Consider the following 144,179-nt stretch of genomic DNA (forward strand, 5'->3'; position numbering starts at 1 on the left):
CCATTTGTTGAGGAGGGGATCCACATCTGACCACTCTGTGCCAGAGGAAAGGCAGGCAGTCTGACAGGCTTCCTAGCAGCGAGAGGGCTGCTGAAGCGATGGGGTTTGCATGGAGCTTGATGCACAGGAGAAGGGAGAGCTGGACAAGGTTGTCTGGGTGTGCTCTGCCCAGCTGGTTGAGAACTTTGAGGAGTTTCAGGTGCTCCATCCCCCCTGGCTGGCTACTCAGCTCCGAGGCCCCATCTGTGATCCGAGGCCCCTACTGTGCCTTCCTCCTACACTGCCAGCACTGGTTTGCAAACGAGCAGTCACTGCTGGAGTCACACCAGCCAGAGGGAGGCCCCACCTACAACAGCTAGAGATGCAGAGCACACAGGCTTACACCTGTGTGCTTGGTTCACTTTCTCTGGCACTAGACACAGGCACCACAAATGGGAATCAGGAAACAGCTCTTTCCTCCCCCCAGGCACCAGCTCTGCCCCACTACGACCCACAACCTCACTCTAGGGGCTGAGCAGCTCCAGAGACTGGAGTTTCTGGGCACTAGTGGGCACCACACAGAAATATGAAATGCCAAAAGAACATAGTTCAGAACAAAATCTCACAAATCACAGAAAAAGGGCCAAATGAAACTGAACTCACCAATCTACGTGAAAGAGAGTTCAAAATAAAAATTGTAAACATACTTGTGGAGGTACAGAAAAATATTCAAGAACTCAGGAAAAAATTTAAGTTAGAGATTAGGTCATTAGGAAATTCCATATCTGAAATGAAACATACAATGGAGGGATTTAAAAGTAGATTCGATGTAGTAGAAGAGATGGTAAATGGAATAGAAATTCGAGAAGAGGAATATAAAGAAGCTGAGGCACAGAGAGAAAAAAGAATCTCCAAGAAAGAGAGAATATTGAGAGAACAGTGTGACCAATCCAAACAGAACAATACTCACATTATAGGGGTACCAGAAAAAGAAGAGAGAGAAAAAGGGGTAGAAGGTGTTATTGAGGAGGTAATTGCTGAAAACTTCCTGAATCTGGGGAAGAAGATAGTCTCTCAAGCCATGGAGGTGCACAGATCTCCCAACACAAGGGACCCAAGGAAGACAACATCAAGACATATAATAATTAAAATGGCAAAGATCAAGCATAAAGACAGACTTTTTTTTTTTGAGAGGGCATCTCTCATATTTATTGATCAAATGGTTGTTAACAACAATAAAATTCTGTATAGGGGACTCAATGCACAATCATTAATCCACCCCAAGCCTAATTCTCATCAGTCTCCAATCTTCTGAAGCATAACGAACAAGTTCTTACATGGTGAACAAATTCTTACATAGTGAATAAGTTCTTACATGGTGAACAGTACAAGGGTAGTCATCACAGAAACTTTTGGTTTTGATCACGCATTATGAACTATAAACAATCAGGTCAAATATGAATATTCGTTTGATTTTTATACTTGATTCATATGTGAATCCCACATTTCTCCCTTATTATTATTATTATTAATTTTTTTAATAAAATGCTAAAGTGGTAGGTAGATGCAAGATAAAGATAGAAAACATAGTTTAGTGCTGTAAGAAAGCAAATGTAGATGATCAGGTGTGTGCCTATAGACTAAGTATTAATCCAAGCTAGACAAGGGCAACAAAACATCCACAGATGCAGAAGATTTCTCTCAAAACAGGGGGGGGTGAGGTTCTAAGCCTCACCTCTGTTGATCCCCAATTTCTCACCTGATGGCCCCCCCTGTGACTGTGCCTGAAAGACAGACTTTTAAAAGGAGCAAGAGAGAGAAAAAAGATCACATACAAAGGAAAACCCATCAGGCTATCATCAGATTTCTCAACACAAACCTTACAGGCCAGAAGGGAGTGGCATGATATATTTAATGCAATGAAGTAGAAGGGCCTTGAACCAAGAATACTTTATCCCACAAGGTTATCATTTAAATTTGAAGGAGGACTAAACAATTTTCAGATAAGCAAAAGCTGAGAGAATTTACCTCCCACAAACCACCTCTACAGTGCATTTTGGAGGGACTGCTATAGATGGAAGTATTCCTAAGGTTAAATAGATGTCACCCAAGGGATAGACAAAGAGTACAGAATATGATTCATAACATACAAAGAATGGAGAAGGAAGAAAAAGGAGGGGAAAAAAAACACCAGGTTGGGTTTGTAATAGCATACAAAGTAAGTTAAATTACACTAATAGATAGTAAGGGAATTACCCTTGAATCTTTGGTAACCATGAATCTAAAGCCTGCAATGGCAATAGGTACATACCCATTGAAAATCACCCTAAATGTAAATGGTCTGAATGCACCAATCAAAAGACATACACTACTGAATGGATAAAAAAACAAGACCCATCTATATGCTGCCTATAAGGACTCACTTCAAACCCAAAGACATACACAGACTGAAAGTAAAGGAATGGAAAAAGATATTTCATGCAACTAATAGTGAGAAAGAAGCAGGAGTTGCAGTACTTGTATCAGACAAAATAGACTTCAAAGCAAAGAAAGTAACAAGAGACAAAGAAGGATATTACATAATGATAAAGGGGTCAGTCCAACAAGAGGCTATAACCATTACAAATACCTATGCACCCAACACAGGATCACCTACATATGTGAAACAAATACTAACAGAATTAAAGGGGGAAATAGAATGCAATGCATTTATTTTAGGAGACTTCAACACACCACTCACTCTGAAGGACAGATCAACCAGACAGAAAATAAGTAAAGAGACAGAGGCACTGAACAACATATTAGAACAGATGGACCTAACGGACATCTATAGAACACTCCATCCAAAAGCAACAGGATACACATTATTCTCAAGTGTACATGGAACATTTTCAAGAATAGATCATATACTAGGCCACAAAAAGAACCCCAGTAAAATAAATAAGATTGAAATTTTACCAAGCAGCTTCTCAGATCATAAAAGTATGAAACTAGAAATAAATTACACAAAGAAAATGAAAAAGCTCACAAACACATGGAGGCTTAACAACATGATCCAAAATAATCTATGGATCAATGACCAAATAAAAACAGAGATCAAGCAATATATGGAGATAAATGACAACAATAATTCAAAACCACAAAAATCTGTGGGATGCAGTGAAGGCCATGCCAAGAGGGAAATATATTGCAATATAGGCCTACCTCAGAAAAGAAGAACAATCCCAAATGAATAGTCTAAACTTACAATTAATGAAACTAGAAAAGGAAGAACAAATGAAGCCCAATGTCAGTAGAGGTAGGGACATAATAAAGTTTAAAGCATAAATAAATAAAATTGAGGAAAATAAAACAATAGAAAGAATCAATGAAGCAGGAGCTGGTTCTCTGAGAAAATAAACAAAATAGATAAACTCCTAGCCAGACTTACCAAGAAAAAAAACAGAGTCTACACACATAAACAGAATCAGAAATGAGGACTGAAAAATTACTATGGACACCACAGAAATACAAAGAATTTTTAGAGAATACTATGAAAAATTACATGCTAACAAACTGGATAAACTAGAAGAAATGGACAACTTTCTAGAACAATACAACCTTCCATGGCTGACCCAGGAAGAAACAGAAAATCTGAGTAGACCAATTACCAGCAAAGAAATCGAATTGGTAATCAAAAAACTACCTAAGAACAAAAGACCTGGACCAGATGGTTTCACTGCTGAATTTTATCAAACATTTAGTGAAGACCTAATACCCATTCTACTTAAAGTTTTCCAAAAAGTAGAAGAGGAACGAATATTCCCAAAATCATTCTATGAAGCCAATATCACTCTAAAACCAAAACCAGGCAAAGACACCACAAAGAAAAGGAAATTATAGACCAATATCCCTGATGAACATAGATGCAAAAATACTCAACAAAATACTAGCAAACTGAATTTAAAAATACATCAAAAAGATCATCCATCATAATCAAGTGGGATTAATCCCAGGGATGCAAGGATGGTGAAATATTCAAAAATCCATCAACATCGTCCATTACATCAACAAAAAGGACAAAAACCACATGATCATCTCCATAGATGCTGAAAATCCATTCAACAAAATTCAACATCCATTCATTATAAAAACTCTGAACAAAATGCATATAGAGGGCAACTATACAAACATAATAAAGGCCATATATGGCAAACCCACAGTCAACATTATACTTAACTGTGAGAAGCTAAAAGCTTTTACTTTAAGGTCAGGAACAAGACAAGGATGCCCAATCTCCCCACTATTTTTCAACATAGTTCTGGATGTCCTAGCCATGGCAATCAGACAACACAAAGAAATAAAAGGCATCCAGATTGGCAAGGAAAAAGTCAAACTGTCCCTGTTTGCAGATGACATATTGTATGCAAAAGACCCTAAAGAATCCACTCCAAAACTACTAGATCTAATACCTGAATTCAGCAAAGTTTCAGTGTACAAAATTAATACACAGAAATCTGTTACATTCCTATACACTAATGATGAACTAGCAGAAAGAGAAATCAGGAAAACAATTCCATTCACAATTGCATCAAAAAGAATAAAATACTTAGGAATAAACCTTACCAAGGAAGTGAAAGACATGTACTCTGAAAACTACAAGACACTCTTAAGAGAAATTAAAGAGGACACTAATAAATAGAAATTCATCCCATGCTCTTGGCTAGGAAGAACTAATATTGTCAAAATGGCCATCCTGCCTAAAGCAATCTATAGATTGAATGCAATCCCTATCAAAATACTGACAGCATTCTTCAATGAACTAGAGCAAATATTTTTAAAATTCACATGGAAGGACAAAAGACCCCAAAGAGCCAAGGCAATCCTGAGAAGTAAGAATAAAGCAGGGGGAATTACACTCCCTGACTTCAAGCTCTACTACAAAGCCACAGTAATCAAGACAATTTGGTACTGGCACAAGAACAGACCCACAGAGCAATTGAACAGTACAGAGAGCCCTGATATAAATGCAAGCATATATGGTCAATTAATATATGATAAAGGAGCCCTGGATATACAATGAGGAAATGACAGCCTCTTCAACAACTGGTGTTGGCAAGGCTGGACAGCTACATGTAAGAGAATGAAACTGGATTATTGTCTAACCCAAACACAAAAGTAAACTCAAAGTGGATCAAAGACCTGAATGTAAGTCATGAAACCATAAATCTATTAGAGAAAAATAGAGGCAAAAATCTCTTGGACATAAACATGAGCAACTTCTTCATGAACATATCTCCCTGGGCAAGGGAAACAAAAGCAAAAATGAACAAGTGGGACTACATCAAATTAAAAAGCTTCTGTTTAGCAAAGGACACCATCAGTAGAACAAAAAGACATCCTACAGTATGGGAGAATATATTCATAAATGACATATCCAATAAGGGGTTAACATCCAAATTATATAAAGAGCTCACGCACCTCAACAAACCAAAAGCAAATAAGTCAATTAAAAAGTGGGCAGGATATATGAACAGACACTTCTCCAAAGAAGAAATTCAGATGACCAACAGGCACATGAAAAGATGTTCCACATCGCTAATCATCAGAGAAATGCAAATTAAAACCACAATGAGATATTACCTCACACCAGCTAGGATGGCCAACATCCAAAAGACAAACAACAACAAATGTTGTCATGGATGTGGAGTAAAGGGAACCTTCCTACACTGCTGATGGTAATGTAAACTAGTTCAACCATTGTGGAAAACAGTATGGAGGTTCCTCAAAAAACTCAAAATAGAAATACCATTTGACCCAGGAATTCCACTCCTAGAAATTTACCCTAAGAATCCAGGAGCCCAGTTTGAAAAAGACATATGCACCCCTATGTTTATTGCAGCACTATTTACAATAGTCAAGAAATGGAAACAACCTAGGTGTCCATCAGTAGATGATTGGATAAAGAAGATGTGGTACATATACACAATGGAATATTATTCAGCCATAAGAAGAGAACAAATCCTACCATTTGCAACAACATGGATGGATCTAGAGGGTATTATGCTCAGTGAAATAAGCCAGGCAGAGAAAGACAAGTATCAAATAATTTCACTCATCTGTGGAGTATAAGAACAAAGCAGAAACTGAAGGAACAAAACAGCAGCACACTCATAGAACCCAAGAATGGACTAACAGTTACCAAAGAGAAAGCGACTGGGAAGGATGGGTGGGAAGGGACAGATAAGGGGGAAAAAGGGGCATTGCAATTAGCACACATAATGTAGTGGAGGGGGACATGGGAAAGGCAGTATATACAGAGAAGACAAGTGATTCTGTAGCATCTTACTACACTGATGGACAGTGACTGTAACGGGGTATGTGGGGGGGGCTTGATAATGGGGGAGTCTAGTAACTGTAATGTTTAAGTAATTGTACATTACTGATATGAAAATTTTAAAAAATAAATAAAAATAAAATACATGAAAAAAATTAAAATAAATAAATAAAATTAATTAAAGAATTGTGATTTTGTGTTCTGACCTATCTGGTGGCTCACAGAAGGATCAGCTCAGGAGCTTGCCTACTCCCTCCCTACTCCCACATACTTTGGAGCTTTCTCCAGGATGAAGAGTAGTGGGAATATAAAACTGTGGAGCTCCTTTATAAAACACTTCAGCAGTTACTGAAATATTTAAAGACAGAGTTAATACATATCCAAACAATTCCACTATAGGTATATATCTTAAAGAAATGAAAACAGATTAGTTTAAGAAAAACTTGCACATAATGTTTCTAGAAGCACTATTCACAATAGCTAAAAGGTAAAATAACCCAAATTCATCACCTGATGAATGGATACAAAATGTGGCATATCCACATAACAAAATATTATTGGGCCATAAAGAGGAATGAAGTGCTATATATATGCTGTAACATGGCATGTTAAGCTTGAAAACACACTACTAAGAAGCTAAACACAAAATGTCATATATTGTATTATTATATTTATATTAAATACCCAGAGTAGGCAAATTCATGAAGACAGAATGCACATTAGTGGTTTGCAGCAGATGGGAACAGAGGAGAATGGGAAGTGAATGATCAACTGGTACAGGTTTCCCTTTGGGGAAATGAAAATGTTCTGGAACTAGATAATGGTGATAGTTACACAATGTTGTGAATATACTAAATGCCAATAAATTGTATACTTTAAATGGTTGAAATGGTAAGCTTTATGTTTTATGAAATTTACCACAATTTTCTTATTACAACTGAATCCACAATTTATTAATTCTAATAAATTACAAATTCAGTAATATTGCAGGATACAAAATCAATACACAAAAAATCTGTTGTGCTTCTGTACACTAATGATGAACTATCAGAAAGAGAAATTAAGAAAACAATCCCATTTATAGTTGCATCAAAATGAACAAAATACCTAGGTATAACTTCAACCAAGGAGATAAAAGATCTATATACTGAAAACTACAAGACATTAAGGAGAGAAACTGAAGACACAAATAGATAGAAAGATATTCTCTGCTCATGGATTGGAAGAATTAATATGGTTAAAATGTCCATACTACCCAAGGCAATGTACAGATTCAATGCAATTTCTATCAAAATTCCAATTTCCACACAAATAGTAAAATGTGTATGCAACCACACACACAAAAAAACCAAACAGCTAAAGCAATCGAGAAAAAATAACAAGGCTGAAATCATCATGAGCCTTGATTTTAAACTTTATTGCAAAGTTATAATTAAAATAGCTTGGTATTATCACACAAAAACATACATAGATAAAGGGAACAGAATAAAGAGCCCAGAAATAAAATGATGAATGTATGGTCAATTAATTTATGACAAAGGAGCTGAAAATATACAATTGGGAAGCAACAGTCTCTTCAATAAATGGTGCTGTAAAAACTGGTCAGCCTCATGGAAATTAATGAAATTGGTCCACTATCTTGCACCATACAAAAAATTAACTAAAAATAGATTAAAGACTTCAATTGAAGGCCTAAAAATATAAAACTCCTAGAAGAAAACACAGGGTGAAGTGGATTAAAGATGGTGGAATAGGAAGGCAAGATGGAAATTTCCTCCCAAACCACATAAAAGGGGAAAATTCAGCAAATGCAACTAGACCTGAAAATGACCTGAAGATTGCAAAACAGACCACCTGCACCTGAAGAGGAAGAGAGGACCACACAGAAAATGATGAGGTGGCAAAGCCAAAACTGAGAAGGACCCAAGTGGGTTTCTCCCACTTCATTTCTCCCTTTGACTAATTTTGGTTTCAAATATTTATTTGCCCCAGGCTGAGAACATATTTTCCCCCTGGAGTTACATGTCCCCAGCCCTTTCTTGGCCCAACAGATGGGGAACTCTTGGGAGCCCTAGATGCTCCATCTCCCCCACCGACAATGCAGACCTGAGGTTCTTTACTGCACACAATGCTGAGAGCCAACCCACTTGGCTCAATGTCAGCATCAGACTTTGTTGCCTGGCAGGAAGAGGGAGACTCTCCCAGCTTCTCTGGCTCTGTTTCAGACCAACCAGTGAGGTACCTACAGGAGTAAGCTCCAAGAGCTCCTTTTGCACTGCATGTGTCCAAAACCAGAGCTGCAGGTCCAGCTGGGGCATAGCCACACATCAGTCTGCCCACCCCATTAGCCCCACAGCACCACCATTGTTGCAGGCAAGACAGACGGCAGCCCCAACCACAAAGAGCTCATCAGGGATTCCTGAGCTGATCGGGAAGGCAATAGCACAAGTGAACTGCCCACCCAGACTCACAGCACTGCAGTGAGACAGAAAGGCACCCCTCCCAGACATGCCAACAGCAGGGACCTCTGCAAAATTGAAGCAGCCATTACAGAGTAAAGTGTCTTGAGCTTCTGGGCACCATAGCATGCTTTCTTCATAAACCTATTATTACTCTATAGGTCACTAAGCATAGCAGAGACATTCAATACAAATGAAGATAACACAGAAACCCTCACAAAATGAGTACGTGAGGAATGTGATCCAAACAAAACTACAAGACACAACCCCAGAAAGAGAGCTAAATGAAACAGAGATCACCAATCTTCTTGATAAGGATGTCAAAATAAAAGTCATAAACATGCTCACAGTTTACAGAAAAGTATTCAAGATCTCAGGCAGGACTAAAAGAAAGAGGTAGAAAACCTGAAAAAGTGCCACTCAAAGCTGAAGAATATAGCATATGAAATGAAACATACAAGGGATGGATTTAAAAATAGATTAGATCGTGTACAGGAGATGGTAAATGAAATGGAAATTAGAGAACAGGAAAACAAAGAAGCTGAGGAATAGAGAGAAAAAAAAGGATCTCTTGGAATGATAACAGAGCTATGTGACCAATCCAAGTGAAATAATATTTGCATAATAGGGGTACCAGAAGATGAGAAAGACAAAGGGATAGAAAGTCTTTTTAAGGAAATAATTGTTGAAAAGTTCCCTAATCTGGGGAAGGAAACAGACACTCAGGTCATGGAAGCACAGATATGCCTTAACAAAAAGGACTCCAGGAAGATACCACCAGACATAATAATTAAAATGGCAGGCAGAAAAGATAATATGGTGGCATGAGAAGTGAAGCAGAAACCTCCTCCCAAAACCAAATATAATATGAAAATACAGCAAAAAACAACTAACCCTGAAAGAGCAACTGGGAAGAAGACTGTGAAAGACTGCCAACATCTGGAGAAAAGAGAAGACCTTATGGAAAAGGGCAAAGAAGCAAAGCCACGATCCAGCCAGATCCCGGACCTCCCCCCACCCCAGATCACTGAGGGGAGGAAGAGAAATGGAGCAGGGAGAGATTAAGAGCCCATGACTACAGAACACCCACCCCTGGAGATCTGCTCCAGGACATAAAAATCATAAACATGCTCACAGCACTACAGAAAAATATTCAAGATCACAGGGGGTACTTCAAGAAAGAGACAGAAACTTTGAATAAAACAGTATCTAAAATGAAACATACAATGTAGGGATTTAAAAGCAGATTATATGATGTAGAGGAGACAGTAAATGAAATAGAAATTAGAGAACAGGAATACAAAGAAGCTGAGGCACAGAAAGAAAAGAGGATCACTAGAAATGAAAGAATATTAAGAGAACTGTGTAACCAATCCAAACAGAATAATGTTCTCATTATAGGGGTACCAGAAGAAGAAGAGAGAGAAAAGGGGATAGAAAGTGTCTTTGAGGAAATAATTGCTGAAAACTTCCCCAATCTGGGGAAGAAAATCATCTCTCAGGCCATGGAGGTACACAGATGTCCCAACACAAGGGACCCAAGGAAGACAACACCAAGGCATATAATAATTAAAATGGCAAAGGTCAAGGGTAAGGACAGACTTTTAAAAGCAGTTAGAGAGATAAAAAAGATCACCTACAAAGGAAAATCCATCAGACTGTCATTAGACTTCTCAGCAGAAACTGTACGGGCCAGAAGGGAGTGGCATGAATATTTAATGCAATGAGACAGAAGGGCCTCAAACCAAGAATACTCTATGTGGCAAGATTATTATTTAAATTTGAAGAAGGGATTAAACAATTTCCAGATAAGCAAAAGTTGAGGGAATTACCTTCCACAAACCATCTCTACAGTGTATTTTGGAGCGACTGCTCTAGATGGAAGTGCCCCTAAAGCTAAATAGCCATCACCAGAGAAAACAAAACCACAGTAAAGGAAATAGACCAATTAATACTAAGTAAATGCAAAATTAAATCAATTACCCACAAAGTCAGTCAAGGGATATACAAAGAGAACTGAACGTGACCCCTAATATATAGAGTGGAGGAGGAAGAAGAAGACAAAGACGAAAAAAAACCCTTTAGATTATGTTGGAAATAGCATACTAAGCAAGTTAGATTACACTGTTAGATAGTAGAGAAGCTGCCCTTGATCATTTGGTAACCATGACTCTGAAGCCTACAATGACAATAAATACATATCTATTGATAATCACCCTAAATGTAAATGGACTGGCTGCACCAATTAAAAGAAATACAGTTACAGAATGGATAAAAAAACAAGACCCATCTATATGCTGCCTACAAGAGGCTCACTTCAAACACAATGAAATACACAGACTAAAAGTGAAGGCATGGAAAAAGATTTCATGCAAACAATAGGGAGAAAAAAGCAGGAGTAGCAGTACTTGTTATCAAACAAAATAGACTTCAAAGCAAAGAAAGTAACAAGAGACAAAGAAGGACATTACATAATGATAAAGGGGTCAGTCCAACAAGAGGATATAACCATTATAAAAATCTATGCACCCAACACAGGAGCACCTACATGTGTGAAACAAATATAACAGAATGAAAGGAGTAAATAGAATGCAATGCATTCATTTTAGGAGACTTCTACACACCACTCACTCTGAAGGACAGAACAACCAGACAGAAATTAAGTAAGGAGACAGAGGCACTGAACAACATATTAGAACAGATGGACCTAACGGACATCTACAGAACACTCCATCCAAATGCAGCAGGATACACATTCTTCTCAAGTGCACATGTAACATTTTCCAGAATAGATAACATACTAGGCCACAAAAAGAGCCTCAGTAAATTCAGAAAGATGGGAATTGTACCAACCAGCTTCTCAGACCACAAAGTATGAAACTAGAAATAAATTATGCAAAGAAAACAAAACATCCCACAAACACATGGAGGCTTAACAACACAGTCCTAAATAATCAATGGAACAATGACCAAATAAAATCAGAGAACAAGCAATATATACACAAATGAAAACAACAACTCAACATGTCAAAATCTGTGGGATGCAGTGAAGGCCAAGCTAAGAGGAAAGTATATTGCAATACAGGCTTACCCCAAGAAAGAACAATCCAAAATGAACAGTCTAAACTCACAATTAATGAAACTAGGAAAAGAAGAACAAAGGAGGCCCAAAGTCAGTAGAAGGAGGAACATAATAAAGATCAGAGCAGAAATAAATAAAATTGAGAAGAATAAAACACTAGAAAGTATCAATGAAACCAGGAGCTGGTTTTTGAGAAAATAAACAAAATAGTAAACCCCTAGCCAGAACTTATCAAGAAAAAAAGAGAATCTACACACATAAACAGAATCAGATATAAGAAAGGAAAAATCACTATGGACACCACAGAAATACAAAGAACTATGAGAGAATAGTATGAAAAATTATATGGTAGCAAACTGGGTAACCTAGAAGAAATGGACAACTTTCTAGAAAAATACAACCTTCCAAGACTGACCCAGGAAGAAACAGAAAATATGAACAGACCAATCACCAGCAACAAAATTGAACTAGTATTCAAAAAACTACCTAAGAACAAAACACCTGGACCAGATGGCTTCATCACTCAATTTTATCAAACATTTAGAGAAAACCTAATACCCATCCTCCTTAAAGTTTTCCAAAAAGTAGAAGAGAAGGTAATACTTCCAAACTCATTCTATGAGGCCAGCATCACTCTAATACCAAAACCAGGCAAAGACACCACAGAAAAGAAAACTACAGACCAATATCCCTGATGAACATAGATGTAAAAATACTCAACAAAATATTAGCAAACCAAATTGAAAAACATATCAAAGAGATCATCCATCATGATCTGGTGGGATTTATTCCAGGGATGCAAGGATGGTATAATATTAAAAAATCCATCAACATCATATACCACAGCAACAAAAAAGACAAAAGTCATATGATCATCTCAATAGATGCTGAAAAAGCATTTGACAAAATTCAAAATCCATTCATGATAAAAACTAAGCAAAATGGGTATAGAGGGCAAGTACCTCAACACAATCAAGGCCATATATGACAAACCCACAGCCTACATCATATTACAGTAAAAAACTAAAAGCTTTTCCTCTAATATCAGTAACAAGACAAGGATGCCCAATCTCCCCACTTTTATTCAACATAGTTCTGGAGGTCCTAGCCATAGCAATCAGACAACACAAAGAAATAAAAGAAATACAGATTGGTAGGGAAGAAGTTAAACTGCCACTGTTTGCAGATGACATGATACTGTGCATAAAAAAACCTGAAGAATCCACCCCAAAACTACTAGAACTAATAACTGAATTTAGCAAAGTTGCAGTATACAATATTAACACACAGACATTTGTTACATTCCTATATACTAATGATGAACTAGCAGAAAGAGAAATCAGGAAAACAATTCCATTCACAATTGCATCAAAGAGAATAAAATACCTAGGAATAAACCTAACGAAGGAGGTGAAAGACCAATAACCTCATGTGAAAACTACAAGATACTCATGTGAGAATTAAAGAAGATACCAATAAATGGAAATACATCCCATGCTCTGGATAGGAAGAATTAATATTGTCAAAATAGCCATCCTTCCTAAAGCAATCTACAGATTCAGTGCAATCCCTATCAAAATACTGACAGCATTCTTCAACAAACTACAATAAATAGTTCTAAAATTCTTATGGAACTACAGAAGACCCCAATAGCCAAAGCAATCCTGAGAAGCAATAATAAAGCCAGGGTAGTTATGCTCCCCTGCTTCAAGCTCTACTACAAAGCCACAGTAATCAAAACAATTTGGTACTGGCACAAGAACAGATACACAGAGCAATTGAACAGAACAGAGAACCCTAATATAAACCCAAGCATATAGAGTCAATTAATATATGATAAAGGAGCCATGGATGGACAATGGGGAAATGACAGCCTCTTCAACAAATAGTGTTGGCAAAACTGAACCACTACATGTGTGAGAATGAAACTGGATTATTATCTAACTCCATATACAAAAGTAAACTCAAAATGGATCAAAGACCTGAATGTAAGTCATGAAACAATAAAACTCATAGAAGGAAACATGGACAAAAATCTCTTGAATACAAACATGAACAACTTTTTCCTGAGCACATATCCTCAGGCAAGGAAAACAAAATAAAAAATTAACAAGTAGTACCACATCAAACTAAAAAGCTTCTGTACAGCAAAGGACACCATCAGCAGAACAAAAAGGCATCCTACTTTGCGATAATAAATTCGTAAATGACTCATCTGATAATGGGTCAATATCTAAAATATGGAAAGAACTCAACACTCAAAACACAACCCAATTAAAAACTGGGCGCAGGACCTGAACAGACACTTCTCCAAAGAAGAAATACAGATGGCCAACAGGCACATGAAAAGATGCTTCACATCACTAATCATCAGGGAAATGCAAATTAAAACCACAGTGAGATATCACCTCACACCAGTTAGAATGGTCAACATACAAAAGACAAGAAATAAATGCTGGCAAGGATGCAGAGAAATAGAAACTGTTCGACACTGTTAGTGGGAATGTAAATTGTTGCAACCATTGTGGAAAGCAATATGGAGGTTCCTCAAAAAACTCAAAATAGAAATACCACTTGACCCAGGAATTCCACTCCTAGGAATTCACCTTAAGAAAACAAGATTCCTGATTCTAAAAGACATATGCACCTCTATATTTATCACTGTACTCTTTGAAACAGTCAAGATATGGAAGCAACCTAACTGTCGATGAACAGATGAGTGAATAAAGAATATGTGGTACATATACACAATAGAATATTACTCAACGATAAAAATAAAAGAATTCCTCCCATTTCCAACAGTATGGATGGATGTTGAGGGTATTATGCTCAGTAAAATAGGCAGGTGCAGAAAGACAAATACCAAATGATTTCACATTTTTGTGGAATATAAGAAAAGCAAAACAGAAGGAACAAAATAGGAGTAGACTCATAGACACTGAGAAGGGACTAGTGGTTACCAAGGAGGACAGGTTAGGAAGAGTTGGGGGGCGAGGGAAGGGGATTAGGGGGCACAATAATTCACAATCACTATTTAGGTTTGTCATGGGAATGGCAATACAGCACAGATAATACAGCTAATTCTGTAACATTTTATTACATTGATGGACAGTGACCACACTGGAGGGGGTGAGGACTTAATAATATGAGTAAATGTTGAACCACTGTTTTGTGTATTTGAAACCAACATAAGATTGTATATCAAAGATACTTTAATTAAAAAATAAATAAATAGATGCAGAAATTAATGAAATGGAAACCAAATAAACAACAGAAGAAAAATCAATGAAAACAAAGCTGGTTCTTTGGAAAATAACTGATATAAAAAGAAAGAAAAGTATATTAATGTTATCAGGAATGAAAGAGTAGAAATCCTAAGATTTACCTCAAATATTAAAGAGATATTATAAACAACTGGCCAAAGAATGTGGCACTAGATCAAATGGATAAATTCTTTGAAAACACATATTACCAAAATCAACATATGATAACAGAAAATATTAATAGCTCTATATTGACTCAAGAAATTGAATTTATTGTTTAAAACATCTTCCCACAAAGAAAAACTCAAGCCCAGATGGCTTTATTGGTGAATTCTCCAAAGGATTTATGCATGAAATAATGCCATTTTTATGTAAATCATTTCAATAAGTAAAAAGGAACACTTCCCAACTGGTTACATGAAACCAGCATTACACTGGTACTAAAAGCAGATAAAAAAAAATTACAAAAAAAGAATACTACATCCACTAGGAATAGAATCCCTCATGAATATAAACATAAAAATTCTCTAATATATATTAGCCAACTGATTATATATGGAGTAGCCCTGTGTCAGATAATGGGTAATATTCTCCTATGGAATAATGAAGAGTAGGAAAAGAGCTGTTCCCAAAGGTCAGAGTATATTTCTCCACTTATTTTTAGACCTTTTCAAATTTCTCTTTGCAGTTTTCAATCTATAGGTTTTCCATTCATTTGGGTTAATTTATCTCTACATTTTTCATGTTCTTCTACATACTAGCAGCAAACAACTGAAAATTTAAAAAATTAAAACTACCACTTACCATATCAAAAAAAATGGCAAATGGAACTTCACTCCTCCATAAACACAATGAAAAACACTTGCAAAAAAGTGTCAGAATCAATTTTTTCAGAACTCTGGAAAATTAACCAAAAGTTTGCAGCTATCTAGGGAGCATTTAGTCAAGAGAAACTGGTGGATTTTTGTGAAGACATTGAGTTTTGTGCCATTTTAACTTACTCTACTCCCATCTTCTACTTTCTAGTTCTTCAGCACTTTCAAAGAACACAATCCACATATCTATATTATCTTTCAGAGGCTCATTCCCCAAGAGGAATCATTATTTGATATCTCATTGTTCCCTGCAAGATTCTCCTCAAAATGTTTGTCATTATCAATAAGCAAGAGGGAAGTGACTCATCACAGACAAGGGATTCTCAATAAGATAAACAGTAAGTTTCCTATCAGAAACCACAGAGGCCAGTAGCCAATAGATGATAATTCCAAAGTGCTGAAAATATTAAACTATCAACCAAAAATTCTACATCCAGCAAAACTAACCCTCAAAAATGAAGGAGAAATTAAGACATTCTCAGTCAGCAGGAAACTAAGACAGTTCTTCTCTAGTAGATCTGTCCTGTAAGAAATACTAAAGGAAGTTTTTCATTCTGAAATGAAAGGACACCAGAAAGTAAGAAGTAAGAGCATCAATAAATGTAACTACGTAGGTAAATATAAAAGATAGTATAAATGTATCTTTTTGTTCATAACTTTTTCTATCTAATTTAAATCACAACTGCATAAAACAATAGTTATAAATCTAAGTTGGTGGGCATTTCAAATTATAAAAATATAATTTGTGTCAATAACAGCATAAAAGCGTGGGGGAAGTGGACCTATTTAGGAGCAAAGTTTTTGTGTACTACTGAAATTAAGTTGTAATAATTGAAACTAGATTGTTATAAAGTAAGATGTTAATGACACCACTAGGCACCCACTAAAAAAAAAAAAAACTTGAAACTGTATAAAAAGAAATGACAAAACAATTAAAGTAGTATACCAGAAAACATCTATTTAACACAAAGAGAGCCAGTAATAGAGGATTGGAGGAACAAGCAAAAAAGGGCGTAAATTAGAGCAAAATGAAATATGTAATTTGTACTTTACTGACAATTACATTAAATGTAAACAGACTGAACTCTCCAATTAAAAGGCAGAAGTTGGCAAAATGAACAAAGAAACATGATCCAATAATATGCTATATACAATAGACACACTTCAGATTAAAAAACACAAATAGGTTGTAAGTAAGAGAAATGGAAAAAAAAAATACCATGCAAAAGATAATGAAAAGAGCTGGAGTAGCTATGCTAATATGAAACAAAATAAAACTTTAAACAAAAATTGTTACTAGAGACAAAGAATGATCTTTCATATGATAAAAACATCAATCAACCAAGAAGATATAACAATTATAATCATATATTATGCATCTAGCAGCAGAGATCCAAAATACTTGAATAAAAAACTGACAGAATTAAATAAACAATCCAACAATAGTTGGAAATATCAATACTATCATTTTCAATAATGTACAGAAGAGCTAGACAGACCAGTAAGGAAACAGAAGCCTTGAACAACATGACAAACCATCTAGACCTAGCAAGCATCTATACAATGCTCCTCTGCCAACAGAAAAATACACATTTGTCTCAAGTGCACATGGAATATTCTCTAAAATAGACCATATGTTAGGCCATAAAACAAGTCTCTTTAAGGAATTGAAATCCTACAAAGTCTATTCTCTGATGATGATGGAATGAAACTAGAAATCAACAGCAGAAGGAAATTGGGGAATTAAACAACACACTCCAAAATAACCAGAGGGTCAAATAAGAATTCAGAAAGGAAATTAGAAAATACTCTGAGATGAATGAAAACAAAAACACAACATATGAAAACATGGAATTCAGTGAAAGCATGACTGAGAGGGAAATTTATAGCTATAAATGTCTACATTAAAAAAGATCCCAAATCAATGACCTAACTTTCCACCCTAAGAAACTAAAACAAGAAGGGCAACTAAATCCCAAGTAAACAGAAGAAGGAAATAATAAGATTATATTGGATATAAATAAAATAGAGAATAGAAAAACAATAGAGAAAATCAATGAAACCAAAAGGTAGTTCTTTGAAAATTAAAACAAAATTGAAAAACCTTTAGCTGAACAGGCCAAAAATCTTTATTAAAACCAAGAATGAATATGGTGATATTACTACCAAACTTACAGAAATAAAAAGGATCACAAGGTAATACTATGAACAATTGTATGTAAAAAAAATCTAAATAACTTAGATGAAACAGACAAATTTCTAGAAACAAGTGAACTACTAAAACTGACTAAGAAACAGAAAATATGAATAGCTCTATAAGAAAAATTTTTGGTTAGGAGTCAAAAAGCTTTCCACAAAGAAAATCTCAGGACAAAATGGCTTCACTGGTGAATTCTGCAAAATGTTTAAAAAAGAATGAAGACCAATCTTTCAAAACTATGCCAAAGAAGAGAAGGGCATTGCCAATTCATTCTATGAGGTTAACATTTTATCTCAGGAATGCAAGTATGTTTCAACATATGAAAACAATAAATGTAATATACCATATTAATAGAATACAGCAAAAAATATAAATTCACCTTAATATATGCAGAAAAAGCAGTTAATAAAATTCAACACTCTTTTATTATGAAAACAAGGAGAAAATGGGAATTTCCTTAACCTGATAAAGGGCATCTATGTAAGGATGAAAAACTGAAAGCTTTCCCCTTAATATCAGGAATAAGATAAGAGATAAGAATGTCCACTCTCACCACTTCTATCAATATTGGACTGGAGGTTCTAGCAGGACAATTAGGCAAGGAAATGAAAAAAAACACATCCATATTGGAAAGAAAGCAGTAAAGTTATCTTTATTTAGAGATGACATAATCTCATATATAAAAATTATAAGGAATACACACATACACACATAAACCATGCTCACCAAAAACTGAACAACTATTAGAGCTAATAAATGAGTTCAGCAAGGTTGCAGGATACCAGATCAATATACAAAATTTATTTGTATTTCTACACACTAGCAATGAACAATCCAAAACTGAAATTAAGAGAACAATTACATTTACAAATAATCAAAAGAAAAGAAAACTTCATGGACATACAATAGGGAAATGATGGCCTCTTCAACAACTGGTGTTGGCAAAACTGGACAGCTGCATGCAAGAGAATGAAACTGGATTATTGCTTAACCCCATACACAAAAGTAAACTAAAAAATGATCAAAGACCTGAATGTAAGTCATGAAACCATAAAACTCTTAGAAGAAAACATAGGCAAAGTTCTACTGAATATAAACATGAGCAACTTTTTCATGAACATATCTACCCAGGCAAGGGAAAGAAAATAAAAAATAAACAAGTGGGACTATATCAAACTAAAAACCTTCTGTACAGCAAAGGACACCATCAGTAGAAAAAAAGGCATCCTACAGTATGGGAGAATATATTCATAAATGACATATCCAATAAGGGGTTGACATCCAAAATACATAAACAGCTCACATGCCTTAACAACCAAAAAGCAAATAACATAATGAGATATCACCTCACACCAGTTAGGATGGCCAACATCCAAAAGACAAGCAACAACAAATGCTGGCAAGGATGTGGAGAAAGGGGAACCTTCCTACACTGCTGGTGGGAATGTGAATTAGTTCAACCATTGTGGCAAGCAGTATGGAGGTTCCTCAAAAAACTTAAAATAGAAATACCGTTTGACCCAGGAATTCCACTCCTAGAAATACCCTAAGATAACAGGATCACAGATTCAAAAAGACATATGCACCCCTATGTTTATTGCAGCACTATTTACAATAGCCAAGAAATGGAAACAACTTTAGTGTCCATCAGCAGATGAATGGATATAGAAAATGTGGTACATATACACAATGGAATATTACTCAGCCATAAAAAGAAAACAAATCATACCATTTGCAACAACATGGATGGAGCTAGAGGGTATTATGCTCAGTGAAATAAGCCAGGCAGACAAAGATAAGTACCAAATGATTTCACTCATCTATGGAGTATAACAACAAAGCAAAAACTGAAGGAACAAAACAGCAGCAGACTCACAGAACCCAAGAATGAACTAACAGTTACCAAAGGGAAAGGGACTTGGGAGGGTAGGTGGGAAGGGAGGGATAAGAGGATTAAGGGGCATTATGATTAACACACATAATGTAGTAGGGGCACGCAGAAGGAAGTATAGCACAGAGAAGACAAGTAGTGACTCTATAGCATCTTACTATGCTGATGGACAGTGACTGTAATGGGGTATGTGGCAGGGACTTGATAATAGGGGGAATGTAGTAACCACAATGTTGCTCATGTGATTGTATATCAATGATGCCTTAATAAAAAAGAAAAAAGAAAAAAAAAGAAAAGAATACTTAGGAATAAATTAAATCAAATCAGTTGAAGATTTGTACATTGAAAATTACAAAAAATGTTGAATGAAGTTAAAAACCTAAATAAATGTAAAAACATCCCATGTTTATGGATTGGAATATGTAACATTGTTAAAATGGCAATACTCCATGTTTATCTACAGATTCTACACAATCCCAACCAAAATGCCAAAGGCCCTTTTAATGGAAATGGAAAAGCTAATCCTAAAATCCATGTGGAGTTGCAAGGGACCCAAAATAGTCTGTACTACAAAACTACAGTAATTAAGATAGTGTACTATTGGCTTAAGAACAGACATATAAATCAATAGAATAGAACTGTGATTCTAGATATAAACCTAGATATAAACCCATATACATCTGTGGTCAGTTGAATTTGGCAAGGATACCAAAACAATTCAATGGGGGAAAAATAGTTTTTTCATTAAATGTTGCTGGGAAAACTGGATATCCTTATTGCAGAGGAATTCAGCTGGACCCTACTTCATATTATGTATAAAAGTGAACTCAAAATGGATCAAAGACCTAAATGTAATAACTAAAATAGTACAAAGTTCTTCATAGTAAACTTAGCAGTAAATCTACATGACCTTAGACTAGACAGTGCTTTTTTTTTATTAAGGTATCATTGATATACAATCTTATGCTCAGGTTTCACATGAGCAATATTGTGGTTACTACATTTCCCCCAATTATCAAGTCCTCACCACATACTCCATTACAGTCACTGTCCATCAGTATAGTAAGATGCTATAGAGTCACTACCTGTCTTCTCTGTGCTATAGTGCTAGACAGTGGTTTTTAGATATTATACCAGAAGAAAGCAATCAAGGGAAAAAGATATACCAGAATTCACCAAAATTTGAAATTTGAGGGCTTCAAACAACACTATCAAGAAAGTGAAAAGATAATCCATAGAATCGAAGAAAATATGTGCAAATCTTATATCTAATAAGGGTCTAATATCCAGAATATATAAAGAATTCTTACAATCAAATAATAAAAAGGAAAGATCCCATTTTTAAAATGGGCAAATAATTTAAATAGACATTTCTACAAAGAAGATAAACAAATGACTAATAAACACATGAAAAATTCTCATCATCATAAGTCAATGAGGAAATACAAATCAAAACTACAATGGGCAACCAATTCACATTCAATAGGATGGATACAATGAAAGGAAAAAAACAGAAAATAACAAGTGTTAGTGTGGATGTGGAGAAATCAGAACCATAATACATTGTTAGTGGGAATGTAAGATAGTGCAGCCATGGCAGAAATCAGTTTGACTGGTCCTCAAAAAGTTAAAAACAGAGTTACCATATGATCCAGCAATTCCTATCCTAGGTATATACCTAGAAGAATTGAAAGCATATTAATAGAAAAATTTTACAGGACAAATTATGGGTCAAAATCAAGGTGTTAGCAGGGTCACATTCCCTCTGGAGGTTCTAGGAGATAATTTATCCCTTACCTATTCCAGCTTCCAGAGGCTGCTGGGATTTCTTGGTTTGTGGCCACATCACTCCAATCTCTGCTTCTCAACCTTACACTGCTTTCTCTTCTGCTGCATGTAATTTCCCTCCGCCACTTTGATGAGGACTGATAGGACCTACATAATCTCCTCACAAGATCCTTAACTTAATCATATCTGCTAAGGCCCTTTTTTCGAATAAGTTTAACATTAACAGGTTACAGGAATTAGGGCATGAATGTCATTTAGGGGGCTGTTTTTCTAGCCTCCTCAATTCATTTTATGAGGCCAACGGCCAACATAACTTTGACTTCAATACCTGAAAATGATATTATGAGAAACCCAAATTACAGGCCATTGTCAGAGGTGAACATAGGTACAAACTCCAAAGAAAATATTAGCAAACCAAATCTAGCAATACATAAAAAGTAAATAAATAAATATATCATGATCCACTGAGGAATGCAAAATTGGCTTAACATTAAGAAATCAATGTAATTCTCTACATAAACACTAACAGAAAGAAAAGGAAAAAAATAGGGAGAAACACACCTTTTTACGTCTTCAACTAGAAAGACCTGTGGTAGATGTCACCCTCACCTACATTTTTTTTCCCTGAGGAAATTTAACGAAAGGAGGTATAATGACTTCACCACCTCCACTAAAACGTCTTTCAAAGAGCAGACCATCAGGTTTGTGGATGCTTCAAGGTATCCCCTCTACCAGTCACCTAAAATTATCAAGAGCGCCATAACATTCCTGGAAGCCCAGAACTGATTTGAAGATTGAAAAATCCCATCTTCAGGTAGGGGACAAGATCAGGGCAGGTTATGTCTAAGTAATGTCTAGCACTGAATTTTATCAAGAAGAGGAGCATATGAAAACTTTCTCACTCATCTCTGATATTTGGTGACTTAAAATTTCCAGCTCATTGAAATCAAATAAAGTCAATATATAATGTAGTCCAGATATGGAGGTCAGGCACAGTTTTAGGTGTCCCTAAAATATTATAGTGCAGTAGATCTCAACCCAAAGCACACCCCAACCACCTGTTTGACAAACCACACAAGCCTTAACCACACTCTTGGAGATTCATAGGTATAGGGAGGCACTATTGTTATAGAAGGATGTCACATTTTTCAGGTGTTTTGTTTGTGTACTGTATTGGGGAAAAAAAAGATTAGACCCATTGGAATAAAGGTGTAACACAAACAAAAATATAAATACATAGAACAAAATCATAAATGCATACCTTTCCCTTTCCCCAGATATTTCTGGACCTTATCACACAAACCAGAATAATATTCATGTATTCATTTTCTATCACTGTGTAATAAATTACCACAAAGGTATTGAGTTAAAACAATACTTATTTTTTTCTTACTAGGTCAGAAGACCAGGCCCACTGTAGCTGAGTTCTCTGCTCAGGCTTCAGCCAGCATTGCAATCCTTTCTGAGGCAAAGGGGCCTCTTCTAAGCTCATTGACATTGGTAGAATCCAGTTCTTGCAGCTATAGAACTGAGACCCCATTTTCTTAGTGGCTGTCAGATCCTAGAGGCAACTTTCAGGTCCTAGGCACAAGGCCTTTTAAAACATGGCAGCTTACTTCTTTAAAGCAAGCAGGAGAATCTCACCCCAGTTTGGTCCCATGGTATCTTCCTTACATAAAGTAATGAACCTACAGGAGTGACTGTCTTCTCACCTTTGCCATATCACATAATCTAATCAAGGACTGATGATCCCATTATATTCACAGGTCCAGCCCATGCCCAAGGGGATAGAATCATACAGGGAGTGTATGCCACTGGCTGGGAATCTTGGGGGCCATCTTAGAATCTGTCCTACCACATTGTGTATTGCAGGAAGGAACAGACTATGAAGGAATGGGAACTCTTGAACGGGCAGACAATAACTGGAAGAAGGAAATAAAACAGACTGAGAAGTGGTGGCAAAGAAAAAGAACTGAGCAAACAGCACTGGGGTTTTTTCTGGCAATGGATTTTGTGTGATGCAGACAGTATAAAAGATACAATAAGGAAAAAGGACCTTAAGGAAATTCTTCTATTAAGAACTCAGTCTCTCTTTAAATATTTTCTTCAGGGACTGCCATAAAATGCAGTCATTTCTGTCAACTAATTTTATGTATAGCTGTTTTTGTTTCTTGCTTTTATGTTTTGCTTTACTGTTATTCATTTAAGTGTACATCTGTGCTCAGAATGAAACTCAACATGAAACAACATTATTTTGACTACATAGGAAAGATCAGGCTTAGGATGCAAACAGACCTTAAATCAAATCTCTGTTCCTTCACTTACTAGCTAAGTTGTTTTTTTAAAACTACCACCAATTATTAAGCCCTATGTGCCTATTCTAAATGACATTGCTTAATTTAGCTCGTGACCAAGATATTGCCTCTAGTAGACTGGTTTATCTCCCATATTCTGGCTAAGTGACAGCCATGATCACCAGTTTATGCAGATTGACAACAAAATAACTGAATACAGTTAATTACTTCATTAAATGGCTGTAGATATTTTAAAAATATCTTTAACTGTCTGAAGTATATAATAAATGTTAGCATCTACTATTTTAATTTGTATTATTTCTTGTACCCTGGTAAACCAAGTGGCAAATATTATTAATCAATGATCTGAAAAATAGGAAGCAAATTTGAGATATACCAGAAGAGCTCATATTAAGATCATGTTTCTGGCCTAGACTGCAAAGCACCACAGGAACTGAGGTTTCCAGCTATCTTGTCCATTGATGTTCTCTCAGAGCTTTGCACATCATGGGCTCAATGAATACTTAATAAATGAAAACAATATTCTATGCCTAATTACCAGTTGTGTATATGGTGCAGACAGGTAGGGTTGAGGTGAAAGACCTACCTGTCAGAAAATTAAGGCTCGGAATAGTTGGGAAATAAGTTACATTCTTGCTGGAAGATATTATAAGTAATTTATTCATTCATTTTACAAACATCCTCTGAGCACTTTCTTTATTTAGAAACTATAATAGATGTAGAGAGCAAAAAAGTATATGAGACCTGATGCCTATTCCTAATGATCTTCAGTCCAATAGAGAAAATACTTAAATAGCAATAATTTTTATACAAGACTAGTGGCATGTGTAGTACAAACAAAACTGTACAGGAGTCAGAGAAAGGCGAGACCACTTTAGATCATGGATTGGCTAACTATGACCCATGAGCCAAATTAATCCTGTGGTCTGTTTTTGAATGGTCTACAAACTAATGACAGTTTTTACATTTTGATATATAAAAAAGAATACATAGACTCTATGTGGCCTGCAAAGCCTAAAAGTTTACTATCTCTTCCTTGTGGACACTTGTGCAGAGTAATGAACAAAGAAGGCTTCACAAAAGACATATTTGATATGGGCCTTTAACTGGTGGTCGGAGATGGAATAGATGAAGAGCATTTGGCAAGCAGGGGATGACTTGAGAAAAAGCCCAGAAGCAGGGGACTTCAGGGCACATCTGGAGAATAATGGTGACAGATCCTGTTTGGCAGGACTGTGAGGCTTACGGAGAGAGAAGTGGAGAAATCTGGATGGGTTGTCTGTGGTGAGTGGGCTAAGGAAGTCAACTATGCAATAACTAAGGACATCACAGTTGCCAGGAAAAATTTCATGGGGTTTTTGCAATGGCCCCTCTTCAAGGACTCTAATGATAAGAGTGAAGATGATTTTTCACAGAAGGGCACTATAGTAATATGATTTTTATGACAATTAGCTAGGAATGAATCGCATGCTTCATTCTAGCCACTAAATAATTCGTGACGGCAATGTGTACTTCCTTAACATCAGCCTAGGTCAAACTGAAACTCCCAAACGGGTGCTTAAAGACACCTTGCTTTATTACTACTCATCTCCACCATTGAGATCTCTGAAAATGTAATTAAAATGCAACTTCAGACAAACCCTCCAGTGTAGCTTTGTTTCACATGACACTATGTTATTAGTGCATGGCACTACATCACCAATAATATTCATCAACAAGTCTCAGAACTACTATTTCACCCTCATTTTGTAGCAATTTCCAGCAATCAAATAATTACAATTGTCTATCTGGCCCAGGCACACAAAATGCACTTAACAGACTGTTCTGTTGGTCAGTCCCATTTGCTGACAGCTCAGCAGGGAGGGCTCTATTTATTCAATGCATAAAGCTGCTGCATGCAAGTGGAACTCTGGCTCAGGAAGGGGGAAATGTACTAGGAAAGGTAACAGAGAAGGACATGCAAAGATGGAATGAAATGGAGGCTTGGTTGGGAAATCTCCATTTGGGAAAAAGCACTGAGACTACCCCAATTTCTAAGTTTCCACTGAAATCCTGAGTGCCTCAGTTTCCCTTCCTCACAGCCTGAGTAGAAAGCAGAGTCTTTACCCAGAAAACATGCCTCCTTGGTACTGTCACTCTGGTCAAACACACTGCAGTTTTTGACTGGCCCTCCACTCACATGCTCTGGACTAAATACAGATAACAATTCTTATAATTTGAAAGGAAAGTAGGAAGTCAGACTAAAACAGATGCAGGGCAGAAAAAAAATGAATCAAGGAAAGGGGAGAGAAAAATCACAGGAGAAATAGTTATGAATTATTTTATAATAGCCACAGGGCAGAGCAGGGCCACCTAACTTGGATACAGATGAAGCCTTTTCTAGGAAAGAGCGGCTGGGCCTCGGGTCTTCCTTTTTGACTTGCCGGCATCCCCTCTGGTTTCTTACCAAGGCCTGTCCTCACTCTCTGTTGCTCTAAATCTCTTTTCTTTCTTCCTTGCTGCTCTGCAATTAAAGTATTTCTTTAACTAGTTATAAGGACGAAAAATATCTCTTAAAATACTTCATAGAGGAGCTGTTGATCATAGCTCACTATGATCATTTACCAAGAATATTCATAGCCAAACAGGGGACAGTAGGATGAATTCCCAATGGCAGATTGTCAGGTGGTGGCAGGATCACTGAATGAAAGGAGGGAAGAGGATAAAAAGAGGTGGAATGAAGGAAAGGGGAGGAAGTATACTGAGCGCCATGTAGTTTTACAGATAACATTATGTGAGCATCTGCCTACAGAGGATTCCATGGGTTAAAGGGCTGCTAGTCAAGAACTTAAACTCGATTAATTCAGAGATAATTCCTAAAAAGAATGGTAAGGAAATATAGGGAAAAGCAATTCTATTGCCCTGTCATCTTATAACCCTAACATTATACATACGGCAAGTGGACAATAAGGTTGAGCAGTTACTAGACTATTCCAGGGTTTTAGAAAAGTCAGGTAACCTCTGAGGCCTGTGTTTCTCATTTATAAAACAAAGGTGTTGGAGAAAAAAAGCCGCTTTTACATTTTCTTCTCATTCTTGAATTATATAATTCAACAAATTTTGTGAAATTTTCCCTTCTGTAAGATCATTCCTATAACAGATAAACACACTCTTATTTCTTTCATCTTAAAAAAACAAAAATAAAAACACTCTCCTTATACTCCTTATACTGTTACATGACCTTGAAAACCATCAATGGGCTGATGACTCCCAGACCTCTCCCTTGACACCAAACTTGTATATCCAAATGATACTGGAAAACACTCCTTACATACCTACTTGGTACTGCAAATTCAACACAACAAAGGCTCCCATCCCAGCTTGCTCTTCCTGAAGTCTTTCCAGTCCCACTAAGCAACAACCCCATCCTTCCAGCCATTCCAGTGACTCTAAAGCAGCTTTAGAGTCACTCTTGAATCCTTCCTTTCTCTCATACATGACATGTCATCCAACAGCAGACTCTATCAATTCATCCTACAAAACATAGGCAGGAGTCTAGCCACTTCTTTCCACTTCCACCATTACCATTATCTCCTACTTGAATTCTTGTAGTACTCTCATAACAGTCCCCATCCATGCTGGACAGTTGATATACGCAATTGGAATAACTGAGAAGGATTTAACAGAGAGACAGTTCACAAAGACAGGATTAAGGGAAACTAGAAAATGACAGTCAAGAGCTGTGTATCTAGCAAGGCAGTGGGGGCCAATAGAGTCACTAGTACCCATAGACCTCAAGAAGCAAGAAATGGGAATAATTACCTGAACACTTACATGCATCAGGAGCTATATTTTCCAGTGGACAAACTCAGCCAGCCTGTGGCAACCACCAGGAAGAAAGAAGGAGAAATAAAGACTATGAACTCATCTTCCTCCTGCCTGCTGATCTTCTGATCATGGACATAACTGTATCTTAAACCAAAAGACAAGAAAGCCCAATGAAGCAGTCCATTAAGGTCAGCTTCCAAGCCTTCTATATCCCTCTGGGACACAGAGAAGAATGGAAAATGGAAAAGAAGGGATCCAGAGGAAAAAACAAATGTATCTAACAAAATATCCTCAGCTGCAAAACAGAAATAAGTTGTCATGGAGTGAAGTGAAATAATCTACACAAAACATTTAGCACAATGTAGGGCACATAGTTTTTAAGAAAAAGAAAAAACAACTCTTATTTGCCTGGCATCATGTTTCCAATTGTGGATTTTATGGAGTGATGGTTTCCAAAATTGATGCTTTCAGGTTCTGACCAATTAGTGGGTTGTAAACGTAATAGGTTTCCCTGCATTTTATTTTTTTTTAATAAAAAAGACCAGCATGCTTCTCAGGAAGTAAGGATAACTATTATCTTGAAAACATTAATTTCAATTAAATTAAACTGAAATACACATTAAATTAAATGTGCATTTGTGTGTGTATGTGTGTTCACATATGTATTTGTTCCCTGGATCACAATGTAAAATATATTTCTTACTAAGAGATATGGTCAAAAAGTACTTGAGAGCCACAATGCAAGAATACTTCTTACTATTCCCTCTCATCTCTCACTTTCTTCCCCAAGAAGTGACTTACATAACTAACAAGTTTGGGGGGAAAAACTGAGAAGATGGGCTTCAGTCTTTTCTCATTCTTTTGCCCCTGCTAGTTCCCTCCTTTGTCTTCTCTTATTCTTTACAGTAGACTAAATAATGGCCCCCAAAGATATCAGGTCCTAAAATCTAGAACCTGTGAATGTTACCTTATATAGCAAAGTCTTTGCAGCTATGATTAAGTTAATGGCCTATGATTAAATTGGGGGTCTTAAAATGGGGAGATTCTCCTAGAGTATAGGGGTGGGCCCTAAAAGCAATTTTACATATAATTTAAGAAGAGAACAGATTCTACCCACAGAAGAGAAAGGAAATGGGAAGACAGAGTAGAGAGAGATCTCAAGATACCCACATTCCTTGAAGATCAAAGTGCTGCAGTCACAAGTTAAGGAATGCTGGCAGTCACCAGAAGCTAGAATAAACAAAGAATGATTATTTATCCTGAAGAGCCCTGACTAAAGAGTCTTGACATAAGCTACTCCATTTTATAAGTGACTTCATTTTGTAAAAGACAGGGCTGGCCGGATTCTCCCGGCCAGTGGAAGGTGAACGGCTCACCCACCCAGAGGTCAGGAGTGTCACTCCACCTAGAAAGAACCGGTCCAAATGGTTAGTGAACAAGTTGAGACCAATTACAGTGAAGGTCAGGTCATATCTAGGCCCCCTTTGCGCATGGTCCACTCTGTGCATGGCCGATCTGCACAAGGCCAGGTCTGCGCACGGCCTGCTCTGCACACAACCCCAATCCTCTGTATAAAAGGAGAATGAACGTGTACTTTGGGATCTCCACCTGCAAGTGCCAGACCCCAGCATGCTGGCTACCCAATAAACGCTCTTGCTTTTGCATCCACGCATCTCCCAGTTATTTGGAGGTCGATTACACGGACCGAACAATCCATTCATTAGTTGATGGACATTTAAAGAGATTACTTTTAAAGGTTCTTTCCATGGCCTTAGTGGGTACCAAATGAAATACCAAACTTAATATCCATGAGTGAAATGTCATGAAAATTGGGAAAGCCTGTACATACCTGTTTGAATTCTGACTTTCCTCATAATAATAATGGCCACACACTGGGTGATAATTATGCGCAGAGCACACTATGTATATAATCTCTATCCTCACAAAAATGTGGTGAGGTAGTCATAATTATCCTTGTTTTATGAATGAGAAAACTGAGTTAGAAATAACTGTCCAGATTCACACAACTACTGGCAAAGCCAGGTAAAACATCTAGTTTGATTTGCCTCCACAAACATACCTATCTTCATCTCAACCAATGTCTCCCTGTATTTACCCATCGCTGGTTTCTTCAGGCTGGGCTGTATGGTAACTTATTACTCAAGCAAGCTATATGCCATAAGTTGTACATACCAAAAACATAATAAGTTTTTTTCAGGCAGCTGTCTAGGTTGTTTCTGGCCATTTTGGTCCCAAGGTCTTAGGCTTCACTTGATTATTTCTTTTGTAATTGTTGGGTAAAAGCTAGATTAAAGAAAAACTAAAGAGGAAGAAGTACACTTAACACTATTGTCTTAGTGTTGGATCATTTATTAAAAATAAATTAGACATTACAAAAACCTCAGGGCTAGTAGAATCTTTTTATAGATGAGAAAAGCAAAGCCAACAAATTTGCTTATCTGCCTAATCAACCAGCTCATCAAAGCAGAATTTCATTGCAATGTAAAGAGATTTCTAACACTTTGTTAAGTTCTAAGAGGAAAGTAACTCCAAATTTATTTTGATCCTCCCAACATCGCATTGTAAAACTTCCATATTGTCTCCCTTACTTTTCTCAAGCTTTTATGTAGGGATATGTGAAACGCATGACCTGTAAGGGCAAAACCAAACCCTATATTTTTATTTTGAAGCAAGGGAGACACACTTTCAACAACGTTTTTCAGTTGGGATTTTGAGATTCCATGCTCAGAAATATTAACTGTCTTTGAAGTTGTAATTCCATTGTACAAAACAAAACCCCGTTCACATGTAATCTTGTCAAGTCACATATTTAAATAAAATAATTGTAAATATAAGGATGCTACTGAAAAACCCCTGCAACACTGGGTGGTTTGTTTTGCTTTCTGGGACATACTCTCGTTTGCTATATTGGGCTGCTAAATTTTTATTTGGCTTCACTGTGGAAAGGCATGTTAAAGGATATTCAATATTCTTGACAATTCCAAACAAAATAAATGGCAAACGGAGGTGCTGAGAGGTAGGGAGTAAAAACGTTCTGAGTAGGCACACACAGTATCTGTTCATGAACGCCCTTCTCCGCAGGAATATGTAAATACTTTCAGCCCAAGCGCGAAGGGCAAGACAGACCCACCTACCTTTGAGCCAAGGAGGCATCCGCCCACACATCAACCAATCCCAAATCGTGCTCCGCACTTGCCCACAGTTTGAGAGACCTTCCCCCCATTGCCCACTGCCTCCCCGCCCCTTTTACGGCAGTTTTCCGTCCTAGTTTGCGGCCGCCGCTGCCGTATTTCCTGTGGCGCCAGTGTCCGGGGCAGCCTTTGCCAGCTGAGGATTCCTGCCGCGCTTTCTTGTGGAGGTGCGGGGCGCGCGGCTGCGGCCTCTGGGCTGGGATGAACCGCGCCCTCAGTGGAGACAGGGGAGCCGAGCCAGAGCCATGGTGAGTGCAGCCTTCCGGTCTCCTGGGTGATCTCGGGCTTAGGCCTCAGCCTCAGCTTAAACAGTCTCGGGCAGCAGCCGAGGTTGTCTCCGTAGTTCGACTCTGGGCTGGGACTGCAGGGCCCCGGAGTCACATTCTCCAGAACGCAAATGATGACCTGTTGGCCTACCCTCCCTCGCCTTTGTGTTCTTACACCACCCGTCTGCCGGGGGCTCCGACCCCTGCCTGGTTCGCTGTCCCAGGGCTTGGAGATGAGTGGAAACGCATTTGATTATACTTGCCCTTCCCCTAACACATCCTCACAGTATTTTCTCTCCTTTCTGTGTCCTTTCTTTTGGCTTCTACCGACACATGGATTCCTGAGTGTATTTGGGACTCCCTCCTTTCTGTAACTGCGAGGAGCGACAGTGTTGAAGACACTGAAAAACTAGCCCCCTAGTTAGGCCCACGTGGAACGTTGACCTGCGTTATCAGAATTTTACAGGAACTCTGTCAGCAGTTATTCCTTTTCTAGCAGAAACTCTATTTCATTGCTCTTGACTCAACTCTAGTGTGACTTCATTTGCCCAGTGATGAAAGATTTTCAAAGGGAGGGAAATCATCCTTTTAACTATAGTAAAAATAAGCTAATCTACTTGCCCTTTTGTTCCATAGTGAAGTCCCATACCTATACAATTGGATATAAAAGTGCACGTTTAAGAGATAATTGGGCAGAGTATTTTCATTCTAAAAATTCTCTCGTTGAAATAAAAGTTGTAATGAGTTGTATTGGAAGAATGGTAATGATAGGGAAGGTGGGAATTAGAGAAGTAAATATTTACTCTGCTTCCCCTTACCAGGCCAGTACAGTGGTAGCAGTTGGACTGACCATTGCTGCTGCAGGATTTGCAGGTTTGTTTGTGGTTTGAGGATGTAAGTGAAGTTAGGGGAGGTTGGGGATTTTTTAATTACTCTGTTGCTTTTGTTTCCAGGCCGTTATGTTTTGCAAGCCATGAAGCATATGGAGCCTCAAGTAAAACAAGTTTTTCAAAGTCTGCCAAAATCTGTAAGACATAATAAACATTTTTGGGAATTCTTTGCTGGCTGTGTATGAAGCCTTAGAGCCACACTTGCAGAGGGTGAATTTTCAAATATCTGTGAAGTTCTTATTCCCTTGGGCCTTTTCTTGCTTCCCACAAGGAAGATTTGAAGTCCTAAGCTTTGTAATGGTGCTAACTCTAAAAAATCAAATGTTTTGTGTGACAGAATTGGGGCAGAGGTGTTAACAATTCTAGTATAGTGATTGTGTCACTTTATTGTTCACATACTAGTAACATCAGTGTCTTGTGTCAACATTCTTGCCATCCCTCATTTGTTCTGTATCCACAAGCACAGAGGGATCTGGGGATCTGAGGTGATCTGTTCCCTTACTTTGCAGCCCTGGCATTCCAATTTGATACTTGGGCAGCGTTACAGTTAATTAGGCTATGGACTATGACTGGATGTCATGATCATCCTTTTGTGCTCACAGTTCAGAATGAATTTGGCTCTGAAGAGCCTATTGAGTATTTTGACAAATGGCATGATGGTAGGCTTCACCAATTCGATATCTGGCATGACATCAGACAACCTGATAGCCTGATTTTCATAATATGTATCTTAGTCTTTAGTTGTTGCCTTGAACCACTTGCTGTTAAAAGATCTCCAAATTCTCTTCTTGAAGTACTTCTTGTTGTAAAACATAGTCATATTCTGAGATAAAATTTGTATCTAGAACTTGGCTAACTTGGAGTATCTTCCCTTCACTTTCAGAACACTGAATTTGAGGCAACTGTTCTTTTATCTCATATTTTCAAGACAGTTTTGGGAAAAATAGATGTTTTAATTATCATTAAAATATTTGTTGATACTTAAAAAGTTAAATCATGGGCATTGCACTTAATATTCCTGAAATGTCTGTTTTTCTGCTAGTTCTATGAGCGTTTACAGACATTTGAAGCAACTTTTAGTTTATTCTAATAATCTTCTGACAAGTACATTTCCTCTATTAGGCCTTCAGTGGTGCCTATTACAGAGGTGGATTTGAACCCAAAATGACAAAACGAGAAGCAGCATTAATACTAGGTGTAAGGTAATTTCTAATATTTTTAATATAATTTTTCCACAATTCTAGAGCGATGAGCAAATGCACGAAAGACTGTCCTTTTGTTAGGGAGTTACTGTATTAAGGATATTTTTAAGATCTACCCACTCCTACACAAGTCCAGTGAAAAAGCACACTGACACATAAAATAAGCAGTTTTAATTCATTGGGAAGGTAGACTTTTCAACAGGTAGTCAGTGCTCAATGTTCTCTGTGTAACAATTGTGGTGGGAAACTGCCTTCATTTACAAATATTTGAAAATGCTTTCTTTCCCAAATAAAAGCGCTGTTGTAATGCATATTGTCAAGTTCAACTAAATTTTTTTGAAAATGCCTTATTTCTCTAAGTAGCCGTTTAGTTCCAATTAAGAATATTCATCTTCCTTGTATGTTGGGGAAGAGATTCTTAAATAGCTTTTCATACATGTTGATTTAGTCCTGCTTCACAGTATCTTTAATTGGCCTTTATGTACAACTTTTTTACGTAATCCAGTAGTTTGATGCAAACAATACCTTTTTTCCTTCTAAAATTAGCCCTACTGCCAATAAAGGAAAAATAAGAGATGCTCATCGACGAATTATGCTTCTAAATCACCCAGACAAGGGTAAGTAGTCATTAAATTCCTGTTATGTATGTTGTTGGAGTGACTAATTGTATTAATGGAATAATCTTATATCTAATTCTCGAGTGTTTTAAGGGAAATGCCTAAATCCTCGTGTAAGCACTCTCTCCTAGGCTGGATCCATTTGTTTTTGATGTCTTAAAAGAATAAAATCTGAGTAAAATATATTTATAATACAATGATCAGACACTGTAATTTAGAAGTAGTGATAAGCACTAATGTTTTGCAATCTGCAATGTGGTTAAATATGACTTCTCATGTCAAATACTAATACTACTTTTGGGGAAGGGACAGTATACATTCTTAAGTAAAGAAATGTCAAATTTCAGTTAATGAAACTAAAAATGTAGTATTTTTCCTATCCATTTAAACCTTTGAACTAGAGGTTATCTAGAAACCTATAGAATGTATTTTAGTTTCTGATATGTCTAAGCAGCATTGGCTATGTTGAAAAACAATACCAAAATACAGATCACAAAAATCCATTTTCCTCTCATTAAAAGGGTTTTGAGTTTAAAGAGTGTTGTAATTGTTTGGTATGACTCTACAGCCCCTTTTATAAAACTTAACTTGTATTAACTGGAGACTTCTGATTCACTAGGCTTAGTTAGGGTGGAGCCCTCAAGTTTGTATTTCTGCCGAGCTTCTTGATGCCAGTGCTTTCTGCTCTGACAGCACACTTTGAGAGTCGCTGCTCTAGATCAGTAAAAAAACACCGCTCTAGATGGCATTGTGAAGGGACAGTAACAGGAAAAGAGAAAAAATATGCACAGAAAAGGACCTAAGCAAAATGAGGTCTTCTGCTCAGAAGCCACTAAGTGTATGATGGTTTTAAAATATTACAGTACCATAAATTGATCTTCATTCATGATTGTAATCTTCATGAATTGGTAACTTAACACCATTTCAAAGTCACCTGAGTATGGGGGTATCAGCTGAAGCCTTTTTAAAGGATGCCATTTTTGTGGAAATCTGCCTCATGGGAATTACCTCATTTCCCATTTTTGGTCAAATGCATTACCACGTTTGGTGACCCGGTGTCTTATTTTTAAAAATCAACGTGCTTCTGCTAATTTCACTTCTAGGCCTAGGGATTCTTGAAATGAGAGTAACTTTTGATGAAGCAGAAGTTGAGATTCCATATTATAACTATTTCCTTTTTCTTTCTGTAGGAGGATCCCCTTATATAGCAGCCAAAATCAATGAAGCTAAAGATTTACTAGAAGGTCAAGCTAAAAAATGAAGTAAATTTGTGAATTTTAAGTTCTTACTAGTTTATGTGTATGAGTACCAGCTTTTTGTAATAAATACTCAAAGCTGCAAGTTTTAAAAATGATTTAGCACAGGCTAAATCCATTTTCTTATAAATCAGATTATAGAATATTTGGCAATTAATACTCCCTGGATAAATACCATTTGAATATAAGTATTGTTCGTTATTCATTTAGCAGATAGTTTTGTATACCTACTTCAAGGCAAAGTGAACATGACAGTCTGCTCTCAAGGAGCTGCCAATCCAATGGTAGACAAACTGGTAATTAAAATACAGTGTAGTCTGTATGATGAATTAGCAAAGGTTATTATAGTAGAGACTCACTGGGAAGAATCAGTATTCAGAGTACAGAAACCTGGCCCAGCTGCCTGGGACCTTGAATTTAAAAGTGAATTTAGTGACAACCCTGGCCTAAGATACTGATCTAGGTATGTATATTATCACTGGCAGAATTAAGATTTCATATACTAAAAATTGAGAGTATGACGAAAGATTTGAAAATACAATTCTTGTTTTTAATCAAAAAAGTACTTAACACTGTAGTCAGCTAGCTGCTTAAACTGACCATTTATAAATTATTTTAATTGGTTATAAGCTTTGCATGTATTATGACCAAACTTAAATTCAGTTAGCGAAACTGAAATGCCCTCAGTTATCAAAATACCCAGCTTGGACTCTTGAGATTTTATGTAATGATATACATTTAAGTCACACTTGAGGGCAAATGACTTACTACACTGGTCTAACAAAGCATCTAAGGATGTTATCCAGACAACCTTTATAAACATCTGAGGTAAAACACCTAGTCAACCTCGTCTGTGATCAGCAACAGGAATTTTATTGTTTAGCTTTAAGGTGATAAATTATACTATCTAAACTCTCAAATCATTCTAAAGTAATTAATGGAGAACAGACTTTCAAGGTCAAAATATGGGAGGGTAATAGTGTTGGAATGTGTTTGAAGCATTTCACAACTGGAGCATATTTGCTTTTTTTTGGTAGTAGGTATGTTCTGTAGTCACAGAACACTTAATTAGCAAATACTGAACTGCTCTAGGGGCAATACAGGTGCCTGTCATCCTGGTCACATCATTTCTATCAACTGATCAGTGCATTACCTTGTCTTTATGTATCTCTCTCTCGAAAGACAACTTAATCAATATATATTATTGATTCATTGCCATCAAACTCACAGCCAACACTGTACCTCATGCTGGCAAACTACCTTTCCTGCATTTAGGAACATCAGGCAGCACTTCACTAAGCTTGGATCATTTTAAACAAGGATATTACCAAGGAGCAGCACACAAATGTGAACACTTGGCACTAAATGGACCATGAAAACAATAGGCACTGGGTGATTAAAATATTTCATTACTCCACATGTCAACAGATGGTCAGGCAAAAACCTCAAGTGTTGAGTCTGGGGTTGCAAATTAGCAAATAGGTGAATTTGTAAATTAAGTGACCTGCTAATAATGAGGACCAACTGTATTTTAGCTTACTAATCTTTTACTTCAGTCTTTTGGACCAAAGTAAAAAGTTCCCATGAACAAGACCTTAAAGGAAGAAACAGTAAAACTTTCAAAGTGATTGCCCACAGGCAATCAAGCATTTGCTCTAAAAAGGAAGACTTCATGTAGTAGGTATACTTACCTAACATTTTTCTTTGGAAGAAAAAGTTGTCTGTGAGACCTTTTAGATCATAGTAATTGATGTTAGTATGATCAAAGAGCGTTTTTTTTTTTTTTACTTTTTAAATTACTTCTTTAAAAAATGAAGGTATTGATATACGATCTTATGAAGGCTTCCATGAGCAACATTGTGGTTACTACATTCACCTATATTACTGACTTCCCCCTACACACCCCATTGCAGTCACAGTCCATCAGTGTGGTAAGATGCTATAGAGTCACTACTTGAAAGAGCCTTCACCTTTTTAAGTTTTTTTCTTACAAAATATTTTGTAATGTTAGCATTTATTGACTGCTAGCACTGTGCTAAGCATTTTCTCTGTATATCTCAATAGTAGTTACTATTGTTAGGTACATTATACAAGTATGGAAACAAGTTCAGTGAGGTTGTCAAAGCAACATGCTGGGTGAGAAAGTGGATCTTCTCAATCCCAAATTCAATGCTGCTAACCTCTGCGCTGTGGTTTTTTTACAAGTAAAATACCCAGGGATGTTTTTCTTGGTGGTACTTAGATGTCAGTCCGGTACTTGTCATTACATTTCTAGTTTGTGACCTTTGTCTTTTATCAGTCAATGCTTACAGACAGGCTTTTTCTAAAAGGTAAGGAGGATATAGTTGAACACATGAGAAAGGAGGTCCAGGTTTCAAGTCAAACTTCTGTTAATAGCAAGCAGCCAGGCAACTTTGAGCAAGCCACCTCAGTGTGCTCAGAATTGTTATATAATGAATTCAAAACCTGTGAGGATTCCTCTGTATTTTATGGATAGAAAAACAAAAGGCCAGAGCAAATGGTTTCTGAGATTAGCTAGCTAGTGGGACTGTAAGTCTTGGATGTCATCTCCAAAATACTATGTATGTTCACAATTTGGTTCTCCATGTATTTTATTAGTTCTCAATAGACATGGTTTGGGGGAATTCCTACCCAGTGTAAAATGTTAAATAGGCATACCAGAGATTTAGTTTCCCTACTTGGCCCCTTTTGCCTTCACTGGGCTTCAGGATTGCCATTAGTCCTATGCTGCTTTATAAAAACTGCTTTGCTGATGATCATAGTGGGCTGTAATGAGTGACCCACAAGTTATATCTTTTCCCCATAGAGCTATAAGCAAATTCTCTTCCTTTCAAACTACTCAAGGAATTGTGTGAAAAAAGGTAGAATACACACTCATACCTATACACTCTGAATCTACAAGCTTGGTTATATGGTGCTTTCTGCTATCCTTAATTTGTTCTATTCTAAAACAGACGACTATTAATTTGAGAAAACGAGGTAACTTACCAACTTAACACAAGGGTAAACCCTAAACAAGTTTATGCCACAATAAAAAGCTATGTTGCCTTCAGCATACTAAAAATCTATGCTTTACATTAAAGAAAACTGCATCAGAAATAATTTTTTTTTAAATTGACAAGGCAGAACATTTCATTTAAAGTTACTTGAAGTTTCAACACTTTAACCTAGAATAATGAGTTCTGTCTCAATGAGAATATATAAAAGAGCATCTTTCCATTCACAATGACCTATAAAAGCTGTTTTACAATTCAGAAATGTGCAGCAGGGTCACATTTTATTAAGCGTAAATAACACCCCCCCCCAACGTGTTAATTCCAATAAAAATTTAGAAATTGTCTCAAGTATTTCATGTGATAGAAAAATCTGTAAATCTGAGGTTAAAACCACTCAGAATGCTAGAGGAGGTTTTTGGTTAAAAGTGTCTTAAACTGAGAGTAACTTTGAGTACCAAGAAAATTTAAATACCTAAATTCTGCTTTTTGTTGTTGGCACTGTTCAGAGTGCTACCTACTTACTTTTACTTACAACCAACTGTTGCCTTTGCAACAGGATATAGAAAGAGCTTCTATCCAGTGTTACCTATTATTCCTGACCCAGTGTTAAAATATAATCTGGAACATGTTAACACTTGCTGTTTCAATTAATGAAATCACAAATGTAATTGTTTACAACCTGAAAACAGCAAGCTAAAAAAAGTTTTAAAGTACTGGGTATAAGCTGCAGACAAGTTAAGTGTAAACTGATTAACCTAGAAAAACTGGGAATATTTTTGTAATGAAAATAGTCTCTAAACTAGAAAATGAGTAGTTACATTTGACAGTTAATGTATCAAGTGAAAAGGGCAGAAAACATTCAGAAAATGTTAATTTCATACATACCCCTCACCCAAAAATCATACCAGTCACTGAAATAAATGTGGAAAGCTGTTCAGTATACTTAATAGTGGACCTTTAAACCTGAGAATGTCAGTGAAAAACTGTAGTTGATTTTGTTATCTGTAGATTGCACACAGCATAGTTGGAAATGTCTGTGATGATACATATATAAATTACCACTTTAACTCAGCATATTCCTTATTATGGTTTAAGTGTTACTCAAGAGTTCCACATGACTAGACTCAAGTTATATTAATATTAGAATAGCCCTTAAGAGATTAACTAATCCAGCCCTCTCTAGTTAAAACAGAATACAGAAGAAACTATGATATAATTCCCAATTCTGTACTTGGACCTATATCATCTTTTCAAATTATCAAAGGAAGAAATAGGCAAGTGAATGAACTGGTGGAAATCCTCTTTTAAAAACTAATTACCAAGGGGCATTTTTATGCACCTTAATTCAGTACTTGTAATATAGAAGAGAAAGATGATTCTCAACCTAAAGTGATCCACCGATAAACCCTTTTAAAAACACCAAATTAACATTTTTCCTTATAGACTACATGAACCTCCTTCAATAATTATAGAGCTTTGTTGGATTAGATTCTTACTTGGATTTCTAGAATGATTATACTTAATGTACTGTTAGGTTGAACCATATAAAATTGCCACTTTGGGGATAAAAAAGTCAACTATTGACAGTTTCCAATGATTCAACATGACTTACTTTCGACCAGCAGTTGAGTTTCGAATTACTACCAACCTGCCAAAAGTTTACAGCAAATAGCAATTACTGCTTCACTGCAACAATTCTGAAATAAACCCAGATGCTATTATGTGTTAATGACTTTCAAATGACTACTATCCATTCAAGCACACATCCTAATTAAGAACTATAATTTTAAATAGTCATCAAATCCAGTATACCAGATAGTCTTACAAAAAGGTGTGAGCGAACCAAACCCCAATAGCAAAGACATTCTTTTGCCTCTTGGAATTTTGTCAAACCTGCACAGCTCAAATCCCAAGTTCCTTGAAGCCTTCTAGAAAATCCAAAGTAAAAGTAATTTTTACTCTCATTTCCAGTAATCACCATCCATTATTTAACATAGGACTTACTGCATTATAGCCAGTTTTCCATTCATCTGTTCTTCTGACTCAGCTTATTTTAGAGACAGCCTATGAGAAAAATGCTAACTAGTTTGGTTTTGACCTCAAAGTGTAAATCTGTTTGCAGAGGACACAAATGGTACTATTTCCCAATGTAACTGCAACATTCCATTAACATGCCAACTTTGCCAAGACTCTTCTCATGTTACACACTAGACTCATAGCAATAGCTATAAAAATACCTCTTAGCATAAAGGTGATGGATCCCAGCCACAAAAAGAATCGCTGACATGGAGATCTAGAATACATAAAACAGCTGTTTTTTGCCTGTTTCGCTGTCCTTCAGTTATTTTGCTGTTTAAACAGTCTCCCTTAGCCTTGTCCTAAGCAATCTCAGATGTCTTCATGAACTCACTGGCTTGATGTGCTGCTCCTTTTTGTGACTCCACATTAAATATTAGCTACTTAAAATTTTCTGCAGTTCCCTACAATTTTTTACCAGTAGAAGATGACCTGTCAACTGAGCCCATACCATTTTGCCAGAAGTGTTTCAGGCCTGTTTGAAAGATTTAAATAGTTAATGCCAAACCCAAGTATCCTAAGCTTCTCAAAATTTCAAGAAAAGCAAATCACTTTTGTCCCTACAGAACCTTATAGCTCCTTCTTCATGATTTAGTTCAAGTTCCATGTGTGATTCCACATCATAGGCTGAAACATTTGAGCTGCATAAGACCTAATTATTTTTAGTGTGGATTGGCAAGTTCTCCCATAGCAACATCAAACTAGTAAGAGTAGACAAAAAGATGTACCCCTGAAAATAAGTCTGGAAGGCTACCAATTAACAGTGGTTACCTGTAGGGAGTAGGCTTTTCCCTCTCTGAATAACACTCTTTACCATAAAAAGCCTATCATAGTTCTTCAGGTACATAATTTCTCTTAAAGGACAAAACATTGGGTTCAGTTGTTTGTAAATAATGAAATCTTAATACTTTCCTAGAATATGGTTATCTTTTCTAAAGAATTGCTTGGCTATTCCCACTTTTTAAGATGGTTTTGTGTGTCTTCCCCATTGAAACAATGTTTATGGAAGGATTTTAGTGAATCTATTTGTAAGAAAATGAAAAAGCATTTTTTCTTTATACTATATTTACCATTTCAGGGATTAATGAAAATTCTCAAACCTTATAATCTTATAACCCTATTATTAAAGAGAATGAAGAATAAAATCAGTTTTGTTTCCAGCTTTGATGGGTAAAAAAGACATTCATGGGTAGAATTTTTTTAAATCAGGATATGAATTTGACACTGTTAATTCAAAGTGGAAGGACTAAACTATTCACACCACACCTTAAAATTTCTGTTCTAAGGGTTTTAGGAAGAAGCATTTAATGCCATCACATTAACCTATTTAATACTCAAATGTGAGGGCTGGGCTATACATTAACCTAGCAAATACATTTTTAACTATACCCTGAATTCCCCTTCAGTCATAAATTAACTATAAATCACTTAACATTTTTATGCACCTAACAAATTACTACAAATTATGCACATGAACACTTTCAGACCCAAAGTGACAAAGAGAGGGCTTTCTTGCTCAGTGATCTATTATTGTGGAACAAAACCCTCCCATAAATACACAATTATTTACTATGACTTCACCATTAGCTGCATAAACTACGATTACTCTTTAGAACACACATTGCAGGAAAGTCTTTCTCTTCCTAAAATTAAGCCATCTGGAAAAAATATATATTCAAAAGACAATTAGTATGAGAACCTTCAAATTATTTCCTTGAGAATAAAAGCAAATTAGTGACCTACTATTTTAAAATTGTTCATCATACTCTGTAATCTTAATAAAGAATCAAAGGCCAAAGTAAAATTCTGGATTTTACCCCATTTCCAAAGGTTGCCTTTGACTAAAATTGTTATAAAAACTTTAATATCAAATGTATGATCAAAGTCCCTAAGCTATTCTAACAAACTAAATATTAAGCACTAACATTTCAGAGGATTAATTATAAAATGACTAACTGACCAATTTAGTACTATTTATAAGTATAAATGCTTCTCATTAGCAATCAGGATACTATTCTAGGCCTAGAAGTCAGCTCCAACTATTTTGCAACAATTGTTATAGAAAGTAGAAAGTTAAAAATCAGCAAATCGAAGATCAAATTTTATTTACTACCTGCATACAAAAACATATTGCACATCAACCAACCAAAATCAAAAAAAAGAAAAAAAAAGAAAAAAGTAAAAGAAAAAAGGGAAAAGATACTCTACTGAAGACTAACGTAGTTTTATACAGAATAAACTTTCTGGAAATTATCTTTTCAGTAGTTTAGGTTATGTCTGAAATGGACATGACTAGCTCACCTTAGTGTTTTTATTTTTAAAGCTATGTTTGATTTTAAATACTGTACACTTTAATAAATAAACCAAACAAAGCCTCAATGTAGAACAGTCACTGCCAATATCACCCAGTGTCCCTGCAGATGAGAGTTTAACAAATGTATTCCAGTGGTCTGCAGATTTTTCTCAACATACAGCATTTAAAAAAAACATTAAAACAGACCAGTTTCCAGACTAAACTAATGATGAAATTACAATTCAGTGCAAAATATTTTAGACTGCATTTCATTCTATTTTTCCTCAGGTGAAGAAGTGGTTGCATATTATTAAAAATGTAACAAAAGCAGCTAATACTTTCATAAAGAATATTACGTTAGGGATCCCATCCCACCCACCTCCCCCCATCTCTGCCATATTTTGAAAACAAAATAACATTTCCTATAGCCAGCAACTTTTTTTAATGTTACATATACTATTCTCAAGGCACATCTGATGATATATTTTATAACACAGTAGGTGTCAAAGTATGTTTTAACATATGATTTCTTCAGGATTCCAATTCCCTTTCTGAATTCCAAATGGAGGAACTGAAAGTGCGATGTAAAGACTGGCGATCCATATTCTATCTTTGGCAAGCTTGTACAAGCACTATTGTAAAATGTAATGTGAAAGAACTGTAAACTAGGAACTTCTTCAGTTTATGGAACACCATTCAGGACTGCTGCTTCTTGAGTGTTTTCTTCTTTTATGGTATTAATCTTTTCTTCTCCTGGAGTACGTTGGAGCTTAGAAATGTCATCGCCAGAAGCACTAGTTGGGCCATTTACTGCCTTTTCTGAAGGACCATGCTCTTCAATCACATCTTTTGCCTGCCAAAGGGAGACAACTTTTTCAACTTCTTTATAAATGTAATCTATAGCTGAGGAGGAAAGTGGCTACATAAACATCAATTAGCTAATAATATTAGTTTCATATACCACAATGGATTAAAGAATTAAAACGATCTTAAAATTCAAACCAAATACCAAGATTCTCCACCTGCCTTGAGTCTTTCGACTCTTTATCTCTAATGTCTAACAGTACCTAAACACAGGAAGAATCTGTCTTGTTAGTGAAAACTTGTACATATTTTTATTTTAACCACTGTAAAAGCTCACCATGTAAAAGATATAAACAGTTAATACCCTAAGCAAATAATCACCTACTTTACTCACCTTTTTGTTTTTTGAAACTCACATTACTTATCAAATCCCTTAAAGCATTTAAAAGAATTGAAACATAAAGGTCTGTATCCATCAGACCTATTTTCAGAAGATGGCTATATATATATATATATATATATATATATATATATATAGCCTACTGCTCCCCAAATTAAGCAACAGTCTCTATGCCCAGTATCTTTGGGCAGAGTTAATTTTACAGATGATATTTAGAATTCTAACTGAAAATTATTTCACACTTGAGCATGCATATCTTTAGTTATCTGGGGCCAAGAACGAAATCAAGAATAGTCTTTAAAATATTATTCATCTAGTTGGGGAAACAAGTGATCATACATTAAGTTCAAGAAGTAAAAATAATGCTAAACCATTAAAAAAAAAAAGCCAACAAAACCTACAGGTTAAATTCTCCTTACCATTTCTTTCTTGTTTTTAGCCAAAGTTTCCCTTGGGAGGTTTCTTTGTCTGCTCTGAGACTCAGCTCTAGAAATATAATCTGCAACTGTGACTGTTGAAGATGAGAAAAAAATTACAGGTGTTGAAAAAATATTTCTAAAGCTTATTTATGGATAAAGAGTAATTTTATTTTTAATATAAACTAATGGTAGGTAACCCAATTTCAAAATTTTTTTAAGCTGGGTACCACCTCAAACCAAAAATGAGCTTGAAAAATGTGCCTGTGGTTTATATTATTAATAGAAAATTTCGGGCTGGAGATAGAGGAAGACAAACATCCTCTTTTACAATAATCCAGCCATTCTGAATTGAGTCTAATGTTGTGGGATAGGTTTGAAATAAAAATCCACAACCAAGAATAGGAAATGCAGCATTCTAAGTCCAGCCAGTGTATGCAGTTTTCAGCAAAAATGGGGCAAATTTGGTGCAAGCCATGGTATAGTATATACTTATATCTGAAAATTTTATCTAGGATGTAGAAAATTTATTTATATTTTTCTCTTTTTAAAGAGCACAGTAACATATCCAAGTGTGATATTTTATGGTTCCTTTTTAACATTTCATACTAGAAACCATGAGTGATCTAAAATAAACTGCAAGCAAAGATGACACACCACCAACCTAAAATGTGCACACCGATCATGGTGGGAAAAGGCCCACCATTAATAGCCATCCCCTCCCCACTTTGCCAATCTTTCAAGGGACTCAGAGTGTGTGTGTGCGTGCAAGTGCATGTGTGTGTAGATGGCAATAGTGATACAGGAAACTAACACCCAGTTCTGCCAACCCAAGTGCAGTAAATGACCTCTAGTCCACAGGTACTCTGGACTGGCCTCACTTTATACCTCAACCCTTTATCTTCCAAGACTTGCAACTCAGAATCTACTGATCTGAACAAATATCAAAATAATCACCCTCTTTTCTTTCAAAAAATTATCTTCTATCAGAAAATGGCTAAGAAAAACCTGATTAGAGGAAATATTGTTATTTTAAATTTTGGGAGCAAGTTAAGAATGAAAACTCAAGGAAAATTTTAATTATTTACTTGAAGTCACGAGTTGAGAAGAATTGGTCCATCAGGTTCAAATTATATGAAAATAAATCATTCTAATAAAAAGCTCAATAATATTTACAGTTCATTTTTCTTAATCATGAACATAGCTAACACTTCTGTAAGATCCAAGGACTTTCCAGAGCCACCAAATCTTTTTAAACCTTGAGGAAACAACTTAATTCAGAACTAATACACCCCATTTATTAGAAACACCACTAAATAAAGATGTTTCATGTTTAAAAAATGTCTCTTCAAATTATAAGAAACTCAGTTTGTTCATCTTGGAGTTTTTAAAATCATTTAGATTTAGGAGTATTTTGAAAACTGGGAAGGTAGATATACCTTTGTTAGTATGTCTATATAACATTGGTGGCAAAACCATTCTAGGAATGATTCTACTTTGGGAAGGACCTTAATGATTCACTTTGTTTCTATAGTTAGGCCCTCAGTGATACCTGGAAAAACTCTACTACTTGGAATCCCTGATGTACAGACAGACTGCTAAAGTTCAATGTGTGACAGTTCTTAGAGCCCTTCATACACTATGTACATAGTTTGTGCACTAAGCTGGAAAGGTAAAAACTTACCAGTGCCCACTCCCCCCAAAAAAGGGAGGTAAAGCTAAACAGAACCTCAGCTGATTCAAAGAAAAACCCATATATAGTCCTTATAATACAAGCCACTTAAAAGTTCAATACAGGCTAATAAATATTTACAGTACTACAAAAAAGGGCAATTTAAGCAGCATAATTTGGGCTCTAGAATTTCCTCTAAGGGTCCAAGTTAATCATATGACCAACAATGTCACATTCTTAGTAAATAGAGTATCTACAGCTTAAACTTATAGTAAGGGCAATAAATTTTGAGCAAATGTGAACAAATTAAATGACTATATTTAGAAGATTATTGATACTAACTTTAGATGAAGGCTGCCTTCCTAGAACTGTTGCTATTGGCAAGGAAAAAACGATGTGCTTGTTCCACCTTTCCATTTTGGGATTTTGGTTTTTGTTTTATTTGGGGGGAGGGGGGAGGTGGTGGGGAGGCAAAGAATTAAAGAGAAAAGCGGTAGTTCCAAGAACAGTAAAACAGGAATAAATGCACTACAGGACATCATTGTCAAATTAATGAAACTTCCAAATAACTCCTTTCAATTTACATCATGCAGAAATCTCTGCTTCCTCTTTAACTAACCCCAGTTAATTCCTTTCATGTTCATTGAATTAGTGATATACCACCTTCCATCTTAATAAATTATTGTAATTCATCCAATGTTAAGTGCATACTGGTGTATCTTGAATTTTCTTATTTATAAATTATGGCCAGTAACTATATCCAGTGCTGTGCCAGCTTCAAAAATTGAAATACTCGATCTAAAGTACATTTCTAAAATTACAAGAAAGGGAGGAGAAGGGAAAACAAACATTTTCTGGAAACATTCTATTTTTGACAATATTTAATTCCTTTTAAACTTACAACTATTTTTAAAACATGAACTTTTTTTTCAAGAATGGGAATACCTTTAACCAGTTTTCCCAAATGTCTTTACAGCCACTAAATTTAAAATACTAAAGAAATTAGAATTTACATTCTTTATTTGGGGAAAACACATTAAAGAATTTGCTTTGGAAAAAATGCAAAAATTGAGTAGTTTGAAAGGGGTTTATTTCTGGTGCACACAGTTTCTTCAATGTGAATATACATGTGATTCTCTGTACACAAGATACGGACTTATGTTCAAAATAGAGACACAGCAAACAAGTTTCTTTGAAGTTACTAAAAATTATGAGTACTTAAATTAACATTCTAAAACTAAGTAAGTACTATTAATTTGAATAGTTAGTAGGTGTAACGGAAAATGCATCACACTACAATAAACAGAAACATTAACATGCATTCCTCTTACTAGGAAAAAGACACTTTCAAGTATTTTTCTCATTTATACTTTTTTTTTTAACTGTGGGTATTACAATTCCCACTAAAATGAGGTGCTGAATCCAGATATGTAAGCGGCACCATGCAAAAGCTGCCCAGTTTTGCCAATCAACCTCAATCACAATGTACAACATGGTCCCTAGGATGGCAGGCCTCAACTCAAGGCTAAAGAACCTGCCAAGTGGACAAAATAATAGTCTTAACAGTAATACCATGTAAAAAATTGAGACACAACACTAGTTCAATTAGACAGGTTACCAAACATTTACGGTGTGAAGAATGAATGCATTTTCTTAAGAGCAGTAGTCTCATTAGTTGTAAACAATTTATGCAATGCACATTTTGAATGTATATGCACACATGTGTACATGTTAAGAATAATATATTCAGAAAGCAGACACGTGACATTTTTTTCATGCTTGTGACCTGGTGTTGTCAACAGGTCCACTCAAGTTACCTGGCTGTCTATCTTCTGCCTGACCCCTGAAACGACGCCTGCGGCTACGATTGCGTCGCTGGGTTTTTTTTTCACTATCATCTGTAATTGCAAAGTTTACCATGAACTATTCTGACAAAAACAAAAACAAAATAAAAAACTTCTTTCCTTCAAAGATTTAAGGAGGGGGAAAGCAACTTTTTAATTAAACAAGATAAAACAATATACACTGCTTACAAGAAAAATACTTTTGTAGTTTAAGCATTCAAAATAGATTAAATATGGAATTTATCTGGAAATTAAGAGGGTTTTAACTCAATTAAACAAACACTAAAACTTAATTTAAATCACCATCATTCACAGATACAAGTTTGCTCTCCAATACGGTTTAGTTTTACCAAAGTTAATGACATTTTAGCCCTTTGGAAATTAATTCCTATTCAATATACATACCTTCACTAGTCTCATTTATAGTAATTTTTTAGAAGGCAAGTTGAAAGCACAATTTTGGTTTAGGAACAAAAGAGTATTAAGTGCCTTGCAGTTTGAATACCTGTACTGACTTAATGACATCAAAGAGCACTTTAATAAACCCTCCCAGTTTCAAATAATTTGGCTATACAAATCTCAGAAGTAGACATTTAAGACAGACACAAAGCCATCTACATTGTCTAAAGTAAATACTAACAAAAAAAATTCAAATGCAAATTGCGTATGTTTGGTTTTTTTTTTCTTTTTTGGAAAAACCATCATACATTAACAGTATTTTACAATTATATATATCTTTTCCCTAAATGCTTACATACCTAGCCCATTTTCATTAACTGAAGCTGTATCAGATTCAGTCATTCCATCCATCAGAACAGCATCTTCATCAGTCCTTCGTCTACGAGACCGCCTACGACGGTTAGTACTGTGATGAGATTCGCTGGCATCAGTGTCTGCAGTCTGATCTGATTCTGTATTATCAAGTAAGCTGTATGGATTGCTGTCTGGATCTTTGAGCACTATATGCATGTCAGAGGCAAGAAATATTTGTTTAAGAGAGCTGCAGTTATCAGGAATGTTTTGATCTATATTGAACTATACCCATGATAAACTTCAATTTTCCCCCAAATAAAAATGTATTATCTTCAAATAAAATGTTTCCTATATCACCATTTTACCTGGAAAATAATAAATATGAATAAAGCTTAAATGGCAATGAAAAATAAAAGTAAATGGAACAGATACCTCAGCTTCCTATCACTTCTCTTGGACTTGCTTTGAAAATATATTAGGAAATAGTATATCACACTTCATTCTATTTTTGACATTCACATTCATGGCAGCTAATCCTGCCAGAGGCTAGAGCTATGAAAATGAAGAGAAATAAATATATAGCTCATAATATAAATTCTAAGGGCAAGCTTCTGTCCCTTCTCTCCTGAGAAAGTGGCTGCACCTTCTTTGTGCTAATATTATTTCCAAATAATACTCAAAACCTGAACTCCATGACATAATAGAAATCTGTTACTATGAACTGAAGCAATCAAAAGAAGTCTAAACAGAAACCAAATAACAATGGTTCAATTTCTAACGGGTTATAAGAAAATGTGGAAATGAATGTTAACTAGTCCTCCCATCTCCAGAAACAAAGAGTAAAAGGTGGGGTAAGGTAGGGTTGAAGAGTGGAAAAGGAAAGTCTCAAGATATAATTCATAAGGAAAAAAATACCCATCTTACCTATGTGCATTTATTGCCTCCACCAATCAAATTACAGAAGAAATTCACCTAATCACGATTTTTCCTTTCTAAGTTTCCTTTGGTAACAGCTAGCAAGCTAGCATCTTTGCAAAAGACACTAAGTTTATCCATTAATCATAAACACTAGATAAGTACATTTATTTTGCAATTAAGCATACTGTAATTTTATAAACCTTGGTAATAATGAGCAATAATACACTGAAATACAAGAACTATTCCCCTGAAAGCCTGTAAACTATATATAAGGCTAAAAGAGTATCACTGGAACTGAAGATTACCTTTTTCAAAACCCCTAAATTTTGTAATTTGTTCCAGTGTTTTGTAATTTGTAAGCATGTTTGGTATATATTTAATTATATATACATATGTTTTATAACATTAAAATACCATATAAACTTTCATAGGGCATATATTTTAACAGTAAGAGTGGTTTTCTTATAATATACAATAATATCTTACGGTTATATGCCTAATATAATCTAATCCATGTACTCCTATGACAATTCTCCCCCAAAGCCCATATGCTATTAGCAAGACCACTGTGGCAACTCCTACAACTGCCAAGTTATACCATTTAAAATTTTCAAGACCACCCAAGTAAAAAAAGTTGCTTATACACCTCAAATCTCAGTCTTCTCCACACTCCTCTTTACAGCTCAATTTCTCAAGAACAAATTTCACAATATTTCCCTCTTCCCAAAGTAGTACACACTGTAGCAAAGAATGCTTTTAGGTTAATTTTCAGTATTAAGTATACAGAAGTATTTAGATCTCTCCATGCACTAGAATTCTCTGCAACTGGATGACAAACAAACATGTTACCCAAATATCCTAGGGGATAAAATCTAATTACATAAACCCCACAGAAGTGAAGGGATAAACATCTGACCATGGAAACAAAATCAGCCAGCTAAAGTGTCTTTGACCTTAGTATTGTAGCTAAACCTTTACTGAGAAACACTCTACAGAGCTTTTCTTTTTATTGCTACATGTTCCACTATTTCTCTCAGACAATGAACAGAAACTTCCAAAACTGTGTAGCACTGGAAAATGAATTAACCTGCATCAAATTATACTGTTTACCAAGAAAGGATGCTGACATAGTATATAAAAGACTACCAGAACTGATGGAGGATTTGCCACCACGTGGTCCACCACGACCTCGACCCCCTGAAACACTTCTGCCTCTTCCTCCTGGGCGTCTCCTACTGTCACGCTGATGTCGGCTCTCTCGATCATCTTCTCCTGCCAATGACCAATCACTCAGCTCATCTTTCCGTTCAGATTCTGTTTCAGAGGGGTTAGACAGCTCAGAGTTTGTACCTTGGGGAAAGAAGAGAACATAAGTCAATCAGATTCCCATTTTAAAAAAGTGAAGTTTTTCAAAATTATTTCCTGCAGGTCATTGTTTAAATAACTCTACTGAATTGGCTGCTTCAAAGCTAGGTGAAAGTAAAATAACTGAAATGTATTAACTGAGAAATGCTCAAATGTTAACATTGCTAACATTAGTCATATCGATTAAAAATTGAATTGTCTGTGCAGAAACAGAGTATTACAGAAAACATAAAAAACATTACATATACAATATGAAAATGCAGTTAAGATGGAGAAACAGAAAAAAACTTGCCTACTTTTAGGTTCAAAAATGAAGTATCAGTATAATAAGAACCACTACTATCCAATATTTAAAAATAAATTTAATCATTTTTGGACAAATTAACAGTTGAATTGTATAGGATATATTAAATTCATTATTTCACTGACTCTAAGGGGCACTTCTTGTAATTGATGGCCTCATAAACTGGGAATATATTTTTAGTGATTGTACATGAAATAACAGAAGTCATTATGAATGTCTTCTTAGCATACTGTATTTGAAATTACTAACAAAATTTAACAAAACTTAAGAACTTACTGAGAAGACAACTTCAAACTAACAAAAGAACTTAAACCATTAAGAGAAAAATCTAGCATGATTTCAAAAGTTTACAGACTATTTCTAATGTTACACTGATCTAATACTGACATTTAAAAAATTTAAACACTGCAAAGATTCTATAAAAACCTATAGTATCATCAGTATTATCACAAAGTATCAGATTTACATGACCTAATCACTATCACACTCATCCGCCACTTCTATTCTTAGTCAGTTCTGGGATGCCATTTCCATCCTTCCCTTTTATCATATAATCTGAATGTATCTCCTTCAGATCCATTTAACTGAAAACAGACCTCTCCTCTCCTATACCCCTCTCTTATGCCCTTAAAAGTAATGTGTAGTGAGAGAGGATTCAAGATGCAAGTGTGAGAGGTGAGACAGAGAACTCCTCCCAAAACCACATATAGTAAGAAATACATATAATACAACTAATCCTAAAACAGCAACAGGCAAGAAGGCTGCACCAGACAGCATACACCTGGAGAACAGAGCAGACCTCACAAAACAGGGTAACATACCAAAGCTGTGATCCAGTGGGACACAAGCCCTTCCCCCAGCCCATCTCACCAGCAGGAGGAAGAGAAACTGAGTGAGCAGAGTGGAAGCCTAGGACTGCTGAACACCCTAGAGATCTGCTTTGGAGCACAAACCTACACTGTGTAGTGCTCTGGAGGTTGGTGGTGGTGGGGAGCTGGGACAGGCGGAGTGCTTGAGAGACTGAGATTCCAGCCATTTGTGGAGGAAGGGGATCCACACCCGGCTGCTCTGGGACAAAGGAAAGGTGGGCGGTCTGAGAGGCTTCCTAGCAGCGAGAGGGCTGCTGAAGGAGCAGGGTTTGCATGCAACTTGCTGCGCGGGAGAAGGGATAGGTGGACAAGGTTCTCTGGGTGTGCTCTGCCCAGCAGGTAACTTTGAGGAGCTTCAGGTGCTCCATCCCCTTGGCTGCCTATTCAGCTCGAGGCCCCCCACTGTGACACACAGCCTGCTGAGCCTTCCTCCTGGCCTTCCGGCACCAGCTCGCAAACCGGCAATCACTGCACTGGTGTCAGGCCAGCCAGAGCGAGGCCCCACCTACAACAGCTAGACACACAAAGCACAGAGGTGTAAACCTGTGTGCTCGGCCCACTGGCTCTGACACTGGAAACACGCACTGCAGTTGGAAAGCAAGAAACAGCTCTTTCCTACCACTAGGCACCAGCGGGACTCCCCTGCAACCCCTAATTTCACTCCAGGGACTGAGCAGCTCCAGAGACAAGAGCTTATGGGCACTAGAAGGCATCACACAGAAATATGAAACGTCAAAGAAACCTGGACCAGACCAAAATCTCAAAAATCCCAGAAAAAGGGCCAAATGAAACTGAACTCACCAATGTTCCTAAAAGAGTTCAAAATAAAAATCATAAACATGGTCATGGAGGTACAGGAAGATATTCAAGAACTAGGAATGAACTTAAGACAGAGATTCAATCATTAAGAAATTCCATATGTGAAATGAAACATACAATGGAGGGATTTAAAAGCAGATTAGATGTAGTAGAAGAGATGGTAAATGGAATAGAAATTAGAGAAGAGGAACACAAAGAAGTTGAAGCACACAGAGAAAAAAGAATCTCTAAGAATGAAAGAATATCGGGAGAACGGTGTGACCCATCCCAATGGAACAACATTTGCATTATAGGGATACCAGAAGAAGAAGGAGAGAGAGAAAAAGGGATAGAAAGCGTCACTGAGGAGGTAACTGCTGAAAAATTCCCCAATTTGTGGAAGGAGGTAGCCTCTCAGGCCATGGAGGTGCACAGGTCTACTCCCAGCACAAGGGACCAAGGAACACAACATGAGGATATATAATAGTTAAAATGTTAAAGATTAAGGATAAGGACAGACTTTTAGAAGCAGCTAGATAGAAAAAAGTTCACATACAAAGGAAAACCCATCAGGCCATCATCAGACTTCTCAACAGAAACCTTACAGGCCAGAAGGGTGTGGCATGAGGTATTTAATGCAATGAAAAAAAGAAGGGCCTCGAACTGAGAATACTCAACCCCACAAGGTTATCATTTAAATCTGAAGGAGGGATTAAATAATTTTCAAATAAGCAAAAGCTGAGAGAATTTACCTCCCACAAATCACCTCTGCAGTGCATTGTGGAGGGACTGCTATAGATGGAAGTGCTCCTAAGGCTAAATAGCTGTTACCAGGGAAAATAAAACCACAGCAAAGTAGAAAAATTAATTACTAAGCAGATGAAAAATCAAATCAACTACCCCCAAAGTCAATTAAGGGATAGACAAAGAAAGAGTACAGAATATTATATCTAACATATAAAGAATGGAGGAGGAAGAAAAGGAGGAAAAAAAAAAAGAACCTTTATACTGTGTTTATAATAGCATATAAGTGAGTTAAATTAGACTGTTAGATAGTATGGAGATTACCCTTGAACCTTTGGTAACCACAAATCTAAAGTCTGCAATGGCAATAAGCACATACCTATCGATAATCACCCTAAATGTAAATGGTCCGAATGCACCAATCAAAAGACACAGAGTCACTGAATGGATAAAACAACAAGACCTGTCTATATATGCTGCCTACAAAAGACTCACTTCAAACCCAAGGACATACACAGAATGAAAGTAAAAGGATGGAAAAATGTATTTCATGCAACTAGTAGGGAGAAAAACGCAGGAGTTACAGTACTTGTATCAGACAGGCTGACCCAGGAAGAAACAGAAAATCTGAATAGACCAATTAACACAAAGGAAATTGAATTGGTAATCAAAAGACTACCTAAGAACAAAAGACCTGGACCAGATGGTTTCACTGCTGAATTTTATCAAATATTTAATGAAGACCTAATACCCAGCTTCTCCTTAATGTCTTCCAAAAAGTAAAAGAGGAGGGAATACTCCCAAGCTCATTCAATGAGACCAACATCACTCTAATACCAAAACCAGGCAAAGACACCACAAAAAAAGAAAATTACAAACCAATATGCCAGATGAACATAGATGCAAAAATATTCAACAAAATATTAGCACACCAAATTCAAAAATACATCAAAAAGATCATCCATCATGATCAAGTGGGATTCATCCCAGGGTGCAAAGATGGTACAACATTCGAAACTCCGTCAACATTGTCTACCTCATAAACAAAAAGAAGGACAAAAACCACATAATCATCTCCACAGATGCTGAAAAAGCATTTGAGGAAATTCAACATCCATTCACAATAAAAACTCTCACCAAAATGGGTATAGAGGGCAAGTACCTCAACATAATAAAGGCCATCTATGACAAACCCACAGCCAACATCATATTACAGTAAAAAGCTGATTTTCCTCTAATATCAGTAACAAGACAAGGATGCTCACTCTCTCCACTGTTATCCAACATAGTTCTGGAGGTCCGAGCCATGGCAATCAGACAACACAAAGAAATAAAAGGAATCCAGATTGGCAAAGAAGAATTTAAACTGTCACTGCTTGCAGACGACATATTGTACATAAAAAACCCTAAAGAATCCACTCCAAAACTACTAAATCTAGTATCTGAGTTCAGCAAAATTGTGGGATACAAAATTAATACACAGAAATCTGTTGCATTCCTATATACTAACAATGAACTAGCAGAAAGAGAAATCAGGAAAACAATTCCAGTCACAAATGCACCAAAAAGAATAAAATACCTAGGAATAAACCTAACCAAGGAAGTGAAAAACCTATACACTGAAAACTACAAAACACTCAAGAAGATACCAATAAATGGTAACACATCCTGTGCTCATGGATCAGAAGAATTAATATTGTCGAAATGGCCATCCTGCCTAAAGCAATCTACAGATCCAATGCAATCCCTATCAAAATACCAACAGCATTCTTCAATGAACTAGAGCAAATAATTCTAAAATTCATATGGAATGACACAAGACCCCAAATAGCCAAAGCAATTCTGAGAAGGAAGAATAAAGCGGGTAGGATTACACTCCCTGACTTCAAGCTCTTCTACAAAGCCACAGTAATCAAGACAATTTGATACGGGCACAAGAACAGACCCACAGACCAATGGAACAGAATAGAGAGTCCAGATATTAACCCAAGCACATATGGTCAATTAATATATGATAAAGGAGCCATGGATATACAATGGGAAAAAGCCTCTTCAACAGCTAGTGTTGGCAAAACTGGACAGCTACAGGTAAGAAAATGAAACTGGATTATTGTCTAACCTCATACACAAAAAGTAAACTCAAAATGGATCAAAGACCCTAATGTAAGTCAGGAAACGATAAAACTCTTATAAGAAAACATAAGCAAAACTCTCTTAAATATAAACATGAGCAACTTTTCCTGAACGCATCTCCTCGGGCAAGGGAAACAAAATAAAAAATGAACAAATGGGACTACATTTTGCTAAAACACTTCTGTACAGCAAAGGGCACTATCAACAGAACAAAAAGGCATCCTACAGTATGGGAGAACATATTTGTAAATGACATACCTGAGAAGGGGTTAACATCCAAAATATATAAAGAACTCTTACATGCCTCAACACCCAAAAAGTAAATAACCCTATTAAAAAATGGGCAAAGGATATGAACAGACAATTCTCCAAAGAAATTCAGATGGCCAACAGGCACATAAAGAGATGCTCCACACTGCTAATTATCAGGGAAATGCAAATTAAACCCACAATGAGATATCACCTCATGCCAGTTAGGATGGCCAACATAGAAAAGCACAGGAACAACAAATGCTGGCAAGGGTGCAGAGAAAGGGGAACCCTCTTACACTGCTGGTGGGAATGTAAACTAGTTCAACCATTGTGGAAAGCAGTATAGAGGTTCTTCAAAAAACTAAAGATAGTAATACCATTTGACCCAGCAATTCCACTCCTAGGAATTTACCCTAAGAATGCTGAAGCACAGTCTGAAAAAGACATATGCACCCCAATGTTTATGACAGCACTATTTACAGTAGCCAAGATATGGAAGGAACCTAAGTGTCCATTAGTAGATGAATGGATAAAGATGATGTGGTAAATATACAAAATGGAGTATTTAATCCAGCAGTAAGAAGAAAAATCCTACTATGTGCAACAACATGGATGGAGCTAGAGGGTATTATGCTCAGTAAAATAAGCCAAGTGGACAAAGACAATTACCAATGATTTCACTCATCTGTGGAGCGTAAGAACAAAGCAAAAACTGAAGGAACAAAACAGCAGCAGACTCACAGAACCCAAGAATGGACTAACAGTTACCAAAGGGAAAGGGACTTGGGGAAGGGGGTTGGATGCAGTGGGGGAGGGAGAAGGGGAATAAGTGGCATTACAATTAGTACACATAATGTAGCAGCGGACATGAGGAAGGCAGTATAGCACAGAGAGGACAAGTAGTGAGTGACTCTACAGCACCTTACTATGCTGATGGGCAGTGACGGTAAAAGGGTATGTGGTGGGGACTTGATAATGGGGGCAATCTAGTAATCACTATGTTGCTCTGTAATTGTATATTAATGATACCAAATAAAAATGATCGGTAACAACAACAAAAAAGTAATGTGTAGTTATCTATCATACAGTGTTATCATCTGCTGGTTTCATTTTTTTTTCCCCCTTTGGATTTACTTCCCAGTTGGTCTAAAAGATATAGCTCTGGCTCTTACCTCTGTCTCCAGACACCTAGCAATGTACATAATAATTTTTCTTGATAAATAAATCTGCTGCATGACTTTAAAGTTCCTTTGCTAAACTCCAAAATAAGAGTGATTGCATGATAAACTAAAAGCTGCCTACATTTCAACTCCACGGTCATTTTACGATGCAAATAAAATGCAAGCTCTTCAGATTCATGAAATTTTAAGTATAACGTTAAGGGAATAAAATGTAAAGTTTACAAATGAAGGAGCCTACCAAAACTTCCTTTGCTTTAAAGACAACTCTTCAATACATCTTTTATTCACCACATGCCATTAAGTGTGGATGTAGCTAGTCAATTATGTAAGAACGGATAAATCAGTTGAATTGTATTTTAGGAAAAATTATTTATATTCAAGTCCATGTTAGGATTGAGGATCTCACAGAAAAGAAAAACACTTATTTCTTCAAATGACAAAAAAATTACTTTTATCATGATTTGTTGGCATATGGGCAATTTATCATTTCATGAGTAGTGAAAAAAACTTGGAAATGTTTAAGAAATTCTGCATTTATTTACAAACCTATACCCTCCCCTAGAAACATGAGCAAAATCTGAAGGTAAAGATCTCATTTTTATTTTCACAAAATTCCTACTATACTGTCTTTAGAAACACAGTGTAGTATTTAACTCAGTGTCAAATAAAGGAGATTGTGTAAGTTTAACCTAAATCTGGTATTCAATATACTTGAAGTGAGTATCTAAATCACGACAAATTTCAGTATTTAAGACAAGATATTAAGGTCAAAAACAAAAAGCAAAAGGGATTAATGAATTGGCTAGTGCTCCACTTTACTCATACTTAACACCCCTTAAACATTTTTAAGATGGTAAATGGGCCTCTGCAATTAAAGTTAAGGATACTGAGGTGAAGGAGATATCCAGGTTGAGACCAAACTAATCACATGATCTTTAGAAGTAGAGAACCTTTCTCAGGTGCAGAAAACCAGAGATGGCAGGCCAAGGACTCTCTAGTTACTGGCTTTGTAAGAGGAAGGAAGAAGAGCAGGCCATAAACCAAGATATGGAGGTGGTCTCTAGGATCTGGAAATGTCAAGAGAACAGATTCTCCCCTACAGCCTCCAGACAGAATACAGCCCTGTGGACACTTATATTTTAGCCCCTTGAGATTCATTGTCAGACTTCTGACCTATAGAACTGGAAGATGATAAATTTGTGTTGTTCAAGCTTCTAAGTTTATAAAGCCATCAACCCAGAACTAGAAGAAAAAAGGGAAAAGAAGGAGGAAAAAATATCAGGTCTCTGCTAAGATCCAAATCCAAATCCTGTTTGTTCAAAGCACTGAGACAAGTCCAATCTGTTTTGCAAAATAGAAGTTCATGAATCCAAGAATTTGAAAAACTGTAAACATGATTGATGAAAATGATGCATTTTTAAATTATGCCAACAAATAAGGTCTGTTTTAAAAGGAATTTTAAATATTTCCCCCTCTAAAACTAAAACCACCTCATGTAAAATGATTTACATCCTTTTCAATCATCACATATGCTAAATAGGTAAGGTACCACATTTTATTAAATCCAACATGCCACCCATTTCAAGTCATAATTGTGTGCCATAAAAGAAAATGCTGTCAATTGAAGTTGTAAAACATAACCCATCTTCAGAGATGTTATACTGAGATACGTTTCTTCCCAATTTAGATGTATTACATAAAAACCATTCTGAATTTAAGTGGACAAGAACATATAACCAAACACAGATGGATTTTATTTTTGTGGAGCCCATATAAATTATCAGCTATTTTAAGAAATACTGTTATTAGTCTACAGTTTCAGAAGAGTGCCGTCTACTCAACAATTTGCATAGCTTTTTTCCATCCAGATGATATTTCTCTTCCTCCACTACTCCTTAAAGATATATCATCAACTGTCAACAAAAGCATTTTGCCAAAGAGTGACCACTCATTAGTAAGTGGACTTCCCAGAGACATATAAAATTCTTCAATGAATTAATTACTTTAATCAGCTAAAAAGCTAGACCTGATTATTTATACTAGTAATTGTACCTATAAAATAATTCAGTATATGCTTTATTTCTACTTAATTACTGGCTAATTGTTCTTTGTATTAAATGTATTTTTAAGAATACAATAATAGTTTCACAATTCTCAGCACTTCACATACTAAACACTTTTACTATATATCAGAACTTTTTTCAGGTTTCAATAAAGGGTTAACTTTAATAAAATGTATATCAATAAATGAGAACACAGAAATAGGATAAGAAAGGGAGGGGTTAATTAAGCTTTCAACTCAATAGCAAATACTATACAGATTTTATATAACTCTGGCATTCTTAGATGATCCTTCAGTCAAACATGAAATGTGGACGTGTTATCTGGATGCCGTATCTTTCATGTACCTCTAATTACCCTGAATGACTTTTATATTCTGGTACAGGTTTATGAAGTATCTTCCCAAATTATCCAAATATTTTAGGGTGAGCAGAGAGAGGTGGAAATGAGAGGGAAGAAAAAGGGAATAAAATGAGGGAGGAAAAAAAATCAGGTCTCTGCTAAGATCCAAATCCAAATGCAGAAAAATGGAACAACTCCAAAGCTGAAGAAGAGTAAGTGAGAATTTAGGATTAGAAAATCACTGATTACCATCCACTGGTCCCTTTCTGCAGGTGTTAGGCCCCACCTTCACAATGAAATACATTTTAGAAAAACATTCACTTATAAAATTGGTAATTATGCTCTGGCTTTTAAAGCCCTCATTTTAGTAAAATGTTGTATTTTACAAAATAATTCCAAAGCTGAGATAATAATACTCAAAAGTGCTGAATGAGCTAATAAAATATATTTTGAAAGCTAGTTCAGGTTTACTATATGTAATCTTGGCACAGTGACTAGCATATTTTTTATTTTCCTAGAAGGTTAAGCAAAAAGTGATTCTCAGCAGTGTCACTACTAGGTTTTTATTAGAAAATGAAAAATGAATACAATTGTACAGGGAATATTCAGAAAATTTAATTCATACTTGTTTATTCTAAGTATTTAGAATAAACATGACCATGAACTGCCCAGTTAGCAAAACCATGTTTCAACTCATTACATAGCTGCTTGAACAACACACACCTTTTGTTGTCTTTAATATAAAGTATACTAACACTACCATTAAGATATAAACCTCAGAACTATCTTCTACCCTAAAGCCAAGATGAGTAATGAACTAAATAATAAAAAGGTATTGGAGTGCCTAAACAAGAAGTGCTACAATAAAAATTTGTCTTTTACCATAACCGGAGGTGTAATTAGGGCCCCGACGACCTCTGCCTCTTCCACTATAAGACCTAGAACCTTGTACAGAAGAGACGGTACTTTCATCAGTGGCATATCCTTTCTCTTTTTCAGGCCCTCTGGTGGAAGAAGGTCTGAAACCCATACCAATCTGTCGTAGCTGTTCATCAATCTGCAGGCGTTCCATTCTTAGCTGTTCTACTTCCTATAATCAAAACATAAAAGGGTAAATATTCTTAGGATGTACGTAACTTTCTGTTTTAGAACATAGAGCTCAAGCTTTAGTCCCTACCAATGAAAGAAACTGTAATCTTGCACAATTATTTAGTAAAGTACAACTGTTTCCCTAATAAACATGACTTGCAAGGTCATTTGCTGATTCAACCAACAAGCACTACTGAATGTGTCAGCATGTGCCAACCATGCTAAGTGCTCCAGGAATACAATATAAAAAAGACAAGGATTCCTTTTTTTCAAGGGAATGTTTAACAGACAAGTGTTAGAATAACCTGTTTATTAAATAGCTAGTAATTGTATAATTATTACCAGATTTGTTAGCCCTCAAGGAGTTAGAACTTCTAAATGAGGTACAGGTACCCTCACCTTCTATAAGAGGTGCTGAAACTCTTATCAAATTAATGACACCCGAGGTGTGACCTACATGACTAGTATCCTTGACCATTCAAAACTGAAGTCATCAGAATACGTGAAGGTAAGGTCTAGAGAAAGCTTTTGGCTAAAAGGCAGTAGGAATACTGGAAGATAAAACCGGAGCTTAATATGCCAGACTGAATTGAGACTTATATAATAAGACAAGTTTTAAAATAAAAAGAATGCCCTTTCAAATGAATAATATGAGTGACAGCAGCAATGATATGAGTAACTAATAGGAGAACATACTAGAGACAGGGCAGTTGAGTATTACTGTAAACAATAAAAACATAGCAGGAATCAGAGGAAAAGGAGAAAATAACAACTACAACTTTTAATGATTTAGGGAGCATATTTTCCCTAAAACCATGGCTCTTCATTCATCAATTCAGCAGTAAAGAGAGAGAATGTACACGAGGCCAAACATTTTATGACAGCAAAGGAACTTTAATTTTTAAACTCTCATAGAAAAATGGGGCAAATTTCTTGCTGAATTAACAAAAAGATTTAAAGATTTGAAAGTTACTACATTAATTTTAATTTTAGCTAATTAAGTTTAATATGTGGAGTAACAGTAGGTGAACAGTATACAAACCTTTAGATAAGCAATATGATACTCTAAAAGAACTTGCACATTTCCGATGCTTTCTTTAGTGCCAACAAATACAAATGGAACCATACCCTGTAAAAAAAAAAAAAAAAAAAACACACACACACACACAAACAATATCCTCAGTATTTAATATTTTAACAAAGTCCTAGCCTAAATTTGACAATATATATTCATACATATTTCCATTATGTAATTTGGAAAACTTTCCAAAAATACACAATTTATGTACTAAATTCAAGATTTAAAAATGCACTGCTACAAAAAATATCACTGTTATCTGAAATACTGATATATTTAATAATTGTCATATCTGCACTGTAATTTAGCATTTGTCTGCTAAAATTTGAGAATTTACTTTTTACACACAGGAGTTCTAGTTTCTAATTCAGTTTAATTTTCTCAGTATACAAGCCAACTTTCAAAGAAATTGTCCTTCAAATTGGCATGAATTTACAGACTAGCTATATCACCTTAGAAGTGACTACTTTAAAAACAACATAAAACACATTAGCCAGGTTATTCCTGTAATGCGTTCACATGACAAAACATTTAATGTCTTTGTATTGGAAGGAGTGCTTCCTGACCATTAATAGAAAGTATAATCAAGAGCATAAATACACAATATAAAAATGTGAAAATTATTGATATGGGCAAATACTGGTCACACAGACATTAAAACACATCAAAGCATTAACACAGACGTGGTTTACTTTGCTGAATTTTAAAAAAGGGAGGAAGGTTTAAAATGTGGGAACCAGAAATAAGATAGGTAATGATTGGCATTTTTTCTTTAAAGAAACCCACTTCCAGGTTCCTACTGACCAGAAAATGAGTAAAGCCTAATAAATAAACTGACCCAAACAGGTTTTTCTTTTGTATTTTTTTTAAACTGAAGTATGGATGATACACAGTCGAATATACTGGTTTCAAGTACAACACAGTAGTTCAACAGTTACCTTATTAATTAAATCCTCACCCCTTTTACTATGGATACTATCTGTTAACATAAAATGATACAGCATCATTGACTATACTTAGCGTGCTGTACTATCATCCCCAAGACCAACCTGTATTATGATTATTTTTGTGCACCTTTATCCCCCCTCACCATGCTGTAGTACCATCCCCCAGACAAACTGATACTATGATTGACAATTTTTGTGCACCTTTGTCATCCCCCCTTATACTCCCCACCCACACCAGCCCCTGGCCCAGTCACTGTGTCTTTGAGTCTACTGTTGTTTTGTTCAGTGGTTTGAGATTCCACAAATGAGTGAAATAATATGATGTTTGTCTTTCTCTGCCTGGCTTATTTCACTTAGCCTAATACCCTCAAGGTCCATCCATGTAGTTGCAAATGGCAGGATTTTTTAACAGCTGAGTAATAGTCCATTGTGTATATGTACCACACTTCTCCTTTATTCATTCATCTATGATGGACACTTAGGTTGCTTCCGTATCTTGGCTATTATAAATAATGAAGGAATAAACATAGGGGGGCATATATCTTCTTGAATCAGGGATCTTGGGTTTTTTCAGGTAAATTCCTAGATGTGGAATCACTAGGTCCTCCGGTATTTCTATTTTTAGGTTTTTGGAGGGCTTGGCTGCATCAGTTTACATTCCCAACAGTGTAGGAGGGCTCCCTTTTCTCCACATCCTCACCAACATTTGCTATTTCTTGTCTTCTGGATGGTGGCCATTCTAACTGGTGTGAGGTGGCATCTCCTTCTCATTTTGATTTGCCTTTCCCTGATGATTAGCAATGTGGAGTATCTTTTCATGTGCCTGTTGGCCATCTGTATTTCCTCTTTGGAGAAATGTCTGTCCAGATCCTGCACCCATTTTTTCATCAGGTTATTTGTTCTACTGGGTATTGAGAGGTATGAGATCTTTAGATATTTTGGATGTTAACCCCTTAGCTGATCAGTCATTTAGGAATATATTCTCCCATACTGTAGATGCCTTTTTGTTCTGCTGATGGTGTCCTTTGCTGTACAGAAGCTTTTTGGTTTCATAAAGTCCCACCTGTTCATTTTTTATTGTTTCCCTTGCCCAGGGAGATGTGTCCAGAAAAAAAATTATTCATGTTTATGTTCAAGAGATTTTTGCCTATGCTTTCTTCTTATGCTTTCTTCTAAGTAAACTCACCCAATCGATTTTAATGTCTCTTCTTTCCTTGATTTTACAGAATAGTTTCTAAGTCATTTAAACAGACTGGCTTAAGAATTTTTGGGCTTTAAATATGGAACTAAGTATGGCTTAAGAGCTTCTTATGTTATACAAGAATCTACAACTTACTTTCAAACTAATTTTTAAAAAAGTTAACTGAAGAATTTTAGATATGGGGGATTTAAAAGTAGGAATGTACCAGGGCAGGTACTAAGTATACAGTACACAGCATAGCAAACACTGAGATTATAGAAAGCTGTAGTGATTGTAAAGAAGTAGTGACAACTATGAAGGCATTAAACAAAGGAATCTGACTTAAGCTTAGGAAGTAAGTCTTGACACTGTCCTCAGGAATTCACAGGCAGACAGAGGATACAAAGTAAATAAAAGATGGGGGAAAAAACACATAAAAATTTGAAGACATACCATATCTCTGGGACTATATTATTTATTTTACATCAGTATTTATTTAATTTTTATTTAAAGTAACTTAAAGAAATATCCCAGTTTTACAGTTGAGAAAACAATTTGCCTGAAGTCATAAAATGAGCAACCGAACCAGCCAATTTCATATCGAATTACCTAATTCCAAATAATATTTACTTGTAATCATGAGAATCTATGCTAAGGTATAGGATAAAGCAAAGTCCTTGTTCTAACGGCAATCACAATTTCAGAAAATAAATATTCCTGGAATAATATCTTTGTATAGCATTAATGATATGAATAAAAAACACAGGAATATTAGGTTAAAAGTGCATTATCCCACTCCAAGTGTGGAAACTTAGTGGAATTCATAAAATTACTATTTATTATTTGAAGTTAATGTTTAAAAATTTTTTAAAACACAGAATTCTGCCAAGTTGATGAAGAAGAGAAAGCCATTACAGAAGTATTATCTGCAAGGGATTAGTGCCTTGACCCTGAACTGGAGATGTTACTTATCAAGAATAGTTATCTCCAGTAAAAAGAGGAGGTAAAAAAGCATCCTTAAAGACACTTGTTTTATAAATTATTTTAATGGCCACTGTAAAGTCATTTTTAAAAATGTAAATATTACAGAATATATGAGTTCACTTCTAAGAAATTTTAGTGATATTCCTAATTTTTAAATGGTAAAAACTGATTATCCATGTTTAATAGATGGCAGTAAGACAACCAACTAGCATTCAGAAAAAATTAAAAGTTAACCCCTGTTCCTGATATCTTATATCAAAGATTCCAACTGTAGTGAAAAATTTACACTAAAAAAACACACAAAATCCAGAGAATATAAATGAATTTCTGAATGATCCAGGAGTAGGAAAAACCTTGCCAAGCATGACACAAAATGCTGAAGAAGTAAGTCATAACGCCAAAGTCTAAATAACTCCAATATAAAAAAAATGTAATGTCTGTACAGGGAAAAAAAATCAAGTCAAAAGAAACATGACTTGGCACACATATGAAAAGACAAAAGACTAGCTTCCTTAAAATGCAAAATGCTCTTACAACTCAGTAATAGAAAATACAAGAAATATACAAAAGACAAACAGTTTACAGAAAATAAAAATGTCTCTTAAGCATATGGGAAGGTAACACACACCTTCTGGAATGGCACTAATTGTTAAGTTTGATAAAACTCAGTATTGGCAAAATATGTGGAAGGAATGTGTGGGAAAATTAACAAGACCCCAAATTTAAATGCCATATACCCTTTGATCTAACAAATCCACTTCCAGGAATTTACTCTCCAGTCAAAGGATGTGTGCTGCAGCATTGTTTTTAGTAGCAAGACAAGACACGAAAAGGCAACCTGTCAACAAGTCTAAAATCTATTAGGCCTGATAAAAGAAGGAAGAAGAGACACTGACAGGACCTAGATATACTTATTTTTCATACTATAACTTTCTGTGCTATTCTTTTACATAAATATACTTCTTTTACAATTAAAAACTCAAGCGTAATCTTTAAAAATCTTGAGTTAAAATATTTATCAAGTACCTACTCCATACCATTCACTGTACTAGGGAAGAATGGTAAATATGAGAATTCAAATGTGCTTTCTTGTTCAAGGAGTACACACCTGCCTTCAAGACATTAAGGTAAACCAGAAAAAAACAAAAGGTTGAAAGAAAACCATTAAATAAATACCCAATTAACTGCTACAGTATACAGGTAGGAAAGGTCATCTCAGGTTCGGGGTAGATCACCAAATACTCAGAGCAAACAAGTTATAAATGGAGTTTCCAGGGGATTTAGACAGCTTAAATAATGAAATGGCGGCCCCACATAAGCTGATACCAACATTCAGATTTAATTTAACACATAATGTTTTGAAAATTGAAAAACTTAGTACATTATAGGTTTCCAGCTTCTCTCAGAAATACGAGAATACTATCCCCAGGGTATTATACATCCCAAGCTACTTATTTACATCATCTGCTTGGCTTCTCTAAGTATTAGAGTTTTTTACCACTGGCTTGGAAACAGCAGTAGCCATGCCCTAATCATGTGTGAGGAGGACTTAGAAGAGCCAGCTCGCAGTAAGACAGCAAATGCTGGGTAGTACCTGGGGACATGTCGAGCTAAGGAAGGCTGATTATCAGTACCAAGCTAAGAAACATATACTCGGGTCATATAATGGCCCTGACCAATAAACACCTTGACCATTAGACCAATTTTTAGGCAATGGCTGTATGCCAAATAGATCACCACTGTTTCACATACATATTAAGTACAGAGGAGGAAAGTGCAAATTTTAGTAACTAATACCACTGATTTTAATCCTTATCTCAAAAATGTCTGTAAGTCATGAAAACAGGGGGTTTGGGGGATTGCTTAAGTAAAAATTACTTGAAATCTACAGCAGTTTTTGAAGCAATATAGAATGAAATCAATCCTAGCCTCAAGTATTCATTTGTATAATACTACCTGATTTGTTTTTCTGGGTATATTTCCTCCACATTCTAACTATTTAAAAGGAATAAGAGAAGTGCCTATCTGTAAGAGAAGTCTTAATAGTATTTAATACTTTATGTGAGTCTATTTATCTGGGCTGTCCAGTTTTCTATATTTCTATTTTTTTCAAGATTGATTTCTCCTAATAGGCTAACAAACTCTCCAAACTCTAACCTCTTGTGCAAAACTAAAGAAGCTCTGGGTATACTGCCTTCTGAGGCATTAATTTGGGAGAAAATACTTTGCCTTATATTCAGGCATGTAAAGTTCAGGTCAACTATACAGAGTAGGCCACTGGAGCCATCAAGGTGAGAGACTGTTAAAAGTGATGTATGAGTAAGTAACAGTTTTCTGGACAAAACATCAACATGTGAGAAAAAAAGTCATGGAAAAAGAAACCACAGAAATTTGGTCTCAGAATTAATAGCAACATAGAGCTTAAATATTACAAAGAACAAATGGTCAGTGATTTCAGATTCTACAAAAAGGTCAAGGAGAGTGTTATTTACTAAAAATTCCTCTAAAACAGACAGTTTTGTTGTAAAGTACCATGTTCTCATACAAAAAAGAACTGTTATGATGATCAAAGTGAAGGCTTTTTACCAAAAACTGGCCTTTTTACTGACATGCTGAGAAACCAAGAACCCAAGGCCCACAATTGAAAGATGACTGTTTTCTAGGCAAGTAAAACAATAAGGAATGTAATTTTTTAAAAAGATAGAAAAATCCACTGTATCACAGTGTAGCTCTACACTAGATCACTTTCCAAAACAATTCCTAAAATATAAAAATAGTCTTAAAGTCAGCCAGAAAAAGAATATGAAAAAAAAAAAAAGTCAAATTGAATTACACTTTAAATACTTACATCTTCTCTAGGTAGTTTATTTTCATTGTCTCCTTCAATTCTCACCCGAACCACACCAGATTTGTCCACTATTTCCTGAATGACTTTGCCATTTTTTCCAATTACTTTTCCTTTAATAAAAAGAAAAACAAATATGACAAGTTAAAAACTAATACTTCTATCTTCTTTTAAAACCAGCCCAAATAATTTATGACCTGCTATTAAATTATAGAAGTCAAGCAAAACTCTACCAACTCTCAACTCACCCTTTAGACTACTCAAAAATATAATCCTTAATTTGAAACTTTCTTTTCCCTATGCCTAAAGCTATTAGCTGGGATTAACAATGCTGCTCACATGTAAGATATTTTCAAGTTTAGACTTTTTAATGTTCTACATCCTTTTTGTATTTTTATATCAAGTCCAACCCATTTCAAAAGCCTGGATATACAAATAAAGATCAAAAGAAAACCACTTTATTTTAGCATTAATCATATCACTTTACCTTTATTATGTATTTATCATTCAAACAATTAACATATTCGATCTTGCTTTTCAAGTTTCTATTTGTCGAAAAAACACCTGTGACTTGAAAATACTTTTAAAATGGATATTCCCTTCATTCAAATAAAGTTTACATTTAACACATGTTACATTTTACACCAAGATGTTTTTAAAGTACTTCACAGCTATAAAAATACATACAGCATATATACAGTATGGTGCCTTCCCACATGTGAGATACTGTAAAGTGACATGAAATCCCAATTATTTACCTTCTCCGTATATAAATTTTAAGTGTGTCAAAAAGCAATTACTGAGTATCCAATAATTAAAAGAGAAACTAAAAAGGGGGACATGAAGACTCTCTTCCTTTTAGGAACTTACTAATTAAAAAGATAACATATACACTGATAAAATAAAGTAATAATGTATAGTGTTATCTGGAAGAAAACTAAGTAAATATTCAGGTAACCATCACCATATGGAATACATGTATCCCTTATAAAAGTTAACAGCAACACTGTATTATGTTACTAAGTCATTATTATATCTATATTCCCAAATATTTTTTTTACTAGATCACCAATTTTCACAATAAATTAATTTTGATTTAAAGGGGTTATTAAAATGGAAGTTTTTCATATTACATTCTTGAAAAAAGCTTCCACTAAAGAATAAGGGAACAATGGCAACAGTAAGCTAGTCAATACAGCAAAGACACTATTTCAGGTTAAGATATTTTATCCCGATTCTCAAACTTCCTTCTCCTTTAATAATCCTAAATTTAAAAGCAGCAACTGAACAGTATAAAGAAAAAACAGAGTAGACAAGGATTCACATGATGTGTGTCTTCTCTGAGCAGCCCTAGCAGCAGCACAAAAAAGGAACCGCCATTGTTAACACAGTGAAGCTCAAGCAGCAACTCCATCCATGACCCTGCTAAAAGTAAGCAAATATCTTTTCGAAAATACAAAAATCAAGTTGATATATCATAATTCCTTCCCCAGAATCTTTTCCCCTTCCTTCTTGTGAACTATACCAGTGGTGAGTGAACATCCATCACCCTCCTGGGGTCTGTGGCAGGGACCTACCTGCAAGTTTTATTTAGTCCCACCAGAGACCGTCATTATTTTAACTCATCATTCCATAGTTTAAATTCCAAAGTATATTGCAAAAATTGAAGCAGACCTGCAGTATAAATTGAACACTGAGCATAAATGCTGAAGGGACAGAGTAGAAAAGTGGTTAAACGTGGCTTCCAAGAAGTGAAAGGTTTTTATTTATTTTCAAATCAATGTTCATATAATATTTTTCTTTTAATTTGAGAGGGATGGGACTGGTTAAATTCTAGAACTCTTCTTGGAACCTAACTGTATAAAGAAAATCCTCTCGGGAACTTACCACCAAGTAGTTCTCATTCCCTTTCATTCCTCAGTCCTTTTTCATTTGGACTAATAATGTACTATTTTTCAGAAGACTGCTTCACCCATAAAACATTTTAGAGGGAAATGTAGTATTACTATACACAACATCCAACTGAAATCTTTAGATTACTCCTGAGTATTTCATCAACACCTAATAATTGCTGCTAACCTATAATTCCTAAAGAGTACACAAACAATCTAAATTACCAAAGCCAACCAAGCAGGAAAAGAGACATGACAGATATTCACATCACTGCACTGAACTACAAATATATTCAAATTCCTTATTTCTGAAACATCAGAATTTTTACTCAAGATAAAATCTACCACAAATTCTTTAAGACCAAGGCTTTCTCTATAGAACTGCTGGGTTAGGAAGAACAACCCTGATTGCCTTGCACATACCTCCATATCATTTTCAGAAGTGAAGAAACCTAACTGAAATATGTTCTGTAAAGCAGCAACCACATTAGTACTGATAGGTGTCAATCATTATGATTTAAGCCAAAAAAAGGATCATTTTCAAAAGCAGCTTCCTTTCCAAAGATGATTTCATTTGACAATGATAAACATTTGGTAACATTTTGATAAAAAATTCTTCAAGCTTATGTTCCTTTTATGTTCTGGACTCACCTCTCTTACTTCAGTCTACATTTACGGTGGTTTCTAAGAACAGATATTGGAGTTTAATTGGCAGTATGTCATACCTATCCCAATGTTTGGGCAACTTTTTATATAAATAATAGTTGAATACCAAGAAATTCTTGTGTTCTTCTGTCCACATTCTTGTGTTGTAAACTCCTGTCCCAGAGGATATATTACTTGTTATTGGCCAAAACAAACATTTTTGTAATGGAAGTGTTTTCACCTTTTAAAATTTTCTCCTACTAATCTTGAATTTGATAAATAAAATACATCAATAGCAAAGAAATCATTCCCTAAAGGCAGAACAGGCCTAATTATATATAAATGGAGTCCAAGGGGTTCTAACTGTATCAATAACGGCAAAAAACTAAGACACAATAGGTGACAAAAACTCAGGTGCCTTAGGAAGTTTGCCTCCCCCTCTTGGCAAACTTAAATACTTTATTCTAATGCTTACTTTTATATTAAACTTTTAGGATAATCACTAAATATTTAACATGTAACCAAAGCTTTCCTTTTGTCTCAAATAGCATTTAAAAGAACAGACAGCACAGACATAGAGGTTGATAACAAAGCTATTGAAAAACTCATCCCCAGTTATAACATTCATTTAACTATAGCTTCAAACTCAAATTTTCTGTTACTTAACTTATAGCCCATGGGTACAACAGTTTTCATTAATGGTGTCAAAAATTAATAGTGAAACCTCCCCTCATATCATCATCACCATCCTTCTCTCCTGCCCATGACTTCTTACCTTATTCTATACCTTTGCAACAACAAATTATTATTTATTCAGGGCCTACTGTGTAGAAGTTTATTAACCTATCATTAGTCCACTCCTACTTTTTCTTCTGCACTAAACAAAAGAAAAAAATTATCACAAACACTTTCTCATAAAGAACCATGACAATTTTGATGAATATATGAATGATAAAAAGATATTAAACAAATGATATTAAGAACCCAAAGGAAGATAAAACTTCAGAGAAGCTGTAATAACAAACTGCTATTAAAATCATGGGTCTCATTAGTGGGTCACCCTGTATAGAAGAAAACATCTTTGCTTTTTAACACGACAATAACAAGGTAATAGTCATAGACACTACTACTTAAAAGAATGAAAACAACTACTGCCACCCAAATGCTCCACACAACTCCAAGTAAAGTAAGTTATCACACAAGACTAATTTTCAATTGTCATGTACGTAAGTTAAATGACATTTAACTTACTTAACATTTAGCACAAGTACCTACCAACAAGATTCCTAGGAACCTGAATAAAATCCTCCACAAACTCCAAGAAACCTCTAGCCTTTTTTACAGCATCAGCACTCTGTAGAAGGCGGGGAAAAAACAAACATGAAATACAATCCCAAAGAAACCCACAATCCAAAACAGAAACATGAGAAGTGAGAAAAATCGGTATTATGCTCTGGTACAATATTCTGCTCAGCCCACTGGGTTCAACTTTCAGGTCAAATAATTCATTAAGTATTAAAAAAAAAAGTAAAAATTAGAATAAAAAAGAGTAATCATTAAAAGACGAGAAAAAAGTACTATTAGAACAAAAATGTTAGATTATCTCTAAGTTTCCATTAAAGTTCCTGAGAAAATTGGCTAAGAGTTTAACTTGTTTGTTAGCCAAATTTTAACCCAATCTTACATATATTTAGTCCATACTCCCATGATAAATTTCTCCAGATGAATGTTAAAAAAGATATTGTTCCCATTGTACTATCTGCATTGTTTTTTCATTCTCAACATAAGGTATAATTTTAAAAGCTATTTTTGTAGACATTCATTTATAAAAATATATCTACTGATAGGATCACTACATTTCCTAATTTCCAATGGGTACAATTTTAAGACTGGAAGTTGTGGGTCGGGGTGGGTCTCTCTAAAGGGAATTTACAGTTCTTAGTAATAGTTAACTTCCAGTTTTAATGTTTGTTGTTTAATAACCAGAGATCACATGTATTGTGTGCTCACTATATTATACTAATAGAAATTTTAAGAATGTATAATTCTCATCAAATGCAACATTAAGCACTATTATTCTCATTTTATAATGAGGAAAATTATGCAGGAAAGTTAATTAACTTTCTACGATTCCACTCACAGTGGTAGACAGAAGTCCAATTCAGGCAGTATGGCTCTAAAGTCTTTCATCTTAATTACTTTGTTATACTGCCCACTTCTAATGGTTTCAGGAAAAAAAAAAATCAGGCATCTAGTGGTTTACTGTATGCAAGCTTTTCATGAGAAGAGCTATGTATGAAAAACCAAGACCCAAAATTATCACCCTAAAAAACCTCATTGATTTATTCTAGTGTGAAGGATGATTTCAGTGAAAAGTCTGAGTTACTTATTTTTGAGATTTATTATTTTCCTGTCCACACAAATACAACAATTAACCAGTGACAAAATATTATCCAAATTAAAGTTCTACAAAAACTTTTGTTACATGCCATTTACAACTGCAAGTGCCTGAAACACAGTAAGCACTCAAATATTTAAATACATTATTTGTAATGCACATAAAATTCAGTTAAACTCAGATGCACCTGGCCAGGGTTCTTTCAAAAACAGTACTTTATTAAATACTCAGTCAATCTTTCATTGCCCTGTATAATACAGTATCCTCCTCAATCCACCTGCATATGTGTAATGACTACTAAGCTAATTGACCCTAAAGTACTTTACTGGGAAACTGAAATTTCATATTAAATATGATCAAATAATAGGTAATACATTATTATAGTAAAGTTACCTGAGGTGGGGATTGGACAATAGCTTACCTCTCCATAGATTCTAAATGTTCCAGTATCTTCATCTAGCTCAATAGCTGTAACTCCAGGAACCTTCCTAGCTTGCTGTATGTTACTACCATGTGTTCCTATTGCCAGACCCATCAAATCTTCTCTCACAACAAATTCTTCATGAAAAGCTGCTGCAAGTTGTTTTGTACACTAGTAAAAGAGGTAAATTATTCATTACTATGAAGGATCAAAAACAAAAATGGTTTTTCTACACCCATGTTCATAGCATTATTCACATTAATCAAGAGGTGGAAGCTATACAAATGTCCACTGACTGATGAATAAACAGACAATATGCTTAGTGAAATAAACCAGCCAGTCACCAAAAGATGAACACTGCATTATTCCACTAATATGAGGTATCTAGAATAGTCAAATTTGTAGAAACAGAAAGTAGTAGTGGTTGCCTGGTGCTGGGGGTAGAGAAAAATGGGAAGTTATTTAATGGGTGTAATTTCAGTTTTTGCAAGACGAAAAAGTTCTGCAGATCGGTTGCAAACAATATGAATATACTTAACACTACTGAACTGCACACTTAAAAATGGTAACTACAACAGGCAGTTCTCTAATTCAGATGATTCATGCTTCAAAACTCATTCTCATATCCCTTGTGCAAAACTGGTAAATTAAAGAGGGTACTCGTATTTGTCCTGAAGATGAACCTACCTTAATTTCTCTAAAATAGCATGCATGTGCATATTTGTGGGGGACAGGGCGGGGGAATGTGGAACACAGATCTCCTAGTAGTGTGGACCTAAGAAAAGGAGAGAGAACTACAGGCTCTTATTAAACACTACATGCTATGGGTCCTCATCTTCTCTTACAAGTTATTACAGTGAAGTATTAATGAAGTGTGTTGTGACTGACAGGTGACAGGGTAGTTTAAAAAAAGGTTAAAAGTAAAGAATTAGCAATACAATTCTACTGGGCATTCCTAGTGAGTTTCTAAGCTTTTTGGTACCTATCATTTAAGTCCTAACAAAAAACTCAACAGGCATTTAGCAAACAGAAGCCTACGTTTAAGACAAGTAATAGAAAAAAGTAATCCTAAAGACACAACTCCAGATATTAGCCACAAAACAGGTCCTAATTTGCCTTATCTTGCTAGCAGTTAAGTCATTTGAGCTAAGCAACTTGAATTAGACATTTACACTAAATGGGACACACTAAAACCTTTCATAAGTAAACCCACTTACTTCTAAATGTTTAGTGGCCTCTTCATTTCTGGACATAAGCATCAACTTTGTACGAATACTTCGCAAATGCATATCACTTAAAATATTTACTCTTTTCACAGTTGCTTCACTGGCAGACTATAAACAAACAAGTTAATCACTCAAAATCTTCAATCATTTTTCAAGACAATACAAACACAACCTTCTACATAAAGCCTTCCTTGATTCTCTTCTACTACACTTCTCTCCTCACCTAACATCCCCCTCCCACTACTAACCTTACTTTCCTTTCTCAATTCCCTTATTACTTAGTTATGCTATTTAAATTATGATTGGTGAGAGGGAAACCCAGGATCCCACACATTAAGAATTTTATACCAAGCACGTCATATTAAGATTTTTCCTATTTCAGAAGAGATTGAAAAGACTATTTAATAATTGCAAAATCAAATTTTTGCCCACACTATATTAATAAATGCACTGTACACCAAATAGCTTTTATGTTTTGAAATAATTATAAAATCTGTCCAATATCCTTTAGTTACCTTAAAATACTGAGTTATCTTACCAGTATCATTAACTGTGTGGTTTCTGGATGGTAAAAAATTCTGCATGCTCCTACTGCTTTCTTAAAATCTTTATGTGCATTTTCATTAGCACACCTAGAGAGAAATTAATTCATGTGTAAGACCAAAATAGTAGATTAAATTCAGAGGATATTAATGCAAACTCAGTATTTCATTTGGACACAACCCACTAAAACTTTTGTTTATTAAAAAAGATTTTCTATGAGTTTTTCATTGGGTGTTTGGGGAAAAAAGATTTTTGTGACACTGAAAAATCCTCTTAATTCACAAACAAATTCAATAGTAAACAAAATTACTCACGCCTCTCTCAAATCCTCAGGAACATCCACTGTGCATTTAAAGAAAGTATTTTTTTTGACAGTTTTATTTTGATTGACAGGCCGAAGTCTTTCAAATGTGACTATTTCGTTGTAAGTGGCATCACAAGCAGCATATTCAATGACATAAAACTAAAAGACATCAAAATACTTTTAAAATCCCAACTGAATGGAAATAATAAGCTTTACATGAAGTTCTAATTACCTTGCTCGGCTTAATCAGCAGACCCTTCACCTTGTGGCACAAATACTAAGTACATCTTAATTACATCTATCAGATTTGCCAAAACTAGATTATAGGTTCTTAAAAGCATGAGTCCCTCTGGAGAGCAGCTGTGGTGTTTGCAAATTCAGAACAAAAACAGGTATTAATGGTCTCATCAATTTTTGGAATGTGTTATCAACTATTTCTGAAGCAGGCTTTTAGAAACAAACTAAGAGCTGGAGTAAGGTACCAAAACCAAGAGTCGAGGTACTTCCTTGGAAATTACTCACACAAGGCAAGTGTTAACACCACTTACTTCTCCTTTCATCATTCGAACTTTAGCCAACCACCATCCACATGGTTCTTGGTCATTTGCTCTTGAGTATACCTGAGAGGAAAAAAAAAAATACCCTTACCCATTCACGTCAAAAGATCTCAGCATTGTAGATAACAACCTATTATAAATGCCAAATCCCATTAAACTCAAGAATCAAAAATATTGTATTTAAAATGGTGTACTAAATATAGTTTCATAAAATACAGATGCTTAAGTTTTACTACTGGAAAATAAAACAACCATTTTTGGACTATTTGGCTCATTAAAAATCAAAGTTCACGTTCATGAGGGTTTACGAAACAACTACTATTTTAAAGAAATGCTTCTTACAAGACAAGTTTTACATAGTGTAAACCGCAGGTTTCAGTGTATGTCAACACTGTTCATCTTCAAGCACAGTGGATAAGCTAGAATTTACTAGGGATGTATTTTAAATCTGGCAATTAGTATTTATGAGATGTTGGATTCAATAATTATTTTAAGAAAGTGACAAACCCAATTTTAAAATTCCTTCAAAACATGACATTTAGATCTTTTCTTGAGGAACCAAAATCAAAATACTAAAATTATTTAGGTGAACATTAAAAAATTACACATTTAATTCATCTAACAGAGTACATAAGTATCCTACAAAACCTATCTACAAAATTTATCTTTTATGCTCTTTAACTATAGTAATCAGGTATTTAACATAATACATTAGAAAAGATTCCCTTCCAGATTAGTGTTTTTCATGATACAGCACCTTGTACAATGTATTTTCAATATAAGATTGGGCAGGAGGCTTCAGAACAGATGACTAAGAAGTACCCCACAAAAATCTTGATTATATGAACTAAGGTTGCCTCTGCAGAGGTGACAAGAGAAATCTATCAATATATCTTAACTATCTGTGAGATAAATGCAAACAACAGGTAAAGTTTTGGAAAACCCTTACACTTCTTATCAAGATGATCTGAGAATAATCTTGGAAGTGGTAGAATACTGGAACTGTAAATGAGTAAGCCAAAACCTCATGATTAACTTTAATGTATACCTTGATTAGGAAAATGGCTCAAGAAGAAAAAAATGGCCAATCAAGCTCCGTGGACTTAATTTTATTTAGCTTTTATGAGCAAATCTATTTCATGACTTTTATCCTTTCTCACAGGTCTTCAAAAAAATCTTTATTTTTAAGAAATAGAATAAAGCTCATTCTACCTTGCAATTATATGTATCCAATGGGCCCTTTTATAAATTTTAAGGTGGAATCTAATCTTATTTTTCCTCTTATCTTGGAACACACTGCTATTTCATCATCATTTATCAATTATTCCCAACTGTGTTTTTTAAAAAAATCTAAGAAAACAGAAGAATGATAGTATGATCTAGAAGGATATTAACAGTGAAATACATTGTTACTATTATATCATCATCTCTAGTTTCTCTGTTGCATAGTCTTTACTCAAGTACGAAAGGACAAATCATTCTTTTAGTCTACTTTAGGGTATAGAATGAAAAAGTTATGAATTCACATTTTTATTTTCTACCCATAATTGTAAAGAGAAGAAAGTGTTTACAAAGGACTTCCATGATTATTCAAGGAAGCAGACTGATACAAAGAAAAAGACAAAAGAACTGTAGATTTTAATGAATATGAAATTATGAGCGGCATCTCAAGACTATGAAGTCTTCAGAAGACAACATCTTAGATGAATATTCTCAAACAACACACTACAGAAAGGAAAAAGGAAATTTAGTATTCTCACACAGTTAATCATTCAACTGGGACTTCATCATACAAAACACTACAACAAGAATCTGGACCATTCAGTTTTTCTAAAAGGACACATGACAGTATTTGTTCAACCTTTTATGTCTGCACATCAAAATGAACTTGATACAGTTCATAAGTGGTTGGGAGAGATGCCAAAGACAGCTGTGTATACAAAGATTACTAGTAAGAAACAGATAAAGAAGAAATGCAAAAAACTCAATGTATTAGTTAATCCAATTGGTCAAATATGAAAATGGTGTGATTATAGCACATAGATTACTATGCTAGGTTCAATGAAATTAGAAACCACCCATATATTCTTAAAGTATTGCATTCTGATAATTCAAGCCTAAGATGAACCAGAAGAAATAATAAACTAGAACTTTAGAGATGTATTTTAACTTTGATATAGTATTTTTAAGATGGAAAGGTTCCAGGTTTATGCATGATAGTTGATGAGCAGTTAAGCTATATTCAGAGAACATCAAGTAGATGTATTGTCAACACCAGGAGCACATAAAATAAAAAGTTGGATTTGCTATGTTTAAATGCTTATTAATATCTAATAATGTTGACCTTCACCATCCTTTTATTTTTATTTCTGTAAAATTACATCAAATGACTTTAAAATATTTTTTAAAAAATAAAAATGAAAAAATGACACACAGGACCCAGACGGAAATTATTTTCTCTAGAATAAAGAGGATTAAAATAAAAAAGAAAACCCTAAGAACAAGAAAGTATCCATTCTAAGCTCCACCGCAGAAATGCACCTCAGCTAGCCAACTGAAGTGTCTCTTGGTGATCTACAGTGAATGGGTACTGAATGCTGGAGGAAAAAAACGGTCTTAAAACTACACCTAGGGGGAGCCAAGATGGCGGCGTGAGAAGTTCAGTGGAAATCTCCTCCCAAAAACATATATATTTTTGAAAATACAACAAATACAACTATTCCTAAAGGAGACACCAGTGGATACAGTACAACAGCCAGGCTACATCTATGTCTGCGAGAACCCAGCATCACACGAAGGGGGTAAGATACAAGCCGCGGCCCAGTGGGACACAAATGTCGCCCTCCCCCAGACCCCAGCGGGAAGAAAGAAATCGGACCACTGAGGGAGTAAAAGCCCAGGACTGCTAAACAAACAGCTCTAGAAATCCACACCAGGAGCACAGACACACAGTGCACGGGGTGCTGGATATTAGAGAAACGGAAAAGCAAAACCTGCGAGCAGGACCCCGCAACCGGTGCCCCTGAGACAAAAGAAAAGCGAATTCGTTTTGCAAGGCTTAAAAGGGACAGGGACTCCACAGCTGGACGAAGTCGTCCCAGCACATTGTGCCCAGCAGGCTGGGAATCCGGGGAACTCTAGGCGACCTAACACCCTTGGCGGCAGTGCAGCTCTGAAGCCCCTCACAGCAATAAGCAGACTACCAGTCGTTCCCCCAAGTGGCGCAGACCTCAACACACAGGCAAAGTAGTGGGAGAGCGGCAGCACACTCTGGGGTTGGCGGCGCGAGAGGGGCCCGGGAGCAGCCCATGGCGGCGGCAGCCAAGCGACCTGGGGATGGCCCGAGTGAGCCGGCAGTGGCAGCACCACAGGGGAAAGGGAGCAGCACGCACGAGCCTGCAGCGGCGACAACCGAGCGGCCTGGGAGAGGCCTGCGCGCAACGGCAGCGGCAGTGCCAGAGGGGCCGGGAGCAGCCCACGCATGCCCCACACACACATGTGGCTGCACCAGAGGGGTCTGAGTGCAGCCCACGCGCACCAGCGGCGGCGGTGCCAGAGGGGTCCGAGTGTGGCCTGTGTGCGCCAGCTGCAGTGATGCCAGAGGGGCCCAGGAAGGGCCTGCAGGAGCTGGCGGCGGCAGCAGAGGAACACCCCAGGAGCAGCGGCACCCCTGGCAGCCGCCCACAATCTCAGCCCCGCGCACAGCAGCCCGGGCCAGACCCAAAGGCCGTTAACGGCACAAAGATGCCTGGCAGATGCACTGCTTTCGCAGGAGAGTGCACCCGGCACACCTGCCACTTCCCACAGGGCTCTGCGCTACTCTAACAGAGACCCCGCTCATAGCAGCTTAGGGGATTAACCCAGAGGCTGGTCCAGGAGTGTGGGTAACCAACACAGGTAACAGAGAAGGGCAAGACGACCAGCAAGCAGGAAAGGACTTTGTTCTCTGAGCTGACACATGCACTACATGCCTACAGCTACCTCAATCACCATGAAAAGGCAGAATAATTTAGTCCAGTCCAAAATATTCCAGAAAACCCCTGTGAAAGGGCATGGGAGACAAACCTAACCAATCTCCCGAAAACTAATTCAAAATAAAAGTCATAACCATGCTGATGGATCTGCAGAGAAATATGCAAGAGCAAAAGTAGCAAGTACAGAGGGGGAATACAGACATAAAACAGTCTCTGGAAGGACTTAAAAGCAGACTGGACAAGGTGCAAGAGACCATTAATGGAATAGAAATCAGAGAAGAGGAACGCAGAGAAGCTGACACAAAGAGAGAGAAAAGGATCTCCAGGAATGGAACAATATTAAGAGAACTGTGTGATCAATCAAAACAGAACAATATTCGCATCATAAAGGTACCAGAAGAAGAAGAGAGAGTAAAAGGGATAGAAAGTGTCATTTAAGAAATAAAAGCTGAAAACTTCCCCAAACTGGTAGGGGGAAATAGTCGCTCAGACCACAGAAGCACACAGAACTCCCAACAGAAGAAACCCAAAGAGGACAACACCAAGACACATAATAATTAAAATGGCAAAGATCAAGCACAAGGATAGAGTATTACAGCCAGCTAGAGAGAGAAAGTAGTCACCTACAAAGGAAAACCCATTAGGCTATCATCAGACTTCTTAACAGAAACCTTACAGGCCAGAAGAGAATGGCGTGATATATTTAATGCAATGAAATAGAAGGGCCTTGAACCAAGAATACTGTATCCAGCACGATTATCATTTAAATATGAAGGAGGGATTAAACAAATCCCAGAAAAGCAAAAGTTGAGGGAATTTGCCTCCCACAAACCATCTCTACAGGGTATTTTAGAGGGACTACTCTAGATGGGAGCACTCCTAAGCCTAATAGATGTCACCAGAGAAAACAGAATCACAGCAAAGAAAGCAGACCAACCAAATACTACCTAAAGGCAAAAAATAAACTCAACTACCCACAAAAGCAGTCAAAGAAAACACAAAAGAGAACAGAACAAAACACCCAACATATGAAGAATGGAGGAGGAGGAATTAGAAGGGAGAAAAATAAAGAATCACCAGACAGTGTTTATAATAGCTCAATAAGCAAGTTAAGATAGGGGGCTAGATAGTAAAGACGCTAACCTTGAACCTTTGGTAACCACAAACCTAAAGCCTGCAATAGCAATAAGTACATATCTTGCAATAATCACCCTAAATGTAAATGGTCTGAAAGCACAATCAATCAAAAGACACAGAGGAATGAATACAACAGATAAAAAAGCAAGACCCATCCATATATATATATATGCTGCTTACAAGAGACTCACCTCAAACCCAAAGACATGCACAGACTAAAAGTTAAGGGATGGAAAAAGATATTTCATTCAAACAATATGGAGTAAAAAGCAGGTGTTGCAGTACTAGTATCAGACAAAATAGACTTCAAAACAAAGAAAGTAACAAGAGATAAAGTAGGACATTACATAATGATAAAGGACTCAGTCCAACAGAGGATATAACCATTATAAACATATATATACCCAATACAGGAGCACAAGCATATTTGAAACAACTACTAACAGAACTAAGGAGGAAATAGAATGCAATGCACTCATTTTGGAAGACTTCAACACACCACTCACTCCAATGGACAGATCCACCAGACAGAAAATTAGTAAGGACACAGAGGCACTGAAAAACACACTAGAACAGATGGACCTAATAGACATCTATAGAACTCTACATCCAAAAGCAACAGGATACACATTCTTCTCAAGTGCACATGAAAAATTCTCCAGAATAGACCACATACGAGGCCACAAAAAGAGCCTTAGTAAATTCCAAGACTGAAATTCGACCAACCAACTTTTCAGACCACAAAGGTATAAAACTAGAAATAAATTGTACAAAGAAAGCAAAAAGGCTCGCAAACACAGGCTCCTAAATAATCAATGGATCAACGACCAAATTAAAAGAGATCAAGCAATATATGGAAACAAATGACAACAACAACACAAAGCCCCAACTTCTGTGGCACACAGCAACAGCAGTCTTAAGAGGAAACTATATAGCAATCCAGGCATACTTAAAGAAGGAAGAACAATCCCAAATGAATAGTCTAATGTCACAATTATCAAAATTGGAAAAAGAAGAACAAATGAGGCCTGAAGTCAGCAGAAGGAGGGACATAAGATCAGAGAAGAAATAAATAAAACTGAGAAGAATAAAACAATTGAAAAAAATCAATGAAATCAAGAGCTGGTTCTTTGAGAAAATAAACAAAATAGATAAGCCTCTAGCCAGGCTTATTAAGAGAAAAAGAGAATCAACACACATCAACAGAACCAGAAACGAGAAAGGAAATATCATGATGGACCCAACAGAAATACAAAGAATTATTAGAGACTACTACAAAAACCTATATGCTAACAAGCTGGAAAACCTAGAAGAAATGGACAACTTCATAGAAAAATATAACCTTCCAACACTGGCCAAGGAAGAAACAGAAAATCTAAACAGACCAATTACCAGCAACGAAATTGAATCGGTAATCAAAAAACTAACCAAGAACAAAACCCCCGGGCCAGATGGATTTACCTCGGAATTTTATCAGACATACAGAGAAGACATAATACCCATTCTCCTTAAAGTTTTCCAGATAATAGAAGAGGAGGGAATACTCCCAAACTCATTCTATGAAGCCAACATCACCCTAATACCAAAACCAAGCAAAGACCCCACCAAAAAAGAAAACTACAGACCAATATCCCTGATGAACATAGATGCAAAAATACTCAACAAAATATTAGCAAACCAAATTCAAAAATACATCAAAAGGATCATACACCATGACCAAGTAGGATTCATCCCAGGGATGCAAGAATGGTATAACATTTGAAAGCCCACCACATAAACAAAAAGAAAGACAAAAACCACATGATATTTCCATAGCTGCTGAAAAAGCATTCGACAAAATTCAACATCCATTCATGATAAAAACTCTCAACAAAACGGGTATAGAGGACAAGTACCCCAACATAATAAAGGCCATATATGATAAAACCCACAGCCAACATCATACTGAACAGCGAGAAGCTGAAAGCTTTTCCTCTGAGATCGGGAACAAGACAGGGATGCCCACTCTCCCCACTGTTATTCAACATAGTACAGGAGGTCCTAACCACAGCAATTACACAAAACAAAGAAATACAAACAATCCAGATTGGTAAAGAAGAAGTTAAGCTGTCACTATTTGCAGATGACATGATATTATACATAAAAAACCATAAAGACTCCACAGCAAAACTACTAGAACTAATATAGGAATTCAGCAAAGTTGCAGGATACAAAATTAACACACAGAAATCTGTGACTTTCCTATGCACTAACAATGAACTAATAGAGAAATCAGGGAATCAATTCCATTCACACTTGCATCAAAAAGAATAAAATACCTAGGAATAAACCTAACCAAAGAAGTGAAAGACCTATACCCTGAAAACTACAAGACACTCTTAAGAGAAATTAAAGAGGACACTAACAGATGGAAACTCATCCCATGCTCATGGTTAGGAAGAATTAATATCAAAATGGCCATCTGGTCCAAAGCAATATACAGATTTAATGCAATCCCTATCAAATTACCAACAGCATTCTTCAAAGAACTGGAACAAATAGTTCTAAAATTCATATGGAACCACCAAAGACCCCGAATACCCAAAGCAATCCTGAGAAGGAAGAATAAAGTGGGGGGGATCTGGCTCCCCAATTTCAAGCTCTACTACAAAGCCACAGTAATCAAGACCGTTTGGTACTGGCACAAGAACAGAGCCACAGACCAATGGAACAGAATAGAGACTCCAAACATTAACCCAAACATACATGGTTCAATTAATATACGATAAAGGAACCATGGACATACACTGGGGAAATGACAGCCTCTTCAACAGATGGTGCTGGCAAAACTGGACAGCTACATGTAAGAGAATGAAACTGGATCACTCTCTAACCCCATACACAAAAGTAAATTCGAAATGGATCAAAGACCTGAATGTAAGTCATGCAACCATAAAACTCTTAGAAAAAAACATAGGCAAAAATCTCTTAGACATAAACATGAGCGACTTCTTCATGAACATATCTCCCCGGGCAAGAGAAACATCAAGCTGAAAAGCTTCTGTACAGCAAAGGACACCATCAATAGAGCAAAAATATCCTATAGTATGGGAGAATATATTCATAAATGACAGATCCGATAAAGGGTTGACATCCAAAATATATAAAGAGCTCACGCACCTCAACAAACAAAAAGCAAATAATCCAATTAAAAAATGGGCAGAGGAGCTGAAAAAACAGTTCTCCAAAGAAGAAATTCAGATGGCCAACAGACACATGAAAAGATGCTCCACATCGCGTGTCATCAGAGAAATGCAAATTAAAACCACAATGAGATATCACCTCACACCAGTAAGGATGGCTACCATCCAAACAACAACAAATGTTGGTGAGGTTGTGGTGAAAAGGGAACCCTCTAGACTGCTGGTGGGAATGTAAATTAGTTCAACCATCATGGAAAGCAATATGGAGGTTCCTCAAAATGCTCAAATTAAAAATACCATTTGACCCAGGAATTCCACTTCTAGGAATTTACCCTAAAAATGCAGCAGCACGGTTTGAAAAAGAGAGATGCACCCCTATGTTTATCGCAGCACTATTTACAACAGCCAGGAAATGGAAGCAACCTAAGTGTCCGTCAGTAGATGAACAGATAAATAAGATGTGGTACATATACAAAATGGAATATTACTCAGCCATAAGAAGAAAACAAATCATACCATTTGCAACAACATGGATGGAGCTAGAGGGTATTATGCTCAGTGCAATAAGCCAGGCAAAGATAAGTACCAAACGATTTCACTCATCTGTGGAGTATAACAACAAAGCAAAAACTGAAGGAACAAAACAACAGCAGACTCACAGAACCCAAGAATGAACTAACAGTTACCAAAGGGAAAGGGACTGGGGAGGGTGGGTGGCAAGGGAGGGATAAGGGCAAGAAAAATGAAAGGGCGCTTTATGATTAGCATGTATAATGTGTGTGTTGGGGGGGGCACAGGAAGGGCCATACAACACAGAGAAGACAAGCAGTGACTCTACAGCATCTTACTATGCTGATGGACAGTGACTGTAATGAGATTTGTGGGGGGAACTTGGTGAAAAGGGGAGTCTAGTAAACATAATGTTCTTCATGCAATTGTAGATTAATGATACCAAAATAAAAATAATAAAAAAGTAAAAAATAATAATAATAATAACAGTTCCATGAAAAACAAAGAGGCAATAGGACTATTTTAAAGGAGACTAAAGAAACATGACAGCCAAATTATGCAATATATATAATTCATTTTTAAATTGAAGTATAGCTGAGATACAATCTTATATTAATTTCAAAATGCAGTATATTGATTGATTCCTATATTTTAAAAATTTAACAGATGTAAAGAACATTTTGGGGACTATTGTGAATTTTTTTAATTCAATTTCTTCAGTATGATAATATTGCAGTTTTAAAGGTGAATATCTTTGTTCTGAGGACAAATGTACTACTGTATTTAGGGGGGAAATGTCATGTCATGACCTCTAACTTCCACTTATTTCAGGAAAAGTGTATATATATATATATATATATATATGTATACACAGATGAAATGTTACTCATTGTTTAATCTAGGTGAAGGGTACACAGTAGTCTATATACTGTTTTCGCTACTTTTCTCTAGGCTTAACATTTTTCAAAATAAGGTTTAAATTATATATATATATAATTGTAAAATAAAAAAAAAAAGAAAACTACACCTAAATCCTTTTGTTCTATTTTCACCCTAGCATAACCTTTTAGGAATGTGACTTCCTAGTAAGCTTGCTTACAAGAAAAAAAATTTAACATTTTGGACTGCCATGAGGCTATCTCATTGAACATTAAAATGATGGATTCAGTTTTATACTTACACATACCTCGGTAAGCTTCATTAACTTTAACCCTAAAAGACAAAGACATCTAATAAAACCAACTAAACTTAAGTTCCTAAGCTAGAATTAAAACAATATAAATTTGGCTCCACTTGAGTGCTGTGGGTCAAATAATATCCTTTACAAAATGGACAGTGTATCTCAGACAATAAAATAATCACTTTAAGAATCCAGCATTAAAACTGTGTGTGACCTATGTACTATGCAACAGATGTTTATTACTGAATTTATTCATGACTGCCATTGGACGAAGAGCACTTCAAAGAAATTTGCTTCCTTTAGATTTTATTTAAGTCCCCACTATACCAAGGGAGAAATTCATACTCTAAAGCAATGGCCCTCAATGTTCTAACATTCTAAGTTTCCTCAAATCCAAGAAGAGCTTAAAAAACAAAAAGGAAATCAAGAAGTGTGCAGGAGAAACATAAAAACACAATAGTACTTAGATTGAAGGAGGCTACAGTTTTACGTAGTAGAGAATGGAATATGAAAAACAAATTACAAATCCTATTTCAGGATTCTTTCTACCAAGTGACTCCAAGTCAAACCTTATTACAAAAACAACCTACTAATTCCAGCACACAAATTGTGACTGAAATGGAATTCCAGTCTGGATCCTAATGTTACCAGTTTTAGTTAATAATGTTACCAGTTCAAGTTAATAATGTTCAATTGTGACTTCGAAAGTCACAACCAAATAAGGAGAGTATGAACACCAGAGGTAGACAATTTTTACCACTTTTCACCAAGTTACCTATAAAAAATTTTTCTAAATGTTAACCATTAAACTGAAACTTAGTAACAGCCTATTTTACAACTACGTAAAATACACTTATTGACTACTATTCCCCTGTATCCACTATTTCATCTCATTACAATCTATCAAGAATTAGAGTATGTACATTAGGAAAGCAAGAGTAACATTTAGAACACACTAATTTGATTTCTCTACCTATAAAATAGTATATCTCATTTGTATTTGTGGCTGTTACTTTAATAAATGGGTTTCAAAAGTTCTGGAAACTGGCCATTCCCCAAAAGAGAAAAGATATAGTAAAGAAAAATAGATTAACCTCTAAAAAGACTGACTACAGACAGCTAAAATTTTGATTAATTATAAAAATCACACTAAAATATTATTAAAGGTAAGAAGTAAACCATACATGTATACAACATCTTTTGTATAAAGTATTTAATTTTTAAAATAACATAAAGGAATAATCTCTCAAATTATTATTTCTGTTTTCTAATTTCTCAAGGCACCTACCCCAATGTTATAATTAAAATATAAAGACGTACAACCAATTAATGTCTGACATAAAAGACGGAAGACTTATGTTACAAGTAAAACTTACCAATTTCTACTCAGAAAACCACAATTATTTTAAGTATCAATTATGTCAAACTCAAGAGGAAAACTTAGGAAATCTTCAAACATTACATATGCTTAAGATGCCTATGTAATGTGTTTGTGTATGTGCATGTGTATTAACTTGCTGAACAAGAAGTTATCTGTAATAAAGGAAAATGCTTCACATGTAAATCACCAGGAAAAAATATTTTCTACTGCCCTTCCAATTTCCCAATACACTGTATTATATATCCAACCTGAGAAAATACAAAGAACTCTTCCTTTTCTGATTATCTCCAACTTTATAGCTGTGCATTATTTTCTCAGCAATCTAGTTAGCAAGATCAACCATTAAGCAAATACGTACTGAAAAACTTTCACTATATATTAAATGCTATGGAAGTTTTCAAATATATGCCAAAACTTTCTAAGTAAAATAAAAAGCCACTAGTTAGGTTTAAAAATAAACCATTGAATTTTAGACTTTTCAAAGCAACCTCCTATTATAAATCATATAGTGTCTAGGCCATTAGTAGGTCATGACACTAATTTATGTTCTAAAACTCCTCATAAATTAGCTGGAAAGACAAACCTCAAGTAGCCAAACCTATTTTTAAAGTAATAAAATTTTAGGGTAAGCCATATGGAATTGTTGATATTCCCATTCCTAACATACAAATTGTAAATTTCATATGGCTGAACTTTAAATAAATGCCTGAAGAGCTCAATGGAAATCTGTTCTTGATCATTTTTTCCTAAATTTATTACTAATGGCTAAATCAAAGACACCCTTCCCTTCTCAATGAAGGGTTTCTAGAGATGCAAAAGAACAAGAACTATTAGTCTGACAAAGAACTAACACCACCCCCTGAATACAGCATGACAGACTACAGAATAACAATCAGGACAAAAACTGAAACTGAAGCTTCCCAACCTTCAGGCTATATATGACCTTGGAAAAGTTAATATTAAGTACTCAGAAGGTTTAGAAGAGGCCCTCAAGAGACTATTATGTTGAACTGACATAATCTGTCTTATGTGTTACATAAGTTAAGTGCTAATCAAGTGTCAGCTGTTTATTACTACTACTACTACAGTATTTGTGACTAGCAGAAAGAAAACAGGGACCAATAACCTAAATAAAAAAATCAATACATTTGACCCTTGAGCACTGGTTGGTCATTTTTGACTGCAAGCGAACTGACTGAAAATCCCCTTGCAGTCAAAAATCCACATATAACTTTTTGACTGCCTGGAAACTTAACTATTAATGGCATACTGTCAACTGCAAGCATCACAGGTAACATAAACAATTAACACATACTTTGTATGTTACATGTATTCTTAAAATAAAGTTAAGCTAGAGAAGAGATATTTTTTTAAATTGTCACAAATCTCAAAAAAATTTTCCAATATGGAAAAAAATTTCCCATTTCACAGTTCAAACCTTGTTCAAGAGTCAACTGTACACTAAAAATAACACTATGCAGTAAATCACCCTAGGAAAAAAGTATTGAGTTAGATTAAAAACCTAACTACTTTAAAAAAAAGGGGGAGGAGCCATGCAGAGAAATACTAGAGTGTATTGGAGACCACACCAAAAAAAAAAAAGATCTGATTAACATCTTAATGGCAAAAACCACTTTATAGTACTGTTTTCTTTTTAAATTGCCTGGGAGAAAACACATCATCTAACAAATAAAAATTTAACCACAAAATGCAAAGATTTCCTATAACTACAAGGACAAAAAATAGCAACAATTCACAGACCAAGGAGCTAACAGCCAATAAACTAAAAGGTGCTCCAAGTCAGTAATGATGAAGAAAATGGAAGATTTTAGAAGACACTGGCTTCCTTCTACCTTAATAAAATTTCACAGAATAATAATAATGCAACCAGTCAATCTAAGAGAAAACAAGCAACCTTACATGTTAGCAAAATTATGAAGTTAACTTAAAAAGCATTTTTGGAGGACAAAATTACATTTTGGTACAACTAAAATTTTAAGTACATGTCTATTGATTAAGCCATTGGACCATTTAGATCTATACTACCAGAAGGTGATCTAAATAAGGACATTAACTGGCTTTTTTCCCCCCTTTTTTGGTAATAGCAAAATCTGCCAATAATTTCTTCTAATTATGATACATCTGCACTAAGGAATATTATGAGGTAGTTATAAGGAATTAGTGAATCTGGATATGCAGGTAAGAAAATCTCTACACCCTAATTAACGAACACAAAAATCATAAATACAAAATGTATTTCCAATTTTACACATACCTTCATAAAGGCAAAGAAAAAAACTTAAGAGACATTCAAATTTGGTAAATGAGATTTAAACTGGAGTGGCAGACAAGCATACTTTCACATCTACTCCAAGAGAGAAGGCCCACTTTTTACTTTACATACTTCTGTTATCATTTCATTTCTTACATTAAGCTTTAATTACTTTGCATTTAAAAGGGGGCTTTCAAAAAAGTTATTTGGTTCAAAATATAAAGCACTAGCAACCATAGTAACATGCCTAAACATTCCAGGTCATGTGGATAGACCCCTAACTAATGGATAGACTCCTAAGAAAAAAACAAACAAAACAAAAACCCAATAAATCCATGGGTGGCAAGAATAATTATAATCTTCTTCCTTGTGTGAATTACTGGAATTTTCAAAAATGAAAAAAAAAAGCAGTAACATCTCAATGTCAGATAATGATTCTCATAAATTTGGGAGCACAGTTCACCAAGACTGAACTGTAAAACACAAAGTGAAATAAAACACTGTAATCACCAATTTCTAAATCATTCAATTTACCACTTTAATCAACTTTTCTACACGGTTGGGGAGATGCACCACAAAGACGGTCCAAAAAATTCCACAGGATCTTCTAGACTGAGACTGGGGAAAGCATGCTATAGCAACACACTCAGCACTCCACCAAGTTTTTCCCTTAATCTGACACTACCAGTAAGCATCTGAACAAATTAGGAGGATGAAAAGCACTACTCTCAGAACTGACCACCAAACACATTTCTAATTCTAAAACATTTCAAAAACTAAGTCGTTCTTTGCTTAATCTGAGTTGTCACAAGAATTTGAGATGAAACTTCTGAAACAAATTTTGAAAAATGAAAACAAATCAAGCTCTCTTAACCACCTTGACAGGAAGATGTTGATTAGGAAAGGATGAGAGTCTAAAGTCCACTGGAATGGAAAACAGTAATCAGTGTCACTGTTAAAATTCATGGCACCACCTAAGTACCCTACTTCACACTCCCTTAATTTTCATAAGTCACTTTGGACCATATATCCCCATACCACTTGTAACACTTCTCTCTCAAGGACATAAACTACACACCACACTTACACTAGTTGGAGAACTCCTTGATTAAATAATTCTTAGGAGGAGGAGCAAAGATGGCGGCATGAGTAGGGCAGCAGAAATCTCCTCCCAAAACCATATGTATTTTTGAAAATACAACAAATACAACTATTCCTAAAAGAGAGACCAGTGGATACAGTACAACAGCCAGGCTATATATACATGTGCGAGAACTCAGCATCACACGAAGGGGGAAAGACACAAGCGGCGGCCTGGCGGGACACAAGCGAATACCCCACCCCAGATCCCCAGAGGGAGGAAAGGAGTTGGAGCGGGAAGGGAGTGGAAGCGCAAGACTGCTAAATAACCAGCTCAAGTCATCCGCACCACAAGCACAGACACACATTGCATGGTGTGCTGGATATTGGAGAAACAGAAAAGTAAAATCGGCAAGCGGGTCCCAGCAGCCAGCAACCCTGAGACAAAAGAAAAGCAAGTACTTTTTGAAAGTCTTAAAGGGACAGGGGCCTCACAGCTGGATGGAACTGTCCCAGCACACTCAGCCCACAGGCCAGGAATCCTGAGGAAATCAGGCCCCCAACCCCCTGGGTGGCAATGCAGCCCTGAAGCCCCTCATGGCAATAAACAGCACACGCGGCCTCGCAACAGCCAACGAGCAGCCATGCCGACAGCAACAACCCAGAGTCTCCTCCCAGCACACAGCCACCCGGGACAGACCTAAAGGCTGCTGCCGGCATGCAGCTGCCTGGTGCAGGCAGAAGAAGCTGGGGCAAGGCACAAAGGGGCACCATTCTCGCAGAAGAGCATACCCGGCGTGCCAGCCACTCCTGGGAGGGCTCTGGGCTACCCTGACGGCAACCCTGACCACAGCAGTTCAGGGGTTTAATCCACAGACTGCTCCAGGTGTGCAGTTAACTGACACAGGCAGTGGAGAAGGGCAAGGGGACCAGAAGTAGGAAAGGACTTTGTTCTCCCAGGTGACACACATGCTACCTGCCTACAACTACCTCTGTTGCCAGGAAAAGGCAGAAGAATTTGGTCCAGTCCACAATTGCCCAGACAACCCCCAAGAGAGGGCCTGGGGAGATAGATTTAACCAATCTTCCTGAAAAACAATTCAAAATAAAGCTTATAACCATGCTGATGGACGTGAAGAGAAAGTATGCAAGAGCTAAGGGATGAAGTCAGGAGGAACAATACAGAAATAAAACAATCTCTGGAATCAGTTAAGAGTAGACAGGATGAGGTGCAAGTGACTGTTAATGGAATAAAAATCAGCCAACAGGAATACAGAGGAACTGAAGCAGAGAAAGATAAAAGGATCTCCAGGAATGAAAGAATCTTAAGAGAACTGTGTGACCAATCCAAACAGAACAATATTCGCGTTATAGGGGTACCAGTAGAAGAAGAGAGAGAAAAATGGACAGAAATTTTCATTGAAGAAATAATAGCTGAAAACTTCCCCAAACTGGGGGAGGAAATAGTCTCTCAGACTATGAAAGCCCACAGATCTCCCAAAACAAGGGACCCAAGGAGGACACCACCAAGACATATAATAATTAAAATGGCCAAGATCAAAGACAAGGACAGAGAATTAAAGGCAGGCAGAGAGAGAAAAAAGGTCACCTACAAAGGAAAACCCATCAGGCTATCATCAGACTTCTCAACAGAAACTTCCAGGCCAGAAGAGAATGGCATGATATATTTAATGCAATGAAACAGTAGGGCCTTGAACCAAGAATACTGTATCCAGCACAATTATTATTTAAATATGAAGGAGGGATTAAACAAATCCCAGACAAGCAAAGTTGAGGGAATTTGCCTCCCACAAACCAACTCTACAAGTTATTTTAAACGGACTGCTCTAGATGAAAGCACTGCTAAGGCTAAATAGACACCACCAAAGAAAGTAAAATCACAACAAAAAAGCAGACCAACCAGATACTAACTAAAGGCAAAAAATAAAATCAACTATAAACAAAAGCAGTCAAAGGAAACACAAAAGAGGAAAGAATAAAACACCTAACATATAAAGAATGGAGGAGGAGGAATAAGAAGGGAGATAAATAAATAATCATCAGACTGTGTTATTAACAGCTTAATAAGAGGGTTAAGTTAGACGGTTAGATAGTAAAGAAGCTACCCTTGAAACTTTGGTAACCACAAATTCAAGCCTGCAATGGCAATAAGTACATATCTTTCAATAATCACCCTAAATGTAAATGGACTGAATGCACCAATCAAAAGACACAGAGTAACAGAGTGGATAAAAAAGCAAGACCCACCTATATGCTGCTTACAAGAGACTCACCTCAAACCCAAAGACATTCACAGATTAAGTCAAGGGACGGAAAAAGATGTTTCATGCAAACAACAGAGAGAAAAAAGCCGGTGTTGCAATACTAGTATCAGACAAAATAGACTTCAAAATAAAGAAAGTAACAAGAAATAAAGAGATAAAGAAGGACATTACATAATGATAAAGGGCTCAGTCCAACAAGAGGATATAACCATTATAAACATATATGCACCCAATACAGGAGTACCAATATATGTGAAACAAATACTAACAGAATTAAAGGAGGAAATAGAACACAGTGCATTCATTTTGGGAGACTTCAACACACCAGTCACTCCAAAGAACAGAACAGATCTGCCAGACAGAAAACAAGTAGGGACACAGAGGCACTGAACAACACAGTAGAACAGATGGACTTAACAGACATCTACAGAACTCTACACCCCAAAGCAACAGGAAACACATTCTTCTCAAGTGCACATAGAACATTTTCCAGAATAGACCACATACTATGCCACAAAAAGAGCCTCAGTAAATTCAAAAAGATTCTATCTAATTCTACTAACCAACTTCTCAGACCACAAAGGCATAAAACTAGAAATTGTACAAAGAAAACAAAAAGGCTCACAAACACATGGAGGCTTAACAACATGCTCCTAAATAATCAATGGATCAATGACCAAATTAAACTAGAGATCAAGCAATATATGGAGACAAATAACAACAACAACACAAAGCCCCAACTTCTGTGGAACAGACTGAAGGCATTTCTAACAAGAAAGTATATAGCAATTCAGGCCTATTTAAAGAAGGAAGACAATCCCAAATGAATAGTTTAAAGTCACAATTATTGAAACTGAAAAAAGAAAAAATGAGGCCCAAAGTCAACAGAAAGAGAGACATAATAAAGATCAGAGAGGAAATAAATAAACTTGAGAATAGAACAACAGAAAAAAATCAATGAAACCAAGAGCTGGTTCTTTGAGAAAATAAACAAAATAGGTAAAGTCCCTAGCCAGTCTTATTAAGAGAAAAAGAGAATCTACACACATCAAAAGAATCAGAAATGAGAAAGGAAAAATCACAATGGACCCCACAGAAATATGAAAAATTATTAGAGAATGCTATGAGAATCTACATGCTAACTAGTAGGAAAACCTAGAAGAAATGGACAACTTCTAGAAAAACAGAACCTTCCAAGACTGAGCAAGGAAAAAACAGAAAATCTAAACAGACCAATTAACCAGCAACGAAATTGAATGAGTAATCAAAAAACTACACAAGAACAAAACTCCCAGGCCAGATGGATTCACCACCGTAATTTTATCAGACATATAGAGAAGACATAATACACATTCTCCTTAGAGTTTTCCAAAAAATGTAACAGGAGGGAATACTTCCAAACTCATTCTGTGAAGCCAACATCACTCTAATACCAAAATCAAGCAAAGACCCCACCAAAAAAAGAACACTATAGACCAATATCCCTGATGAACATAGATGCAAAAATACTCAACAAAAATTAGCAACCCGAATTCAAAAATACATCAAGAGGATAATACACCATAATCAATTGGAAATTATCTCAGGGATGCAAGGATGGTACATCAAAAAATCCATCATCATCATCCACCACATCAACAAAAGGACAAAAACCACATGATCATCTCCATGGACGCTGAAAGAGCATTCTACAAAATTCAACATCCATTCATGATAAAAACCCTCAACAAAATGGTTATACAGGACGAGTACCTCAACATAATAAAGGCCATACATGACAAACCCACAGCCAACATCATACTTAACAGCGAGAAGCTGAAAACTTTTCCTCTAAGATCAGGAACAAGACAGGGATGCCCACTCTCCCCACTGTTATTCAACATAGTACAGGAGGTCCTAACCATGGCAATTACACAAAACAAAGAAATACAAACAATCCAGATTGGTAAAGAAGAAGTTAAACTGTCACTATTTGCAGATGACATGATATTGTGCAGAAAAAACCCTAAAGACTCCACAGCAAAACTACTAGAACTAATATAGGAATTCAGCAAGGTTTGCAGGATACAAAATTAATACACACAAATCTGTTGCTTTCCTATACACTAACAATGAACTAGCAGAAAGAGAAATCAGGAAAACAATTCCATTCACCCTTGCATCAAAAAGAATAAAATACGTAGGAATAAACCTAACCAAAGAAGTGAAAGACCTATACCCTGAAAACTACAAGACACTCTTAAGAGAAATTAAAGGGGACACTAACAAATGGAAACTCATCCCATGCTCGTGGCTAGGAAGAATTAATATCGTCAAAATGGCCATCCTGCCCAAAGCAATATACAGATTTGGTGCAATCCCTATCAAATTACTAACAGCATTCTTCAAGGATCTGGAACAAACAGTTTTAAAATTCATATGGAAACACCGAAGACCCCAAACAGCCAAAGCAATCCTGAGAAGGAAGAATAAAGTGGGGGGGATCTTGCTCCCCAACTTCAAGCTCTACTACAAAGCCACAGTAATCAAGACAATTTGGTACTGGCACAAGAACAGAGCCACAGACCAGTGGAACAGAATAGAGTCCATATATTAACCCAAACATATATGGTAAATTAATATATGATAAAGGAGCCATGAACATACAATGGGGGAATGACAACCTCTTCAACAGCTGGTGTTCGCAAAACTGGACAGTTACATGTAAGAGAATGAAACTGGATCACTGTCTAACCCCATACACAAAAGTAAATTCGAAATGGATCAAAGACCTGAATGTAAGTCATGAAACCATAAAACTCTTAGGAAAAAACACAGGCAAAAATCACTTGGACATAAATATGAGCAACTTTTTCATGAACATATCTCCCCAGGCAAGGGAAACAAAAGCAAAAATGAACAAGTGGGACTATATCAAGCTGAAAAGCTTCTGTACAGCAAAGGACACCACCAATAGAACAAAAAGGCATTCTACAGTATGGAAGAATATATTCATAAATGACAGATCAAAGGGTTGATATCCAAAATATACAAAAAGCTCACGCACCTCAACAAACAAAAAGCAAATAATCCAATTAAAAAAAGGGCAGAGGAGATGATCAGACAGTTCTCCAAAGAAGAAATTCAATGGCCAACAGACACATGAAAAGATGCTCCACATCGCTAATCATCAGAGAAATGCAAATTAAAACCACAGTGAGATACCATGTCACGCCAGTAAGGATCGCCACCATCCAAAAGACAAACAACAACAAATGTTGGTGAGGATTTGGAGAAAGGGGAACCCTCCTACACTGATGGTGGGAATGTAAATTAGTTCAACCATTGTGGAAAGCAGTATGTAGGGTCTTCAAAAAACTAAAAATAGAAATACCATTTGACCCAAAAATTTCACTCCTAGGAATTTACCGTAAGAATGCAGCAGCCCAAATTGAAAAAGACATATGCACCCCTATGTTTACCACAGCACTATTCACAATAGCCAAGAAATGGACGCAACCTAAGTATCCATCAGTAGATGAATAGATAGAGAAGATATGGTTCATATACACAATGGAATATTATTCAGCCATAAGAAAACAAACCCTACCATTTTCAACTAGAGGGTGGAGCTAGGAGGGTATTATGTTCAGTGAAATAAGCCAGGCGGAGAAAGACAATTATCAAATGATTTCACTCATCTGTGGAGTATAAGAACAAAGCAAAAACTGAAGGAGCACAACAGCAGCAGACTCACAGAACCCAAGAATGGTCTAACCAAAGGGAAAGGGACTGGGGAGGATGGATGGGAAAGGAGGGATAAGTTGGGGGGAGGAGGAGGAAGGGGTGGAGAAAGGGTACATTATGATTAGCATGTATAATGTTGGGGGGGGCATAGGGAGGGCTGTACAACACAGTGAAGACAAGTAGTGACGCTACAGCATCTTACTACACTGATGGACAGAGAGAGACTGTTATTTGGTGGGGACTTGGTGATGGGGGTAGTCTAGTAAACATAATGTTTCTCATGTAATTACAGATAAATGATACCAAAAAAAAATTCTGAAGAATTACACTAGCAGGTAACTAAATGAGTAATTAAATTAGCTAGTTCTGCTAAGTGTTCAGAACAGCGTTTGGCACAGAGTATATATATTTTTTTATAAAAACATTTAGATAGGTCTTTCAACAGTAGAGGTACCCCCATGCTTCTAGTTTTCCTACTCTACCCTACAAAAACTAAGTACAAATGAGATATGAAAATCTCTTCCAATACTATCAAGCCCACTCCCTGTGAGAATGTATTTAGCATATTTGACCACAGTGTGGGAGTTTTATCAATTTCTTGAAAATCGCAATTCAAATTTTCTATCTCCAACAAACTCATTACACCTCTATTTGACAATTATTTCCAAGTTTTTTTTTCTTAAGAGCAAGCATATTAACTAACCAACATCATCATACTGAAGACAGACATCCAAGTGTAAAAAAGAAGATACAAAGAAGCACTACAATGACCTCATTTTTATTTTTAAAAAGACACAAAGGGGGAGCCTGATAATGATATATAAACTATGAACAATGATTTTTATCTCTGGGCAGTGATTTTTTTTTTTTGTACAAAAGTTTTCAGACTGTTCTAAAATGTCCAACAAAGCAGTGCACTTAATACAATGTTTCAGATTATTACATATGAACTATATTAATAATCAGTAAAGGATAACTATACATTTACAAATATACTGAGGAAAAAGCACAAGGCAAATTTTAAACTAACTAGCAAAAAGCAGAAAGTGACCACCACCAACCATATAGCTCCCTGTGCCAGATTCTGTGCAAAGCAATTCAAATGCACTAACATCCTTAACTCTCAAATTATTTTCATTTTAGGAAAAGAAGCTCTACCAAGGTCACGAAGCTAAAAAATGGTGGAATAAGACATGAATCCCAGTTCTGACTCCAAAACTCAAGCAGTTATATTACACAGCCATCAGCAATAGAATTTAAGAATTAAAGCAAAATTAAGATTCACTCCATATCAGCTAAACATTTTCCTACAAAAATATTTATTTGAAACAAACAAAAAGAGAGAAAAAAGTAAACTTCAAATACATACCTCTACTTCATCTCCTTCACTAATTTCTTTTTTTATATCAGGTGGTGGTGGTAATCTAACTTCATTAAATGGAACCTGGCGTTCTGGTTGCCAGCTGAAAGATCAGAAAATGAATTGACAATTTTAAAATATATTATCCTAAGAGACCCTAATATGGGAGCTAAATACAGCTGACACTTACAAATGAGGAGTTAAGGACGAAAACCTCCTACACAGTCAAAAATCCACACCTAACTTTCACCTCACCAAAACCTACCTATAATAGCCTACTATTGACCAGAGAGCTTACAATACACAGTCAGTAACACATATTTTGTTGTTAATGATGTATTCTTACAATAAGGTAAGCTAAAGAAGAGAGAACATTTTTTCAAATTGTGGCAAATCTCAAATTTTTCTGATATATTTACTGAAAAAATTCCACATGTAAGTGGATCTGGGTGTAATTCAAATCCATGTTGTTCAAGAGTCAACTGTAGTCTATGCTTAGTGCTATTTATTTTTCAAGTTAATCATTTAGCTTTCATTAACAAAACACAACCTTCACATTATGTATTTTTCCCAGTATCTACTTTGTTGAGGTAAAACAGATTTTGCATTATTCTTGAAGTTTATAAAATTCATTAAAATAACCAAGGGATTAGTATATACTCTCCAAAATAGGCTAAGTTCATAGTCATGACTTAAGATTCAAAATAATGTCACATCCACACTGCTGCCAAATATCAGTGGAATCAAGTTATTACAAACACTTTTACAATTGTGTAACCTATCAAAGGAACACAATTTCATAGACTATAAACCAATATGAACTGCATTAACTCCTTTTTAGTGTACCTGTTCACAGAAATACAGATTATTACTCAACTGCTTTGGATAGCTGAATTACAAGATTTAATTTTTCCGCATAGCAGCTGTCACTTAATTGACATGTTGTATGTTGTATTTTATAAGCTGAGTTTGATAAAAGTTTAAATTCTTTCCTACTCTTAAGTTCTTATAGCTCATTCATATGCCTGAGAGGTATTCCAGCACATAAAAAGTTCCTGTAGTTCTATCTGCCAATGCTGGGCAAAACACAAGAGAAGTTAAAGATTTTCAAATGCTTTCTTTTAACCATTATTATTAAAAAAGGCAGCTGTTCAATGACAGAAATCATCTCAATACTTGTTTCTACTTCAAAGAGCTATTGGACAGATATTTTTTCAGGCAGTTCCAGAAACAGCTTAAAAGTGAAGGTGAACAAACAGTTCTTTTCTGACCTGCAATTATGAAGTGCTCCTTTATAACTTACTAACGAAGCCCAGCATACTGTCTTTCCCATTTTTAGAACACTACCTATCCCTTACAGTATCTATAACATTGATATTATTTATTAACATCAACCAATTAAAGATGGTCTCATGTTTATTCTTACTACCAATAGTAAGAATTTGGAAGGTCTTCCGCATCACCATGCAAGATTCTGGGTTTTTAAGAATTAAGCATCCCATTTGCACCATCTGCTTTCATACTTACTGATTCATATTTTCATGTGTCTGGGCAAAGAAAAGGGTCATGATAAAGTGACAAGTAAATTGTGGGCAGAAAAACAGGCAAGGAGTCACAGAACTAGAATTACCTGAACTTGTACAATGATAAAACTACCACACTCCCATCCAAAAAGCAAAATCATTTTCCACTATCAACCGGAACACCCAAAAGCAGTTTTTGGCACTACCAATCTTTAATCTCCATCAGTAAAAAATAACTTACTTGTTCTCAAAAACAACTGTGAGGGAGTCTTCATGAACATCTTTGATAAACCCCTGAAAAAAACAAAAATATTAAATCAATATTCACTTAATCATTAACTCTAAAAGGCTATGTACTGGAAATGCAAGGCAATATGGATGACTGAAAAGAACAGAGCTTAGACTTAGGCAGATCTGGGTTTGATTTCCACCTCCATCACTTACACAATGTATGCCCCTGGAAGTTACTTAACCTTTCTGAACCTGTTTTCACAGAGTATCACCTACACCTCAGAATTAGAAAAAAATTAATGTATATCCCTGAAACATCATAGGCATTAAGACTCAAACTGAGTGTGGTAGTGTTTAGTACTAACAGTTCAGGATATAGATTAAATCTAATGGTTTACTACAGTGTCATACCTGTAATTACGAGAATTAGTGAAATAATGTTAACAGTTCTTGGCATAAATAACTCAAATTTGTTATACATATGCCATTATAGCCCATCTTTAATAAAGAAAGAAAAAAAGACATAACTACATTTTGAATACTAACACTGTCACTAATTAATCTTATTTTACCTACCAACTTCTCTTCCTCTTTCACATAAAAACAAATTGAGCTAATCCAGCCTAAAGCCATGTACAGATTCAATGCAATCCCTAACAAAATACAAACATACAGATTCAACGCAATCCCTAACAAAATACAAACAGCATTCTTCAACAAACTAGAACAAATAGTTATAAAATTTTTACGTTCACCTCACATCAGTTAGGATGGTCAACACAGAAAAGACTAGGAACAACAAATGCTGGCGAGGATGCGAAGAAAGGGGAACCCTCCTATACTGCTGGTGGGAATGTAAACTAGTTCAACCATTGTGGAAAGCAAGCAGTTACTCAAAAAACTCAAAATAGAAATTCCATTTGACTCAGGAATTCCACTCTTAGAAATTTACCCTAAGAATGCAGGAGCCCAGTTTCAAAAAGACATATGCACTCCTGTTTATCACAGCACTATTTACAATAGCCAAGAAATGGAAGCACCCTAGTGTCCATCAGTAGATGAATGGATAAAGAAGATGTGGTTCATATACACAATGGAATATTATTCAGCCATAAGAAAACAAATTTTACCAGTTGCAACAACATGGATGAAGCTAGAGGGTACGTACTATGCTCAGTGAAATAAACCAGGCAGAGAAAGACAAGAATCAAATGATTTCACTCATCTGTGCAGCATAAGAACGAAGCAAAAACTGAAGGAACAAAACAGCAGCAGATTCGCTGAACCCAGGAATGGACTAAGTTACCAAAGGGAAAGTTACTGGTGGGAAGGGAGGAAGAGAAAAAGGGACATTACGATTACATTCATAATGTAGTGGGTGGGGGTGTCCAGAGCGAAGGCAGTATAGCACAGAGAAGACAAGTAGTGACTCTATAGCATCTTACTACACTGATGGACAGTGACTGTAATGGGGTATGTTGTAGGGACTTGATAACTACCCCCAATGTTGCTCATGTGATTTTATATTAATGATACCAAATTTTTTTAAATGTAAAAAAAAAAAAAAAAAGACACCATATGCAATCACAAAAGACCGCCAAATAGCCAAAGCAATTCTGAGAAGGAAGAACAAACCTGGGGGAATTATGCTCCCTTACTTCAAGCTCTACTGCAAAGCACAGTAATCACAACTATTTGGTACTAGCACAAGAACAGATCCACAGGTCAATGTAACACAATAGGGAGCCCAGATATAAACCCACACATATATGGTCCATTAATATACAATTAAGGAACCATGAGTACAGAATGGCAAAAAGAGAGCCTCTTCAACAACTGGGGTCAGCAGAACTTGACAGCTACATGTTAAGAGAATGAAACTGGATTACTGTCTAACTCCATACACAACAGTAAACTCAAAATGGATCAAATACTTCCTGAATTCAAGTCATGAAACCATTAAACTCACAGAAGAAAATAGGCAAAAATCTCTTGAATATAAACATGATCAACTTTTTCCTGAACAAATCTCCTTAGGCAAGGGAGAAAAAATAAAAAATGAACAAGTGGAACTCTATCAAACTAAAAATCTTCTGTACAGCAAAGTACACCATCAGAACAAAAGACATTCTACAGTGTGGGATAAATGACTTACCCAAGAAGGGATTAACATCCAAAATATATAAAGAATTCACATGCCTCAACACCCAAAAAACAACCCCATTAAAAAACAGGCATAGGATTTGGAGACACTTTTCCAAAGAAGAATTACAAACGGCCAACAGTACATGAAAAGATGCTCCATTATCACTAATTATCAGGGAAATGCAAATTAAAACCACAGTGAGATATCACCTCACACCAGTTAGGATGGCCAACATCCAAGACAAGAAACAATAAATGTCAGCAAGGATGCAGAAAAAGGGGAACCCTCCTACACTGTTGGTGGGAATGAATGTAAAACTGGCTCAACCTTGTGGAAAGCAGTATGCAGGTTCCTAAAAACAAAAACTAAAAACAGAAATACCCTTTGGCTCAGTAATTCCACTCTTAAGAATATACCCAAAGAAAACAAGATCCCTGATTCAAAAAGACATATGCACCCCTATGTTTATCACTGCACTATTTACAACAGCCAAGATATGGTAGCAACCTAAGTGTCCATCAATAGATGAATGGATAAAGATGTAGTACATATACACAAAGGAATATTATTCAGCCATAAACAGAAAACAAGCCCTTCCATTTGCAACATGGATGGAACCAGAGATTATGCTTAGTGCAATAAGTCAGGCAGAAAAAAGACAAGTACCAAATGACTTCACTCATTTGTGGAGTATAAAAACAAAGCAAAACTGAAGGAACATAACAGCAGGCTCACAGACTCCAAGAAGGGACTAGTGGTTACCTAAGAGGAGGGAAAATGGGGAGGGAAGAAGGAGATTAAGGAGCACTATGATTAGCACACACACAATATAGGGAGGTCATGGGGAAGACAGTATAGTATGGAGAAGACAAGTAATGACTCTGTAGCTTCTTACTACGCTGATAGATAGTGATTCCAGTGGGGGGTGAGGACTTGATAAAATGGGTGAATGTTGAAACCACAATGTTGTTGATGTGAAACCTTCATAAGATTGTAAATCAACAATACTTTAATAAAGAAAATTGGACTATTGTTAGTACTGCCCCACACCATTTTGGAATGAATATAAATAGATTCTTAATAAAAATCAGTGGTCATTCTCTAGTCTTAAAATTACTTTTGAAGTTAGTTTTTATCTTCATTTGATTAATACAGCTAAAAGAAACCAAATCTGACATATTCAAGAGAGAGCAAAGGATTTGCACATATAATAAAGTTGTTCAAATCCTTGGTCCACCACTACGCAACCTTGTGAAAGTAGTGCTTGGCACTTCTTTGATTACTGTCAATCAGCACTGCAAATGTCTCATCCTGAGTCAAATGCTCACACATACACTTTGATCTGATAGGTCCTCAGTAAAACTCTTTTTCTAAAATATCTCTACCACATAATGTGCAGTAAACAGAATCTATACACTTCTAGTACCTGGTTAAAACATGGCAGAAATAAACACATCCATTTATCCCATCTCCTTGCCAAAGCCCATTAAGTAATACTATAGGAACTTCTAGGCATAAACCAACAAGGAAAAGACACAATAAAGAAAAAAGAAAAAAATCCAACAAAATTTGGAAAACTTACAAAACAGATGGAAGAGTAATTTAAAAAAAACAATATGTAAGTGCTTATAATGTGTCAGACATTATTCTAAGTAAATTAGCAATCCAAGACAGACAAAACTGGCAGTAGAAAAACCAAGCAGGGGAGATCAGGATATTTGGAAAATCTTTCCAATTGCACATAAGAAGTCTTGGAGAGGAGATGGTAACAGATGGGGCTGAAAATAAAATCATCTTCTTTAATAATATAGAATCACCAATCATAGAATGTAGGTAACATAAATCTAAAGTCTTAGAGCCCTCCTCCCATATTTGCTATTCAACTGTATGATTTTGTAATTTGGCTATGATGTCTCTCTAGCTCCAAAGGCCTATTATCTGATTTATTTGTGGCTATGGGACATTTCAATACAAGTATCATGTGAGGCCTAAAACTCAGGATACCTTTCTTTCAAGAGCACTGTAGTAGCTCCTGCCTTGCAATTCTTAAGGCATTTTTTTTATTCCTTTTTCTCCCCCCACAAAGCAAAAAATTAAGAGCAGCTATTCCAACTCAAGCTCTGATTATCTAACCATGCTATAATAATGACTTCCTGGACAGTTCATTTATTTCTAGTAGTTCATCCACACAGTCACTTTCACCAATTATTTTGGTCAGCGCTTTTGTAGTTATGTTACCAACAAATCTATCTCTACCATACCCTTGCCATTTGTAAGGAATATTTCAGAAGCTGAGAACTTCCTAGAACTTTCAATTAATATTAGAGTAAAATATATATATTGTCAGCTTTAGTTACATTTTTTAACTTTCATTTAACATTTTCTAGTCCTTCACAACTTTCAGAGTTTGGACTGTCTGACCAACTTTGCCATTTCTGTATAACTTATTCAGTGCATTAGACCTCTAAGCCACTGGGAAAATCTACTCTTCATTATAATAAAACCTTTTTTTCTGTCTAAAAATTAATGCTTATTACCTCTTCCTGCCTTCAACCCACTTTACTTCTTACCACAAATTTCAGCATCTGCTTTGTTTGGGTGCACATTTTTCACAAACCTTAAGAATAAATACAGCTCTGGACGCCTATTCTTAATGCTTGCATCCTTCAGGCATAAGTTTAAATAGATTAAGGACTTGACACCCAGTCTTCAAAGTGTATCTGAACGATAGTAAACAATTAGGAAACATTCAAATGCCCAAACCCTAGTTTCTAGGGATAAGGTGCTTCTAATGGGACACATTATAAAATTATGTGCATCTGATGTAGGACAAAGTCAACAATTCTCAAGATATTTTTATAGTCTCCAATTTACCAGAATGACAGTAGGTCCCTGTATACTGAAGAACCCAAAATGGCAAGATTGGGTCTTTACCAAAATCTTTAACAGGGGACACCACGTAACAATGGACACACTTCACTGCACAAAGGTGGCTTTATGATTTTAGGTCTCCTCAACTTCTGTTCTCCTCATGTAAGTCCAACCTTTGGAGATTTTGTCTCTTCTTACTCACACTCATCTAGCCCAGGACCCATGTTTCTCAGAAATAAACCTTTGACATTTACTTTTCTTCTCACCAAGGCATCATAAAATGGTCCCTTAATTTGTTCATTCACACAGTGCAATATAAGATTGTATTTTGAGACAATAATAATTTAAAATAATCATAAGTAGCAAGGCAGTGTAACACATTTGAAGTGTGATCAAGTAACTTAGAATGTTACTCCCAACAAAAAAACAAATAGAGCATCAGGTTGTAATAACTCAGAAACGCCATAAATTATGTGTAAACTGGTGTTAAGAAAGGAGATGGATAGAATAGTATGAATCCCTGAGCAGTGGAAGCACTATTTGAAGAACTCATTTTTCAAAATTAGTCTAAAATAAAAAATTATTTAACTCAGATTCATTAAGGTGGCAAGTTAGTCAATAATCAGTTAGCTTGCTAGGTAAGAACAAGCAGCTGGAAAATAAAAGACAAAATATATTCTATTAATAACAGCAATCCAAAAATAAAATCCAAGAAATGCCCACAAAAACCAACAAAAAATGTGCAGGTCGTATGGGCAGAAATCTTTGAAACTTCACTAATGAACGTAAATATTTAGGAAAATGTAAACTATATGACATTATTCTTAGAAGGTCTTGATGTAACATTTTCAACATGCCCCTAAGTGAGATCCCACTAAACTACTAAGGGATATGATTCTGTTGGGGGAAAAGGGTTAGGTTTATCTTAATAAAATTAAACCCAAGTCTATCTTAAAAACCAAGGAAACACTGAAAAAGTATTCTTTTAAGGGTAGGGACACGAGAATACACTATCCCTGCCAAATATTAACACATACTTTAAACTACAATAATGAAAAGGACATTTTAAGGGAACAACACAGATTCCAAAAGTAAGTCTAAGTCATTTAGGACATTACAATTAGGGAAAGGACTGGATTGTTTTTAAATGATATTGGGAGAAGTGGGTATTTACTGAAGAAAACTAAAATGGATGTCTTTGCCTCCCCCTGCCAAAAAAAATTCAATGGATGAAAGATTGAAATTTTTAAAGCAACAGAGCTTGCAGGACAAAGTATGAGTAAATATACTGAGACAAAGGAAGGCTATTGTAACCAAAAAAAAAAAAAAAACCATAAGCAAAATGTTTAATAAATTTATACTACCCAAAAGCTAAAATATGATAAACAATATCACACACAAAAAAAAGCCAGAGGGTGAAACATACAACAGAGTTGAATTCCCAATGTATAATATTCCCAGGTAAGAATAAGCTGACAAGTGAAGGTAATAGCGTGTATGAACTATGTGAATGGGCAATTCACAGAAAAAAAGTAAGTTATAATTTTAAGAATACACAAATTCTCTTTAGGATGTTACAAATTCACTGAAATTTGTTTTAAACTTTGCTTTCCTTAAGCATTTCACAAATTCTTCCTGATCAGAATATAAAGATCAACCTCATTTTTTTAACATATGCATGAGATGGTCAGCAATTTTGAGGTGCAGCTTAAATGACTTGTGGAAAGAACAAGATGCACACGTTATCTGTCTAACTTATGGATATGGTTTTAAAGTTATAGAATACTACAGCTAAAAAACAAAATTTCAACTTTATGACAGTAGTCAGGAGGAATAAAATCCTATTGGTTAAGAAGAAATACAAGGATGCATTTCAGGAAATAAAAGATTGAGGTTGATTAGTAGTCAAATATCAGAACAGAGTAATTATGGGCCCTGTGGAAAAGTCACCTAATGACTGAAGATAAAGTTTCTTTTATAGATGATGTTCCAGATTCCTCATTTTCGAGAAAGTGAAGGTGAAACCATACACATCTACAAAGCTGTACGCTCTGGGTGGTTATAAATACTGAATTTAAAACCTCACCTTCTGTCTGGAGTCTCTTCATTATATCATTATCAATCAGATGGTAATAAAATGCTTTTGCCCATTAGTTTTAAAATCCAAAAACTTAAGTCTGGTTGTAATACTGATTTGGAGAAAGAAGGTACCTTTCCTAAAAAGCCTATTTAAGGCAGAATTCCAGAACAGAACATCATAATCTTGTTCACAACTGGAAAGGTATATCCTGTCCAAAACACAGACTTGAGTTTAAAATAAGATCTTAATGTTTAAAATATCTATCAATTTATCAGAGGCTTTGCTGGAGCTGTGGCTCAGAAATCTAGAGATATATGAATCCCTTTGAAAATGTTCCCCCTAAATTCATTAAAAACTTACTATCTTTATCTTAGTCTAGAGAAATTCCTGACTGCAAAGTAACTATTTCAGATTCACCTACTTTAGACTTTCCCAAAATCCACTAATGACGTCCTATTATTGCAATCCACTGTATCACAAAATTTACATTCCTTATAAAGGGGAAAACAAACTTAAAACCCTCAATACTCAGCAAACTACCACCAGAAACAAGACATCTTGAATCCTCAATAATAGAGTAAAAGCCCAAATCCAAAAACCCAAGGTTTACACTCTGAAACTGTAACTCTTAAATTCCAAAATTACCATTAGAATTTGATGATTGCCAATACACTGAGCAAAAAAAAAGAAAAAAGGACAGCAAAAGAAAACAGTACAATCTTTCTAAATACAGGACAGGTTTTAATGATTCAACTTCTACTTCACAATTATGTTTTTAAGCAAGCAAAAATCAATCAAGTTCTCACATTCACATTACTGCCTCCTGCAAACTTGATCAAGGATTCTTGAAAAATTTAAGAGTCACTTCTTTTAAACTGCCTATCAATGTTTTCCTTTGTTAAAACATTACAATTAAAGGCTTAATTACTTTGGCAAACTTGTCATAAAATACTGTATTTCTAAAAATAAACTTCTGGATAAATTACATATATAAGGCTTTGAGCTCAGTTAGATCCTGTAGAGCCTTTCCTCTTGAGTTAACCCTCCACCTTGCCCAACTACATCAGTTTACCACAGTGGATAAAACTGATTAGAAACACAACCCATGAAAGGGAAAATAGCTTAATTTATGTAAAATTCACCTCCTGAGTTTAAGAACTGCCACAGTAGATCTGATTATCACTTGTTATCATTTATCATTTTATTTATTGACTCATTCTATGGCCCCAGTATACCCTCTCAGCCCATCAATTCTATCACTCTAACATCTCTGAAATCAGGATACTTTTTACAAATGAAGGTATCTTAGAACACTGATAACCTTAGGACAGATAGGATACACAGGATACAAATGTCCCTGGTTAAGCATGCTCAAACTTGGTTTGCTTGCAATTTTCTGTGGCACTTGACTGCAACCCCTTGACATTTCATATTCAGCAAACCAATGAAGGACCATTTTAGAAAGGATTGAGGTTTCTTACCAGAAGGTTGTTCTGTTGACACCTTCTGATAAAATCAAGAAAGCACCAGCATCAAAACTTGCAGAGTGGGTGAAAATTCTTGGAAGAAAATCCACGAGATAATAGAGGAAGGCTCTTTTAAAGTATGCTTGCACCATCAATGCTTTCCATGGCACTGAGGAAAATATTGTGAGAAGAAACATAATCATCTGAATGTGAAGATGTTTTATTTAACCAATTTGTTTTGCTTGTATTTTCCATTTTATGTATGCAAGTATCTAAAGATGATTTTTCAGTAAGTATGTAAGAATAATTCTACAAGATGAAGATGACCCACTCAGAGATTAAATGGCAGCATTTCTTCTTTCTTAGCACCTCTTAAAACTGATGCTATTCAAAAACACGAAATATGAATCTTCCACTAACTTCCCAAATCTATATATGGAAAAAAACCTATTCCCTGGACTCTAAACCCAACTTCCAACTATGTAGATATCCTTACCCTTGGTTAACATTTGTTACCGCAAATCAACAAAACACAATCACCTGCTGTCCTGCTTTGTACTCTATACACATGATCCATTTCACAGGATTAAAAAAAGAAAATCGCATACAGTAAACAGCGTTTCTTAACCAGGGTTCTACAAGAATACAGATCGATCACTAAGGCATTTATTGTGTAGTTTCTCACACATCTACAATGATACTAGCTATGCACCAGCCTTGTAACAACAGAAAAAGGTGTTTCTGTGTTTTGTAATTCAGATGAGCTCTATTAGGTACAGAAAACTGATTCAGGAGCTCCAAAGTCAAAGTAATTGTCATTGCCTGAGCTATTTTACATATAACAGCCTCAATCTGCAAACAAAAGGGGTTGAAGCTTCTTAAACTAAGGTATTCCCTAGGCACTCAAAATATGTGCCAGAAGTACTTAAAGCTATTCCTCGCCCCCAAAAAACATCATGGTAAATCTTCCTGGAGCTTTTGTCAAGTAACTTAAAATTATTTATAATAAAATGACTTTTTATTTCTGGGCTGTTTATACAGTTCAGATATAGAAAGAACCCCATTAGACAAAGGGGGGGGAAAACCCTCACTTACTGAAGATGCAGTAAAGTATAGTAAAGCATAGTGGTTTCACTATACTGTTAAAATTGGTCTCAGATCTGTTACTACGTAGTCAGTAAAACAACAGGGTCTAGGGCAGTAAGGTAAGAAATAACTGGCTTTACATAACCCCCAAAAGAAAATCACCACCCTTCCTCCTTTAGGGATTCTTTATGGTCTTCCCAGAACACCCCAGACTTACTGCAGCAATTCTTTTAAGTTCTATCAACCCTAACTAGGACCCAGCCCTCCTGGACGCTGGATATCCTCCCCCCATCGCAATCCTCAATGTGCTATTTAGATAGAGGAGGCAAGTACCTAACTTTCCCACATGCCAAACAAAACATTTACAAGTTTACTATTTACTACTTCATGCTAACACAACTGCCTAAGAGTAATCAAAATAAATACTGATGCAGTAAACATAAAATAAATGAATACTGAAAAAAATATAAAAAATTGCATGTATAATCTGGATGAAGGCTATCTTAACCAGGACCGGAAACCCTGAAACTTAACAGGGAAAAAAACAGTTCACTATGTAAAAAAATATAACTTCTCTATGGCCAGGGATACCAAGAAAGTCAAAAAAGAATAGATGTGGAGTGGATACACTTGTGGGTCCTATCTGAAAAAAATGACAAAGGACATCCCAAGAAGAAAATGGGCAAACAGGCAATTTATGGAAAAGCAAATCCAAATGGCCAACAGTAAAATCCTTAAGGACCTGCAAATCCAAGTTCCAAAAGACAAGCAAAAATCGAAGTTTATAAAATGCCCTTTCAGCATGGATGTGAAAGAGCTGATAGTCATCAATGGAGGAAAGAGAAGGGTGAAACCTTTTGAAAAGCAGTGTTAACAAGTATTAGAGTTTTTAAAAAGTTCCCTTCCACCAAGTTATCCCACTCTTTGAAACCTGTCCAACAGAAACAGGTATGTGGAGTGGCAAAAACTGAGAAAAAAAATGTCTATTAACTGGGGAATGGCTGGATTTCATAGTTCAATTCTTACCAAGAAATATTATGTAATCATTAAGAAATAAATTACACTTCAAAGGAAAATGCCAAGACAGAGATTACCTGATTTTTACAGAGCAGTACTGAAAAATCCTACATCTGTATCTGTATCTGTGAATCTATGTACCACCCTATGAATGGAGAAAAATCTGTGCAATGTATACTTGGCTAGAGATTACCTGAAATGCAGTGGGGATGAGATGAAGCAGTGAAGAGGAGCCAAAGGAAAGGAAAAACAATTTACAATAAATCAACTTTATATATGTATATGCATATACAAAAATTATACACATATATGCATATATGTTTTCACAACTGAAGTATCTTAAACACTTTGTCAACCAGCACTTTTACCATGCTGTACATACATGCATCACTAATCCCCGTATCTTTTTAATTTTTCCATTTCTAGGGATCTCAAATCCACATTCTATGTAACAAATTGGTTGAGTTTGATGTTTACGACACTTTAAAGATAGAGGAGTTCTGCCTCTAGTAATAAGCACAAACACGCAAGACTACTACTGCAATCAAAAGGTTTAATTCAAATACAATTTTTTAAAAAGACCTATGTGACTGTATCTACAAATGGAAATTATTTTTCATCAATAGACACATGTTCCGCAAATAAGTGCAAATTTATTAATTACATTATACATCATAGAAATTACTGCATCATTATCATTAAGTTCTATTAAGGAAAATTATTCAAGGCAAGCCTTCACCATTTATTATTGAACATTTAGCTGTAACGAATACAAAAATGACAGTATGTGAGGATTTTATATGAATGCATCAATATCTACAAATGCCTGCATACCGGTAATGTTCATGGTTTGTTAATTTCACAAATTTATAATATACAACAGTTCCCCTTGAAATGGAATGGCTTAGTGGTTCCAAGTGGTCATCAAAACTATTATGACTTTCTTGTTATGAAGAGTTGAAGTTCCCTTACAGTTCTCTCCATACATGCATAAAGTTCTGTGACAGTATGTGAACTTGAACAATACATAACCCCTGTAAGTAAAATTTAAGTTCAGTTTGAATCAAATCAGAAATGATGAAGTTTTGTACATATGCAGTTATAAGGTCTAAGATTCACAACATATCAAAGAAGGTCTGGAAGCCAAGAATGATCAATTCATCTGTTCACTCAACAAATACGTACTGAAGGCCTACTATGTACTAAGTACAGACATCAAATCATTGGTAAAGTTAAGACTTGAAAATAAACCTGAAACTATAAAAGCAAAAATTACAAAAAAGAAACAAAAGTTCTACTACTATTAATCAGCCAGAATAAGACAGGAGCCTGAAAGATGAGATTCCTGATCCTGAAGAAATTTTGACAGGGGAATGCATGTTTCTTTGCCAACAGTAACTATAAATTTCATCAGGTATTACCAGGAAGAATCTCTATACATCCCCCCAAAAAAGCTAAGCAAAACAATGCTGAGACTACAGAGTATGGGAGACACGTTAAAACAACTGATTTTTAAGAAATTCAATGTTAGTTCAATTTATGTTGGTTTTCAGTCTTTTTAATGTAAGGACAAACAAATTGAAGGGAATGTTATACATGTAAACATGTATGCTTAGATTAACAAAGCAATGTTTTGCACGATTTAACTTTGCTTTGCTCAAGTTACTTAAAACAGTTTCTTAGGAAACTAAGATGACTTAGCTAAACATCTGCAAAGAATCACATTAAGCCTTTTTTTTTTTAATACCCAAAAATACTATGTGGCAATATTACCAACAGGTGCCTCATCTAAGAAAATTTGAAGAGCAAGTTTCATGCATATGCATATATAAACATTTCAAATATTTCTCAAAATACCTTTATCAACAATATAAAGCTAACAGTTGAGGATGGCATAAATCTTAACTATCCAGCACATTATAATCTGAGCCATATATCTAGTTTTAAGTTTTCTAGTAGCTATTTTAAACTAAGTAAAAAGTAACAGGTAAAATTAACAATTTATTTAATTCAATATATCCAAAATATGTCAAATTATTTTTAAATTATTGTTTTTCTTTTTTTCATACTAAGTCTTTGAAAGCTGGTATGGATTCTATTAAGGCATATTTCAATTCAGACTATCACATTTCAGGCTCATGGCCAGTGGCTACCATATTTATTAAGAGCAAATTTTTGCAAAGTGAAGCCATAGGCTCTAATCATTTCTCCAGAAATCCTCCAGTCAGTCCCCTCGACTCCCTTCTATTAATGAGCAATAATTTATAATTAATAATTTGATAAACCTTTATGTTTGTTACAATCTCCAAAGAAGCCACACTAATGATTAAAGAGATCAGGCTCTCTGGAGTCCAAAAGATCAGAGTCTGTATCTTGAAACCGCCTGTAAATTGTATGGACCTAGATTCACTCAGTCTCAGTTTCCTCAACTGGTGGTAACACTTACCTCCTTCACTGTGACTGACAGAACTAAATGAGATAAATTCATACCTGCAGAGTCTGATACAGTTTCAGAGCTGAATTAACAGCTGTTGTTGAGAGCTAGATGGGACCTTAGTGAACTAACAGAACCTAGCAGATTCCACTAGATAAATCATTAGTAGAAATCCTACTGCCTAATACTGCAAATGAAAAAAAAACAAGATCTCACAATTAGCAAGCACAAGAATTAGGGGTCAATTATGGAATGCATATTGTTCTTCCAACTATTAAAAAAACTAGTTTGCTACATCCTTAACACTGTGGTACAGAACTCACTTCTTGAGTTTCATTATCTAGTCAGGTGTCTGCCAGGTCTTGCTAACCAAAATGTAAACTCAGTACGCTTAAATTTCATTGAAAAACCTTTAATGCTATGTCATGCTAAACTGGGCAACTGGAAGTGGGAAGCCTTAAATTTAAATCTCACTTCAGCTACAGTGTAATCTTGGACAAGTCAATCATTACTGTGAGTTTCCTAGTATGTAAGCTGGGGATAAAAACACATACCTCATGAAATCCTTGAGAACAAAAATCAGGCATAGAATGTCTAGTAAATAATAGGCACTCGTAGTACACTAGGAGACAAGAATACCTGATGATACAGACAATATATGGGCATACAAGTAAAAAAATGGAAAAAAGTTTTTTTTCTGCAAGTACACAAAGCCAACGCCTTGACAACCTATCTTAAGGTAGTTTTTTTTTTTGCTTTTGTTTTCAGATATTTTGTAATTATATATTGTTCTTACAATACAAAAACTACTTTACAGGAAAAGTATTTAATTTTTAAAAATTAAGTGGCCTTTTCAGATAAATCTTTGTTCTCTTATATATTTACAAAAAAAACATTTTGAAAACATGTACAAATAGAAGTTATTATCTCTGAAATATCTGTAACTGTATGTTTTTAACTTAACAATGTGCCTAATATTAAGACAAACACCATCTTTCCAATTACTAATATCCAGAAAGAAATTAATATTCTATGTTAACTTTGAAAAATCAGTGTACTCTCAGGACACAGCTCCTTTACTAAAACTACCATTAATGGTAACAAACCTACTGCATTATTCAATCACTCTCAAATTCATTTTAATATTAAATTAACCTAAAGTAATAAGGGAATTTTGGAATATTGTGTAAGTATTTGAAATTTGTTTTGTAAGTAACCAATTACAAAGCAAAAAGCAAAGAGACTCTGAAGTCATTAATTTCATCTTCTACAGAGAAAGACTGACATTTCAGTCATCCATCTTAGAAATTAACATTTTCTTGGAACACCATGAAACCTTTCCTCTCCTGGAGCCAGAATTGAGTGACTTACTTTCAACTTCTATTTAAAATTGTAATTGCCCATGGTTACGTGATTATAAAGCTTAATATCATCCATTTAAAGACATCTTAGTGACTCCAAATGAGCACAAGGTTTTTTGGGAGAATAAGATTATGGTAATAGTTACACAACTCTGTAAATACACTAACAATCACAGAATGTTAATTCTACCTCGAAGTGTATTTAAAAAAAAAGAAAGCACCTTAAATAGCGAGTAGTATAAACCCTAAGATGCACACTCCAGGTAGAAAAGTCTGTAAAAGCAAATTTTATATAAAATTACATCCCCTATCAAGTGCTTAATATATCATCTCCCATTGTTTCTAACCCCAGATTTATAGGGCTGCAAACAGGAGCATTATCAAGATTTCCTCTTTAACCATACATCCACTGTTAAAAAAAACACAAAACACAGAACATATTCAGCATATCATTTATGTAAATATTTTTTAAAATCCTAAGTTTAGGCCAAATATTCCAATCTCCAGCTTTTCACCAGTTCCAATTCATCAGTGTGTTCAGTTCACCTTGAAAATTTTAACCACTGTCTACAAAGCACTGCCTCAAGACCTGATGATACTGGCTACTAAACCCATGACTTTTAAGTTCTGCAGTGGCAAATCGCATTTACAGCCATGGGTCTATGTATTTGGGAGGAAGGGAAGAGAGAGAAGGAAAATCAGACTCACCTGTACACTGATAGAAAACACACTAAAATGTGAACAGTTGCTATATCAAGGCAACTTTTTTTTTCTAGTTTTCCAAATTCTATCAGAGACTATGTACATATTTTAAATTAAAAAAATTAAATTGTTATGCTAAATTAAAGCCAGGCTCAAAATACTATACCATATACCATACAATTCTACACACAAGACATTCTGGGGGATGATGGAGCTGTTCTCTCTCTTCATCATACTGGTGGTGGTCACACAATTACACTGTTAGCACTTATCAATTCCTTTGTGTATAAAAAAAAGGTGAATTTTACTATATGCAAATTAATCCCAAAAAATTCATAGTTAAAAATAATCAACTGTGCAGTAAACCAGTTTTTTTCAAAAGGGGGCAGCTTTGTGGGATAAAAAATACTGGGGACCACTGATCATCTTCAAACCCCTCACTTAACACAAAAGAAAAAAAAGGCCCAGGGAGATGTGTTCTGGAGCCATTGTTAGATAATAGTAAGCTGAATGAAGTACAGACCTAGAATTCCCCTTTAACTTCAAATCCTGGGTTCCCAGTTCACCATTCTTTCTCTCCTACATACAGTTAAGACCAGTTTCCACAAAGTGCATGTGTAAGTGTATTACAGCTAGACATAAAATTCCAAACATTCAAGCGCTCAATTATTTTCCTACAAAAATGTGACGTTCACATTTTGCCAAAAAACCCACCTTACTTTGTTAGGTAAAAATGGGTAATGGAGTCAAAGTCTAAGTATAATCAAGCACATTTGTGGAGTATGGACAGGGATCAACAGTGCATATATGTCAGAGTTCCAAAATGGGGACATTGTGAATTTATCTAGAAATACTATGAAAAACCAAAGTCAAACTAATGACCTTAATCTTATTTTTTAAAAAAGGAAGAAATGAGTATCTTGCATAGCAAAACATAAATAAAATGTATCTGGCTAAAATTAAGTGTTCTACCTACCATGTCCATCCTTTTCTATTTTCCAATATGGCAGAAAAAATAATGCATACCTCCACTACACAAGATATGTACAGCCAAACAGTAACAATTTGAAACTTTTCCATGGTGGAGGAGAGTGTTGATACAAAAAATGATTAAATTTGCCTAACCTTGACAGGAAAAGTATAAGCCCATTCTTTCTGCATTATGCCACAACGTTACCTGCAGTCGTTCAAAGAAGATAACCACTAGAGTTTCAATTAGAAGTCAATTAAGTTATATACTTAAATTTCACTTAGGTTCTTTGACACCAGAAGTTTTAAACCTAGACTAATTTAACCAGTCGCCTTTGCACCGGGCATTGCTGTTTGTGTATACTGACCACCTAAGGAAATTCAAACTTGTAAAAAGCTTAGGGAGATCCTTTAGACGCCAACTGTGATTCCCCAATAGGCCATGACCCACGTGACAGTTAAACCAAATCCACACAACTAATCGGTAAACTAGGAAAGGCAAAAACTACGCCGAAAATAGGAAATTACGGCAACCAAATAAAATAAAATCCATTAGATAAAAGGTAAGCTGAAATGAAACCCTGTGAGAATACATTCTGCGTACGCACAATACTCCTGTGTGAGGAGAAGGCCCCTCATAAAAATAGCCAGGACTCTCAAACATTTGAGATGCTGGCTTAGTGAGATTGACTGACAAGCAACAGCTGGGAGATTTTTGTATTGATCTAGTAACATCGTGGCATGGTTTGGAAGAAAAGGAGAATCGGGGTAAGGAACGATTATAAAGGCAAAACTAAACTGTAAGGACTTCATTTTCAGTTATGTGACCTTACGCTGGAAGCCCCTAATAAATTCCTCTACTCTCGAATTCCCCTTCCATTTTCTAGCCCCGAACACATAATAATGCATCTCCTTCCTCCCGAAGGGAACAAAAAACTCGTGGGGGAAGAAACAAAAATAAACTTCCAAAAACACTGGGTAACGGATATAAAGAAACTTGGCACCTCCCACCTGTCTCCCTGACCCATTTCACATTTTAAATCTTACTTTAAAGCATAGACCTCTTGCCTTTCTTCCGTTAATATCAGGGGCTAAGGCACCGCCCAATTTCCCAGGCCGCAAAAATATTTCAACCCGTCACATTTCAAGGTTTTCTAGCTTTCTCTCTTCGCTAACCCTCAATTCGCCACCCGCTTCCCCTTCCGACACTAAAGTTTATTAGTCCAAACCCCAAGTACAAAGGTGAATTCCTAAGATTCCGCGACGCGCCCCCCCAATGGGGTGGGGATGGGTCGCAGCAGCGGGCCGAGGCGCTCCCGCTCGGCCCAGGCCAAGAGGCGGGGGAGCGGCCGCGACCACACAATCCCACCACCTCCGTGACGACCCCCCACCCCCACCTCCGGCGCTCAGGCCTGCTCCCGAGAAGCAGCCCGCCGCCCTGCAGCCAACTCCGCTTCCTCTCACCGGCCCACCAAGGGCCGCACCAGTAGCCACGAAGGTGGCCCATAAGGAGGAAAATGCAAGGGGTGTCCGACGTGTTGTTTCAAAACATAACGGAGACCCAGCCCCCGAGACCGTTAAACCGCGGGGTGGAGGGGGGAGAAGCGAGGAACCCAGCGGCCCCGGTCTTTGGCCTGGCCGTCCTTTTAGACCCCAGACCTCTCTCCGGGACCACCAACCATCCCCTAAACCTGCCTCAGCCCCCAAAAGACCCGACGAAGCAGAGAAAGAGTCGGTACCTTGTAGAAAGCCCCGTTGGAGCCGCGAACCTCCACCGTCAGCTCCGCCATGTTGGAACCGCAAAGGCCGCTGGGAAGAGATTCTAGAAACTTTCCAACCAGAGGGGAGGCGGGGGGAGGGGCGGGGAAAACTGGGCGGGGACTGGGATCCCCCGCCCTGCACGCCTGGGGTCTCAACGCGCGGTGCCCACTCTCCCCATGGGATCCGTCCTCTCCTTATATCTCTCGGCGTGGGCTCCGCCCTCCCGCGTAGACGCTTCTTTTGCCTAACGACACAATCGCCCCACCTTTGCTGACCTGCCCTACGTCCCCGCGGGTCAGTGCTGGAGGCTTCCCTGCTTCAGCCGAAGGGTCCCTTCCGTCGCCCCGGAATGAACTACCCGGACAACGCCTACCCCACTCATCTGCGTTCGGGCATCCTGCCCTTAAACTTCTGCAAATGCTGGTAGCCCTGGGGTAGCTGCTTCAGGGAAGAACAACTCGGGGGGTCTCCAATTGCCCACTGGCACAACCTTCTGGTGGGAGGAGGGAGCCTAAAAATGTGCAAACTACGTGCCCCAAGGTCTATAAACTCGCTCTTCCTAAAAAATCTGTGGTCTCCTAAATTCTGCAGTTGCACGTCTCACAGTTTCACCCGAGCCCTCTTCCCACCTGTTATCACTTTGGCCGTTTAAAAGTCAAACAGTATTATCAGTTCAACTTAGATACGTTCACAACTTGCAGCAGAGTATGGATAAATACCCATTGTTAGAAACAGTAAGGCAAATTTAATAGAGCGAAAGACCACGTTTTTCCGAATGCAGAGCATGCGAACTTCCGCAAATAGGATCTTTGTATGGTTTTTACCAGAACCTACACCAATACTGTTATCATGACAGAGATACTTTACATATCTATTTTAACAATACTAAAACCTTTTCCCAAAGCAACGCCCTTGGAAATAATACCAGAAGGACTCTTTTTATGTGTGGGTTCTATTACCATTGTGACAGAGAAACCAGAAAAGGGTGCTTTATTGATCCTCTATACTCTGAAAGAAATGCCCTCTGGCCCAGCCTTTGGGAGGAGGGGCCTTAAATATGTACGAAATATTTGTTAGCACTTTTACATCTCCAAAGGTTCGGAAAGAAATGGTGGCTACAAAAGTGCCCAATATTGTATTACTATGTACAAAGCGTTTTTAAAATGTTGATCATGGTAATGAAAACGTAAGCAAACTAAATAACCATCAATAATGGCCACCGTTAACGGCTTCAAAAGTCCAGCACTTTATATGCCATGGTATGATGATCCTTCAGAATTACAGTGCCTTAGTTTGTTTTTTTTTCAACAGCTTTATGGAGATATAATTCACATACCTTACAATTTATCCATTTCAAGTGTACAACTCAATTATTTTTAGTATATTCATAGAATTGTGCAACCATCATCACAATCAATTTTACAGCGTGTTCATCACTCCAAAAAGACATGCTGTACATGTTGGCAGTCACTCCCCATTTCATCAAAAAACACCCGGTTGTGGTAGGCATCCAGCAATCTACTTGCTGTCTGTATAGATTTGCCTCCTCTAGACATTTCATATAAATAGAATCATACAGTATGTGGCCTTCTATCGTCACTGGCTTCTTTCAGTTAGCATTGTGTTTTTAAGGTTTATCCGTGTTGTAGCACGTATCACTACTCACTCCTTTTTATTGTCAAATATACCATTGTGTGTATGTTACACATCATTTTATTCACTCATCCAGTGGTAGACATTTGGGTCATTTCCACATTTTTGTCTATTAGGAATAAATGCTGCCCTAAAGATTCCTGTACAAGTTATTGTATAGACAGATGTATGTTTTCATTTCTCTTGGATAAAAACCTAGCATTGGAATATCTGGCTCATATGGTAACTCCCTATTTATTTAAGCTTTTAAGAAACTGCTGGACCCTTTTCCCAAGTGGCTGCACCATTTGCATTCTCACCAGCAATGTATGAGGGTCCTAGTTTGCTTTATGGGTTTCTTCCCTTCTTTCCCTCCTTCCTTCCTGCCTCCCTCCCTTCCTCCTTCCCTTCCTTTTGTTCCTTCCATCCATCCTTCCTTTCCTGCCTTCCTGACTCTTGCTTGCTTGCTTGTTTCTCTCTCTCTTTCTTTCTCTTTCTCTCTTTTTGTTTGTTTTGGCCTTCGCTGTATTGTTTTGTTTGTTCTCAAGATGAGTGACCTTGAGTAGGGCTTCGAAGTTCCAACTGGACACAGGCCAAAGCACTCTGTATTATCTGAACTTTGAAGAATCAAGGCTGGTCCTCTTCAGACCTTGCATGCTAAAAATACTTGAGTTTGGACCCCTTCCCCCACTTCCCACTAACACTTTATCACTCCTGCTAGCCAGACCTCATTATTTCGATTAAACAATTGACGCTTATAGCAACCAGCCAGTTATCTAGGATCACACAAGTTCTAAGAAGCAGAACTAGGATTTAAGTCCCTCCCTTTCCATTTCCAAAGCCTACATCAATGACGACCGTTTGCACCCTCCAAGTTATATTCATAATGGAATATTACACAAACTTTAAAATTGTGATGTAGATTTACTGTCATCATCTTGAAAAAATTTTCATTAGTAAAAGGAAAAGAATGTCAATTGTATCTCAATAAAACTGGGAAAAATTTTTTTAAAAATTTTTTAAGGAGAAAGGCACAAAACAGCATACATTATCGCATTTAAGTGTGTGTATGTACTGGGAGTTACTATTAATAGTGTATATTTCCAGAAGGTGGACTTCTGGTTGACATAAATTTTATAATTTCTGTATTTTTTGCACTTTGTGAATTTTTTGGAATGTGCATATCACTTAATTCTCAGAAGAAAAATATTTTCATTTTTTATACACTATACCATGGAATATTTTGCATCCATTACAAATGAAGTTTTAGAATAATAATTATTGATATGAAAAATGTTTATAACTATGGAAAGATTGTCAAATACGGTATGTACAATGAATTTTATACAGAGTATAACATATATTGCATGAAAATAAAGTGTAAAGATTTTTACCAAAATGTTAACAGTCATTATCTTAAGGCAGTGGCATGATTATTTTTCTTCCTGTTTTCTATGTTGTCCATGTTTTCTGCATTGAAAGTAGTACTATTCCTAATTTTTAAAAATTATAAATGAAATAGGAAAATGTTCTTTAAAAATAGAAATAAAGAGGCATAATGAAATCTTGTGTACACAGCTACTGGAACACTAAGAACTGAAGATTTTGATCAATACTCTCGCACTATATTTAGTTTGAGTTGTCTTAACGAAATGTGATATAGAAACATGTTCATCATCTTAAATCTTCTCAAGTAGTGCACGTGTAAGCAATTTTAACTTGACTAACTTGAGACTATAGTTTTCCTTCCTTAAGAAACAAAGATTTAGGAAGTCTAAAATAACTTTTAATATGTCAATCAACAGTTTCCAAAACAAACTATGACCTATTTTATAAAACTAATGAAAGACTCAGGAGTAATATTATAAAATATTTCAACTTTTGTTCCATAGGCATCTTTTTTTATCACATATTATCAGACCTTGAGTATAAAAATTAATAGTAAAGAAAATTCGGTTGTCTTGATACTATAGAGTCCTCTGATTTATTTCTTATGTTAAAGGTGACCCAGGGTGAAGAATGAAGAAGTCATAATGGTTTTACTTTGCAAGTTAGAAACGTGGGTCTCATTTCTGCCTAGGCCCTAACCTAATATGAAGTTGAACTTAAAGCAAAAAGACTAGATCACATGCCCACTTGAAGAATAATTAATAGTTAAGAGCATGGGCTCTGAATATGGATTGCCCATTTGAAATCCAGCTCCATCATTTTCTAGTTTGAACTATGTGTGAGTAAGAAAGAAATTTTTATTAATGTTAAGTCACAACAATTTTAGTTGTTTATAATTAATCAATCTGACAAATAAATATCCTTACTTTACTACTTACATCAAATAAATTCCAGTTGGAATAAAGATTTAGTTGTAAAATAATCATGAAAATATTACAAGTAAATATGAGTATATTTTAAACTATTGTTTAATTGTTTCTGCCGTAACAAAATACCCAACAGCCAGTGTGGAACAACACATTTGAATACATAAAAATTTAAAGTTTCTCTTAGGGAAAAATTACCATAAACAAAGTTTAAAGATAGCCCATAGAAAAAATGGCTAAGGTCCTTACTAAAAAACAATCTCTTGCAAGTCCTAAGGATACACAAATAATACCATAGAAAATGGACAAAGGACATGAACAGTTGACATAGATATACATAGTAAATACAGTAAAAATGCTTACAATTAAAACCCTCTCAAAAAGAGATATACATATTAAAATACCATTTAAAAATCAATTTTTCCCTCTAAAAAAATTTAAAATTTTGATGAAACAAGTATTAGAAAAAGTTTCGGAAAAACCCATATTGAAAGACAAATGTATACATTAATTCAACTTCTATAGAGACATATTTTTCAATGGTATCAGCATTTAAATTAATCATCACTTAAGGCAACAACAATTCAACTTACAGGAATGTATCCTACAGTTACACTCAATAAGATTTTAAGATTATTCCTATGGATTTTTCACTGATGGAAGAACAGGCACAATTAAGAAAAAAATTGAAGAGGAAAGTAAATAAAAATCAGGAAGAGCCTAAATTAACCCTTAATAAGGCAGTAATTAAAGCAAGCTTATCCATAAAATTTACTAATATGTACTCATTAAAAGGAATGAATGGGTTAGGGCCAGAAGTCCCAAAGTTGTGTACCAACAGGCACCAGGACATGACAAAGAATTCATAGGGGTGCCTAAGGATATTTTACATTTTTGAGATAAACATAGTGATTCTTACTGTCTCTTGGAAATGGTGCACAGTGCTATCTCAAAGTAGCTCACAGTTTTAATATTAGATTTGATGATTTCATATCTATGCAAGCATGAGTTTTCAGCAATTGATGTAACAAAAAGCAAAAATGACTGTGGAACAGGAAACAAGGATGGCAATGTCCACTGTGATTCCAAGAGAGGTGTCTGGTGACCAATAGGTATATACAGCCCATTAGTAAGGAATCAGGTTACTTAAAAATGAGATTAAAATTTTTCTCTACTAGTTTACATTTATTCATTTTTCACATCTATTAAATGTGAAGACATAAATGCTCCCCAAGTTGTTTATATCTAACTACTTAAACAAAATCATTAGGTAATTCACTGGGCATTGCACTGAGTACTGAGACACTAAGGATACTATGAACGAAGAATGTTTGGGTGCCTCCGGAGTAGAAGTAGATCTACACATGCAAATATGGACAGTTCATCCACAAATATCATTAGGTGATATAAGCAGAGAACCACTTATTTATGAGAGATAGAGTAAGAATTGATTTGTTTCGTATACTTTTTGTTACTTTTTCTCTCATGTGCATCTGTATATTACCTTTTACAATTTTTTAAAAAGAAATTTTTTTAAAAACTGACATACCCTCCCAAAAACTGACATATTCTCAGTGATCAAAGCATCACTGAGAATCTTTCCTTGGTATGGTAAGGTATTTAAAATTGGTATTATTTTTCTTCTAATTTTGCTTAATAACATACACTATTTTTTCAGGATATATATTATCCCAAACCCTACCTAATGTGGATGGATCTCATCCAATCAGGTGAGGCCTTTAAAGACTAAGATCTCCTCAACAGGAAGCAATTCCGTCTTCATACTGCTTTCAGGCTCAAGACTGCAACATCAACTATTGCCAGAACTTCCAGCCTGCCAGCCTATCTTCATATTTTAGGCTTGCCAACCCTCACAGTTGTTTGAACAAATTCCTCAAAATCTCTCTCTCTTAAACCCTTGTAAGTTCCTGAGAGGAGTATTTTTTGTTATTCAGAGGAGCCTTCTAAAGCACATCTGAATTCACATCCACAAGGTTCCTTGGAGTGGGGTCCCTAGATAGCCTCAGGATGGGGCTGGCCACCAGAAACACCTCGGGATTAGGGAGTTGAAACTTTGAGCTCTACCCTTGACTTTTGGGAAGGAGAAGGTGAATGGGAGGTAACCCTGGAAATTAAAATCCTTATAAAAAGACTCTTGAACAAGGAGACGTGATAAGCTTCCAAGTTGATGAAAACATCCACATGCTGGGAGGGTGTGCACCCCAGTTCCACAGGGACAGAAGCTTCCATGCTCAGGATCTTCCCAGACCTCACCCTATGTACCTCAGGTGGCTATTCATTTGTATCCTTTATAATATCCTTTATAATAAACTGGTAAACCTAAGTAATTGTTTCTGTGAGCAGCTCTAGCAAATAAATCAAACCTGAGAAGGGAGCCATTGGAATCTCCAGTTTATGGCTTGAACAGGAAGTACAGATGGCAACCTGGACTTGGCAATTGGCCTCTGAAACAAGGGAAGTCTTGTGGGACTGAGCCTTAAACCTGTGGGATCTGATGCAATCTCCAGGTAGATAGTGTTAGAATTGAGTTAGGACACCCAGTGAGTCTTGCTGGGAATTGGAAAATTGTTCGGTGGTATTGGGAAAAAACACATCCCAGAGGGAAATGTTTTACTCAAAATATACCTATTTAAATGTTAATTACATCTTCAAACTACCTTTGCAGCAACATCTAGATTGCTGTTTGACAAAACAACTGGGCACCATAGTCTGGTTAAGTTGACAATTAAAATTACCCATCACCACTGTTGGAGAGGAAGAAATTTCCTTTACTTCTCGAGGTTCTCCAGCTGGTCTAAGAATCAAATTGACATGAGACAGATTAACAGAAGAAAGAAAAACCAAGTCTAATTACATATGTACGTGGAAGTCATAGCCCTGGGTTCCGCAGGCAGTCAGGTAGAATGAGGTATACAGGTGATCCACATGAAGAACAATGGAGACCCTATGAACCAATGGAGAAGGGGTGGGGGTCTGAGACATGAAGGGAAGTAATTCACAGGAGTATGAAGGGTGAATGTTTGATAAACAAAATACTTGACAGGTCACACAGAAACAATGTGTGGGGGCATGAAGAGGAATTTCAACAGACTTAGCCACATCCCTCCCTGTAGTCTACCACATCTAGTTTACATTGTAACTGTGGTGACAGCTCTCCTCCAGAAATAGTTCCTCTGTCTACATCCTTTTTAAGGAGTTTTAGGTTGGGGGTAGCAAGAGGGAGAATCAAAGTTCTTCCTTAGTCTTTTGGGCTTAATGGTTTTCAGGTCAAAATAATTTGCATGCCAAAGTGGCACATCTTGGGGCAGCCTGCCCTTGGTCCCTACACCACCTCGGATCACTATACTCTCTTGAAGAGCTCACCTGTAGGTCAGTACCCCCCAAGATAATCTCCCTTTTGATTAACTTGAAGTTAATTTATTATTAACCTTTGCCACACCTGTAAAACTTCTTCACCTTTGTCATATTCTATTGTTTAGAAGAGAGTTATAGGTTCTGCCCACACATAAACATGGATAACCAGAGAGCAAGAATCACAAAGGCCATGTTAGAATTCTGCCTACCACAATGCAAAAAGAGCAAAATCTACTGGTCACCCTGAGAATCTGTGAAGCATAACTTCACCAGCCAACCTCTCTCTGTACTTTTTCTTCTGTTTATTCATTCACTCATCTGATTTATGTAAAGCATTTGAAAGCCAGGCACATAGTAAACAGTCCAGTGGTGACTGTCATCATTTTATTTTTTATGTTTTAAGCAATTATTAATAGTATATGCCCAGTGCTAGGTGTAGTAAAAGAGAGCACGAAGAAAAATCTGACTGACCATTGGTTATAGTCCAGGGTTGAGATGTGGGATAACCCCCAAAATAAGCAATAATAATTCTACAGACCATACAGTATTACAACTTGCACCATGTAAGATGAACATTCAGAGGAGGAATGCTGTGCTGTGAAGTCTTTGTGCCTGTGCAAGGCAGAAGACAATTTAGTAGCATCTTGAAGAAACTGTAGTTGGTCATATAGTCAAGAAAAGAGACATTCCAAACTCAAGAACAACATGAAAAATGACCAAAAGTATGAAAAAAGGAAGTCAGCCCAGTTGAAGCTTTTTTACTCTGTTTACATAGAATTTGAGAATATTTCTATTTCAATATTTCTCAAACTAAGTATTATCCCACTTAGTTGTAACATTTTGCACTCACATTATTTTCCACCAAACAGTGAGCTCTTTGAAGGAAGTTCTTATTAATTAGCAACTATACTTGATATTTAATGAATGGCTGGATGGATTTGGGATACAATTGGGAAGAATACTTTAAGCCATGTTAAAAGGTTTGGAATTAGTGTATTTCTGAAAGACAGTTGTAATACGATGTTAAGAGCAATGACTCTAGAGTCAAACTGCTGGCTCTGCCACTTACTAGATATAATAGTGGACAAATTATTTAAACTCCCTGGGTCCTGTTTTTCTCATTTGTAAAATTGGGATGAAAATAGTGGTAATCCAAAAGGGCTGATATAAGAATCAAATGAAATAATATTTACAAACCACTTAGAAAGATGCGTGGTATAGGTATATATTACATGTTCAGTGAATGATGTTGACTGCGTCAGATAATGAACAAGCCATCACAAGCTCAGAAGTAGGGAAATCACTTAATCACATTTGGTTTTTAGAAGTTGAATTTTTATCAATACAGAGGAAGAAAGATTTACAATTGAGAAGACAGAAAAGGCAGAAATCAGTTAAAAGTCTATTGCAAGCTAGAGAAGAGATAAGCAGAACCTGAACAAAAGCAGTAAGTCAAGAAAAAGAGTAAAATTGAGGTATCTGAAGTGTTGAAGCAATGTGGCCTAGAAGCTAGAGATCTGATGAGAAATGAGAGATTCAAGATAAATTTAAATTTTTACTTGGACAATTGGGTACATAATGATGCCATTAATTTAGAACATAAGGGAAAATTGGAGAAAGGAGATAAGTTCTGTTGGGAAATATTGCATTTGAGGTGTCTTCAAAACATTCAGTGAAGATCTTAGTAGAGGTGTAGGGCAAAGATGTTTGGGGAGTCTATGATGAATATTTTGCATTTAAGATCAGGAAAGCAGAAAAGATTTCCTTGGGAAGGCTTATATAGAGAAAGTAAATAATAGTAAATACAATTTATAGATGGGACTACTTGGAAAAAGAGGTTATATAGTGCAATCTACAGATCACAAAAGAATATCTTATTAATATAGACTATAGTATTTACTAGCAACAATAATAATAAATGAAAGAAACGAAGTGTCTGACTAATGTAAACTAGACATATACTCCTTTAGAGCAAAAAATCATTTCTGCCTCTGCACAATTTTATCTTGCCTAGTACTCAAATATATTGTAGGCTCTAAATATGAAATGCATGAGATAGAAATAATAAAAATAAATACCTAATCTATGTAACAACATGGAAAATGCATAACAATATGTGAATAAAAAAGCAGAATATCCAAGTTGATCTGCATTATGATTAAAACTATGTAAAATTTATACATGCAATAGATAAGACAAGAGCTAATAAAAAAAATAGTTAAATATGTTAGGATTTTGAAATGCTGTTTTTTTCCACACTTACTTGGAGTTCCATTCATAACACAATTTAATAGGAAAGGAAAGTGTTAAAGCATATTTGACCAAAAGGCAAGAGAACTGCTCTCTATGACAGGTTTCATTCTATTGTGATTATCTTAGGGTAGTCAATTCACTTCTCTGAGGGAGTTACCATTTTGCAGAAACCTGAAAAAGATGATTGCAGATTTAACCAGATAGAATGGGGACAATAGTAAAGAGGACAGTATTCTAGTCAGAGAAAAAAGATCGTGTGAAGCCCCCAAAGGGCAGCATGAATGGAGCAAAGAGTATAAAGAAAATATGGCAAAAGATGAACTTGGCTAGAATCCCTGGCAAACAACTAAGGGATTTAAATTTTATGCCAAGAACAATGGGAACCCATTAGGGGTAGAATAAAGCAAAGATGTGGCTCTTGCAAAACCAGAAGTTCATGCCAGAAAGCATATGGTTTCATCAAAATGTAGAGTTTAGAGCAGAGACTGTCACAGCTGTTCAAATGACTAGTCTGGTCAGGTGACCTTAGGAAAATTCTCAACCTCTCTACATATGAAAGACTGAAAATAGGTGGTCTCGAATTCTCATCATCTGGGTGCTGAGGTCAGCATACTAAAAACTTGCTCATCTCCACATTTCTCTGGGTGTTTTTCAGAATTTGAATAGAAAATCATGAGCCTCCTTATTCTAGAGTTCTTTGCTTTTAGTTCTTTATTAATTTTACTGTTACTTAAATTATACTTGCTTCTTTTTTAAATAAACATTTTATTTTGGAATAATTTTAAATTCACAAGGTTAGGACAAAAAGTTCCCCTATACTGCTCACTGACGCTTCCCCTAATATTAATATCTTACATTATCATAGAAAACAAAAATCCAAAAGATTGGTATATTGCTATTAACTCCAGATTTAACTCATATTTCAACAGTTTTTCCACTAATATTCTTTTACTTTTCCAGGATCCTGTTCATGATACCAAATTGCATACAGATGTCATGTCTCCTTTGCCTCCTCTAATCTGTGACAGTTTCTCACAAAGTTTTTCTTTGTTTTTCATGACCTTCATGATTTTGAGAAGTACTGGCCAGATATATATATATATATTTTTTGTAATCATTAATCTACTATTACATGACGAACATTATGTTTACTAGTCTCCCCCCCTTCACCAAGTCTCCCCCACATACCCCTTCACAGTCACTGTCCATCTGCACAGTAAGATGCTGTAAAATCACTACTTGTTTTCTCTGTGTTGCACAGCCCTCTGCATGCCCCCCACGCACTATACATGCTAATTGTAATGCCCTCTTTCTTTTTCCCCGCCCTTATCCCTCCCTTCCTACCCATCCTCCCCAGTCCCTTTCCCTTTGGTAACTGTTAGTCCATTCTTGGGTTCTGTGATTCTGCTGCTGTTTTGTTCCTTCAGTTTTCCTTTGTTCTTATACTCCACATATGAGTGAAATCATTTGGTACTTGTTTTTCTCTGCCTGGCTTATTTCACTGAGCATAATACCCTTTAGCTCCATCCATGTTGTGCGAATGGTAGGATCTGTTTATTTCTTATGGCTGAGTAATATTCCATTGTGTATATGTACCACCACTTCTTTATCCATTCATCTACTGATGGACATTTAGGTTGCTTCCATATCTTGGCCATTGTAAATAGTGCAGTGATAAACATAGGGGTGCATCTGTCTTTTTCAAACTGGAGTGCTGCATTCTTAGGGTAAATTCCTAGAAGTGGAATTCCTGGGTCAAATGGTATTTCTATTTTGAGCATTCTGAGGAACCTCCATACTGCTTTCCACAACAGTTGAAATAATTTACATTCCCACCAGCAGTGTAGGAGGGTTACCCTTTCTCCACAACCTTGCTAACATTTGTTGTTGTCTTTTCAATGATGGCGATCCTTACTGGTGTGAGGTGGTATCTCATTATGGTTTTAATTTGCATTTCTCTGATGATTAGCGATGTGGAGCATCTTTTCATGTGCCTGTTGGCCATCTGGATTTCTTCTTTAGAGAAATGTCTGTTCAGCTGCTCTGCCCATTTTTTAATTGGATTATTTGCTTTTTGTTTGTTGAGGTGTGTGAGCTCTTTATGTATTTTGGATGTCAAGCCTTTATCGGATCTGTCATTTATGATTATATTCTCCCATACTGTAGGATACCTTTTTGTTCTATTGATGGTGTCCTTTGCTGTACAGAAGCTTTTCAGCTTGATATAGTCCCACTTGTTCATTTTTGCTTTTGCTTACCTTGGCTGGGGAGATATGTTCATGAAGAAGTTGCTCATATTTATATCCAAGAGATTTTTGCCTATGTTTTTTTCTAAGAGTTTTATGGTTTCATGACTTACATTCAGGTCTTTGAACCATTTGGAGTTTACTTTTGTGTATGGTGTTAGACAGTGATCCAGTTTCATTCTCTTACATGTAGCTGTCCAGTTTTGCCAGCACCATCTGTTGAAGAGACTGGCATTTCCCCATTGTATGTCCATGGCTCCTTTATCATATATTAATTGACCATATATGTTTGGGTTAATTTCTGGAGTCTCTATTCTGTTCCATTGCTCTGTGGCTCTGTTCTTGTGCCAGTACCAAATTGTCTTGATTACTGTGGCTTTGTAGTAGAGCTTGAAATTGGGGAGCAAGATCCCCCCCACTTTATTCTTCCTTCTCAGGATTGCTTTAGCTATTCGGGGTCTTTGGTGGTTCCAAATGAATTTTTGAACTATTTGTTCCAGTCCATTGAAGAATGCTGTTCATAATTTGATAGGGATTGCACCAAATCTGTATATTGCTTTGGGCAGGATGGCCATTTTGACAATATTAATTCTTCCGAGCCAGGAACATAGGATGAGTTTCCATTTGTTAGTGACCTCTTTAATTTCTCTTAAGAGTGTCTTGTAGTTTTCAGGGTATAGGTCTTTCACTTCCTTGGTTAGGTTTATTCCTAGGTATTTTATTCTTTTTGATGCTATTGTGAATGGAATTCTTTTCCTGATTTCTCTTTCTATTAGTTCATTGTTAGTGTATAGGAAAGCTACAGATTTCTGTGTGTTAATTTTGTATCCTGAAACTTTGCTGAATTCCGATATTAGTTCTAGTTTTGCAGTGGAGTCTTTAGCGTTTTTGATGTACAATATCATGTCATCTGCAAATAGTGACAGTTTGACTTCTTCTTTACCAGTCTGGATTCCTTGTATTTCTTTGTTTTGTCTGATTGCTGTGGCTAGGACCTCCAGTACTATGTTGAAAAACAGTGGGGAGAGTGGGCATCCCTGTCTCATTCCTGATCTCAGAGGAAAAGCTTTCAGCCTCTTGCTGTTCAGTATGATGTTAGCTGTGGGTTTATCATATATGGTCTTTATTATGTTGAGGTACTTGCCCTCTATGCCCATTTTGTTGAGAGTTTTTATCATGAATGGATGTTGAATTTTGTCGAATGCTTTTTCAGCATCTATGAGATGATCATGTGGTTTTGTCCTTCTTTTTGTTGATGTGCTGGATGATGTTGATGGATTTTCAAATGTTGTACCATCATTGCATCCCTGGGATGAATCCCACTTGGTCATGGTGTATGATCCTCTTGATGTATTTTTGAATTCAGTTTGCTAATATTTTGTTGAGTATTTTTGCATCTATGTTCATCAGGGATATTGGTCTGTAGTTTTCTTTTTTGGTGGGGTCTTTGCCTGGTTTTGGTATTAGGGTGATGTTGGTTTCATAGAATGAGTTTAGGAGTATTCCCTCCTCTTCTATTTTTTTGGAAAACTTTAAGGAGAATGGGTATTATGTCTTCTCTGTATGTCTGATAAAATTCTGAGGTAAATTCATCTGGCCCCGGGGGTTTTGTTCTTGCGTAGTTTTTTGATTACTGATTCAATTTCGTTGCTGGTAATTGGTCTGTTTAGATTTTCTGTTTATTTCTGGGTCAGTGTTGGAAGGTTGTATTTTTGTAGGAATTGTCCATTTCTCCTAGGTTTTCCAGCTTGTTAACATATAGTTTTTCAAAGTATTCTCTAATAATTCTTTGTATTTCTGTGGGGTCCATCATGATTTTTCCTTTCTCATTTCTGATTCTGTTGATGTGTGTTGACTCCCATTTTCTCTTAATAAGTCTGGCTAGAGGCTTATCTATTTTGTTTATTTTCTTGAAGAATCAGCTCTTGGTTTCATTGATTTTTCTTCTCAGTTTTATTTATTTCTTCTCTGATCTTTATTATGTCCCTCTGTCTGCTGACCTTAGGCCTCACTTGTTCTTCTTTTTCCAATTATGATAATTGTGACATTGGACTATTCATTTGGGATTGTTCTTCCTTCTTTAAATATGCCTGGATTGCTATATACTTTCCTCTTAAGACTGCTTTTGCTGCGTCCCACAGAAGTTGGGACTTTGTGTTGTTGTCATTTGTATCCATATATTGCTGGATCTCCATTTTAATTTCATCGTTGATCCATTGATTATTTAGGAGCATGTTGTTAAGCCTCCATGTGTTTGTGAGCCTTTTTGTTTTCTTTGTAGAATTTATTTCTAGTTTTATACCTTTGTGGTCTGAAAAATTGGTTGGTAGAATTTCAATATTTTGGAATTTAATGAGGCTCTTTTTGTGGGCTAGTATGTGGTCTATTCTGGAGAATGTTACATGTGCACTTGAGAAGAATGTATATCCTGTTGCTTTTGGATGTAGAGTTCTATAAATGTCTGTTAGATCCATCTGTTCTACTGTGTTGTTCAGTGCCTCCGTGTCCTTACTTATTTTCTGCCCGGTGGTGGGTCTATCCTTTGGGGTGAGTGTTGTGTTGAAGTCTCCAAAAATGAATGCATTGCGGTCCATTTCCCCCTTTAGTTCTGTTAGTATTTGTTTCACATATACTGGTGCTCCTGTGTTGGGTGCATATATGTTTATAATGGTTATATCCTCTTGTTGGACTGAGCCCTTTATCTTTATGTAATCTCCTTCTTTATCTCTTGTTACTTTCTTTATTTTGAAGTCTATTTTGTCTGATACTAGTATTGCAACACTTGCTTTTTTCTATCTGTTGTTTGCATGAAGTATTTTTTTCCATCCCTTGACTTTTAATCTGTGCATATCTTTGGGTTTGAGGTGAGTCTCTTGTAAGCAGCATATAGATAAGTCTTGCTTTTTTATCCATTGTATTATTCTGTGTCTTTTGATTGCTTGTGCATTCAGTCCATTTACATTTAGGGTGATTATTGAAAGATATGTACTTATTGTCATTGCAGGCTTTAGATTCGTGGTTACCAAAGATTCAAGGTTAGCTTCTTTACTACCTTATTGTCTAACTTAACTCTCTTATTGAGCTATTATAAACACAGTCTGATGATTATTTCTCTCCCTTCTTATTCCTCCTCCTCTATTCTTCATATGTTGGGTGTTTTGTTCTGTGCTCTTTTTAGGAGTCCTCCCATCTAGAGCAGTCTCTCTAAGATACCCTGTAGAGGTGGTTTGTGGGAGCAAATTCCCTCAACTTTTGCTTGTCTTGGAATTGTTTAATCCCTCCTTCATATTTAAATGATATCATGCTGGGTACAGTATCCTTGGTTCATGGCCTTTCTGTTTCATTGCATTAAACATATCATGCCATTCTCTTCTGGCCTGTAAGGTTTCTGTTGAGAAGTCTGATGATAGCCTGATGGGTTTTCCTTTGTAGGTGAACTTTTCTCTCTTTCTGGCTGCCTTTAATACTCTGTTCTTGTCCTTGGTCTTTGCTATTTTAATTATTATGTGTCTTGGTGTTGTCCTCTTTGGGTCCCATCTCTCGTGAGTTCTGTGTGCCTCCGTAGTCTGAGCAACTATTTCCTCCCCCAGTTTGGGGAAGTTCTCAGCAATTATTTCTTCAAAGACACTTTCTATCCCTTTTTCTCTCTCTTTTTCTTCTGGTACTCCTATAATGCGGATATTGTTCCTTTTGAATTGGTCACACAGTTCTCTTAATATTGTTTCATTCCTGGAGATCCTTTTATCTCTCTCTGAGTCAGCTGTATGCGTTCCTGTTCTCTGGTTTCTATTCCATCAATGGCCTCTTGCATCTTATCCATTTTGCTTATAAATCCTTCCAGAGTTTGTTTCACTTCTGTAATCTCCCTCCGGACTTCATCCCTTAGATCTTGCATATTTATCTGCCACTTTGTCAGCACGTTTATGATTTTTATTTTGAATCCTTTTTCAGGGAGACTGGCTAGGTCTGTATCTGCAGCTCCTCTCTCAGGTGTTGTCTGAACTGTCTTGGACTGGACTAAATTTTTTTGCTTTTTCGTGGTGATAGCAGTGGCTGTAGTCAGGTTGTGGGTGTGTCAGCTGGGAGGAGAAAGTCCTTTCCTGCTTGCTGGATGCCTTTCCCTTCTCTGCTGCCTGTGTTGGTTACCTGCACTCCTGGCGCAGCCACCAGGTTAGTTCCCTAAGCTGCTGTGTGCGGGGTCTCCGTCAGAGCAGCACAGAGCCCTGCGGGGAGTGGCAGGCATGCCACATGCACTCCTCCATGATAGCAGTGCCCCTGCCGGGCAGCTTTGTACCAGCAGTAGCCTTTGGGTCTGGCCCGAGCGGCTCTGCATTGGGCTGAGATTCCAGTTGGCTGCTGGGAGCATGCCTGCTCCCTCTGGCTCCACTGCAGGTGTGCGCAGGGCTCTCCCATGCGGGCCTCTACCAGGCTCCTCTGGCTCCACTGCCGCCAGTGTACGTGAGCTGTAGCCAGGCTGTTTGGTTGCCACAGCTGCAGGCTCACACAAGCCTCTCCTGGTCTCCTCTGGTGCCATTGGTGAATGTGATCTGCTCCTGGCCTCTTCCGGCGCAGCCACCCCCGGCACACGCTACCACTCTCCCACTACTGGGCCGGTGTGTCAGGGTCAGCGCCAGTTGGAGGAACAACTGGCAGGCTGCTTAGTGCTGTGAGGGGCTTCAGAGCTGCACTGCCTTCCTGGGGTTTAGAGTGCCTAAGGTTCCCCGGGATTTCCAGCTGCTGGCTAAGTGTGCGGGGGTGACTTTGTCCAGCTATGGGGTTCCTGTCTCTTTAAGACTTGCAGAAACCACTCGCTTTTCTTTTTTCTCAGGGGCGCTGGTTGTGCAGACCTGCCCACAGGTTTTGCTTTTCCATTTCTCTAATATCCAGCACCCCGTGCATCTTGTATCTGCGCTCCGAGTGCGAATTTCTAGAGCTAGTTGTTTAGCAGTCCTGGGCTTTCACTCCCTCCCCGTTCCGACTCCTTTCTTCTCACCGGGTTCTGGGGTGGGGTGAGTGTTCGGGTCCTGCCTGGCCACGGCTTGTATCTTATCCCTTTCGTGTGATGTTGAGTTCTCACAGATGTAGATGTATCCTGGCTGTTGTTGTACTGCATCCACTGGTGTCTCTTTTAGGAATAGTTGTATTTATTGTATTTTCATAAATATATATGTTTTGGGGAGGAGATTTCCTCTGAACTACTCATGCCACCATCTTCCCATCTCCTCCAGATATTTTTTAGAATATCCCTCATTTTGGATTTGTCCTGATTGCTTTCTCATGATTACACTGGAGTTATGAATCTGAGGGAAGAATACCACAGAGGTGAAGTGTCATCACATCATAGCCCAGAGGTAAAATATCACCAACATGACTTATTACTGATGATACTCACCTTAATCAATTGGCTAAAGTAGTGCTTTCCACATTTCTCCACTGCAGCTGCTCCTTATCCATACTGTATTCTTTGGAAGTCAATAAATACACAACCCAAAAGGATTAAACTCTGCCTCTAGGAGGGGATAGTATATAATTTGGAATTCTTCAGTGAAGAAAACTTGTCCCTTCACTACCATTTATTTATTCAACCACTATTTTATGTAAGCGTAGACTCATGGTTATTTATTTTATACTTTGGGTAGAATCCAAAATGACTTTATTTATTTTGTTGTTCAATTGTTCCAGCTTTGGCTACTGGAAGCTCTTTCAGGTTGTCTACTGTATCCTTTGATAAAGTCCCATTGTTTTATTTATTTACTTACTTATTTATTTATTTTTGAGTGCTTACTTGCTTTCTATTACTATAAAATGCTCCAGGCTCATTTTGTATTTCCCTTCCCCATTCCAGTAATATCTTATTTTTTGAAATATTCCTTTTGATTTGCAATTTATTTCAGGTTTAGCCAGTGGGAACATCTTCAAACTGGCTTGCAAGTTCTGTTAACGTGGCTCATCAATATTTGAGCAATAATGTACTTTCTTGCAGGTTTATCTTATACTTCCCTTCCTGTGTTGTGGGATGAGTTATGTCTCCAAGGAGCCCTGGTTCCTCTTATTAAAGAATTATATTTAGAAACCAAGATCTGGGTGATAAATATATATCTGCTGTTTTTAAAATATGAAAGTTTGTCAAAGACATTTTTATAAACTAAGCTTATTTTATAAAACTTCAGAATTTTATTCTTAGGCATGAAAGATGAGCTAGGATGCAATAAACTCCAAGCAGTACTTTGTTGCCTTTGGTAGTCCTGAAAACTAGGAGTTATCTTTTTATAAACACATATTTGATTTTAGACTTTATTATAATTTGTTATTGTAGCAAAGACTTTGAAAAACACATACATTTATAGCACCTTTAATCTGTTTCCCCATAGCTGTGCTTTTACTTAAAAGCGGAGAACCACTGCTACCTTCACATAGCATTCTTCTCTCCCATCAACACTTAGGCCAGTGTTTCTCAAACATTTAAGTAAATACTTCTTAGTGCAATATTCTGGTCTCATTACTAGTTTGTTTTAGTTTTGAAAATGTTGATAATGATCCACTAAACTGATTACAGTGATCCAACAATGAATCAGTACTAGCAGTTTAAAAGAACACAAAGTACCCATAATGATTTAAAAAAAAAATTAGTCCCGTACTTAAATTAAAATACTAATTCTAACAGTACAATGCTTATGGAGTTTAATAATAATAACTGAGCACTCATTACATGCCAGACACTGGGTTCAGCACCTTTACATATATTGCTTCACTAAATTCTCTCGGCCCTTAGAGAGACGATTATTATTCTTCACATCACAAAAGATAAAACTAAAGCTCAGAGATGTTAACTAACTCACCAAAGACTATATATCAAAGGATTAAGTCAGAATTCAAACTCAGTCTCATTCTAAAGTTTACACCCTTAAATGCTATGCCACAATGTCTTGGTACCATTAGCAACTTAATTTAAGTGGAATAGGCATATGAGCTAGCTAAGAGTTGCCTAGAGAGGATAGTGGAAGAAATAATCTTAAGAGTGGAAAAAATAATTTGATCATGTGAGCCTGGAATAGGAGCCAAATCTTGTCTGTTGATCTTCTGAAACTTTCACTCTCTCAGTCACCACTGGTGCTACCAGACCTCACTCCTGGATTCTCTGCAGAGAATCTCTTTCTTTCTTTCAAAAAATTATAAATCTCCTCTTCTGTTTTTCTTTTTGTCAAAAATTGTACCTCAACTAAAGAATCCATTAGTTCTCAAGGAATTTTAGAAACTGCAGTATTCCACTCCCATCTACAATCATTGCCCTGTTCATGGGGACAACCACCTCTAATTTTTTAGCTTTTTATTTTGCTATATTCTGTACCTCTGAATAACATGTGGGCATTATCTATTAACTTGCCACTATGGAAGAGCCTTCAGCTCTCGTTCTTTTACTGTTTCCACTACATATATACACCTTTTATTGTTGTTTCTCCAGTTTAGTCTAATGGAATTTAGGTTGGATCATTATCTCTGTTTCCTCCATGCTGACCCACATTTCTGTCCTAACTGATGTTCTGCCTATTCGCTATGGCCTTACTCACTGACTTCTTATAAAAGGGCTCATCTAAATTCTCAGGGACGCTGAAACCAGACTATAACATACAACTCTGTTCAGCTTCTCCTTGGAATCCTTGGAAGGTATATGTAACAGTGGTAATAGAGCTATTTCTGTGTACATCTAAGGTTTGGGTTTGTTACTCAGGTTTTCAAAATTAAACAATAAACATGAAATAGTTTAGGAATAGGTGACATAAACTATAAAGAGCGCAAGGGAATAATTAACAAAGAAGTCAGGAGAGCAGTTACCTCTTGGGATAGACCAAAAATAGAGCTTCTAAAATACTTCTAATGTTTTATTTATTAGGCTAATGAGTTTATGGGTGTTGAATTTATTTATTTTTTTTATTATTTTATTTCCTAGACTGCCTGATTTTTATATGCTCTTATGAATGCATGATACATCTAAATTTTTTTAAAGGTGATTTTCAAACTAAAAAAGTGATAGGCATTTTCAATTTTTTCATAAAATTCCTTGTATTTTGGACTTAACTACTTTCATTAATTTTGACTATACCATTTCTATTTCTATGAGACATTTTGAAAGATACATTTTGTAGTACTTTAAAAATACATTTAGGGTAAGTAAAACTACTTTGAAACACAGTGAAATTTAATAATGTTTTCTCCAATTCTAAATTTAAAGGAAATTTCAAAGCCAAAAAAAAAAAAACAGATATAAATAAATAACTTTTACTGTCCAAAAAGACAGGAGAGGGAATTGGTTTTATAAAACACATTTCTAAATGAGTCATATCATTTCATCATGATATTGAGACAGGGACCATGGGTGTAGTCAGAGTAGGGTGAGGGCCTCTGGAAAAAAACCAAGCAAGATAATCCACTGTGGGATTTGCTTTGGCCTGCTGGGGGCCCAGCTTATTTTTCTGACTTTACCCAGGTGCTGCTTTTCTTCCTCCAGCCCTAAACAAATGATTTGCAACCTGGACAATGTAGCAAGCAAGCCCAAAACAACTAGTAAAAACAGAAAAAGGGTTCCATCTTGAAAATAAGATTGCATCATCTTAAAACCTAATTAGTTAAAAAGTATGTTTCTTAACAAACAGACAATAACTGAGCCACCTTTGGGAGCAAAGCAGGCAGTCTTAAGTGATATGCTCCCAGACCAGGAAGCTGCTATCCTGGGAGGAAATCAGAGTGGTAAAATCCTTGTAAATAACCAGGAAGACTAATAAGAAACTTAATGTCTCTTCAAAGATAAACATTTTCGGACCACTTAGCAGGTGTACATCCCTAGCCCTTTGTCTCTCAACCACTTATAGAACCCCTAGTCAACACACCACATCAGCACTTTCTTATCCCCAACTGGCATGAGCCAGGAGCTCTGTCCTTTCACTTTATCTCTAAACAAAAGCCTCTGCCTTGCTCTCCTACCTTGAGCATTTGCAAAGTTCATTCTTCAACTCCATGAACAGGAATCCCAGCATCAATATGAGATGTGCATCAGAGAAAATTGTTCTAACGCTCTGTAAAGTACTGCAGTACTGTAGTTCTGGTAAATTATAATAAGAGGAATTGGCTGGAGCCCATATAATCTGCATGTGAATTTGATTAAAATTGTTTTGCTTTAAATCTATGCTTGGTGATGCTGAGAGGAATAAAGAACATTAAATCAGATAGGTGCAGTTGGATAAATATGGGAAAGAAGGCCATCTCCTTTAGTTGAAGATAAATCAAACATTTTTTGTGTGTTTTTAGATTTGATTAATCTTTTGGCCCATTTTAACTGTTGTGATTGTTTTTCTTTTGTGAGTTTTTCATTATATTCTCTGAAATAGTTTTTAAAAAGTAGTTGCTGTAATGCTAACGACACATTGCTATTAAGAAACCATAAGAGAAGGGGATGTATAAGGTGTATTGAATTCAGTTCACTGAAAAATGCTAGGTTCCTATCCATAAATAAGGTTTTTTTTCCTGTACCAGACATTATTAGATACATTGGTTAACATAACTGATGTAACCAAATACACATTTGTATGTAGACTAAGATGGGATTTCTAAAAGTCTAGTGTGAACTTAAGAACAACTGATTATTGCAAAAACAGTTTTTCATTCATTCATTAGTTAAATATTTATAACATGTTAAGCATTTACCAAGTGCTAAGTATATAAGAACCAAAAAAAGACACAGTCATTTTCTTTGAACCTCATATTCTTTGATGAGTATGTGTTAGGTAAAATTTTTTAAATTATGTGAATTCCCCAGGGAGTAAAAAGTGGGAGGAAAGGGAGATAATGCTTGGATCCTCAATTTCCTTTGACTTCTTCAATCTACCAATTACATTGTGCATAAGGCTTTAATATGAAGATAGTAATATCATACTCTTATTAATAGGTCATATTCCTTGTTTAAATGAAGATTGGCTTGGCATTCATCATGAGTAGGATAAAAAAATAAAAGGCTTTACCTAGGAAATGTCTTGAGAACTTTAAAAAATTGTTAATTCACTCAAGCAGGCTTGATATTTTATTACAATTTTGTTTTCTGAAAGTCACATAGATTTATTTTATTTCTTTCTGATCTTGCTTTGTAAATTATTTTTCTACCACAGCTAGTAAATAGAAACATTTTTTCTTCTCTACTAAGAATTATCTTCTTAGGGAAAAGAATGTCCTTGGTAAGATGACATTTTTGGAGAATAATATGTAATTAACTCAAAGTAACTCAGAAATAGATAACTCTAAATTTCATCTTCTTGGTGATCTTTCATTCAAAGACACCATCTTTCTAGGCAAATATACTGTAAAGGCATTTAATATTGTTTTGTTGTTATTATCATATCGTTTTCCATGCAAAAATGTTCATATTAATAGGTTAGAGGAAGAGTAAAGTGATCAAAGCCTTAGACAATTGCATTATTGATAAAATTACTTTTTAAGTAATAATATTCAATGCTGAAAATAAAATTTTATGAAATAGAGAAAAAGCTCTAACTTTGACTTTCCATTCACTCTATAAGAATTTTTTAGATTTTTACTGTGTCATATATTGTGCTATGCATGTGTAGGATAATGATGAGAAAGACTGATAGAATTCTTGTTCCCTAAGAGCTTTCAGTTTAAAGGCAAGAAAGGTGACTAAACAAGCAATTACAATAAAATGAGATAAGTTCTAGGTGGAGACAGGACTGGGTTCTGTAACAGCCCAGAGCAGGACATCATAGCATAGCCATGGGTGAGTCAATGCACTATGTCCCGGAGGAAGTGAGGTTTAAGCTGAGATCTTACAGTAAGAAATTACACTATACATCTATAACAGGAACATATGGGAATTATAATAATAATACTTAAAAACACATTCATGAACTTGATATTTGACAGTTAATTTTTTTATTTAAGTGTCATTGATATACAATCTTATGTTGGTTTCAAATACACAACACAGTGGCTCAACAGTGACCCCTATTATTAAGCCCTCAACCCCTCCAGTGTGGTCACAGATGATCAACAAAGTAAGATGTTACAGAACCATTAATTGTATTCTCTGTGCTGTACTACCAGACATTTGACAGTTAATTTTGTAAACTCATTTACAAACAGATGATCATTACGTAGGTAGCTTTATCCTCACTTTAAAGAAGAGGAAACATGTTAAAAATTTTAAGGTGTAATTGGGATTTTTAGTCCCTTGAATTAATGTATGTGGAGTTAGGTATATTTCAAAAAAGGTGTAAATATATAAAGGTTAACATAAAAAGTTTAAGCCTTTCTTTGAATGTCAATTTAAAATCAAGGGAAATAAGAATATTAAATGTTCAGTTATTCAAGAAATCTCAAAGCATGGTGAAAAAGACAATAAGAAAGTATACACTCATTTTGCCATCACTAATCAAATATATTATTATTCTGAGATAAGAAACAAGGGATTTTTGTCATTGCCAAGGAATCTTGTATTTCAAAAAATTTTGATTTCAACATTAATTTTAAGAACATATTTATAAAGCCACTTGTATGAACATCCCCGAAGGAAAAATCAATTTTAAAAAGTAGTTAGGTTGGAGATCCACAATCTTGGCCAAGTTGTCTAAAAATCTGCCCAAACCTACCACACAGAATTATTCTGAGAAAATGAAATGTAACCATGTGCTTTGTAAACTCCTAAAGGCTGTTTAAGTTTGCTCTGCTCCAACTTTTTCTTGTTTCCTAAGGACTGAAACCAGTGTCTAGTAAATAATAAAGTAATCGAGGAATATCTGCCCTATTAAATTGTTTCTAATCATGTAACAATCAATACCATTTGGTAGGGAAGGGGGTTGCTCTGCATCACAAGTCTCTCCATGATCAGCTTGGCTTTTATCTCTTCTACATTTTAAACTTGTGCCTGCCACAGAAGAAATTGTTAGTTTTGTAAGGTTATGGGAAAGTATTGCAGTAAACCATGATTACTTGATATTCTCAGCCATTTTGTCCCAACTTTACACATTTTATAGTGAAGGGGTTTGAGGCAGGCACACAGAGTGTTTCTAGGGCTATTCCAATTTTGTGTTGTGGCATGGGAGCCATGATTTCTTTGAAATGCCTTATATAACCAGAGCTAACTTGAATTTGGTCTCCTGTTTGTCTTATTTGGTGGTTTTCATAGAGTCCATTTCTCTGGCACTTGATTTTGTCCAACTTAATGGGATCCCTTAAATTCAGTGGTTAATATCTGTCCGAAGTTTCCACATGATTACCTTCTTTCTAGAACATGAGCACATAGTAGCCACTCAACAAAAATTATTGATTAATTGATAAATGTGAATGTTGGTCCTGTGCCTCTCCATATTCTGAGATTTGTCAAAGTAAGTACATAAAAATCTTAGACCTAATATAATGTGTATAGGAGAAAGATAAGAGGGATTAAAATCCCAATAATAGTTTAATATCTCTAAAAAATGTTTCCTCTTTAAAGTGGGAATAATGATGCCCATTTTAACGGAATGTTGTGAGACTTAATACTTATAATTCAATCCTGTCATTAAAACATGTATCCTTTATAGATCATGAATTCTTTGGGAACAGGGACTGTATATTAATCACATGTCTATCTTAAACACCTAGCAAAATGCCCCAAATGGGTAGTTTGGCAAATAGTATATAGCCAACTTTTTAATTTAGTTTAATGGTATTGAACAAATGGTAGTGGGTCACCTATAAATAACAAGATATATTGTAGACCTATTAGAGTTGGATATTTCATTTACAGACATTTTTGGCTAACACTGCCTTCCTTTTTCTTTAGCTATATAGATGTCAAGTTGGTAAATATTTATTGGATACATAGTGTATTGTATGTATCAAGGTTTCAGTAATGTGGAGCTGTTATACAAAAGTTAAATAAGAATGAGTCCCTTTCCTTAAGCAGCTTACAATCTAACTGAAAACCTAAAAATGTCCTTATAGAAAGGATAAAGAGCTTAAAAGCAAGACACAGATGAGTTACATTAGACTTTCAAGCTTTTTATATCTTAAGCAAAAATAAAATGTAGATTTTACATGGTAACCAAGCATATATACACATAAATAAAACAAAAGTTTCATGAAATAATGCATACTCTTATTTTATGGTCACATTCTATTTTTTTATTCCATCCTATTTCACTGTATTTTGTTTAATTAAAAAAATTCTGGAATCTGCTAAACTACATTTAGCTTGACCCATAATGGGAGATGGCCTACAGTTTTGGAAAACACTGAGCTTATCAGATTACTAATAATATTCTTTAATTTATCTATGGCAACATGCTTTCTTTGCTTTCACTTTTTGAATCTACAAAAGTTACGGATAAATATGTAAAATGACTACTCAAAAAGCAATCATTTTGCATGAGGCAGAAATTGTCTGACAGCTATAAAGCTGACAAAGCTACAGGTTTCTAGAGAGAATAATTCAGGATCCTAGGTGTGAAAGTTAACTAGAGGACTGTGGCACAAGAACGGTGACAAAAGCAATGTCTTTAGGAGCAGGTGAAATAAAGTGGACATTAAATGTAGAAGCAGAGCTGGAGACACAGAGAGGGAAAGTGGCTGGTTCAAGATGAAATGTGGACTCAGTTAAGAGGAGCCAGGGAAAAACAATGTGACTTGTTTGTTGTCACTTGAAATGACCAAAAATACTTGGCAAAGTATGGTGGAATGAGGGAAATATGGTAGTCAACCTAAATGTAAAGCAAATTTGATGCGAGACCCCAAACTGCAAAGTTGGTTACTGGGGCGTGTTGTTTGCCTGCAAACAGTCATTGAGATGTGGTTTCTGCTCTAATGTTTCTTTTCATGGTCTCAAAGTCACTGTGAGTTGCTTTCCTAATTGTAATTTATACTAATCTGTATTCACTTTTACACATAAACTAGTTTTAATCAGCCAAATGGTGTGAAACCAAAAACATTCATTTTTGAGATACTAATAAAAGCTAACATTTGTTCAGTGCTTATAATGTGTCAGGCATTACTGTAATCACTTTGTACATATTTATTCATCTAAACATTCAAGTGACTTTTGAGGTAGATGGTATCATTACTTCCTATTTTACAAATAGATAACACAGACAGAAATAATTTGTCCAAATTGTACAGCTAGCAAGTATGTCTGGCTTCAGAGCTCTTATTCTTAAGCATTGTGCAATACAGGCTGCCTGAAGCTAGTATGATCTGGGAACCGTAGCAATTCTCAATGCTGTATTTCCTAGTATGAGGCCCCAGCCATCTGACATAGGAGGCCCCCAGTCTGCCGGTTTCTATGATTCAGGAGTAGTATACATAAAATATACACATTGCAAAAACTTAGGAACAATGATATGCATGAGAGGAATTATAATCAGGTACAGATAAAATATTTAATGTCATTGTAACTTGTACAAAAATAGTTACATGAATTCTGATGGGATTAATCAAGGAAAGCTAATTCTGGTATTGGCAAAAATGAAAGCTTTTGGAAGACAAGGAAGTAGTAACAGCTAGAGTAGCTGCACAGCCTCTTTTCACCACCAAAATTTAGGCCTTGCACTGGGTATCTTCTGTTTGCCCTCTCTCTACTCTTCTTCAGTGGGCTCTCTGTCCCAGAAGGTTGACCTGAATAGGATATACTAGCAGGGTTATTGCCTTCTTGCTTTGGGTAGATGCTGCTAACAGAAAGTCCTGGCAGGCGATGGTAGAAGGACAGAGACTATGGGAACTGGTGCCACCATCTTGCATCTGTTTGCATCCATTACTGAAGATCAGAATACCTCTCAGATGGCCCTCTTCACAAAGCTTCCTGAGTCTCCAGGTTTTGG

The 144,179-nt window shown here is 36.0% G+C and overlaps 2 protein-coding genes across 9 annotated transcripts; one reads left to right on the forward strand and one right to left on the reverse strand.

The window, feature by feature from the left end:
* Positions 1 to 31,281: 31,281 nt before the first annotated feature.
* DNAJC19 (DnaJ heat shock protein family (Hsp40) member C19) lies at positions 31,282 to 49,122 on the forward strand. Of its 4 annotated transcripts, none has more exons than XM_017662996.3 (7): positions 31,282 to 31,435; positions 32,275 to 32,326; positions 32,407 to 32,480; positions 33,466 to 33,545; positions 34,092 to 34,162; positions 35,353 to 35,406; positions 47,899 to 49,122. In XM_017662996.3, exons 1-7 carry the CDS (start codon positions 31,433 to 31,435, stop codon positions 47,934 to 47,936), a joined length of 372 nt encoding a protein of 123 aa, XP_017518485.1. In that variant the 5' UTR covers positions 31,282 to 31,432; the 3' UTR covers positions 47,937 to 49,122. The 4 variants fall into 4 exon arrangements, 3 of the variants coding, with proteins under 3 accessions (XP_017518485.1, XP_017518506.1, XP_017518516.1); XR_012129347.1 differs by having other exon boundaries at positions 31,284 to 31,435; positions 35,353 to 35,881; XM_017663017.3 differs by having other exon boundaries at positions 31,284 to 31,435; positions 35,353 to 35,424.
* FXR1 (FMR1 autosomal homolog 1) lies at positions 42,600 to 117,623 on the reverse strand. 5 transcript variants are annotated; one of them, XM_017662961.3, is made up of 18 exons: positions 117,482 to 117,622; positions 99,621 to 99,673; positions 97,866 to 97,959; positions 75,761 to 75,832; positions 75,223 to 75,371; positions 74,904 to 74,997; positions 74,357 to 74,473; positions 73,140 to 73,310; positions 71,596 to 71,674; positions 67,787 to 67,896; positions 61,792 to 61,878; positions 60,693 to 60,750; positions 60,543 to 60,605; positions 50,758 to 50,961; positions 48,699 to 48,899; positions 47,914 to 47,994; positions 44,428 to 44,519; positions 42,600 to 43,657 (listed from the first exon to the last, which is right to left on the reverse strand). In XM_017662961.3, exons 1-18 carry the CDS (start codon positions 117,530 to 117,532, stop codon positions 43,487 to 43,489), a joined length of 1,947 nt encoding a protein of 648 aa, XP_017518450.1. In that variant the 5' UTR covers positions 117,533 to 117,622; the 3' UTR covers positions 42,600 to 43,486. The 5 variants fall into 5 exon arrangements, with proteins under 5 accessions (XP_017518450.1, XP_017518428.1, XP_017518461.1 ...); XM_017662939.3 differs by having other exon boundaries at positions 60,543 to 60,750; positions 117,482 to 117,623; XM_017662972.3 differs by lacking the exon at positions 47,914 to 47,994.
* Between the last annotated feature and the right edge of the window lie 26,556 nt (positions 117,624 to 144,179).

Source organism: Manis javanica, chromosome 3 (assembly GCF_040802235.1).
Source record: "Manis javanica isolate MJ-LG chromosome 3, MJ_LKY, whole genome shotgun sequence".
Taxonomy (NCBI): Eukaryota; Metazoa; Chordata; class Mammalia; order Pholidota; family Manidae; genus Manis; species Manis javanica.

Excerpts from the sequence above, each read along its gene's own strand:
- DNAJC19 (XM_017662996.3), top strand. Across the intron at positions 34,163-35,352 it reads TCTAAATCACCCAGACAAGG|GAGGATCCCCTTATATAGCA; the intron begins GTAAGTAGTCAT and ends TTCTTTCTGTAG. Across the intron at positions 35,407-47,898 it reads AGCTAAAGATTTACTAGAAG|GTCCACTCAAGTTACCTGGC; the intron begins GTCAAGCTAAAA and ends TGTTGTCAACAG.
- FXR1 (XM_017662939.3), bottom strand. The coding sequence starts at position 117,532 with ATGGCGGAGCTGACGGTGGAGGTTCGCGGCTCCAACGGGGCTTTCTAC. Across the intron at positions 75,372-75,760 it reads TTCGAATGATGAAAGGAGAA|TTTTATGTCATTGAATATGC; the intron begins GTAAGTGGTGTT and ends GATGTCTTTTAG. Across the intron at positions 48,900-50,757 it reads CAAATCCTCCATCAGTTCTG|TGCTCAAAGATCCAGACAGC; the intron begins GTAGTCTTTTAT and ends ACATGCATATAG.